At 42.0% G+C, this 144,179-nt stretch overlaps 1 protein-coding gene across 3 annotated transcripts; it reads right to left on the bottom strand.

The window, feature by feature from the left end:
• Positions 1–35,443: 35,443 nt before the first annotated feature.
• Positions 35,444–117,293, bottom strand: CHST15 (carbohydrate sulfotransferase 15). 3 transcript variants are annotated; one of them, XM_070753993.1, is made up of 8 exons: positions 116,899–117,293; positions 65,228–66,243; positions 62,218–62,557; positions 56,792–56,938; positions 45,627–45,783; positions 41,342–41,498; positions 40,567–40,714; positions 35,444–36,106 (listed from the first exon to the last, which is right to left on the bottom strand). In XM_070753993.1, the coding sequence occupies exons 2-8, from the start codon at positions 65,765–65,767 to the stop codon at positions 35,916–35,918; spliced, it is 1,680 nt and encodes a 559-aa protein (XP_070610094.1). In that variant the 5' UTR covers positions 65,768–66,243; positions 116,899–117,293; the 3' UTR covers positions 35,444–35,915. The 3 variants fall into 3 exon arrangements, with proteins under 3 accessions (XP_070610094.1, XP_070610095.1, XP_070610093.1); XM_070753994.1 differs by lacking the exon at positions 116,899–117,293 and adding an exon at positions 103,624–103,641; XM_070753992.1 differs by lacking the exon at positions 40,567–40,714 and having other exon boundaries at positions 36,013–36,106; positions 116,899–117,250.
• Between the last annotated feature and the right edge of the window lie 26,886 nt (positions 117,294–144,179).

Below are 144,179 nucleotides of genomic sequence, written 5' to 3'. Positions count from 1 at the left end.
CTTCAAACTGTAATAGGTTTTGTCTTTCTAACTCTGCCCTTAATCCTCTTGTCATATATGTGTCCTAGTCTTGGTTTTTTTCCCTTTAATTTTAATCTTTGTTCAAACCAGTGGAAGGAATAGGCTGTTTCAAGTTGGTTCTTAATTACTTTTCAACCTCCCCCCCCCCATTTTACAGACTCTCCAACCGCACATATAACCCTCAATATTCAAAACTTCACTGAATGGCCATTCGACACACAACATACAATTCAAAAGCTACAAACTTAACTTGTTGCACAATTAATTTGTTTCACACCTATGGCAGCTGCAGAGTTACTGCTTGTGGCTTTAATGAGCAGATTCCATTACAGCCTTCGGTTTAAGAACTACCTGTATTTCCTATTCCATTTGCAAGATAAAATTCACCTATTTTAAGTGTTGTGCAGGTGTTCTTGCACAGACAGAACAAGGATGTGCAAATATCCCTGTTCTTCCCATACGAGAAGTATTATGCTAAACTGGGATGGGAGATGGTGAAGGAGGATGCATTAGTCCTAAAAGAAGTTGCTTACTTTGTTTGACAGAGTGCCATTTAAAAATAGAAGGAAGAGTTCCTCTTGTTTTTTTCAATAACATTTTGCCTTTCTTGGTTCCAAAAACAAATATTTTCGTCTAAGCATTTGTCACAGTTGCCAGTGCCATCTTCTATTTTTCTAGTAGCCATCTGACCATGAACCGCTCAGGCAGTAACGGGCAGACAAAAAATTTTCTGCCACACTGTGGGTGTGGCTTATTTTGTGGGTGTGAATTAATGGTCATGTGACTAGGTAGGAGTGGCTTGCCGGCCATGTGATCAGGTGGCAGTGGCTTGAACAATCCTCATTGTTCAAATGAACTGTTAAGTCCTCGACTTACAATCTTACCAGTGTTGCTCGCTGGGGTGACAATTTGCTTCGTGCTTCCCGTGCTCTCCTTCCTGGGTCGCCCTCCCACCTCAGGCTGGGTAGCTAGGCAAATGGGTGCTGCCAGAAGCATAAATGCTGCCAGCACCACTTCCATCCACGCCTTCTGCTTGCACCTCAGGTGGGAGGTGACCACACGCCGCTGGAAAGGAGCTGGGCAGGAGATAGGGAAGTTCATCTGAGGCCAGGAAGGAGGAAAGAGGAAAAAAGCAAGGAGCGCAGAAGAAGCAGCAGCAGCAGCAGCAGGGAAAAAAAGGAGAGGCGAGCCAATACCAGTACAGTGATCCCTCGATTTTCGCGGGTTCAAACTTCGCAAAATGGCTATACCACGGTTTTTCAAAAAATATTAATTAAAAAATACTCCACGGTTTTTTTTCTATACCATGGTTTTTCCCACCCGATGACATCATACGTCATCACCAAGAGTCACTTCTCTCTCTCTCTTTCTCTCTCTTTTCTGTCATTCTCTGCTTCAATCATTTGCTCATTTCTTTTTTCTCCCCTTTTTTCTATAATTTCTCTCTCTCTATCTATCTTCCACTCTCCCTCCCTCTTGCTCTCTCTCTCTCTCTTTCTCCCTCTCTCTCTCCCTCTCTCCTTTCTATCTCGCTCTGTCTGTTGCTCTCTCTCTGTCAGAATGCCTGCCCCGCCTCTCCTGAAGCCCCCTCGCTGACAGCTGGGATGAAAGCACTCTCAGCTAAGGGACTGCGACAGAGGCAGGGCGGGCATTCTCAAAGCGCTCAGAGAGGCTAGCGGCCGAATGAGGAGGACAAGAAGCCGTAGCTGCCAGCGCTGCTGCAGGAGGACCCGTGCCCCAAGAAAGCCAGTGAGAGGGGTGGCAGGGGTAGCGGCGAGGGGGCTGGAGGCACTGGGGGGGAGGCCGACATTCAAAACAATCTTTGCCGGCCTTCGCACTTTTGTCGCTCCCCGCCCCCAACTTCAAGCCCGGCTCCTTGCGCGGCCTTGGAACAGGGTGCGCGGGGGTAGTTTTTGGCTGTCCATAGCCAAAAATTATGTTTTTACTTCTGCATCTCTACTTCGTGGAAATTCAACTTTCGCAGGCAGTCTGGGAACGCAACCCCCACAAAAATCGAGGGATCACTGTAATCCAGGAAGTGACAGCCGCCAATCAGCTGGAACTGCACACACATTTTCATTTCTGTTGATGGAACTATGTTCCACCCCATCCTGCCTGCTGCCCACCCCTGCACTCAGGTGATCCTTTTAACAGGAAGGAAGAAAAGAAGGAAGGAAGGAAGGAAGGAAGGAAGGAAGGAAGGAAGGAAGGAAGGAAGGAGATGGTGTTTTGATCATTTCTCTCAAGAAAACAGTACAAAAGCCAGACAGGATTCCACACTGTTGATAGTGCACTGTTGATAGTGCACATTCATTATAGAAATTAATGATACACATTAAGTATGTAAGAATCTTATTTTGATTGATTAATAAAAATAGCAAGACAATTTAACATTTCTGGAAGAAACTCCAACAAAAACCTGGAAAGGGAAGGCTGCAGAACAGATAGTGTACCAACAATCAGTATTTATAGTTTTCTTTAAGGGGATGTTTATGTTTATGTTTATGTTTATTTAGATTTGTATGCCGCCCCTCTCCGCAGACTCAGGGCAGCTCACAACAAAGTGCAAAAAAAATACAATTTATAACAAATCTAAATTTCTACTAAAAACATTTAAAAACCCCATTTCTAAACACACATACATACACACATACCATTCATAAATTGTATATGCCCGGGGGAGATGTCTCAGTTCCCCCATGCCTGGCGACACAGGTGGGTCTTAAGCAGCTTGCGAAAGGCAAGGAGAGTAGGGGCAGTTCTAATCTCCGGGGGGAGTTGGTTCCAGAGGGTCGGGGCCGCCACAGAGAAGGCTCTTCCCCTGGGGCCCGCCAACCGACATTGTTTAGTTGACGGGACCCGGAGAAGGCCCGCTCTGTGGGACCTAATTGGTCGCTGGGATTCGTGTGGCAGCAGGCGGTCTCAGAGATATTCTGGTCCAGTGCCATGAAAGGCTTTAAAAGTCATAACCAACACTTTGAATTGTGACCGGAAGTTGATCGGCAGCCAATGCAGACTGCGGAGTGTTGGTAAAACATGGGCATACCTAGGTAGGCCCATGACTGCTCTCGCAGCTGCATTCTGCACGATCTGAAGTTTCCGAACACTTTTCAAAGGTAGCCCCATGTAGAGAGCATTACAGTAGTCAAACCTCGAGGTGATGAGGGCATGGGTGACTGTGAGTAGCGAGTCCCGATCCAGATAGGGCCGCAACTGGTGCACCAGGCGAACCTGGGCAAACGCCCCTCTCACCACAGCTGAAAGATGGTTCTCTAATGTGAGCTGTGGATTGAGGAGGACGCCCAAGTTGCGGACCCTCTCTGAGGGGGTCAATAATTCCCTCCCAGGGTAATGGAAGGACAGATGGAATTGTCCTTGGGAGGCAAAACCCACAGCCACTCCATCTTATCCGGGTTGAGTTTGAGTCTGTTGACACCCATCCAGGCCCCAACAGCCTCCAGGCACCGGCACATCACTTCCACTGCTTCATTGACTAGACATGGGGTGGAGATGTAAAGCTGGATATCATCAGCGTACTGATGATACCTCACCCCATGCCCTTGGATGATCTCACCCAGCGGTTTCATGTAGATATTAAATAGCAGGGGGGAGAGGACCGACCCCTGAGGCACCCCACAAGGGAGAGACCTCGGAGTCTACCTCTGACCCCCCACTAACACTGACTGCAACCGACCGGAGAGGTAGGAGGAGAACCACTGAAGAACAGTGCCCCCCACCTCCAACCCCTCCAGCCGGTGTAGAAGGATACCATGGTCGATGGTATCGAAAGCCGCTGAGAGGTCAAAAAGCACCAGGACAGAGGATAAACCCCTGTCCCGGGCCCGCCAGAGATCATCCATCAACGCGACCAAAGCAGTTTCCGTGCTGTAACCAGGCCTGAAACCCGACTGCTGGGGACCTAGATAATCGGCTTCTTCCAAGGATCGCTGGAGCTGGAGTGCCACCACTTTCTCGACAACCTTCCCCATAAAGGGAAGGTTGGAGACTGGCCGGTAGTTGTTAAGTACGGCTGGGTCCAGGGAAGGCTTCTTGAGGAGGGGGCGCACGAGCGCCTCTTTATAGGATGATGGAAAGGATCCCCTCCCCAAGGAAGCGTTGATAATCTCCTGGACCCAGCTCCGTGTCACCTCTCTGCTGGCCGAAACCAGCCAGGAGGGACACGGATCCAGTAAACAGGTGGCGGAACTCACAGCTCCAATGGCCTTGTCCACTTCATCAGGTGTCACCAGATCAAACTCTTCCCAGACAGATGGACAAGTACGGGCCCCAGTCACCTCAACTGACTCATTGTCAGCTGACCCTGTTTTCTAATTGGAGTCGAGGTCCGCCCGGATCTGAGCGATTTTATCAGCGAAAAACGTGTTAAAATCCTCGGCACTACTCTGTAAGGGCTCCCCAACTCCCCAACTCCCCTCTGATTAAGTTTACTTTACTTTTCTATCTTGCTTAAATATTGTTTACTTCTTCTCATATATTACCCCTTCTTTGTAATATCATTTATATAATTGCACTAGTCAGAGGTTTGTTACTCCCAAAAGAAACAGATTCCCAAGGGTACACTATGCTTTCATGTGTTTCCATTGCTGTACGTGAAATAGTTTGCATTACATTTATATCCAGAAAGCAAAACTTTCATTCCAAGTTTTTGGTCAGCTGTTAGATTTCACTCCAAACTGTTTGACATGAAAACAGCTTCTGGCCAACAGTTTCATTAAAAGCAACTCCTCTCATCTCAGTTTCTCAGATTAAAAAGTGAGATAGTTTCTGAATGATTGAGGGGGAATGGATACAGATTGCGGAGAGGGGCGGCATACAAATGCAATACATAAATAAATATAGTTGTATCAGTTGTCATTTAATTTGGTGAGAAAGAATTTACTGCAGGAGAAGAGCAAGCAAAGCTGGCAAAACAGTTTTCCCCGCTCCCCAGAGGGCTTCTGGAGGTTGGGAATGGCCTGTTTCCCAACTTCTGATGGGTCCAGTAGACTTGTGTTTTGCCCTCTCCAGGCTCCAAAGGCTTCCCTGGAGCCGGGGAAGGAAAAAATCCCTTTCCCTCATCCCCCGGAAGCTCTCTAGAAGCCAAAAACACCCTCCCAGAGCCTCTGTGAGGGCCAAAAACCAGCTGGCTGGCACACACATGCACATTGGATCTGAGCTGGGGCAACGGCTCACGTGCCAGCAAATATGGTTCCATGTGCCACCTGTGGCACTTCTTGCATCACTGGCCTAGAGTCATTACATTCCCACAAATGATTTAAATCCAAACCTCTTGAATTTCATTGACTCTAAACTGGCACCGATTTAGTATTGAATTTTAGTTGACTGGATTCTTATGTATAGACTTGAACTGCAACTTCAATGTATGTATGTACTTTATGGTCCCGATTCTTTTCACCTGAAAATTATTTTAGAATTTCTTATGAACAAGAGGGGAATTTCAGAGAGTTTCCCATCCTCCTGCAAAGAATGGAATGCCAATGTCTTGTCTTTTGTCCTAGGATCATCTCACTAGTGCTTTTGTCCTCCCTGGCTTCCAACAGTTTCATTAAAAGCAACTCCTCTCATCTGAGTTTCTCAGATTAAAAAGTGAAAGAGTTTCAGAATGATTGAGAATGAATAAATATATATTAACAGAGTTGGAAGGAATATTGCAGGTCATCTAGTCCAGTGTTTCCCAACCTTGGCAACTTGAAGATATTTGGACTTCAACTCCCAGAATTCCCCAGCCAGCAAATGCTGTCTGTGGAATTCTGGGAGTTGAAGTCCAAATACCTTCAAGTTGCCAAGGTTGGGAAACACTGATCTAGTCCAAACCCCTGCCCAGGCAGGAGACCCTACATCTGCCTCTACCTAGGATCAAATTCACAACCTTCTGATTGTGAGCCAAGAGCTCCACTTTCACTATATTGTAATGATCAAATTAGCTCAAAATCACTGACTGCAAAAAAATTCTCCAGTACCCAGAGAATAAAGCAAGAAAATAAGTATCACTTTTGCATGGGAAATATATTTTGTTTAGAAACTGACAAATGGATTTTGACAAAGTCAAGGTATAAGCAAGAAAGAGTGAAGCTGAAGAGAATGAAAGAGGATAACTTTGGGAGATAACAGAATTCCACACCTTATGTGGAATAAAGATATAATTCGGATTATTTAGTGATGTACTGCTGGAGAAAAAATGAGTTCCACTTTGTTATCTGGTTTTCTATGGTAATGCTCATAGGATGAATACACACACGCACACACTCACATTCACACTTCTATAAACCAGAAAGGTAACTCTTCTCAGAAAAATATATATTTTGAATGCTTCACTGCTTTTTACAGCTTTCACATGCAGACCAGATGAACTATATTATTTTTCTTAAAATAACGCATGACTCACTGGGTAGTGTTATTTCAGGATTGAAAACTGAGAGATTTCTCTCTCTCTTTTTTGCTGCTGCTATTGCTGTTCCCATCTTTCTTCTAAGCCTGTGTCTAGGGCTTTGTTAAAACATCAAAGCAGGAGTCCCTGAAAATCTATTGCCCTTCTCAATTTTTATTTTTTTTTAAAAATAGGAATATATATAAACTGTAATATTTATGTACCTTTGATCAGGGAGCAGTCTGATTCAATTTGGGCTAAAACAGAATTCTTAAAAGGAATAGTAAAATATAGATGCAATAAGATTAAGATTAACATTTATTAGATTTGTATGCCGCCCCTTTCCGAAGACTCGGGGCGGCTCACAACAATAATACAATACATAGAATACAAATCCAATAAAGTTAAAAAACGAGATTTAAAACCCATAGATATTAAAAGCAATCATACTGCACAATCACACCACTCTCATATATTACAGTCAGGAAAAAGGTGGTGGTGGGGGAAGAGATAGTTATTCCCCCCATGCCTAGCAACATAGATAGATCTTCAACATCTTGCAGAAGGTGGGAAGGATAGGGGCAATTCAAATCTCCGGGGGGAGTTGATTCCAGAGGGCCAGGGCCGCCACAAAGAAGGCTCTTCCCCTAGGTCCCGCCAAACCCAGGCATTAGACTATCTCAATGCAATTTAACTGGGTTGGCCAGAAAGAACCATATGCTTTAAAACATGGTAGTAACATGTGGCCTTTTGGTGGCACATAATGGCTATTCATAGCTTTTTTTATAACTCTACAATAGTTCATTTAGTGACTGTTTGAGGTTACAATGGCACTGAAAAAAAATAAGGCCATTTTTCACACTTACAACCCCATGGTCACATGATCAAAATTCAGAGACTTGACAACTGACTCATATTTCTGAAACCTTGTCCTGGGGTCATGTGATCAATTAACAGCTTCCATCCTTAGTAATAGAAATTTTTGACTCAATTGAGGTTTCCTTTCAATTTCCAGCTTATAGATGTCCAAAACGATTGGCAGGTTAATGGTACAGGTGACCACATATTTCCTGTAACCTGGTTACAGTGAGAATCCAATTATTATTCTTGCAATATTGCAAGTGTGTCAGCTCTAATGTGAGAGGCTGTATATATTATGAATGGCCTACGGCCGGTATGTCAGCAAGGCAGATTGTGTTTGCATAGTGGTGTAACTAGGGGTGGGCTGCTGCCTGGACGGGGGGGGACACGCAGTGGGGTAGCGGAAATGGAGCTCCACCCCAGAGCACCCAATTTGAAAGAAAATGCAGAGTGTCCTGCATAAGCAATGTGGTAGTAAAAGGTTTGGTAACACTTCACTGGGTGTAACTGCTGGTTTAGTATCCATTTAAATTCTTTAAATCAGTAGAGGGTTTTGGCCTGACAAAAAATGAGAAGGCAGAAAGAAATTTATGAGGGCTGGGAAGTTTTTGAGGTAAAATCTCCCACAGCATCCAGAGATGTCCTTCCAAACATAATAGTAGTACAGCTAGAAAGCAAATAGCTAAAGGATTTCCTTTCCTCTTAATGATCCTACAAAATTTTTAAACTTGGGAGATTTTTCCCCCCTCCAAACTCTAGAATAGATTATTATTCTGCCTATTTAGTATGTAGTTTATCCCCTTTAACCTTTACTTATAGGTCATGTCATATTATTTATTTATCAATTTATTTCTAGATTTGAATTGTATGCAGTGGACAAGGCCATTGGAGCTGTGAGTTCCGCCACCTGTCTACTGGATCCGTGTCCCTCCTGGTTGGTCTCGGCCGGCAGGGAGGTGACACGGAGGTGACACGGAGCTGGGCCCAGGAGATTACCAATGCTTCCTTGGGGAGGGGAGTTTTTCCAACACTCTATAAAGAAGCGCTTGTGCGCCCCCTCCTCAAGAAGCCTTCCCTGGACCCAGCCGTATTCAACAACTATCGTCCAGTCTCCAACCTTCCCTTTATGGGGAAGGTTGTCGAGAAGGTGGTGGCACTCCAGCTCCAGCGGTCCTTGGAAGAAGCCGATTATCTAGGTCCCCAGCAGTCGGGCTTCAGGCCCGGTTACAGCACGGAAACCGCTTTGGTCGCGTTGATGGATGATCTCTGGCGGGCCCGGGACAGGGGTTTATCCTCTGTCCTGGTGCTCCTCGATCTCTCAGCGGCTTTCGATACCATCGACCATGGTATCCTTCTGCACCGGTTGGAGGGGTTGGGGGTGGGAGGCACTGTGCTTCAGTGGTTCTCCTCCTACCTCTCTGGCCGGTCGCAGTCGGTGTTAGTGGGGGGTCAGAGGTCGACTCCGAGGTCTCTCCCTTGTGGAGTACCTCAGGGGTCGGTCCTCTCCCCTTTGCTATTTAACATCTACATGAAACCGCTGGGTGAGATCATCCAAGGACATGGGGTGAGGTATCATCAATATGCCGATGATACCCAGCTTTACATCTCCACCCCATGCCCAGTCAACGAAGCGGTAGAAGTGATGTGCCGGTGCCTGGAGGCTGTTGGGGCCTGGATGGGTGTCAACAGATTCAAGCTCAACCCGGATAAGACGGAGTGACTGTGGGTTTTGCCTCCCAAGGACAATCCCATCTGTCCATCCATTACCCTGGGGGGGGGAATTATTGACCCCCTCAGAGAGGGTCCACAACTTGGGCGTCCTCCTCAATCCACATCTCACATTAGAGAACCATCTTTCAGCTGTGGCGAGGGGGGCGGTTGCCCAGGTTCGCCTGGTGCACCAGTTGCGGCCCTATCTGGACCGGGACTCATTGCTCACAGTCACTCATGCCCTCATCACCTCGAGGTTCGACTACTGTAATGCTCTCTACATGGGGCTACCTTTGAAAAGTGTTCGGAAACTTCAGATCGTGCAGAATGCAGCTGCGAGAGCAGTCATGGGCTTACCCAGGTATGCCCATGTTTCACCATCACTCCGCAGTCTGCACTGGCTGCCGATCAGTTTCCGGTCACAATTCAAAGTGTTGGTTATGACCTTTAAAGCCCTTCATGGCATCGGACTAGAATATCTCCGAGACCGCCTTCTGCCGCACGAATCCCAGCGACCGATTAGGTCCCACAGAGTGGGCCTCCTCCGGGTCCCGTCAACTAAACAATGTCGGTTGGCGGGCCCCAGGGGGAGAGCCTTCTCTGTGGCGGCACTGACTCTCTGGAACCAACTCCCCCCGGAGATCAGAACTGCCCCTACTCTTCCTGCCTTCCGTAAACTCCTCAAAACCCACCTTTGCCGTCAGGCATGGGGAAACTAAACATCTCCCCCTGGGCACGTTGAATTTATACATGGTATGCTTGTGTGTGTGTATGTTAGTATAGGGTTTTTTTAAAAAAAATTTAAATATTTTAATTAATTGGATTATGTATTGGATTGTTTTTCACTTGTTGTGACCCGCCCCGAGTCTTCGGAGAGGGGCGGCATACAAATCCAAGTAATAAATAAATAAATAAATGCCCCTAGAATCTGTGCAGAGTGTGATGGATTTTATAAATATTTTATTTAAATAAAATAAATAAATGACACTCCTAACATGTTGTCCTCTTTAGCAGTCACCTTATTAAGAAGTTTTTCATTCCAAAAATGTACATATACAGTGGTACCTCTACGGGTTCTTAAGTAGGAAACTTTGTAAGAAGCAGCAATTTCTCCTTAGACTCAGCGCGGCTCACAACATGTTAGCAATAGCACTTTTTTTAACAGAGCTAGACTATTTCCCCCACAATCCAGGTCATTTCCAGGCAAACCTCCTCTACTGCAAAATTAAAGAGCTGCAACAATTTACTGAACAGATTGGCTAGGACATCTTGGGGTGCTGATGATAGAACCTTATGAACAATAGCCTTGGCTTTGGTTTAATACACAGCTGAATATTGTACCATGTGCATCTTAAAAGCATCCAGACAATGGCCAATGGCCAACTCTACCAGACAATGCATATAATCTCTGACACATTGCATTCTACTTCATTAGTTACCAGTACTTAGTAATATCATAAGTCACCCACATTAAAAGATAACAAGCTCTCGCTTGGCTATGATCAAGGATGCTGAATAACAAGGCTCTCCCTATTTGCTAGGATAATGTACAGTCCATCACAAGATTGTAGCCCATAGGGTGGCATGGAAACATCTACTTTTACTTAACATCTACTCACTTTAAGCTGGAGAATGTTTGGAGAGTGGAATGATCTTCTTATGGTGTGACCATTAGTGATCCCTCTACCAAGCCATCTGGTTTTAACCTGCCAAGCTCACTCTGTCTGGATGAAATTGAACCAGTCTTTAAGCCTTGGCAGGTGGTAGCTGGAGTCGTATTGTCTCTGTTTTGTTAGCATGTTGCAGATACTTGCCCTAGGAGACCAATAGTCAAATCTCCTCTATCCTGCTCTATAACATTTTCCAAATAAATATTATTCTATGGATGAAGGACCAATCAGTGAACAAACGCAAGAAGGGCCCTGAAGCAACTTGAAATGCAAGAGGGGAACATGATCTTTTACAAAACAGATTTTTTCAAAGCAAAGCATTCCTTCAAAGTTTTGCAAAGCTTTAATGAATAGTTCTTTCACCCAGGAGTGGGAAAGGTCCTATATGACTTATGTCTGCATGAAAAGAAGGGAGAAGGAATGGACCTATGCCAGTGACGGTGACCCTATGGCACAGGTGTAAGAGGTGTCATGTGGAGCTATTTCTGCTGGCATGCAAGCTGTTGCCCCAGCTCAGCTCCAACATGCATGTGTGTGCCAGACAACTGATTTTTAGCTCTCACAGAGGCTGTGGGAGGGCGTTTTTGGCTTCCAGAGAGCCTACAGAGGGGATGGGGGAGGGCGTTTTTACCCTCCCCGCTCCAGGGAAGCTTTTGGAGCCTGGGGAGGGAGAAATATGGCCCTACTGAATCCACCAGAAGTTGGGAAACAGGCCACTTCAGATCTCCAGAGGGCCTTCGGGGGGAGCTATTTTCACCCTCCCCAGGCATTGAATTATGGGTGTGGGCACTCACGCATGCACGATAGTGTGCATGCATGCTCTTTCGGCACCCGAAGAAAAAAAGGTTCACCCTCACTGACCTACACAGTATGAAAAAGTTCTGGCTCAGGGAAAGGTCATTGGATCTTTTAATTCTGCCATTCTTGGGTCCAAAGAGTTTATGAATACCTGTGTTACAGACTACTTGGGAGTCCGATTTTATAAGCCTGTGATTTTATAGCGTGGGTGGATTTTGCTTATTAGTTACAGACTGGTGTGCAGAATGTTTCTCATAAAAAGGGAGAAGGAAACTGGAGGGTTAGGGCATAATGAAATGAGAAAATGAATATGGTTAATCTGCCGAGCCTTGGGGGGAAATAAAGAAACATATCAGGACAAAATAAGTCTAAGAAGTCAGTGAATCTCTCTTAGGTATAATCAGTGATTATTTTTCCTGCAACCTTAGGTTTCTATACTTATAATTTATAAATTTAATTCCTTGCGCATGTTAGAAGCATAATGCCATTTATTATGAAACTTCTTCAACTAAAACAATGAACACCCAGACAAGAATAAGGATAATTCCACTGTTTCTATGCTTTGGAAAAAAAACTGTTAATGTAGGTTGATGGTGTGAAATCTCATGCTAAATTAAAGCCAATTCATTGCAAGAACACACACATATATTTTTCCTACGCTCTTCCTTTTTCAAATTACATTCCTGAATGTTTCATGCCCTCTTGTGGTAAATCATTCTCTTTATAACACATAGTATTTCTTAAACAAACTGCTTAAACCAAGGAGGTTTACTTTTTCCCCTCCAAGAGATATGATTCAGATTTCTTTTTTTTCACAATCCATTTTGTTGATCTCCTGATCTATGCAGAACTGAGGTCTCCTTGAGGCAGCTTATGGACCATAGTCAATGAAGCAATGGCCTTACACATCTGGGATCTTCTGCAGCATTGGAGGCAGGTATGATTCTGAAAGGAAACCTATACCTTATTTTAGGTGAACTATTCAGGTGTTTGTACTGAATGGATATCAAGCAAATGTCCAAAACAGATAATAATAATTATAACAATAATAATTTATTAGATTTGTATTTATTAGATTTGTATTTATTAGATTTGTATGCTGCCCCTCTCCGAGTACTCGGGGTGGCTCAGATGCAGATTCCATCCCCACCACAAAACTTAATACATTATCAAGAACTCTACATGGGTGAGTAAAAATGCCAATGAACTCTCATTGTTATTAGCACTAACTGGTAGTGATGGGCGAACCCAACGAAGTTCGGGTTCGGCGGATTCTGCAAAAAATTCGGGTGACATCACTGAACCCCGAACCCAAACCGAATTCCGAACTTTTAAAAAATAGAGCCGCGGAAGGTAGCCCTGTGGTTGCCCACAAATTAAATTTGCAGGAGGGTGAACGGGGACGCAGAGTAGGTGGGGGAAGGCAACAGCAGCCACCCACCAGATTTTGCACAGCAATCCTGTGTGATTGGAGGGCATGCGCTATGTGGCGCGCTGGGTCACTGGCCACTGTGGGCAGTAGTAACAGCAGACTGAACACTGAGGGTTTTCGGTCCACGTGTGATCTAGCATCTCGTAATCACCCCTGGTATCTTCTTCTACCGACTCCTCCCCACTAGCCTTACTCTCAGACTCTACATTGCAGTAAGCTGCAGGATCGGTGATCTGGGTCTCATCATCTTTCCCAGATGATGCCCTAGACACCTCCTCTTTCTCTTGTTCTGTTGCCATAGCTGGATGGCTTTGCACACTGGACAAGAGTGGCACACTGGCAAATTGCAACTGGTGGAGAGAGAACACAAACCGTGTTTGTCAAACACAAACCAGACCATTACATCCCATTACTATAAATCTGCATATCTCAAATTTACAAACGATGACAGTTCTGGGAGGGGACATAGTTTATACTTTATTAGAGTTGTATGCCGCCCCTCTCCAAAGACTCCCTGCATTTAGGCTTCCTGCAACCATTTTTCCAAAAGATTTTTTTTCTTCCTGGCCTGGTGCACAGTACAGCCATTGACTGGATTCAAACTCAGGACACACTAAAAGTTTTCCCATGAAAATACACATGGATATCTGAGATTTTCAATAGGTGACACAACTTGGAAGGAACATCCAGTTAGGTTCTCAGAGCAAATCTGTGCAAAAAATAGGTCTATTGAACACAAACTTTAGTCAAACACAAACTATACCCAAACTTTCACCATAAAAATATAACTGACTATATACATACATTACATGAATTTTACAACTGTGAGGGTGGTGGTGGTGGTGGTGGTAGCGAACGCTCTAACCACTCACTCAGGTAGTGGCACAGCAACGTCCTTTGTGATCCACGCCTGGTTCATTTTAAGAAATGTCAGTATGTCAACGTTGACTGTGGATAGGCGGATCCTTCTGTCAGTGATGACCCCTCCTGCGGTGCTGAACACACGCTCTGACAGGATGCTTGCAGCAGAGCAGGCCAGCACTTCCAGGGCATAGAGGGCAAGCGCTGGCCAAGTGTTCAATTTTCCTACCCAAAAATTGAAGTTGGTGGAGGCATCGCTAAGAACTATCATGCACGTGATGCCTTCTGCTATGGGACATCACATCTGAGGGTGGTGCATCTGTGTGGAGGTTGAATATGACCTCATGCATATTTGCAATGTCTGCCAATGACCACCCCCCCCCCCTGCGGTGCTGACAGTGTCCCCGCTGCGTTGCCGACTGCATCCTACTCCTACTCCACGTGCCACCACTGGGCACTCCAATTGCTGTGGGAACTCTTCCAATAGTGTGTCCAAGAGCGCATGCTTGTACTTGCGTATTCTGTGCTCCCGCTCGGGCACTGGTATGAAGGAGGTGATGCGGTCCTTATAACGGGGATCCAGCAGGGCGGCCACCCAGTAACTGGCAGAGTTGAGGATGCGGGCTACCCTGGGGTCATTCCGCAGGCACTGGAGCATGTAGTGGCTCATGTGAGCCAGGCTGCCTGAAGTCAAGGTGATGTTTTCAGCAACAGGGCTCTCCTCCTCCTCCTCCTCTTCCTCCTGCTCCCCCCTCCAGCCATGCTCCATTGGTGCCTGTGAGCTGCACTGGGGGCCGCCCTGCTGCCCCACCCTGCGAGACATGGATTTGCTGGGGAAATGGGCCTTCCTCCACCTGCTCCTCCTGTTCCACCTGCCGCTCTGTTTCTTCCTGTCGCACAACCTGCATGGCCTGAAGGGTTTTTTCCAGTAGGCAAACCTTTGGGATAGTAGCACTGACGACGGAATTGTCAGCGCTGACCATATTGGTGACATATTGGAAGCCATTCAGGATGGAACAAATGTCCCTAATTGAGGCCCACTCATTGCGGGTAAAGTGCTGTGGGTCTGCACATCTACCTGACTGGGGGTTATGAAACTGGTAATCCACTATTACCACTGTTACTCACAAACCCTTTGAAGCATATGCAGCGTGGAATTCCACCTGATTGGCAAATCGCAGATGAGGTGGTTGGTGGGAAGGCCAAAGTTCCTCTGCAGGGAAGATAGGCGAGCAGTAGCAGGGTGGGAACGTCAAAAGTGCGCGCACACTGCACGCACTTTACCCAGCAGCGCCGACATGCCCAGATAATTGGCCAGGAACTTCTGCACCACCAAGTTGATCACATGCGCCATGCAAGGGATGTGCGTCAATCCTGCTTGGCCCAAGCCTGCACAAGGTTCCGCCCATTGTCACACACCACCTTCCCCGTCTTCAGGTTCAGCGGCAACAACCACTCATCTGTCTGCCCCGGACGGTGTGTGGTCTCTCGCCCAAGTAGATGAGCACTGCATGTTGCCATTTACCCACAGCTGTTCTGAAGTAGGTTACCGGGCTGTGCTTACTGGATGTGGAGGAAGAAGACGGGGAAGCAGAGTAGGAGCGGGAGGCAACAGCAGGCACTGACTAATATCCAGTAATCATGGGTGGTGGAAGGATATGCGCTGAACTGCTTCCCGCCTCATTCCTGGCCACCACTACATTCACCCAGTGGGCAGTGAGAGAGATGTACCGGCCCTGACCATGTTTGCTGGTCCACGTGTTGGTGGTGAGGTGGACGCGATAACTGACAGCATTTTGCAGTGCACACCAAATTTTCTCCACTACATGTTGGTGCAGGGCAGGGATGGCCTTGTGTGAAAAGTAATAGTGGCTGGGAACGGAGTATTGTGGGACAGCCAATTTAACAAATTTCCTGAAACTTGGTGTCTCAACCAGACGGTAGGGTAGCATTTCAAATGCAAACAGCTGTGAAATGCTGGCATTTAGGGCTAGGGCTCATGGGTGGGATGGCCCAAACCTTTCTCTCAAAAGTTTGAGGGATGGACAAATGATGAATGCTTCACTGGGATGATGTAGACATGCTTGGCGATGGTGGTGGTGGTGGTGCTGCTGGTGGTGCTGCCGTTGGTGGTGGTGGTAGTGGTGGTGATCCATCAATGTCCCTTTGGGGACAGAAAAGTGACCTTGTTGTTGGGGGGGCATTGACAGTGTCTGAAGCAGACACAGCAGAAGTGGAAGACCCAGGCATTTGAATGCTTTTAAGGTATTGTCCCCACCAAAGATCATGTTTTGAAATCAGGTGCCTGGTCATGCAGTTGGTGCTGAGATTATTAAGATGTCTCCCTTGCTTCAGGGACTGGTGGCAGAGATTGCAAACGACCTTTTCTTGTCTTCTGCTAACTTCTTGAAAAAATGCCACGCTGGTGAGATTCTTTGTGACACATGAGGCGTGCTTGGCCCCTGGACACGGTGGGCAGTAGTACCAGCAGACTCAGCGCTGAGGGTTTGCAGCCTTCTCCCTCCGCTTCTGCTTGGTGCCTGGGGCTGTGGGACTACCACAGCCACTTCCTCCTCTGAACTCTGTCGGCTTCGGTCCACATGGGATCTAGCACCTCGTCATGTTCTTCCACTGACTCCTCCCTGCTAGCCTCCTTCTCAGACTCTACATTGCAGTAAGCTGTAGGAGCAGAGATCTGGGTCTCATCATCATCGATCGTGATCTTCCCCGGTGATGCCATGGACACCTTCTCGTTCTCCGGCAGAAGCTCCTGGCTATCCAGAAGCCCAAGTTCTGCAACTGCGGATTGCGCAGGTGGACCCCCCATGGCATCCCAGTTGCAAGTTTCAGAGAACAGCATTAAAGACTCTGCTGCTTCTGGGTGAGATGGCCTTGCTGCTTTGGAGGGGGGGGTGATGATTCAGGCAGTGAACACGCAGATCTGGTGGAGTGTGTAGAAGGCAATAACAAGGAAAAGGTAGCACTGCATGCCATGTCATCTCCAACTTCCTCTTGCATCAAACCCAGGGGCCTGCTTGCACCAGAGGAAGGGGTAGGAGACGCAGATGTTACACACCCTCTACCTGCCCCTGAAGCACCATCACCACTACCACCACCACCAGCACGGCCATGTCCCTTTTTCAAGGCTTTCTTCATGTTTGAAGGCCTGTGGTGACACTGGTCCAAGGAACAGATGAAAATGCGGCATTCAGGTGGAACTAGAATTAGAGAAAAAATGCCTTGTAAAGAAAGTGTCTGTCCACCCCTTTTTATGTATTTATTTATTTGATTATTATTCCGCGATTCTCAAAAGAGTCAGGGCAGCCTTCAACATGTTAGCCATTGCACTTTGTAATTACTGAAATGGCTCAATTTGTCACTCCTACATGAACTTTTTCCACCCAACCAATCTGTTGGTTGGACAAGTCCCCCTCCCTCTGGATACATGAAATAGTTTTCGCCCTGGAAGCAGGTGTTGCTTTCCAAGACTAGAAGGACCCCAGACCGCACTGGAGACCTTTTCTTCAGACAGGAACAGCAGCCTTGTTCAGACTCAGCAACCTTTTTTTTTTTTTGGCTTACTGAGTGGCAGTCTTGCCGCCCACAAAATAAAAATGAATGAAAGGAAGAAATGGTTTAAAAATTTGACAGTGGTAGTATAGGATAGAGGAAATATATAACCCCAAAGAACCCCGCAAATTAATATTGTTGTGCCCTAAAATGCATTTGTACACAAAATGAATGAAAGGAAGAAATTGTTTAAAAATTTGACAGTGATAGTATAGGATAGAGGAAATATATAACCCCAAAGAACCCCACAAATTAATATTGTTGTGCCCTAAAATGCATTTGTAAACAAAATGAATGAAAGGAAGAAATGGTTTAAAAATTTGACAGTGGTAGTATAGGATAGAGGAAATATATAACCCCAAAGAACCCCGCAAATTAATATTGTTGTGCCCTAAAATGCATTTGTACACAAAATGAATGAAAGGAAGAAATGGTTTACAAATGTAAAAGTGGAAGTGTAGCAGAGAGCAACTGGCCCCCTGCCTCCCCCTATTTTTTTCTTCTTCAGCTGTGTCCTGCCCTGGCTGGATGCATTGCTCACCAAAGTTTTCTTGTCTCTTCAACTTGTATGAAGAGTCTTTGAGGTCTCTCTTTGCAGCAGAAACAAAGTGAAAGCTAATCTATCTCTCCCTCTCAGTATAAGTAACACAGACTTTCCCTCGCTAGCTGGTATCTCTTACAATGGGGCAGGACAGCAAGGTGCTGCCTTTTATAGAGGCAGATCAGGTGTCCTTGGGGACCAATGCAAGCCATGCATACTGCTGGCCAATGAGTGGTCAGCAGGACACATGGACAATCCCAGTCTTTTATTTACCTTGATGTCCGGAGACCGCATGGCTTCAGGTAAGAAGAAGGCTGTCCATTGGTCCGCCGCTTCACCACGCTGCCCGAACCGAACCCAAACTTCAGCACAGATTTTTTTAAAAGTTCGGGTTCGGGTCCGGGATACCGAACACCGTAAAATTCGGTACGGACCCAATTGTGTGAGTTCGGTTCACCCATCACTACTAACTGGACAAAGTGGTATATCAGACGGCATCAATTTTTGAACCTCAAATAGGCTAATGTACAGAATGCATCCAAAATCATGGACCCATAATTGATGAGGAAACAAAAATTTTAAAAGTTGTGGCAACTTTTGTTTGCTACTATGGTTGGTCTGCTGCTGGGGTCACTTGGTGATCATTTTGAACATTTGGTGACAATTCTTCAGTCCCTTCCTCACCCAAAAGCAAGGAATTGACTCCTCAATGGCTCTTAAAGTACCAACAACTTGAAGGTGCAGAAAGAAAGGCCTAGATATTTTTTAATTGCTTCATATGTCTTTTTTCTGATATATAGAACAACAGAGTGGGAAGCAGCGGTGGGTTCTAAATTAGATTGCTACTGGTTTGCTGGGGCACGTGCAAAATTTCTGTGAATGCACAGAAGCGTCCCAGATGGGTGGACGGAGCCTCCTGCTGCCACTACTACCAGTTCTAAGAACTGATCCTAACCGAGAGCAACCCCACTGGTTAGAAAGACCTTGGAGGTTTTCTAGTCCAACCCCCTGCTTAGGCAAGAAACCCTATACCACTTCAGACAAATGGTTAACCAGCAAATTCTTAAAATCTTCCAGTGTTGGAGCATTCGATTTCTGGAGGCAAGCTGTTCCACTGATTATTTGATCTAACTGTCAGGAAAATTTTCCTTAGTTCTAAGTAGCTTCTCTCTTTTATTTATTTTGTTTCCACATGTTGCTTCTTGTCCTACACTCAGTTGCTTTGAAGAATAGTTTGATTCCCTCTTCTTTGTGGCAGCCCCTGAGATATTGAAACACTACTACCAAGTCTCACCTAGTCCTTCTTTTCAGTAAACTAGACATAACAAGTTCCTCATATGTTTAGCCTCTAGTCTTTTAATCATCCTTATTGCTCTTTTCTACAACTTTCTAGAGTCTCAACATCATTTTTACATCATGGTGACCAAAACTGAGTGCATTATTACAAGCCATTATAAAGTGGTATTAATACTTCACGTGATCTTGATTATATCCCTCTGTTTATGCAGTCTAGAACTGTGTTAGCATTTTTGGCAGCTGCTGCACACTGCTGGCTCATATTTAAATGGTTGTCCACTAGGACTCCCAGTAGTAACTGTGAGAGGGACTCCAAGGTTCCTCTCATAGTTACTACTATTGAACAAGGTACCACGTATACCATACCTGTGCATTTTGTTTTTCTTGCCTAAATATAAAACCTTGCCTTTTTTACCACTAAATTTCATTTGTTAGGTACCGCCCAATGTTCAAGTTTGTCAAGCTCCTTCTGTATCTTAAGCCTATCTTTTGGAGAGTTGCTATTCCTGCCAGCTTGGTATCATCTGCAAATTTGATGAGTTCCCCATCTATTCCCTTGCCCAAGTCATTGATGAAGAAGTTGAAGAGTACTGGGCCTAAAACAGAACCCTGACATACTCCAGTGCATACTTCCCTCCATGTAGATGCAGTTCCATTGAGGATTACATGGTGAGTATGGTTGGTTGGCCAGTTATGAATCCATCTGGGGTGATGCAGTCTACATTTTTCTACTTTATCTAGTAGTAGTTTATGGTCTACTTTATCAAATGCCTTACAGAGGTCCAAGTAAATTATGTCAACAGTATTCCCCTGGTCCACTAATTTTGTCACTTTGCAAAGAATGCATGATCGGTTTTTAACAACCCCATGCTGGCTTTTGGTTATTACTTTGTTGGCTTCTAGGTGTTTGTTGATTTGTTGCTTTCTTTTGAGAGCTGTTATTTTTCTTCTTCAATGGTATTGTGCTAGACTGGACTTTTATAATCTCACTTGTGCACATGTATTCATATCACATCTTTGCTCATGAATTTAAGTACTCATCTTCCTACATTTCTTCACAGCAACCCTGTGAGGTAGACCGGGCTAAAAGTTACCAAGTGAATTGCTATGTCTGCAGATCCAGTAAAAACTGGATCTCTCTGGTTTAAGTCAAATACATTAACCACTATATTTTAGTTCTTGCCCATCCCGTGTCATTTTTCAACTACTTCCTATCCTGAAAGTACTCAAACACCTGAAATAAGCTTTAAGTTTCCCTTCAGAGTTATATCTGTCTACATGTTGACTGCCCCCACCCCCAGAGATCAGGTATGCCAGTCTTGCCCTAGTCTCCAGATTGTCATATGATGCTATTTCTAAATTATCTCTGATAGCTTCCTGTAATTCAATGGAGGAACATACGAGGGTTTTAAAGAGTTCTGAGGTGGGAAAAGTAACATGGAGGAGTGTGGTTAAAAAAATAAAATAAAATAAAATATAAAATATTTTTAGAGTAATTATGCCAGTGGAAAGAGAAAAGGAACACCATTGTCAAGAGATGACACCAAATTCTGTTGGAATGCAGAAGATAGAGGAGATTTGAAGAATCAGAGGAGGGGGGAGGGAGCAAAGGAGGAAGGTTGGTTGATTTCCATTGCTACCTATCAGCTTCCCACAAGAAAGTCACTGGGGAAGCCTTTAGGTAGTTGGAAATCACTACTACTTCCATTCTTTTTTGTGTACATGGGGTCATTCTGTTTGTTTAGTAAGGATATGTCTCTGAAACAATCACTTAACAGGGCATGGGTTCTCTAATTTATTTTCAAGTCAGTTAGTTGTGTATGCAGCCATCCATAATAGGATTTTTTTTTTAAATGTAATCAACTTTATCTCATTTATAAAAGTGGTACTTGACTTTTTAACCTACCCAGGCTTCATGCTCTGGGGAATCCAGAATATGATACCATGGTCTTCTGAGACTGAAGGATGCCAACGCAACTTGGCTTTGAGTAGACACTAAGGATATTAAAGATATAACCCAAGAACTGGCAGAGGTCAGCCCAAAAAGTATGTCCTAAAAGCCAAATATATTTTTTATTTTATCTTATTTGTTATCTAGTATCAAATAAAATAAAAAATATACACTGTGTTTGTGTGTGTGTATAAAATGTAAACTTAAATTTAATTATATTTTGACTCAATATAGTGAAGACGATTGCTTTCTATTCGTGCAATGTTTTTCCTATTCTACTATACCCTTTTCTACTATACCCAGAAAACAGATAATGCAGGACCCTTTGTTTTATGAGTTCAGGAAAAGCAAGAAGATGAATCCAATCTGTGGTCATTAATCTGAAGAGAGCTCATAGATTTGTACAAAAGGGTCATCAGGGTGATTTCTCGCTAGAATCAATTACTTAGCTTATGCACATCTGCCTGTGGTCCATGCTTAAACAAATTTCATTTCTATTAATAATGGCTAAGCTCTTCTTGTACATGCTGAAAGCAATTAACAATTAACCTCCTTTTCTGTAATTACATTTCGCTTTTTATCTTGTAAGAAATAATTGCTTTGTTTTCACCATTAGCTGTTAACAGGAAAAATAAATAAAATGGTGTATAAAAACAATGGATAAAACAAAGCACCTACAAATACAATGGCTAGAATTATGTCTGAATATTACTCCAATACCAATATTCAGATTATGATGCCCTACATCAGTGCTTTTTTAACTTTTTTCTCTCAGGACCCACATTTAAAAATTATGAAGGTCCCCAAGAGAGCTTTTGTTTCTTTGGTTTATCAACATTTACATTTAATTACAAAATTAAAATTGACACATTTGTTGCAGCTATCATTTCTTGTGGTTTTTCGATGCAATTTTAATATAGCATTGTTTTTAACAGAGGTGATGATTTTGTGGACACTAAGAGTCCTAGCACCACAATTTAAGAAACATTGGCCTATATGAATCTCAAACAGATTTGCTATCACTTTTGCCCCATTGCTGTCCCAAGATTACAGACTCTTCCTTACTGACGCTATCAAATAGCTATGCATCACATCAAGGAGCAATATTTTCATATATGATCAGACTCTAAGTATCAGTGTCAACAAGGACATATTAACAATATGTGGAACTGGTGTGGCATGGATATTTTCCTGAATTGCTGTTGGCCTTGTGTGAGAACAACTTAATAGTTCAATTCAGCTAGGTAATTTAGTCATCTTATTGTACTTAAACACAAGTGTTTAATATAAACATACTTTGACATTTTTTTCCTTTACAGGTTTTTCCTATTGTATGATCGAGTGCATCATATGATATTGAACAGCTCCTTTATTGTTCTCTATATAGCAGAAGACACAGTATATACTGTATTTATCCCATTTTAAAGAACTATCCTGATAGAAAGCAAAATCTATCTATCATGTTCTTTAAAACGGGATAAATATTCCCTGCTTCTATTTCATCAGGACTCAGACATATCTTTTTATATTTTGTGCTAACATTTGTTATGGTCTTCCTACCTACAATTGAACTGATTTGTACTACAGTTACCATAATAATGTATTTTATGCAATTTTATTGCTTTTCAAACGTTTGATTAATAATTGCAGGCCTATGTATTCTATTATTGTGCTTTCTGGCCCAAAGGCTGTAATAAAGTTGGATTTGATTTGAACCAAGCAATAATAGCACTCCTTAATTAGCTAAAGGTCCATTGTAAAAGTTAATATAATATCATAGTCATTGTTTAAATGTCAGGAATCCATATAGTTCTTAAGAAGGGCTTAAACTATAGGTCAATGATAGTGAATATTTTTTTTCCTCGGATGCCATTTTTCCACGAGTGCCCATTCCTATAATTCAATGCCTGAGCTGGGTGAAAATGGTCTCACCCACCCCCTGAAAGCCCTCTGGAAGCTAGAAATGGCCCATTTCCCAACTTCTGGTGGCCCCTTTTTCACCCTCCAAAAGAAGGACTCCCTGGAGCTGAAAATCTGCTGACCGGCATGCACATGCATAAGGAAGCTGAGGATGCAGGCAGATATGAATCCATGTGCCACCTGTGGCACGCGTGCCATAAGTTCACCATCACTGCTATAGGTAATGTTTTTTATGTAGATTGCCTTTAATACAGAGTTTTAGGTAAGACAAATTGAACGACTAGCAATCTAACTCATGATAAATGTGCCTACACTTTTAATTGTTTCCCCACTATTTCGACAGATCTACCATTTGTGTTGTGATAGGCACTATATGTATTTTTTTTCCAAAGTGGACATTTCCCACATTAATCAACTGCCAGGAAAATTGAATCTTTCAATAACAGGACATGAAAGATAGGCACTAAGCAAGAGATCTATTCTGAGGTTCCTTCCCCCACTCCCAATAAATGTAAGTAAATAACCAATCCTTGCTTATTCTCCACTGTGACAGGACTAACAGCAGTAACACTGCAAGAAGAACTCAGCCAAATCCTTCCTATGATGAATTTTACTTTAAACCACAGTGCAAAGAAAAAGCATTCTGAAGACTGAAGCAAGGTTGTGCTTACAACATATCCCAGTGACTTATTCACAGGCTTTGAAATTGCCTTTGTAATAAACAGCAATCCAACAGCATCACAACCCACTGAGAATCCCTGCTTGTTTGTTGCCCTCACAGCAACAATCTATGCGCACAATTAATCTCCTGGAAAATAAATTCTCATCCCCTTCCTTTCAAAGACCTTTCAAACGCACATTGTACCTGCAGCATTTTTAAGTTCATTTAAGTGAATCCTAGCAGCTGCTCTCTGAATTTGAGAAAATTGTAGCAATGTTGGTGCATATGAAAAGCCCTGGTTTCATTTGTTTTATGAGACTCTGTAATGCCGTAGATCTTTGTGATATCATCTCTAACGTGTGTTTAACATTTACCATGGCAACTGCTACTTTGGCAACAAGAGACACGCTAAGGTCTGTCTGGATTTCCATGAATCTCCTTCTGAAGCCAATATGTAGCCAAGGGCAATTGTATGCCATCCGCCGAGAGAGGGTGGAATAGGACAACAGTTAAGGAAACTTAAATTTGAAAGCAAAATATACCAGCAATATAATTGCATTACAGTCTCTCCATTTGTCACTCATGCATTTAGACTTAAAATGGAGAGCATCTAGTGGAGAGCATCTAATACATTAAATCTGAATGCTTTTGTACTTTAAATGCATTGTCTTCCGTTAATTCAACTAAATTAAATTAAATCAGTTAAAACTCCAACTCTTCTGGATTTAAAAAGCAGTGATTAGGTTGGGTGATATGTATAAACGCCCTCTAGTGTTTTATAATGAAATTGGATTCAGCAAACACCTTTGGATATTTTTATCTTTGAAACATAATTTGGTTCAACCAAAAATTGCAAGGCTCTGCAATCCAACTAATATTATTATTTTTTGTTATAGAATCGGGAGTGGAACTCTTCCAATTTTATTGAACAAATCCTAAAAAGAGAGATATTGAGAGAAAAATTTTGTGCATGGGCGGACAACATCTAAACAATTGCAGAATGTCTATGGAGATTCTCAGTCACAACATCATCTATCTCCAGTCTACAACACAGCTCTTTCGACAGTTCCAAGAAGGCTCCACACCCATTTGCACCTCTCAGCTGACCCTGATGGCACAGATAAACCTCCAAGTGGCCTCAATAACTGGCTAAAAGAATACAAATGACCAGCTGTCGGCAAGGAGTATAAATCCTTCCATTCCCCACCATCCAGTCAGAGCTAAAGAAACTTCCTGGATGAGAAACAAAATGTCTTCAAAGAAAAACCAGAAAGTCCAGTTGTCTCTTGAAAAAGCACCCTTGGGACAAACAACTTTAGATTTGTATTTATCATAGCCATGCAAGAAATGAATCGCTCAGGAAATGGTTAAATAAGAGGCAGCATAGCTCACAGCTGGCTATCGTGATGAGCAAGAGACTCAGAAGAATCCCTCCTTAGTTTCTCAGGGGTAAAGTAAACAGAGAATTATCAGACTTAGAAGATTCTGTCATTGTAACATCACAATAGAGTAAAATTAGCTCAAATGTTTGTGATTCCTATGTAGTTTACCCAGGGGTGGGCTATTGTTTGGACGGGGGGAGGGAACGCGGTGGGGTAGCGAAAATGGAGCTCTACCCCAGAGCACCCAATTTGCACTGAAAGATGCTGAAAGAAAATGCAGGGCATCCTGCAAAAGCCACGCCCACAATGTGGTAGTAAAAAGTTTGGTAGCCCTTCACTGAGTTTACCCCACAGGGCCAACACATTCCTTGTGGCCCAAATGACTGAGGAAATCAAGTCTTCAGAATCTTGGAAAACCCACTGGAGTTGAATTTCCAGAGATGCTATTCCCACAGGCAGACACTGAGATCTTTTTGGATCAAGAAGATGACACAATTTGATAGAAGGCACTAAAACTATGCCTTCTCTGCTTGATTTGGCAGGTTAAGCATGAAACAATGGATATAATTTGTGTGGCTCCTACATTAATGGCACTCGTTGCTACTTGACAATGGCTTACATTTTATTTTCTAAGCTTCTAGAACAGTGATGGTGAACTTTTTTTCCTCAGGTGCCAAAAGAGTGTGCACGCATGCTATTGCACCTGTGCGATAGCCCACATCTATAATTCAATGCTTGGGAAGGATGAAAACAGCTCCCCCCCCCCCCAGAGGCCCTCTGGAGGCTGGACCCAGTAGTCTTGTGTTTTGCTTTTCTGGAGCCCAGGGAGGGTAAAAACATCCTTCCCCATCCCCATGGAGGCTCTCTGGAAGCCAAAAAACCCCTTCCCAGAGCCTCTGTGTGAGCCAAAAATCAGCTGGCTGGCACACACATGCATGTTGGAGCTGAGCTAGGGCATAGGTTCGCCATCACTATTCTAGAATATCTTAATTATCATTTCTGCATAACTTTTCAACTGATTTTAACATGTCATGGTATAGTTTAATGAAAATGATTTTTGTAGCTTTCCGTGTTACTGTTGGGATTGTATTGACAGTATTTTATTTTGCAACTTCTGATCCCAGAAAACTGAGGCTGTTCAAAGTTCAGAAAAAGTCAAAAAGAGCAGGCCAAGAATATATATATATATTGGCAGAAAGAGCTTGATATTTATAGTTTATTGCAGTACAGTAGTTTGCTAGCTTTAACATCTATGCTTCATAAACTCTAAGAAATACAACACTATCAGACAATCGCTTCTTAAATCTTTCCAGTATTGGAGCATTCACAACTTCTAGAGGCAACTTGTTCCACTGGTCACCAGTAATTGTTCTGTCAGTAAATTATCTAGATTGCTTCTCTTCTTGGAAAATAACTTCACTTCCTCTTCTCTGTGGAAGCTTCTGAGATATTGGAACAGTTATCCAACCCTTAATCCTTCTTTTCATTAAACTAGACATACCAAATTCCAGCAACCATTGTTTATATATTTTAGCCAAGTCCCCTATCTTCAGCTTTGATATGATAGCTTTGGTTTGAGGTCACTTAGGCTTTTAAACCATATTTTAATATTTCAATCTGTAATTTTATGAGAGGAGAGGCCCATACATCATAGGTTTGCAATTTTCTAATAAAAATATTCAAATAATATTTTTCATTTGAATTTCAGAGAGATAACTTAATTCTATAATTCTTGTTATGTTTTTGTTTTCAAAAACTAGGGTTAGGGTAAAAGGTAGAGCCCAAAATGCTATAAATATAGAGATAAACAACATCTATACTCCTATATTATCTCTATATTAGAGATTTTGATTAAATAAAATAAAAATAATAAATAAAATAAAAAAGACCAAATTCTCCATGTAGCAATATAAAATACTTGTAATATAGTGATAAATAGAAATAAAATGTTCCTAGATTTCCTTAACTTAAAAAATGGAACAAACTGTATATATTCTTTTTGACATACTTTTTCAGCTGTCTAGAAGCAGTATAATATTTAAGAAAAAATTGCATGTTTTAGTGGTTTTTATCAGAAGTACTGTACATTTATAATTAAGAACAACATTCTCCATAGTAGACAGAAGATGGCAGCACAGCATAAGTTTTTCTCTCTCTCAAGCTTGAGTGTGAAATTTTCAAAGGTCTGGCTGAAAGCCCTGTTTGAGCACAAGGATCAGGGTAACATTAAACATATGTCCATGGACAATCCGCATGAGGTATCTAAAAAAGATTACTTTCTAGTTTCTTGTAAAGAGTTTAATGTCTTTTATATACAAAATGCCTTTAGCATACTAGGAAAATCTTATTAATTCTTGTTAAGATGACAGATGCAAAGTTGAAGAAATTTTGACTACCGCTCTGATTGCATCAGGACCAAATCTCATAATCCTCCCTTCTTCCCCAAACCCATTGTCCCTCCTCAGCCATCTTCTCCACCCATCATCCCTCATCTTCAAACGGACCCCCCCAGCACTTCAAGCAACAAATAGGATAGTGCGCCTCTTGCTACCTCATTCCAATCCAATTTCTACCCAACTCAACCCAATCCCACCCTTTACCACGAACTCAATCTCAAATGTAAACTAATCAATGCAAGAAGCATAATCAACAAATTATCTGAATTCCTCATCCTACTTGACACAAACATATTTGACTTAATATTTGTTTGTGAAACACGGCTGAACTCTTCATATCCTGACTCCATCATCACACAAAGTAACTACCTGGTCTTCCGGTCTGACCGCGACTCCCGCAGAGGGGGTGGTGTAGCCATATTCTACAAAAGCTCACTCAACCTAAAATACATTCAAGTTACACAAGATCTCATCCTCCCTGAAAGCCTAGTTTGCGACATTTCCCTCAACACTACACTCCGTTTCCTTCTGTGCTACAGAGCTCCTAACTACGACATTACCCATGCAACTAAACTAACCTCCCTCCTAACTTGGGCAACCTCCTGCCCCCATCCCATTATCTTCCTTGGTGACCTCAACCTACCACACATCAACTGGTCACTAAACGAATGCTCCACTGAACCTATACATACCGCCATCTATAATGCCGTCACCAGCCTAGGACTAGAACAATTAGTATCAAACAAAACCAGACTCAACAACTGTCTCGATCTCATATTCTGCAACAGCAAAAGTGCTATCTATGGACTGCACACAAAAGAACCTTTTTCCAACAGCGACCACAGCACGATCAACTTCAACCTCAACCTACATCATCTAAACACTCACATGAAGTATGCGGCCCCTAAGTACAATTTCAGGAAAGCCAACTATGAACTCATAGATGCCAATCTCTCATTTATTAATTGGCAATCCTTGTTCTCTAACTGCATCACCATTGATGACCTCTACAACACGTTCTTACACCAAATTAATAGACTTATAGATCTGCATGTTCCACTCACCTCTCCTAGAAGAAAACGAAAAAATAACGTACCAGTCTCGATAAAGAAACTACAAACCAAAAAAAGATCCCTCTGGCGTAGAAATAAAAAAGGCCCAGTAACCAACTTTAAAAGCCGCTACAGAAGCATATGCCAACAAATAAAAGTAGAATGTCTCAACTATCACAGTGAACAAGAGGAAAACCTCCTTCGTACCAAATCTAACCGTGCCTTCTACAACTTCGTCAACAACAAACTTAACGACTCCAGACCTATTCCACCTCTCGTAGGACCCAACAACAAAGAATACCACGATGAACCATCCAAAGCTAACCTCTTCAACTCCTTTTTTGGCTCCGTTTTTGTTAACAGTAATGGCTCATCCCCCCTCTTCACAAATCGCATTCCAAACTCATTAAAAAACCTAACCCAAATCATCTTCACTATAGACTACGTTGAAAAAGCAATCCATGACCTCAAACCTTCCCTATCTGTCGGACCAGACGGTCTTTGTGCATACTTCCTAAGAAAACTTTCTTCTGCCATAGCTGAACCCCTAAGCATTATCTTCCAAAAATCCTTCAGGACCAGCACTCTCCCCAAGCTGTGGTCAAAAGCAGTAGTCATCCCCATTTTCAAAAAAGGAGACCCATCACTAGTTGACAACTACAGACCAATATCACTATGCTGCGTCCCTTGTAAAATCATGGAATCAATTATAAATCGATCAATCACCTTTTACTTAGAATCTAATAACCTACTATCAAAAAAACAATTTGGATTCAGAAAGAAACTATCCTGCAACCTACAACTACTTCACTGCAAAAACATCTGGACTACCCATCTTGATCAAGGAAAATCCATCGATGCAATTTATATCGACTTCTGCAAAGCCTTTGACTCAGTGGTTCACAACAAACTTCTCCTAAAACTCAAATCCTATGGCATCTCAGGACTCCTCCACAACTGGATTACTGCATTCCTGTCAAACAGGCAACAAGTTGTCAAAATCGGAAGCGCCATTTCCACCCCGTCCCTGTCAAAAGCGGCGTTCCCCAAGGCAGTGTACTAGGTCCTACTCTTTTCATCCTATACATCAATGACCTCTGTGATAATATCGCAAGCAACTGTGTGCCTTTTGCCGACGATGTGAAACTATTCAACACCACTGACAACACACTCACTCTCCAAAAAGACCTTGACTTTGTTTCAGATTGGTCTAACACCTGGCAACTTCCAATATCAACCAACAAATGCTCTACCCTCCACATCGGCAAAAAGAATCCAAACTTCGCATATGAACTGAATAAACAAATTCTCGCAGCCAACCCACACTCAGTAAAAGACCTTGGAATACTAATATCAAATGACCTAAGTGCTAAAGCCCACTGCAACAATATCGCCAAAAAGGCTTCCAGAGTTGTTAATCTGATCCTACGTAGCTTCTGCTCTGGCAATCTCACACTACTGACTAGAGCCTACAAAACCTATGCCAGACCCATTCTCGAATACAGCTCATCTGTCTGGAACCCATACCACATCTCAGACATCAACACTCTCGAAAACGTCCAAAGATATTTCACCAGAAGAGCCCTTCACTCCTCCACTCGAAACAGAATACCCTACGAAAATAGACTATCTATCCTGGGTCTTGAAAGCTTAGAACTGTGGCGCCTAAAACACGATTTAAGTATTGCCCACAAGATCATATGCTGCAACATCCTTCCGGTCAACGACTACTTCAGCTTCAACCGCAACAACACAAGAGCACACAACAGATTCAAACTTAATATTAACCGCTCCAAACTTGACTGTAAAAAATATGACTTTAACAATCGAGTTGTCGAAGCGTGGAACTCATTACCGGACTCGATAGTGTCAACTCCCAACCCCCAACACTTCTCCCTTAGACTCTCCACGATTGACCTCTCCAGGTTCCTAAGAGGCCAGTAAGGGGCGTATATAAGTGCGCTGATGTGCCTATCGTCCCCTGTCCAATTGTCTTTCCTTATCTCATATGTCATATATATTCTCTCATCTATATCTATATATCTATATCTATATCTATATCTATTCTCTCCTTATCTCTTATATCATATATACTCTCTCCCTCCCATCTACTTCTCTTCTTTTTACTTTCTATCGTCATATATATTACTTAATGTCTATTCTCTTCCATATGTATTGTATATTGGACAAATAAATAAATAAAATAAATAAATAAAAATAAATAATTAAGAGTTTTAGGTTGAAGAAAATATGCTTGAGTACTGGAATCAACAGGCAATAATGTCGTTTTCTTCTGAAATGTAAAAGTCTGTTTCTCCTGGAACAAGGCTAGCTTAAGTTTTCTTCCAACTATTTTATAGGGCTTTGTTGAAACTGTGTTTCTTAATCTATTCTTACGACTAAACAGAAATTAATGCATTATTTTTAAATCCACTTTTTCTTAGTTACTTTGGACTTTTTTTCCCATTTGATTCCTATAATTGAAAGGAATGAGTGGAACTTAAAGGCAAGTCATAATTATATTGTATAGTGAGAGAGTAATGTTTGATGTGGCAACAACTTGACAAAATAAATCATTTTGATGGAAAGGACCATTGCAAAATGGTTGCATTTGAGGAGATATGGTTGCTAGTACTGTTTACTGCTGCCAAACACATTGCAATGCCCTGGAAATTAATCTTGAAAATATCAGAGAAAATTCTTCGGAACTTGGGAACAAGATAACCTTTGGATTAAAGAAGTCCATCACTGTCCAAAGAGGCTTTATGGAAATTAGATTGTCCTTAGTAATTTTATTTTTTCTCATTTTTTTTAAAAAAAATATTCACAAAATTAAAAAGAAAAGAAAAAAATACAAGAACAAAACAAAGCTGAACAAAGAAGACATAAAATTTGCATTAAAAACATAGATTGTCTCTTCTTCTCCCAGGTAACTACTGGTTTAAACAATAATAGTTTTCTCCCCTTGCAAAACAGGCTGGGTTCATGAACTTTTCCAATTCTGTCTACCCAACCAATTTGACATGCCATCTATCTACAATTTATGTAAAAAATAGTTCACAGGTAAAGCTAGAAGCAAAGATAAACTTTAAAGCCCTGTTAACAAACTATTATTGCATTTAACTCATAGAAAGTCAATTTCTTCCAGTTTTAATCTACCATAAATCATCTCAATCATTATCTCTGATCTGAATCAAATATCTTGATATCTTAAAAGTCACCGCGGTTAAAAATAAGACTCCATTTGTGCTTTATTATTTATCAGAAAGCTGAGGACAGAACAATAGGTGGAATTTGTGAATATTTGGCAGAATGAATTGTTGCAGGAAAACCTGGTACAACTGGGCATCATTTTTACTTTCATACATTCTCCATTGCACTTAAACTAAATGTGTATTCTGCAAAAAACAGCTCCAGAAAAGAGTTGCTGTATGTCATTTAAATATACTAAAATGCTACCAGATATGCTACATTGCCATTTCCTCATTCAATTAGCAAGCAGAGCAATTTTTAATGAAATAACTCCCCCTGCCCCCCAAAAAATCCCTTTTATTCTAAGCTGCAACCAGTGATGTCTCTCTTTGGAGCCTCCTGTGTTTTTAGAGTCCACAAATCAGTGAGGAAGTGTTATATAATAAAATTGGTTCAGTTTGAACAGTATGCTTAAATTGTATCTTCATGTGTAATCGGATTTGATTTTATCAATCTAACAATAGTGCCAGTGTACTCATATTGGGAACAACATGCCTAGCAACTCATATTGTTATATTGAAAGCAGAACAACTCCCAAATTGACCCAGGGTGGCCCCTCATTTTTTGCTACAGGTAGTCCTCAAGTTGTCAAAATGTTCATTTGGTGACAGTCTGAAGTTACAATGGCATTGGAAAAAGTGACAAATGACCATTTTTCACACTTATGACAGTTGCATTATCCCCATGATCACGTGATCAAAATTCAGATGCATGGGCAACTGACTTGTATTTATGAGTCTTGCAAAGTCCCAGGGTCCTGTGATCACCTTTTGTAACCTTCTGATAATCAAAGTCAATAGGGAATCCAGATTCACTTAACAACCATGTTATCAACTTAACAACTTCAGTGATTCAATAGCTGTGGCAAGTAAGGTCATAAAATGGGGCAAAGCTCATTTAACAACTGTCTTACCTAGCAACAGAAATTTTGGGCTCAATTGTGGTCACAAGTCAAGAACTACGGGTACGGAAATCAGAATTCAGGCTTTGTCTCAGACTTTTGATTCCAGCATAGTAACAACTCAAAGAAAGACATTCCTGATATACCGTATTTTTCGGAGTATATATAAGACACACCTTTTTCCTCCCTAAAAGAGGCTGATAATTTGGGTGCATCTTATACTCTGAATGTAGCTTTTTTTCAGCCCTAACTAGCTGCTAACAATCTTCTCAGCTCTTACCTTGCAGACTCTTTCATTGTTTCTCTCTGCAAATAATGTTTTCCAAGCCCTAAGTCTTTGCAGGGTTTTTTTTCATTGCTCTACTTGCTCTGACTGTTTCTTTCCAGGTGCTAATGATGTTCCCAGCTCTTACTGGCTTGCAAGTTCTTTCATTGTTACTCTCTCTGAATAAGGTTTTTTTTTTTTAAAGCCCTAACCAGGAGATAAAATAATGTGCTAAAGCTGATCAGACTAAGGACGCTAGCCAGATTTATTTATTTATTTATTTATTACTTAGATTTGTATGCCGCCCCTCTCCGAAGACTCGGGGCGGCTCACAACACGTGGAAACAAATAATAAATAATGAATATCTGCTAAGCACATTATTTTCCCTATTTTCCTCCCCCAAAACTAAGGTGTGTCTTATACTCCAGTGCATCTTTTGCTCCAAAAAATATGGTAGTTAAAATTGTAGAGGGTTGACAGTCGTATTAGCAAATCAAAAGGATAAGTTGACATATGTAAGAGCCAGAAATACTGTTCACTCTCATATGCTTCACCAAAAAAAAAAAAAACCAGCAGCAGAACAGAGACAACAATGAATTGGATGTATGCTGCTATTATGGCATGCCACGTTCAGGAGAGTCTAATGACATCGTGAGTCTACCTTTCCTTTATAATCTGTTCACTGTTCACTAAAATGGCAGTAAGATACTTTTTGCTTGGAACTGCAGCCTCGATCAGGATATTTGTAGCAGGCAATTAAATAGCAGAGCACAGTCTTCTTCAAATCAAAGTTCAAGCTAAAATTAAAATACAGAGCTGAACTATAAATCAAATAGTGTAATCATCAGCCAGAGCTTCCAAGACCTACAAAGAGACAGGCTACAAATACCAAGGGTATGGTCAAACAGACTGGAAAAAAATAGCAATTGAAAAAAGTGAAATGAACTTACAACGGGTGAGACAGATACAAAGGGGAATATTGTTCCCCTCTCTATTCTGAGTAATTCCATGGTTCACATTGTCCTTTAAGTTTATGCCTTTTTTCAGATATTTCCCCCCACCCCCTAGATTTTCTCAGACTAGCAATCTGTCAAGATTTTCATGTCTCATTTAAGTAACCTTACAAGGCCCAGATCAGCTGCTTTCAGCTGATTTCTCTGTGTTGTGAATCAAACAAGGAACTCTTTACATCCCAGAATTGTTTATAATAGAGAAAAGTTCTAATCAGCTCCCATGATATTCACCCCAAGCTATCTATACTGTTATATATATATTTGAACTACTGGACTTGAAAGTGGAAAATATAACTAAAAAGGGTTATACGTAGAATAGAACATAGGATACTAGAAGAAAATCATGTTTAGCTGAGTAAAATACACCTTGAAGAAGATAATTTGTGTACTATTCTCCCTTGATTAAGTGGTTGTGTGAAGATCAAAATTATACTATATGCTTTGTATAAACTGAATAAATAAATAACTGCCACACAAACAATGTTATCTTGGATAAAAGCCAGCTGAGACTCCATTTTCAATCCTGATTTTTGTTTAAAGTTTTTCCTGTCACATCAGATTTGGTTCCATTCAGTTCAGGTCTTGGAGAATAACTCTGCTATTGAATAAAATGATGGACACAGGCCTAATTTCATTTCTTCTATTTATATTCTACTGGAGTAAGAAAAAATAAAAAGGTAATAAAGCACATTTTAAAATAATGTGATTCTTCACAACATTAGAAAAATATTGCGGGCTTCTTCTACATTCTAATGACAGATGATACCCTAAAATCAATATAAAGACATACTGAAGAGCTACCTTTTAAAATTACAAGACAGTTATTTTTTTCCCCTTTTTTCTATTTTTATTACTTTCATTACATTAATTATTTTAGCTATTTCCTCAGAGACAAAATTGAAGACTTTTCAAAGTAAACTCCCACTCTTTTCCATAGACTTTGGATTTGTACCATGTTGAATACAAGCTTAAATAACACTTAACTAAAGCAACTGAAAGACATCATTTTATCACTTCCCACACACAAACACTCACATATTTTTATTCTATTTTACTTTAAATTGATCTGTTCTGGCAATATTCTGGGTTTAACTTTGTATAAAGTCACATCAAAACTATTTGATTTAATAATTGAAAGTAGACATTCTTCAGAAAATGACTTCTGCTGCTAATAGCAATATAATTGTGTATGGAGTCCACTTAAAGAAAATGTTCCATTAAACAAATTGCTACATTATATTTCATGTTAACTACTTCTGGTAATTTGAATGGGCTTAGTGTGGTTACACAGGCTGCCAATTGATGAATACTGTATTTATTTGAAGGGGAAAAAATGTATTCCTAATATTTTACCTACGATATGATAGTCCTAGATGGGAACATTGTAATGAAGGCCATGTAGTTGTTACTATTTTTATTGTTGTCTAATTCTTCTTTAATTTTGGAGTCATCCTCATTTAAAGTAAATATCATGTGTCAAAGTAAAAATCAAACCACTAGGTTAAAATTAATTAACTTTTAATGATTAAAAAGCCATTTTAAACAGTTTCCAAATATTGCAAGATATACTTAAAAGTGAAAACAAATGTGCATTTTAGGTATCTAGTGCTAATTTCTGTATTATAATACAGTTATTTTAAAACCAGAAGACTTAAGATTGCTTCAACCAAACATATTTGTACACTGTTGTTTTGTTGAGAAAAAATTGGCAAAAATCATTATATTCTTCTTTGGAAATCCAGTTCACATTCCAGCATTCCTTAATACGGAGTTCCCACACTGATTCAAGTTCTGGGGAACATAGCCCTAACACACTTGAAGAGCTTTGGAAAAGAATAGCAAGTGAAAGAGACATGAAAATGCAGATTTACTGACTTCACAATGGCAATTATTTACATCTGAAAAAAACAATCTTTTAAAAAATATATCTTTTTCTCTCCAAGCACTGAAGTGGTGGCTCTGAAATGATCAAATCAGGACTTTTTCCATAAAAAAGCTTCATCAGAAAGAACTTCAGCAAGTTTTTTGTTGAAAGGCTGATAGAAATCACACAGAATTTCTTTTGTGACAGGCAACATAGGACCTAGATTCCGATCTTCAGGTCTTCTAGTGTTTGAAGCAGGACTTTTAGTAATTAGAGCTTCTTGTTTTTCACTTAGACCACCTATGATAAAAAGAAATATTTATATAATCATGTTTAATTTTGCTTATTCATTTTCCTAAGTATTTGGCAAGTTATACAACATTCAATGAACAGGTAGGCTTTTGAATGTTATATGTGGTGGCTTAATAAGAAACAGTAAATGACATTTGCTTTTTTGTATTGTTTGATGTAATACCCACATCTTTTCTTTATAAATTATGTTTTTTTAAAAAGTTGATGTTAAATATAAGTAAGCATATATGATACAGCAAAGGCTACATTCTAAAGAGGGTTGAGGTGAGGGTAAAGAAATGAGCCAAGTTAAATGTAATTAAAATTACTTAAATACAATTATGTAAGAGAAGGAATGAACTTGAGGGTGGAGTTAAAACAGAGATCAGCTTAGAACCCCTACATAGTCATAAGTGAAATCCCTTTAGACTATATTAACCTTTATCTAACCCCAAGCAGACATTAACCATTAATTGAGAAGATTCCTGTGCAGAGGCATGATCAGCAATAAATCAGTTTAACTGGACCTTTACATGTGGATCTGATTTTTTGTGCTTGGCAAGTTAACATGTTCCTTTCTATCTGTAACATTATACATTACAATTCAGTGGCTCAGGAAGATTATTCGTGCATTCTGTCCTCAAAGAGTTAGACTTAATACTGCTACACAGTGTTTTATAGCCCTCTCTAAGAGGTTTACAGAGTCAGCATATTGCCCCAACAATCTGGGTCCTCATTTTATCAACCTCAGAAGGATGGAAGGCTCAACTTCTGGCAATAAGCTGGTAGTCAGCAGAATTAGCCTGCAATACTGCACCATCATGGCTCAAAGTGAATTTTTATAAGAAAAACTCATTTTGCTCCCATCCACAAATGGTTGATTCACAGAAGACCATTTCTATTTAGACATTGCTGCTGTTTTATATGTAGTTCTTTTAAGAGGAGTTGACATTGACATCCCCTCCAAGATGTCAAGATCCTCTTCAAAAGCAATGGACAAACAACACAGTTCTCTTAAATCTATCTACAATTTTTTTCTTTCAAAGAAAAATATACCGTATTTTCCGGCGTATAAGACGACTTTTTAACCCCTGAAAATCTTTTCCAAAGTGGGGGGTCGTCTTATAGGCCGGATACTGCGCCCATTCCACAGCCGCGGGCGGGAGGAGGCCGGGAGCGGGATTGAGGGGGGGGAGCGGACCCGCGCTCACTTTCGGCTCCGGGGAAAGGAAAAAGCGCTGCTGTTGCTGCTGTCGCTGCCGCCTGAGGCGGCGGCACTCGAATCTGGCGTGGTGGAAAATCTGGAGGCAGGCAAAGATTTTCCACCACGCCAGATTCGAGTGCCGCCGCCTCAGGCGGCAGCGACAGCAGCAACAGCAGCGCGTTGATGAAGCCGGCGAGGGAGCTCCGGAATCGGTTGGCGCTCACCCGACGCCTTGTTTTTTTATTTCCCCCTTTGGTTTCTCTTCACAGGCGGGAGTTCGGGAGGCAAGGGAGCGCTCAAGGAGACAGCGTCTTGCGGCATCGCTCAGCAACTTCTTTTTCCTTTCGGCGCCATAGCCATCCGCAGTCCCCGGAGCCAAAAGTGAGCGCGGGTCCGCTCCGCCCGCCCGGTTTGCAAGCGGCGGAGATCCCGGGCTGCTTGGCCGAGCGGGGCTTCCATTCAGGACGGGGGCAGGAGGGAGGGAGGGAAGGGAAACGCAGCCCTTTGCCTCAACCCGCGGGCTCCGGGGACTGCGGGTGGCTATGGCGCCGAAAGGAAAAAGAAGTTGCTGAGCGTCCCTTCGTCATAAACCCAACGGGAGGCGATGCCGCAAGACGCTGTCTCCTCGAGCGCTCCCTTGCCTCCCGAACTCCCGCCTCTGAAGAGAAACCAAAGGGGGAAATAAAAAAACAAGGCGTCGGGCGAGCACCAACCGATTCCGGAGCTCCCTCGCCGGCTTCATCGAAGCGCTGCTATTGCTGGACGACGCCACTCCCGCCGCCGGCTTTGCTGGGGTGGAGCGCCACTCCCGGCGGCAGGAACTGCGGGGGGTAGCCGGCGTAACGAGCCCTTGCCACAGCTATCCGCCGCTTCTTTGTTCTCCGCCTTGCCTCCGCTACTCCCGCCGCCGCCTTTGCCTCTTGCCCGGCGGGGAGAGCAAAGGCGGCGGCGGGAATAGCGGAGGCGAGGCGGAGAAGAAAGAAGCGGCGGATAGCTGCAGCAAGAGCTTGTTAGCCGGAGCGTACGCCGGCTACCCCCCGCAGTTCCTGCCGCCGGGAAGCAGCCCCTTTACATTAGCAGTGGCTGCAACGGCACTGGCGATGCGGCCGCTAGCCGCTCCGAGCGGTGTGGGAACGCCCACCCCTCTCACATTCCGGTCCCGGGCTGACAGTAAAGGGGCTGCTTCCCATCCTCCTGCCAGCTTGCTCAGAAGGAAACCTTCTGAGAAGGAGGATGGGAAGCAGCCCCTTTACTGTCATCCCGGGACCGGACTGTGAGAGGGGTGGGCGTTCCCACAGCGCTCGGAGCGGCTAGCAGCCGGATCACCAGCGCCACTGTAGCCACCGTTGTGGGAGGAGCCTCAGAAAGAAAATAAGAGAGAACAAGAGAGAGAGAGAACAAGAGAGAGGGAGAGAGGTGATTCTTGAAGCATATGGTAAAAAGCACCCAAATAATAAGAAACCCCCCCCCCAGCCCACACCTGTGTTTGAAAAGAATAAAAGAGAAAAAAAAACCCAGCCCTCAACTGGTTTTGGAAATGGTTCGAGTGTGTATACACACACACACACACACACACACACACGTAAGGGGGAGAGAGAGACAGGGATGGAAAAAGAGGAGAAGTGAGAAGGAGAAGGAATGAGGGAAAAAGGGAGGAAGAGAGAGAAATGAGAAACATGAGAGAGAAAAGGGGGAAAGACAGGAGAATAACCCAGAAATGAGACAGTGGTATAAATTTGAGGAGGGATGATTGATGATTGACTGTATTTATAAGGGGATGTTACATGGGATTGTATATATGAGGGGGTTATTTATGTGTGTGTGTGTGTGTGTGTGTGTGTGTGTGTATGTATGTATTTATTTATTTATTTATTAGATTTGTGTAATTTTGGTTGGTGGTGTGCCCCAGGATTTTGTAAATGTAAAAAATGTGCTGCGGCTCAAAAAAGGTTGAAAATCACTGCTCTAGCAGGTGGTAAATCAGCACTCCTTTTAACTGACAAGGGAGCCATTTCCCAGACTTTGATCATTTCCCCAGGTATTTTTGTACCTACTTGACCAACATTATTAGTGGTTGCAAAATTGAATGTTAAACTGGATGCATTTATTTCTGCCTGTTTGTATTTGTTCTTATGTTTAACCATTGAAAATGTACTTTTCCTCCAAAAAGAATCATCTTTCCATATTTCTTAGGCAACATTTTAAAATAACTTTAAAAGCTGAGGTCATATTATTCACCCTGCTCTGTATCATAGCACACTGCACAGTACTGAAAATTGGCAGGGTCACTAATTAAACCCGACAAGTTAAAATCTGTTTAAGTGACATTGCAAGAGGATAAAGACAGAAAGTGCGGAAAGAGGAAAAAATGGATGGGCTGTTTGGATTGCCATATCATGATATCACATACAGATTCTCATTCCATAATAGATTCTCACATAGGTGTCAGCATGCTGCATGTTAGACTGAAAGATACCTGCAGAATAGATGGTAGGAGAAAGAAAAATAGCCAGGTTCACCTTTTTGTGTTGACAAATTATGATGAGTTATAATAATAAACTTAATTGTGGTGAGGAGAAATATGAGAGGCAGACAAGACAGATAGACAGAGACATATGGAGAGATAGACAGAAGAGTGCTCCCACTTGGCTCTCTCTCTCTAAATAATTCATTCATAATTTTAACAATAAGATCTTCATCATTAGTAATTAAAATATTGTGTTATCATGTTCAGAAATGATTTTTTTCTCAATGCAAGTACATCATAGACCTAGACTCAGTCAGGTCTATGATGTACAGAAGAGGGGTAGTCTTATACGGCGAGTATATCTCAAATTCTATATTTTAACTGGAAAAGTTAGGGGGTCGTCTTATACGCCCAGTCGTCTTATACGCCGGAAAATACGGTATCTGAAAGTTCTTGGAAGTGGTTCATATTGAAATAAAAATTAGTCTCCATATAAAATTCAAGGAAATTTAAAGAGTAAGTTACAGTAAAACTGACAACACTGCTCAGTTCAAAATAACAGTCAGAACGCATGAATTGAATAGAGTAGTACATAGCAAATGAACTAATTAAAATATTATATTTAAAGTTTTGAGCTGCAGAAATATGGCAGCTTTTAATACCTTCCCAAAACAATTGTATTTGGTGCTTAACTCTATAGCTGTGCGGAAGACAGATAGCACAGAGGAAAGGAAGCCTTAGAAAATAGAAGACAATCACAATAAATCAATGATGGATATGCTTAATTAAAATTCGTACCTAAATCAAGAAACTGGAACACTATGTGCATAGTTAATTTTACATTGGATGCATGATCTTCCAATCGAAGAACTAATATTTGATCTTTATTGAAAACCGCCAGCCAGTCAAGGAGGAAAACAACATACAGACCAACCTGAAGTCTTACCTGAGAGAAAGGGGCGGGGAGAGGGAGGGAAAGAGCTGTAGTAAATTATTCCAGATACAATTATATTCACATAGTAGGAAGATTCTGAGTGGGAGATGCAAGGGGAAATGAAATGGTTGATTAGGAAGTGATTAGCAGATGATAACCTAGCAGATGGATGTGGGAAAGGATCAGGTAGTGAAATCATGTTATATAATTTTCCCAAAAAATATTTGTTTAATTAATTGAGCTATACAAAAACAAGGTTAAAATTATTTACAGCACAAACTGACATAGAACAAATGAATTTATTTCTATCTTAGATGAGTTCCCAAGAATCTCTCACTCTAATTATTGTCATTTTTAAATGTCCAACTTCTTGAGAGGATTTTAAAAAGGAAAATAAATTAATAATGCTCAAATTAAATCAACATTTTGTTCTTGCAAAATGTGTATCCATAGAAACTATTCTCAACAACCAGATGTTGGTGAAAAGATCTCTAGCCTAGCTTTCCATGTGCAGTTATTTTTATTTAAGAACAATCATATGCAATTTCAGTTATTGGATTTTATAAAGTAGTTGGTTCTTATATATTCTAATACTTGGCTTCAGAGTAGTATATAAAATCTGAAATGAAATATACATACTGGCATGGCATTATTAAGGGTGTTGTTGTACACACAGGCTCTCAAAGAGAAATCTGTCAAACAATTCTCAAAGAGTTGTAATGACTCAGCCACTTTTTCATGGAAGTCTTCTACTGATTTATTAGCACTTGCAAAGTAGAGATAATCAGAATATAATCTATGAATGGAAAAAATACATAAACAATTGAACTGCAATTATAAACTATGCCATCTAGTTAATAGAAATAATAAATCAAAAGCTACTGTCCAGGAAAGAAACAAATGATATTATTTATACCATAAATTTTGTTTTTTGCAGTAGAATTTTGTTTGGCTCATATTTCCTAAGGAGAGAGTTTCTTTCTGATTTATTTACTGTTTGAGAGTATCAGGTAATCCTCATTTTAGACAAAACTAAGACAAACAGTCAAGCTACTGCAATTCGCCCAACAATAGTGGAATTTATTTTCAAAACAATCAAATCAAATCATTATTACCATAATAGTTATTCCAAATGTATTCCTACTCCAGTTTTTTCATGGCAGATGAATAAAATAGTCTTTGAGAGTTAATCATTATATTGCTGCTGTGTAATAATTTTAGCTGTTCGATTCAATCTTTTAATGTATCATTCTTTTCTAAAGATATATATCAGTGATTGCCAACCTTTGTGACTTGGCAGCCCGGTTGTGTGGGGAGAGAAGAATTGGGCCATGTGAGCTACGGGCTGGTGCACATGCAGCTCAATTTGCACAAGCAAATTATCTACGGTTGACCTATCCAGATTCCTAAGAGGTCAATAAGGGGCGAGTACAAGTGCACTAGAGTGCCTTTCGTCCCCTGTCCTATTGCTCTCCTATATCCCCTATACCTTTTTTCTATTCCTATATCTCTTCTTCTATTCTTTCATTGATATTTTCTACAGTAAGTCCTCACCTATCGCTGGTGTTACGTTCCAGACCCGGCCGCGATAGGTGAAATCCGCGATGGGGAATTTATCGACTGATAGTACTTATTTAAGTATTTATATTGTAATTGTTTGGTAAGTTTTCATTGTTTTAAGTGTTTATAAACCCTTCCCACACAGTATTTATTTTAGATACAGTATTTAAATACAGTATTTACAATTTTAGATATATATTTTTTGAAAAACCTGCCAATCGAGTTCCGCGGGCTGTTTAAATCTGCCGATCGACTTCCTCAGAAACCCGCGAACTAGCGAATATCCGCAAATGATTTTTCTCATTAATATTTCTTGAAAACCCGCGATGAAGTGAAGCAGCAGTAGGTGAAGCGCGGTATAGCGAGGGACTACTGTATTACTATATCTTCTTTTCTATTATTTCTTCGATATATTTTACTATGAGTATCTCCTCTATAACCTTTATCATGTATTTTTCTATGTGTGTGTGTATATATATATATACACCCACTAAAACCCTCATCGTGTATTGGACAAAATAAATAAATAAAATAAATAATTAGCAGGCGGTGCACACCTGCGTGCGTCCCTTGCAGCCTGCCACTTATGTAGGCTGAGTTGCACATGTTCAGCCGCCCACTCATGCGGTCCAATTCCGAATAGGCCATGTCCCAGTAGAAGACTGCAGCCCAGAGGGCTGGGGACCCCTGATCTATATAATACTGCAAGTGCTTAGTTCTTGATTCTACATTGCTTTGTGTACAAAGAAACTATGCAGTTTTCTTGGAGCTCCGCCTTCTGTACCACCAAATCAATTGACTTAGTGATGATCCATTTAATATTACCTTCATTTATAACTTTCTTTGATTCTTCATAGCTAGACAATTTTGGAAAGAATTTTAAAAGCTATATTTAATGAGCAAACTCATTAAACAGCACACCATCTTTGACTACTTTAATTTTCACACATATCCCTGGGCCCATAAGGGTATTAATATGGCGTGAGGAAGTGAATAATCTAATTCTGCCTGAAATTGCACAAATTCCAATCATATCACCTTATTTTCAAATTTGTTTTCATTCATTCAGTTGTCCTAGATCATATGCTGACTTAAAAACTTATATCAATTAGTATGGGTAAGGATGATTCATGCTTAACATCAGTAGTGAATTCTAAAACCCTTTACTACTGGTTTGCGCACATAGGTGAATGGGTGGAGCGTCCCGCAACTGGCACTACCGGTTCTAAGAACCAGGACAAACCAGGAGCAACCCATTACTGCTTAACATCCCATATTAGATTAGTATAACATTTCTTTTTCCTATACAATATGTTAGATTCAAACTATTCCACTAAGAGATATATGTGCAGACTATTTATCTACCCAGGGGTCATTAAAAAAACATTTGCACAAATGTTATTATTTAAAATAATTAATTTTAAAGCACTGACTATAAACTTTAAACATGCAATCATTGCATGTTAAAAGTTTAAGTTTAATATTCTTACTAGTTTCCCCCAAAGTAAGACATCCCCTGATAATAAGCCCAATCAGGTTTTTGAGTACATGGCAGTAAGGCCAAGCACTTATTTCAGGGTTCAAAAAAATATGAGGGTCTTATTTTCGGAAAAACACAGTAATATTCTGAACTATTTGTTATTTCTAATAGCACTTTTTCATGTATTATAGCAAAGAGGTAAGCCATACAAGAGTTGAACAAGTTGCTTCTTTATTCATGTGCTCCAATGTGGTAATTTAGAATACCAGGAAGTTTACATTTTATGATTTACCACTGGAAAGACAGTTTGTAGCCAGAATGATGGTAAATAAAGAATTACAGTGATCCCCCGCGTTTCGCGATCCCGATCATTGCGAAAGGCTATATGGCGATTTTTCAACCCAGAAGTAAAAACACCATCTGCGCATGCGCGCCCTTTTTTCTATGGCCACGCATGCGTAGATGGCGCCGGGCAGATCAGCTGCTGGGCGGCTTCCCTGGGTCTTCCCCCTCTTGCTGGCGGGAGGGCGAGCGGCGGGCATCAGCGAGGAGTTTGCGTGGGCGGCAGGGAAACCCCAGCGCCGCTTCCCAGCTGAGTCCTGAAGCCAAATGCGGAAGTTCGCTTCAGGACTCAGCTGGGAAGCGGCGCGAGCGAACGGCGTGGGCGGGTGAAGGGCGGGCGCGCCGGCAGGCAGGCGGCGGACAAGCAGCGGGCGGACAAGCGACGGGCGCGGCAGCAGCGAGGAGTTTGCGTGGGCGGCGGGGAAACCCCAATCTTTGGCTCCTCGCTGCTGCGGCGGAAGTAAAAACACCATCTGCACATGCGCAGATGGTGTTTTTACTTCCGCACCGCTACTTCGCGAAAAACCGATCATTGCGAGGGGTCCTGGAACGGAACCCTCGCGATAATCGGGGGACCACTGTATATCAAATATGCTACTTCCAACTTTAAAAGAGATCTAGAAAAAGTAAAACAGATGCCTAATGCAAGTAATATTAGTACAAAGCAATAGCTAATACCATCTTTTTTAAGGGCAGGGACATTTTTATAGAAGAGTTTGAAAAAGTCAGATGGCTTCTACAAATACAGCATGAATTTTGATCACTTTTTAACATGTATTTTAATGTAATGCACACAAATGGGCAAAATGTCAATAGGATCATTGCATCGGTTATTACTAAACTACTACTACTATAAGAGCCGGGGTGGCGCAGGAGCTAGAGTGCTGTATTGCAAGTCACTGAAGCTGACTATAGATCTGTAGGTCAGTGGTTCAAATCTCATCACCGGCTCAAGGTTGACTCAGCCTTCCATCCTTCTGAGGTGGGTAAAATGAGGACCTGGATTGTGGGGTCCATATGCTGGCTCTGTTAAAAATTGCTATTGCTAACAAGTTGTAAGCTGCCCTGAGTCTAAGGAGAAGTGCAGCATAAAAATCGAATGAATGAATGAATGAATGAATGAATAAATAAATAAGTACTATATATATTTATATGAACAAAGCTTGAATATTGTGTAATATTAGATGAGATGGAAAACTTCACATATACAGTGAAGGTCAAAATGCTAATGATAAGTCACAATTTCTGTAAATAAATCAATATATCAAGAAAAATAATGCAGAGGCCTGGTAGATTAATTGGCCATCACCACACACAAATGAACATAGATATTCACTCCCTCATATGCACAGTTTACCTGGGAACACTTAAATCATTATATTTCTCTTACCAAATCAGGAGACCTGACATATACTTGAAAACTGCATCTCTCTGACTATGCAAACTTGAAACTCTTTCATCTTAAATAATGATCAATATTAATTGTAATATTAATTGCAAAAAATGTAAAAACAGAAAATATTGGAAATATTGAATGCTCACCTTTCAACAGGATCTCTAAGCATAATAATAAGCTTTGCATTTGGCTGGAAGGCATGAATAAAATCTGGTATTAAGAATGGAGGTTCTCCCTCTGTACTGTTGTCATAAAAGAAAATCCAAGCATTGTTGTCCCACATTGTTGAAGCACTTGCCTCTCCTAGAAATGACAAAATCTATAGATGTTTATCCTTAACTTTAGAGACATAAACAGAATTTCCTATAAATCATATTTCCCTTTATTGCCATATTGCCATTATCCATGTGCTTGTTATCATCAATTTCTATCACAAAAACTGAATAGAACTATTACTAAAATTCAATGTGTAGAAAGCAACAGGTTCAGCAAAAAAAAAAAGAAGAAGGCTAAGAGCAGAAATATATTTAAAAATATACACAATATAACATAAAGACTTTGGTATCTATGATGTATTGTATATTGATGTGAATGAGCCATATATCCCATTTCCTTTTACATAGAAAACATTCTGAAATATTGAGTCTACTTTCTTTTGATATTGTTACATTTATATTTTATAAGTCCAAACATTTGGGTATACTTCAAGTATGTTTACACTTTAAAGAACATTTATACAAATAAATAATGAAATTAAATGTATAAAGTGATGTATGAATACAGAAAAAGGATGATTTGCAAATACATAACGATTTCAAAAAGTATATTTGTAAACTAGATTTAGTAGCTTTCATTCCCTTTTCTCAAGTTTTTAATTTCTGTGGATTACTGTTTATTATTTTCTACACTCTATAACATTGCCCATTCTGAAAAACAATAGTATAATTATTAATATGTATTACTTATATGATTCCTGTAAATTCCAATGAACTTTACTTGCTATCTGTTCAAATTCTTAGTATATACAGTGTTGTGGTTGGCTCTGGTCCAGTTTATTTATTTATTTATTATTTATTTATTTATTATTTGGATTTGTATGCCGCCCTCTTCGAAGACTCGGGGCGGCTCACAACAAGTGAAACAAATCATAAATAATCCAATTAATTAAAATATTTAAAGATTTAAAAAAGCCCAGATACTAACAGACACACACACAAGCATACCATGTATAAATTAAACGTGCCCAGGGGGAGATGTTTCAATTTCCCCCAGCCTGACGGCAAAGGTGGGTTTTAAGGAGTTTACGGAAGGCAGGAAGAGTAGGGGCAGTTCTAATCTCCGGGGGGGAGTTGGTTCCAGAGAGCCGGTGCCGCCACAGAGAAGGCTCTTCCCCTGGGGCCCGCCAACCGACATTGTTTAGTTGATGGGACCCGGAGAAGGCCCACTCTGTGGGACCTAATCGGTCGCTGGGATTCGTGCGGCAGGAGGCGGTCTCGGAGATATTCTGGTCCGATGCCATGAAGGGCTTTAAAGGTAATAACCAACACTTTGAATTGTGACCGAAAATTGATCGGCAGCCAATGCAGACTGCGGAGTGATGGTGAAACATGGGCATACCTAGGTAAGCCCATGACTGCTCTCGCAGCTGCATTCTGCACGATCTGAAGTTTCCGAACACTTTTCAAAGGTAGCCCCATGTAGAGAGCATTACAGTAGTCGAACCTCGAGGTGATGAGGGCATGAGTGACTGTGAGCAATGAGTCCCGGTCCAGATAGGGCCGCAACTGGTGCACCAGGCGAACCTGGGCAAACGCCCCCCTCGCCACAGCTGAGAGATGGTTTTCTAATGTGAGCTGTGGATCGAGGAGGACGTCCAAGTTGCGGACCCTCTCTGAGGGGGTCAGTAATTCCCCCCCAGGGTAATGGACGGACAGATGGGATTGTCCTTGGGAGGCAAAACCCACAGCCACTCCATCTTATCCGGGTTGAGCTTGAGTTTGTTGACACCCATCCAGGCCCCAACAGCCTCCAGGCACTGGCACATCACTTCCGCCGCTTCGTTGACTTGGCATGGGGTGGAGATGTAAAGCTGGGTATCATCGGCATATTGATGATACCTCACCCCATGTCCTTGGATGATCTCGCCCAGCGGTTTCATGTAGATGTTAAATAGCAAGGGGGAGAGGACCGACCCAAGGCACCCCACAAGGGAGAGACCTCGGAGCCGACCTCTGACTCCCCACTAACACCGACTGCGACCGGCCAGAGAGGTAGGAGAACCACTGGAGAACAGTGCCTCCCACCCCCAACCCCTCCAACCGGTGCAGAAGGATACCATGGTCGATGGTATCGAAAGCCGCTGAGAGATCGAGGAGCACCAGGACAGAGGATAAACCCCTGTCCCGGGCCTGCCAGAGATCATCCATCAACGCGACCAAAGCGGTTTCCGTGCTGTAACCGGGCCTGAAACCCGACTGCTGGGGACCTAGATAATCGGCTTCTTCCAAGGACCGCTAGAGCTGGAGTGCCACCACCTTCTCAACAACCTTCCCCATAAAGGGAAGGTTGGAGACTGGACAATAGTTATTAAGTACGGCTGGGTCCAGGGAGGGCTTCTTGAGGAGGGGGCGCACGAGCGCTTCTTTATAGAGTGTTGGAAAAACTCCCCTCCCCAAGGAAGCGTTGGTAATCTCCTGGGCCCAGCTCCGTGTCACCTCCCTGCTGGCCGAGACCAACCAGGAGGGACACGGATCCAGTAGACAGGTGGCGGAACTCACAGCTCCAATGGCCTTGTCCACTTCATCAGGTGTCACCAGATCAAACTCTTCCCAGACAGGTGGACAAGTACGTGCCCCGGTCACCTCGACTGACTCATTGTCAGTTGACTCTGTTTTACAATTGGAGTCGAGGTCGGCCCGGATCTGAGCGACTTTATCAGCGAAAAACGTGTTAAACTCCTCAGCGCTACTCTGCAAGGGCTCCCCAACTCCCCCCTGGTTAAGAAGGGAGCGGGTCACCCTAAACAGAGCGGCCGGGCGGGATTCCGCTGATGCAATCAAAGCGGCATGGTACGCACATCTTGCCGCCTTGAGCGCCACTTTGTAAATCTTAATAAAAGCTCTTACAAGTGTTCGATCAGATTCAGACCTACTCTTCCTCCATCGCTTCTCTAGACATCTCTTTTGGCGTTTCAACTCCCGGAGCTCCTCGTTGAACCATGGGGCTCTACGGGGTCTAGCGCCACGGAGAGGTCGCAAAGGCGCAATCTGGTCAAGAGCCTCCGCAGCAGCCTTGTTCCAGGCCTCCGCAAGAGACTCCGCCGAACTGTGGATGAGTGCCTCTGGAATAACCCCAAGTGCTGTCTGAAAGCCCTCTGGGTCCATCAGGTGTCTGGGGCGGAACATCTTCATTGGTTCCGCCTCCCTGCGGGGAAGGATTGGAGCCAGGAAGTCAAGCCGTAGTAGAAAATGGTCTGACCATGACAAAGGCAATGCTTCTAAGCCCCTTAGTCTCAGACCATTTCTCAATTGCTCGGAAAGGAATACCATGTCAGGTGTGTGCCCTCCCTCGTGAGTCAGACCCTGTACTACTTGAGTCAGGTCCATGGCTGTCATGATGGCCATGAACTCCTGTGCCAGCCCAGAGGTTTCGCCGAGTGACGGCAGGTTGAAGTCCCCCAGGACAATGAGTCCGGGGAACTCCACCGCCAACCCGGCTACCTCCTTGAGTAGCACAGGCAGGGCTTTTGACACACAGCTGGGAGGCAGGTACGTGAGAAATAAGCCCACCTGAACCCCTAAGTCCAACTTCAGCAAGAGAGACTCGCAACCCGCAATTTCCGGAGCAATGAGTCTACGCAGGCAAAGGCTCTCCCTGGCTATAATAGCCACTCCTCCCCCCCTTCCCTGGGGTCGAGGTTGATGCCATATCTGAAACCCGGCTGGGCAAATTTCAGAGAGAGGAACACCTCCCTCCGGGCCCAGCCAGGTTTCAGTAATACATGCCAGGTCGGCCTCCTCATCCAGGATCAGATCCCGGATGAGGAGAGCTTTATTTACCACCGACCTGGCATTAAGCAGCAGCAACCCGAATCCAGGGCCAGAGTTACACTCATCACCAGTACCCAAGATTGGGCTCACAGAGCCAGAACAAGGGACCGTTATTAAGCAACGGTCCCTCATTCCCCTGGAACGGCTAGCTCTGTGGCCCCCGCCATATCTGCCTCTCCCCAGCAACACAGGGATATTCCAACCCTCTGCCACCCCAGAGATCGGTGCCCCTTCCTCTCCTGTCTCCCGAGTGTCAGGTGGGCCAAATCTATCATTCACACTACTATCAGTCAACTCATCCATACCATAACCCCCCCCCCACCAACCCAATTATACCAATCATTCCATTCATACCCACAAGTATATTTATCCCAGTCATCCATTACTTAGCACCTATTGCTATTTTATACTGTTAAGCATTAAAAAACAATTAAATTAGTAACAGTATAAAATAGCAATTGATAAAAAATTTAAAACACTAAAACATTAAAATTATACATATATAAATATAAGATAAAAATTCCTGCCCCAAGCAATGTGGAGGTGGATGCAGGGGAAACATCAACATGTCATAGGCCTGTTTTATTGCCGACAGAGTCAGGTAGTGAAGTTTCCTCAGAAGAAGAAGAAGGTGGGGGTGACTTGGAAGAGGGGGGCTTGGCAGACAGCCCAGGAAGTCAATCTCCATTATCTTCAGTAGATTTGGATGAGGAATTTTTGGACCCACGCATGCGTAGAGTTATGCATAGAAGAGAACAATTGAAGAAATATTACAGGCGATAGAGAATCCATCTGTGGTTGGGTGGGGCTCACGTAATTATAGCAGCTGTTAAATTGGCAGCATGCAGGCTGAACAGCGTGGAGATTATCTGATCGTAGTTGTTGGGAGACACGGAGTTTGAGAAAAGAAATCCTTGTAAGTTTTTGCCACGTCTGGAACAAACAGTATTTGTGCCGAACTTCACAGTACTGGTTTCTTGCTGATTTATTGCTTGCCGTGTTATTGGACTGTAATCCATTACTGCCTTGTTTATACAAGAAATCCCTTTGAATTCTAAAAGGGAGTTTTGCTTCTCTTTTGTTGAGATAAAAAACATCTACTGGACTTCTACTGCGTTTGTGTGTCTGTTTTGAACCAATTTCCTTTTCATTGGAGGCTTGTACAAAAGCTGGCAGAACATACAGAATCCAAAAAATATTATTCTGGAACCAGACATATTGATGAGGAATTTTGCTGAATGAAATAAAATGTACACGTCCAATCTTTTTTATAGAATTTGCACTATTATAATATAGATTATAGCAGGTCCACTATGAGACGTATACAGAGGCACATATATTTTCATTTGCAGTGGTTCTCAAATTTTCTAATGCCGCAACCCCTTAATATTGTGACTCCCAACCATAAGTCTAGCGCCAATCCACTATGAGATGTATACAGTGGTACATATACTGTATTTTCATTTGCAGTGTTCACAAACTTTCTAATGCCACAACCCCTTAATACTGTGACTCCCAACCATAAGTCTAGCGCCAATTCTCCCAACAGAGCTTTAAGCTGATTGGCAAGGTCAGAAGACACTCCCACTGAAAATGCCTGATTGGTCAGATTGTGAAAATATGTTCCAAGGTGCCAGAATAGAAGCCTTAGTTCCTAACACCATGGGAAATTTGTCCCAACCCCCAGGTTGAGAACCACTAATTTATTGTGTCCCTTTAATTGCCATAATTGCTTATTTTGTCATAATTTATATTCGGCAATCAGCTCTTCAAAGCTTATCAACTTGGCAATGACATTAAAAATATATTTCCTACAAGTTTTAGAATCTTATCTATTATGAACTTGAATTAATATTGATGAAAAGGAATTCTTATGGTGCCAGCGACTGCAGCCACGCTCCGGAGAAGCCCTGTTGGAGTGTCAATCAGTTGTGTGCATGGCAGCGTCCAGCACAAGAGAAGCTGGATGCCAAATGCTCAGCTCTGCAGCCCCATGAAGCCAGTCGGGCAATTTCCAGCATGCTGGTGGGGCTTGCCTACATAAGTTTGCCGTCACTGCTATCTCTTTGCCAGCATGAACGGCCTGCTGTCACTGCCTCTTTGCAGAAGCAGCAGTGCCAGCAAAGTTATGTAGGAAATTCACACACCCTGCCAGAGCAGGCCATGCTCATCTGACCATTTCCACGGGGCTTCAGAACTGAATATCTGGCATCCCTTACAGAAGCAGTGGTTGGCTGTCACCATGCACACAGATGATCAGCGCTCCAATAGGGCTTCTCCAGCGCATGGCTTGAGTCACTGGAACCATGAATGTTCCCTCCCCACCAAGACATTCACTCACCCCTGTAAGGCAAAATTTGAGGTTTACAGCAAGGCTGGCAGGATAAGGAAGAGGCGCCACCATTGCCTCTGTAAAGAGGGTTCCCTCCCACCAGGATCTTTCTCACCACCCGTAAGGAAAATTCCAAGGTTTGCAGTGAGGCTGGCAGGAGGAACTGTCACTGCCTTTGGAAAAAGGCAAGCAGTGCAGGCAAAAAGCACTTGGAAGCAGCCAGTGGAGCACAATGTTAATTAACTATCTTGGAGAGATCTTGTCTGTTGCAATTTTTCAAGCCAAAGGTGCTTAGTGGGTGCATATGCACTTAAGAAGGTAAAGGGTGGGATGGAGAAAGGGGAAATGGAGTGATGGTCATTGTCCCTCTCCTCTCTTTCCAGAAAACCTCCCCCTGCTTCTTGCTCTTCTCTGGACCTAGGTTGCCAGATGGATGCTCAACTTCAGGCAGCTTGCAAACGCACCACAACCAAGCACTGACAACTTCCTGGCCCCTTTCTCAGTGATGCCCACTCAAGTGGCGCTTGGCGCTCAAGAGGCAAGTGGCGCTTTTAGGGAGTTATTCTAATCTGTCTGGCTACCTCTCATCCAAGGGGGCCAGTGGAGAAGGCATTGCATTATAAGTATCGGCACGCATGCACGCACTGTTGCGTGCACTTTTGGCACCCAAGGAAAAAAAGGTTAGCAATCACTGTTCTAGGCTATAAAATCTTGTGAATTAATTGCTATAGTGATCTTAAATTAGAAAATCCTGTTTAGAATGCTTGGAGCTTTGTGTGTTGTGTAACACTGAGTCAATAACCATTGTTTCATCCCAGGGTATAATCATAACTCAATAGTGGGCTGTTGCATGGACGCTCCAGTGTGCAGTCTTGGTTGGAAAAACAGAAATGCGCATCCATCTCTGTGTTCCCAGCACATGCACGCATGCACTCGCTCAAGATCCAGCTTCTGTGCATTCACAGGAAGGGGAATCTTGCATGAGGATGCTTGCCTGCATGGGATTTTGCGATTTTTGGCTTTTTTTTTCTTCCATGCATGTGAGGAAACAAAGAAATCCAAATTTTGCTTCCTGCGCATGTGCAGAAGCCAAATCCCATGCCGGCAAGTGCATCCGTGCCCATTGGATTTGTGCATGCCAGCACCTGTAGTGCCAGAGATGGGCAGCCCTTCACTGTCAGTAATCATTTGATTCAGAGGCATTTTTTAATGGAAAATTACACTGCCTGTTAAAGTTAGAGGAATGTTTACAGCTTTAACTATATAAAGTTTAATAGCATTATTCCCTAAGTGACCTTCCGGTTTTCATATCCTATGGATATATTAAGAAATAAATTATCTTTAACAAGTTAATAAAAAGTTTAATATAGTATGCATGCTGATGCAAAGCTGAAGTAAACATTTTTTAGAAAAACTAATTTCCTTAAAACTGCAGCAGAAGCCCAGCTGTTCCATAAATGTTCATAATTAACATGAATCAATATATTCATGAAAGAGACATCTCTAATGCTAATACAAATTTTTTCACCTGTCCTTGTCCTTGAGATACAAACCCTAGAAAGAGCATTTAACATTTGTTTATAAAAGCAACAGATTTCAGATTAGTGTAGCTAGCTTTTGTGAGGAAGTCAAGACCTATTAGATCAGGGTTTCCTAACCTTGGTAATGTGTGGATTTCAATTCCCAGAATTTCCCAGCCAACATATCTGAAGATGAAGTCCACATGTCTTAAAGTTGTCAAGGTTGGGAAACTTGTACTAGATTATGTTAAATGCTGTTTTACATTAGGTTAGCTTAAGGCAGACCTGGGCAAGGAGCAGCCCGCAGGCCACATCCGGCCCGCCCACTATTTGTGACCGGTCCGTGGTCATTCAAAGATCTATATCTATATGTATTTATCTATCTATAAATGTAACACAAATTACTGTATATAGAAATACAGCAGTTTGTCTCCAATACCATAGGAAGAAACCAAGGATGGTTTCCTCCTTCAATGAATTTCTAATTTCCAAATTAGAAAGAGTTGTCTGTACAGAGCAGCCTGGTTAAACTTTATTTTTGTCATGTTGACTCCACAGTTGCAACTAATTAAGGCCCGTTTCAAAACAACAATGTTGAAACATAGGTAAATACTTTTATATGGATTTAGATGACTCAAGATAATTTCCAAAGCATTCTGTGTCGTATTATTAGAATAGGACATAGACTGAAAAAAGCCCATGTAAAATCTACTGGGAAGTGAAGACACACAGATATGAAACCTTATGCAAACTACTTCTAATTATGCTTTTTATTATCATGTTTACAGATAGCTATCGTATGATGTTATTTGAATATTTTAAATAGATTAAACATTCCACCAAGTTTAGCATTGCACAGACAATCAAGGTAGCCATCATAACATAATTAGTGAGAATGGTCTACTGAAAGTGAATACATTTACTTCTCAAAAATATATATACCAGTGATGGTGAACCTATGGCAAGGATGCCACAGGTGGCATGCACAGCCATATCTGCTGGCACATGAGCCATTGCCCTAGCCCAGCTCCTATGTCCCACTCCCAGTCTTCGGAAAAGGGTGGCATACAAATCTAATAAAACTTAACTGACTTAACTTAACTTAACATGTGCATGTGTTTGCTGGCCAGCTGATTTTTGGCCCGCAGATGCTCTGGGAGGGCATTTTTGGCTTCCAGAGAGCCTTTGGAGATGGGAAGGGCTCCAAGGAGCCTTTGGAGCATAGGGACAGCAAAACACAACCCTACTGGGCCCACCAGAAGTTGGTAAGTATGCTTTTTCCAGGAGGTGGGGGAAGCTGCTTTTGCCCTACCTAGGCACTGAATTATGGGTATGGGTACTCGCGCATGCGTGATAGCATGTGCACACACTCTTTTGACACCTGAGGAAGAAAAGGTTTGCCATCACTGATAGATACTGCATGTTTATTAATAATTATTTAAAATAAATATTGCACATATTTAAACAGCATCACAGTAAAGTCGCGGAGTCCTCGGAGAGGGGCGACATACAAATCCAAGTAATAATTAAAATAAATAAAGAAAAGAATTTAGAGATTTGTAATGGAAGAAATATATTACCTTTTCATTGTCATTTAAAGCTACTTCTAGATTGCTGTAAAAAATCTCTATTCCTTTTTCTGCAAACATAACTTCTTGAAATAAAGTGCTATCATCACGTTCTTTTATCTAATATATATTTCAGTTATATATTGATAAAATATAAAAAATTCCTGGCTCCCCTTTTTAACACCAGGAACCATAAACCATACCAATACCAGGAATACAATTTCAGCTTTTTTTAAAGTTAAATTCTTGAATTGTGAGATTCTTAAACATCTAGATCAGTGTTTCCCAACCTTTTTTGAGCCGCGGCACATTATTCACATTTACAAAATCCTGGGGAACATTGAGCGGGGGCGGGTGTGTGTGTGTAAAAAAAAGTTTGGACAAAAAATATCTCTCTTCCTCCCTTTCGCTCTATTTTTCTCTCTCCCTCTTTCTCTCTCTCTCTCTCCCTTCCCTCCTCTTTCTTTCCCCTCTCTCTCCATCTCTCTTTGTTTCTCCCTTCCTTCCTCTCTTTTTTGCCCTCCTTCCCTTTCTGTCTTTCCCTTACCCTCCTTCCCCCTTTCTCTCTCTCTCTTGCTTTCTCTCTCTTGCTGTCTTTCTCTCTTTCTCTCTTCCCCTCTCTCTCCCTCTCTCTTTCTCTCTCTTGCTATCTCTCTTTCTCTCTCTCTCTTTTGCTTTCTCTCTTTCTCCCCCCTCTCTCTCCCTCTCTCTTGCTATCTCTCTTTCTCTCTCTCTTTTGCTTTCTCTCTTTCTCTACCCCCTCTCTCTCCTTCTTTCTCTCCCCCCTCTCTCCCTCTCTCTTTCTCTCTCTCCCTCTCTTGCTATCTCTTTCTCTCTCTCCCTCTCTCTCTCTTGCTATCTCTTTCTCTCCCCCCTCTCTCCCTCTCTTTCTCTCTCTCTCTTGCTATCTCTTTCTCTCTCTTTCTATCCCCCCCTCTCTTCCTCTCTCTACCTCTCTTGCTATCTCTTTCTCCCTCTTTCTCTCCCCCCTCTCTCCCTCTCTTTCTCTCTCTCCCTCTCTTGCTATATCTTTCTCTCTCTTTCTCTCCCCCCCTCTCTTCCTCTCTCTTTCTCTCTCTCCCTCTCTTGCTTTCTCTTTCTCTCCCCCCTCTCTCCCTCTCTCTTTCTCCCAGTAGCCATGGGGCGACGGCAGGGTGATCAGCTGTGAAGCGGAGCTCCAGAACGGAGGCACAGACGGCGGTGGCTAGACGCCATACATTTCTGGCGTTGCGCTGGGCATGGATGTGGGGCTTGAGCCTCCGTCCTGGTCCAGCCAGCAGGCAAGTGCCAGCCACGCAATTCCAGCATTTCCAGCCGCCGCCGTCGGTGCCTCTGTTCCTCTGTTCCGTAGCTCCGCCTCACAGCTGATCATCCTGACGTCGCCCCATGGCTACTGGGAGAAAGAGAGAGGGAGAGGGGGGGAGAGAAAGAGAAAGCAAGAGAGGGGGAGAGAGAGAGGGACCACCCTGCCACCGCCCCACGGCATGGCTCCTGCCCGCTGCCGCTGACGCCGCCATCACCCTCCCGCTGCGCGCCGCCCTCCCGCTGCCGCTGCCCTCCCACCAAGCCCCAAAGCTCACCTGCTGACAGGGAAGCTCCAGCCGGGCGGGGCGCCGCAGCTGCTGGAAAACTTGGAAGGCGCAAAGAAGCAAGCTCAGCTTCCGGTCTCACAACTTTTTTCTCTTCGCAAAAAGTTGCGAGACCAGAAGCTGAGCTTATTTCTTGGTGGCACACCTGACCATGTCTCGCGGCACACCAGTGTGCCGCGGCACACCGGTTGGGAAACACTGATCTAGATAACACCAGATTGAGAAAAGCCATCCTAAACAACAGTTTCTTTACCAATAATAATGTTGCTCCTTTTTTCATGGCTGTTTTCAGAATCTCTCTGCAGCACATTTTGAATCTGATGGGCAGCCAAATCAAACAGATCTAGGTAATCGTTCACAGGGTAACGGTCATGAAATCCATCCCTCAAACGAATTATCCCTGAAAATAAAAAGACACAAAGAAGTAATTTTTAAAAAATCAGAAACTATACAATAGAGACTTCTAATGATTTATATTTTGGAAGAGAAGACACTATTCAAAGAATGCAATTACTTTGGGTTAGTAGATATATTGCATTAAAATGCAATCGTAATTTCTGTGTAAAATAATTAAGATTGTTTCCAGTAATTTTAAAAATTGGCACCTGAATTTGCTTATTATCCTCCACTCCTTTCCCACCAATTTTTGGTATCCATCTTTTAAAGTGACCTATTACCCTGAGACCAGGGGTGGGATTCAAAAATTTTAGCAACCAATTCTCTGCCCAGTTGCTGAGTGGACGTGGCCATGGGGGTATGGCCTACTCAACTTCCAGAGTAACGGTCTGGTGGTGGCTCCAGAGACTTTCTTTGAGCCTCTGGGAGAGCGAAAACGGCCTCTCCTGGGCTCCGAGGCCCTCTGCAGGCTGAAAACTGCTCTATTCCAGATTTACAATAGGTCTGTTTTTCACCCTCCCCAGGCTCCAGAGGCTCTCCTTGAGCCTCTGGGAGAATGAAAATGGCTTCCCTGAGATACGGAGTCTGGAAATGGGCCCATTTCTGGACTTCTGGTACTTTTGGTAGGCCCATTTTTCACCCTCCTAGAGCCTCTGTGCAGGTCCAAAATGGGCCACATGGAAACTCCTGGGAGGGGAGGAGCAGAGGGTATACAGGGTCAGGCAGTTCTTGCAACTATCCGTTAGGCTTCTTCATTTTGTTAAATTGTCTAGAACAATAATAAAGCAGTCTTTAAAAATAAGTCTAATAATTGAAACATTCTATAAACATTTATAGTTATTGACTTACCTCCTTGCAGTTTCAGCAGTCCAACATTGCCAGCAGTCCACCTCACAGAAACTTAACTCCTTGCACTTGCACTTTCAGTTCTACCAAGTGGCTTGCCTGTGCTGAATCAGCTGTGTGTTGGGAGGCTGATACTCAATTGCTTATGCTAATGAGGCTCTGTACTGTTTGCTACAAAGAGGTAAATTGCTGGGAGGCAGAGACCAAAAGGTGGGGCTGGCTGGGTGGAGCTACATTCGGTGTATAAGACACCTATGTTTTCACCCAGTTTGGGAGGGGGTGTAAAAAGGTGTGTCTTATACTACAAAAAATATGGTAAATTTTATCTAGATTTTATAAAAATATTTCTTATTAATATTCATAGATTGGAACTTATATTATAAAAGCAAACCAATAAACCCGAGGCAGATTACAAAACAGATTTGACAAAATACTGAATTATATTAATATAATTCAGTATAAATAGTGGCTAGTGCCACTGCTGCTGTCAGACAATTATCATTCCCATTGGCACCACACCTGCATAGCTGGAATTTTGCAGTCTTGGCCTCTCTCCTGACTATTTAGGTCAATTAACCTTGTAGAAGGCCAAATCAATAGTAATAAAAGAAAGAATCAGGGATATTGATTGCCAAATGATGTCATCAGTTCCCCTGAAATCTATTGTCAATTTTTAAACTCAGATAATCCAGATAATTTAATTTTAGTCTACAAGTGCCAAGTATTAGTCTTAATGCAAATAAAATCAGTTATATATTACCATGAGTCGTATAGTGAAATAATAAGGATAAGTAATAAAAAGTCAGAATGGAGCATATTTACTTCATTCCAGATTCCTTCAATAGCCAAATTTTAGATTATTATTTTTTTGCAGCATCTGTAAAATTGCATATCCAGATACAGAAAATTGGAAACCAGCCTGCCTGATACAGAAGTTTCACATTTCAAATCCACATAAGAAATTAATGCAGTCTAAATTTGACAATGACAATGCCTCTATACCAATATATATAGATGCAAATAAGGGTTCTGATTTTTTTCACCTGATATTATAAAACTTACTATACACGATGCTTTTCAATTATTTTATGTTACATGCCCCCTAGGAAGCAGTAAACATTTTACACACCCCAACTCTCCGCCGGGATGATTGTTTGCAATATTTGGCACGTTTTCAATTAAAAAGTCAAAGCGGCTTATCAGTATGATTAGGGTATAATGTGTCAAAGTCAAAAAGGTTAAAGGAAAAAGAAATGATCAGCCACAAAATGGTTGGACTTTTAACATGATAATGAGTAGAAGATCTGAACATGAGGTTGGGCACATACCATCCTGAAGAAAGTCTATTTCGTTTCTAAAAATCAGTACCAACATGAACTGTAATTCCAAAATTGAGTTGAATCTGGAAATTGGGACACATCCTATTATCTATGACTATTGCAAAATCTCCAATTATTTATTATTGCAAAATATTTTTGTGAGTCAAACTTTATTCTATTGTAATTGTTTTCAGAATTGTAATTGTTTTCACTGTATGCGCTCTGCCAAATTTGCATTCCAACAAGAAGATATCAAATCATCTTGTCATTGTGTCTCTGAAACAGCTCATTATAAGACCAAGACCAACTAACACTTGGTTAGTTAGCAGAGATTGGGAAGAACCAGATTGCATGAAACAATACTCTACAGCTAAACCACTGAGGTCAATCATTTTCAACTGGGGTTCCCTAAGAGGGATTCATTTAAAAATGTGACTAATGGAATTTGTATGAGACATGATTCCGCTGGTGGAGTGTGCTATGATGCCTGCTGGAGTTGGAAGGCTGGCTAACTCGTAGGTCTTGGTGATGGTTCTTCTGATCCATCACCCTACGTTGGCCAAGGATACATAATTCCCCAGGGATCAAGGATGGACTCACACAAAGAGAGCCTCAGATTTCCTGAGGTCCTTGGTATGATCTAGGTAGGTCTTAAGAGTTTTTCATACATCCAAACGAACGCCAATGTTGTTCGGAAGGGTGGGTTGGGCGGGCACAGAGGGAAGTCTGAGAGGTACCTTATCCAGTTGGAAGGCACATAGGTCTCCCCTGACTGAAAGGGCTGAAAGTTCTGAAAAGTGGCAGGGGGATGTGATGGCCACCAGAAAGGCTACCTTTATGAATAGATGCCTGAGTGAAGTTTCTTGGAGTGGTTCATATGATGGTTCCATGAGGGACTTCCGAACGTGTGGAATAATGGTGAATTGTGAGTGGAAGCAGGTTAGACGCACCCTTAAGAAAATGATGGATGGTGGGAAACTGAGACAAGGATCTGTCCTGTTCACATGCCAGGACTGAGGAGAGTGCTGCCACCTGTCTGCAAAGGGTGTTGGGTGCCAGACCCCTGTTGAAGCTGTATTTCAGGAATCTTAGAATCTTGGGAAGGGGAATAAATACTGGGGCCCCCCGACAGCCAAATGGCTATGATATTGTCTGTATCTCTTGATCAGTGCAGAAGTTCAGAGGTGTCCTTGAAGTTATAGGAAGTTGTAATCAGGAGCCCTAAAAAGCGCTGTTTGATAGTAAGGAGTTGAAGGATTTAAGATTGATTTAAAGAAGAAGGCCAAATTAGAGAAAAAGTAAGGAGGGAGTCCTGCAACAAATATCCTCTGAAGAATTGAGTCAGAATATGGGGGTCTCAAGGCGGATCCTAGCAATTATTCAAATGAGACTGACTTGATCCTCAAGATGATTAGTTGAGGACAAACCAATTCTGAAGACTCGTTCCACCCCAGGATGGAAAACTGAAAATTACTTCAACGGGTTTTCCAAACCATAAAAGTTAAAAAGAAAGGTTGTTGAAGGAAATGGATCACATGTGATTGTTCTCATTCCAAAACAACCCACATCCCCAGAAAAAGCAGGGGTGCTATATAACCAATGCAATATGACTAATCTATCTGTTTATATTGTTCTGGCAACACAATTCTGCAGCTGGGCAGCAACTAATCATTTTAAGAATACAGACCACAGACCATAGCATAAACTATCAATTCAGGCAGCAGTAGAGACGTACGGACAATATAAATTCCTCTATTATGTTTATAGAATATCAACAAAGGATTAAAAGAAGTGCTCTATTTTCTCCTCAAACATTCTTTTCCCCAGTCAGGGGAAATGATGATTACTACCTCACTTCCTTTAGGCAAAAATATTATCATTTCCTAAATTTCTAGCTTCTTATCTTCTGAAATCGAATAACATTAGAAATTATTTACTTTCTCCATACCGTGCAATATTTTTATCCACTTCTATCATGTCCTTCTCACTCTTCCTTTTAAAATTAAAAGCCTTTTCTTTAAGGATCACCTCAACACTATAATTATTTTTATTGCCCCTTTGTGATATCCCTGTTTCAGAAATATGTGGATTGCAACTGCACACAATATTTCCAAGGCTGACCTTGTGCTAGAATAGTTATGCAAACTTAGGATGCACTGCGTCTTACTTGCACTGGACCACATTTGCCGCTGCATTACCTATTTTCTCCTATTTGGAAAGATTCCCTCAGAGAAGCATTAATCCCATTTATGGTTTTACTTCTTTGAATAATTGGGCCATTAACAAACTTGGCCATCTCATTGTTCAGTGCTACTGCCAAATCATTTATTTCAATAGCTAGAGAGCTAAAAGAGCTGTTTATTCACTTGTGCTGGAAGACAATTGACAAGACCTGAGATAAAGTCCCAACTCAGCCATGAAGCTTATTTGGTGAACTTGGAGCAGTCATTATCCTGCAGCTTAATCTACCACACAGCATTGTTGCGTGTATAAAATAAAAGAGAATCTAAGTGTGAGCTCCTTAGAGGACTGTAAGGTGGAAGTATAATTAAAAATCTGGAGTACAATGCATATTCAACTGAAGTTAGTAAAAGTGTATTGTCTGAAAGAATAATAAGAACTACATTTTGTTGTCACCCTTACCCTAAACTGAAATAAATGTCTGAAATAATGACCATTAAATAAACATTAAGTGCTATTCATTTTAATCTCATGGCAATTTATAGCTGAAATTTCTGTTTTGAATGATATTTTAAGATGTTTTATTAAGCTCTTCTGTACACAACTTGCAGAAATCATTCCAAGCTTTATTAAACTAAGACAAAGACTCAACACATTTTGCACTGGGGGAAAAATTCAAGGTAATGATACTGTTAGTGCTATACAGTACACTTATCCATGAAAATACCTGTGGGTAGGATTTTAAGGCAACTTGAAATAGATTCAAAGAAACAGATTTTAAGGCAACTTGAAAGAGAAGTCAAATCTCTTAATTATTTTTCCTGCATCATTTACTACTTGAGAAACTTTAAAATTACTGAATACTGCTTCCTAATTATTGTTAAGCTTTGATTTACGTTAATACAACTCCAAACAGCTGATCACCATGTTTACTCACCAAAACGTTTTCTGGTCCACCAGTGAGGCTCCTTAATTGCTGAAAATTTCACATCAGGATGTAGTCTGAGCCTATCATAAAGATCTGTTGTTCCACATTTCGGTTGGCCAATGATATAAAAATGAGGAAGACAGCGCAGCCGGTAAAATTTGTCATCATAATGATATAAATGATTCCAAAATACCTTACGAAGGTAGTCAAATATTGTACGAAAACGTTTGGAATATAAGGCGTAAGAGTTTGTGGCATAAGGGTTTCTAGTATTGTTTCCTTTGTATTCTTCATACCAGCAAGGATTCTTGCTGTTTGGGAGAAATTTGTTGGGAATTACTGAGAACATCTGCAACAGAAACAATACAAGCTTTGTTGAAATATTATGGTTATACTTCTTGTTATGATACTTCAATTGTTTGCATATTCTACTAGTTTGATGTTTAACTGTCCCACAGAAACACAGAACCAAGGGGACACAGAGTGATGGCTATAAAGAATATCGTATTTTTCGGTGTACAAGACGCACCTTTTTACTGCAAAAAAGTGCTTTAAAAATTGGGTGCATCTTATACATTGGATGCTGCTCAGCAGACCTCGGCTGGAGGCCGGCAGCTCAGCCCCGTGGATGGTCAGGATGCCGGGCGTCGCACCAGCAGCAAAACCTCTCTTTCCAGGCGGCTGCCTGGGTCCTCCAGTTGGCAGGAACAAAGCGGGCACGCCGCCTGAGTTAGCTAGCCCCGGCGGTGGCAACTGCTGAGGCGACTCCGGCAGCTTTCGTTTTAGCAGCAGCTGAGCCTGCCACCCAACAACACAGCGAGGTGCGGTGGGAGTGATGGAGTCAAGCCCCCTCATGCTGGACAATCAGGGCCACCCCGCAGGCCTTCTCCCCGGCTGGATGCACAGAGCACTGAGGGGATGCCCGCCCACTTCTCCTCAGCTGCTGCTGCATGCCCCCACCTCACCTGCCCAGCGGCAGGCATTCCTCGCAGAGTCCCTGCTGGCACCAACCCCAGTTCGAATGCCCATGGCGACTAGCCACCCCCATCCAAACTGGGGTCAGTGCCGGCAGGGTCTTGCCTCCATCAGCCCCTACACCAATCTTCTGCTCCCATGGTGCCTTTGGGAGGTCGCAGCAAGGCAGGTGAGGTGGAGGTGTGCGATAGCAGCGAGTGTCCTCTCGGTGCTCTGCGCAGCCAACAGGTTCTGTTGGAGAGCGACATGCCCCCACGCCCCGGCGTTCCATTGCACCATCCAAACTGGGGATGGCAGAAAGGGAGGGAGGTAGATAGGAAAGGCAGACCCTGAAACTGTCTGCCTCAGAAAGGCGTTTTGGCTTATCTGCTCAAAAGGCTTTGGAGGAAGCTGGAGGGAAGGAGAAGGGAGGGAAGAGTGTGTGTGTGTGTGTGTGTGTGTATGTGTATGTGTGAGAGAGAGACACACAGAGAGAGAGAGAGAGAGAGAGAGAGAGAGAGATGATGGGGAAGCACCTTGCATGAGAGACCAGTGTCTGGTTCCAAAGGACGTTTTCCCTACATTCATCTCTCACAGGATAGCCTTGTCCCAACTGGGGAGGAAGGCACTTGGGGAGGGGGGTGGCATCTGGACTAACATCCTAGAGGGTGGTATGTGTGTGTGTGTGGCCTTAGGGTGAATGTCCCCTTACTTTCTCATCCCCTCCCCCCGCAAAAGTATAAACTGGGCTTCCAAGTTTTAGCAAACCAAAAAAGAAATCTTGGTGGGTGGCTAGGGGGTAGGTGAGTGGACTGTTATCCTCCAGCCAAGAGCCTTCTCTCATGACTGGTGGAGGAATTCTGGGAGTTGAAGTCCACTAGTCTTAAAACTGTCAAGTTTGAACACCCCTGAGTTAGTGGTTAGAAATGCAAGGGTATTCAAACCTGACAAGATTAAGACCTGTGAACTTCAACTCCCCTTCCTAAGGTAGCATGACTGGTGGACGAATTCTGAAAGTTGAAATCCAAAAGCTTGAAGTCCTTGAAGCTATCACATTTGAAGTTTGTAAAAAATATACATGTATTCTGCTACACTGGTATTTTATTAAACAATATAATACTACAGCATTTGGTTCAGAATACTATTTTCCTTGTTTTTCTCCTCTAAAATCTGAGTGCGTCTTATACGTCGATGCGTCTTATGCACTGAAAACTACGGTATATTTCAACAATCTTTTAAAATCAGGAAAGATCAATATAATTATCTAGCATAAATTGGTCAACTATACACTCTTCCATATAAAAACTAGTTTTTATCATTTTCAATATCTGTCATAGATCTATGTAAGTTAAAAGGTCTTGGCAGAAGAAATATCCAAAGACAAAAGATATTAAGTTTGCACAATAGCCATTTTTTCATGCAAGTATTCCCAAACTGGTTTTCCACAAATGTGTTGTATTTCAACTTCCAGAATTCCTTTCCTTGGTGAAGGTTGAGCAACTGTAACCAGCTTCCACATACTCGGTGCATCGAAGCACTATCCCCAATCCCTAGCATCAAAACCTCCTCTTGACACTTCCCTAAATAAGCAGTTCTATGTTTGCTTATTTGACTATTTCTCTATATAAATAGCAATCATTTCTTCATCTCATTTATGCCTATTAAATTATAAGAAAGCATGTGGAACATAAAGGAATTTAATGTCTGATATGATAAAATTAAATATAACTATGATCTCTACTCAGAAAAATAGTAGCTTATTTATTTAAAATAGCATCACCTTTTCCATTAAGGAAATATTCCTTATTAAGAGCCACGCTGGTGCAATGGTTAGAATGCAATATTACAGTCTAAATCTGCTAACTGCCAGCAATTTGATCCTGAGCAGCTCAAGACTGACTTAGCCTTCCATCCTTCCCAGGTGAGTAAAATGGAGACCCAGATTGTTACAGTAAATATGCTGACTCTGTAAACCGCTTAGAGAGAGCACTATGGATCGGTATATTTTGCTATTCCAATACAATAAAACTTTTTACAACACAAAATAGACCACTTTTATACCTACATGTGACTCTTGTTTCTTCAGATCTTCCAAGTCAGGAGGATATCTTGGTATGAACTCAATGTGTGAAACTATAGTGTCAATAATTAGTTTAATGCTGGAATAATCCTTTGCATATGAAATATTCATTTTCGATTTTTGGTAATGTTCTTTCTTATCACAGAAATTGCCATTGTCCATTAAGTTTGAATTGTTGGCAAAAACTCCATGATTGAGTGTTGGTTGCATAAGCAAAAGACCATTTTTAGTTCCAGTCAGAATATAAGATGCAGTCACTAACATCATTATTAATAATCCAAAGAACAAGCTGCATATCTTCCCTTTCTTCAAACAAAAGAGTCCAGTCCAGCTATCATTATGATGAGTCCTCACTTCCAAAATTGCAAGTAAGTTCATCTGCTTGCTATCCACAAACAAAAGTTGCTTTTCTCCTCTGCATAGAGGACACTTTTGGATATTATGACTTGGGCCTCTGCACTTGAAACACAGTTTATGCAAGTCATTTGATAACAATGCTATGCAACAATGAACGCAATGCCTCATATTAGTACCATCAAAGCATTGAAGTAAGGATCCATTTACAGTAGTCAGGGAGGAAAATCAAGTACATAAAAGTCATCTTTTACAAACAATTAAAAATACTTGTGTGGTTTTGTTGTATAAAAATCTGAGGCTAAAGAAAATACTTCACAGATTTTGAAAATCAAGGCATATTACATGGAACTTTGACATGAATAATTTGGATCAATGTTGAGAGCAAGTTGATTACGATTGAACAAAAAAACCTTTAGGTTTTCCCTAAAGAACACAGTGAGAATGGGATTTCACTGTACCGAAGGAAAAGATTCCAAAATGAAATTGAGTTCATTGTCCTTGGATTTTATCAAACGTTTACACAGTCAGTTATGTGAAAAAGAATAATATTTTTTTTAAGTTTTGGAAAAAAATCTTTAAAATGTACATTGAAAGATGATTGAAATTTTAGAGAGTCCCATTGCTTCGGAATGTGGTTACACAACCTAAAAGAAAACAGAGACAATGTGATGAATATTCAGAAGTAAATATCCAAAATAATCTACCAAACATTAACCAGTGTCAGCTAATTTAGTGGACAATGAATTTTCAGTAAATTCAATACATAAAGGTTAATACAAGATTTTAATTCTATTATTAAAGGAGCCATTGGGTCTTTATGATTGTAAATCAAGAGCAGTTAAACACTTATATAAAATCTTTATATGCCTTTGTTGCGATTAGATTCTTAACATAAGAAATATATTTAATAAAAATAGTTTCAGAAGAAATTTTTAAAAAACTTATCAGTTCTGACAAAATATTTAGATGAACTGTGTTTATGACTGCATAAAAATGCTCACAGAAAATTTGGCAAAAATAATAGAAAGCAGTGCATGTAATAAGATTTATAATTGGCTTTGAAAAATACTTTTATACATTTCAATATAAAAGATAACAGATGGAAGTTATGAAACTTGACATATAAACATATGCTTCATTGCCAAATGTATCTTCAGTTTTAAAACACATTTTGCTTGGACAGGAAGGAGGAGCCAAAACAGTGATGAGACAGCTTATTTATACCTTATCAGTTTTGATAAGTATGCATTATCAGAATACACTATCAGATTTCTTTTATTTTTACAGCTAATTTGTCCAGCTGGAGATAATTCCTAAAGGACATTAAATGACTGGAATTTGTCAGTTACAATAAATAACGCAGGCACAACAAAATGCTGACATATTAAACAATATGTCATCATCACATCAAGTCCATGAATTAAGCTCTCCATTATGTAACAGTAACATTAACAGGCAAGAATTCCCCATTGCCGCTGCTACTCGCATGCTCGCGTGAGATTTGGCTTCTGCGCATGCGCAGGAAGCAAAATCTTACACAAGGACGTCATGCACACAACATTTTGTCAATTTTTGCTTCTGTGCTTGTGCGGAAGCCAAGAAATTGCTAAAAACTGCTGAAATCTCGTGCACATGAGCGTCCTTGCATGAGATTTTGCTTCTTGCGCATGTGCAGAAGACAAATCTCACACGAGTACACGCGCCCACCCACCGGTCACACATAGCTGTACGCGCAGCTCCAATTTCCCTATCACACTATATAGTGGCCCATACCAGTAGGAACCCAATACAGAACACCAAGAATAACAACCAACACCAAGAATGTAGGAAAACAGACAGTTATTCTATTAGACTACATGCAGCTGACCACCAATGTAAGATGTGTTTTACTTATGCACTTAATAACTCAGGTACGAATCACTGATTCTTTACTTAATGAAAAAGTTCTGAGCACCCTATCCAAATAAAAAACATGCTATTGATTACAAAAGAGGATCACCTGGGACCCCTTTGGGATAGGGATTCTTCCAGATATAAACTGGAAATACGCAGGTTAAGAGGGTGATAAAAATCCAGAAGGAACCCTATTCTCCACGGAAGATCCACTCACAACAGAACAGAATTTTTAAAATGTACTAGAAACCACCTATTTCCATACCTTTCCCTGTGTCTGAAGCTGAAGCTATTTTAGTTGGAGAACCCAAAGTTATTATAGGCAGCTGCAGCACACTGATGGCTCATATTTAAGTGATTGTTCCTAGGACTCCAAGATCCCTGTCACAATTACTGGAACTATTGAGCCAAGTGCCACTTATTCTATGCCTGTGCATTTGGTTTTTCTTGCCTAAATGTAGAACTTTACTTTTGTCATCATTAATTTCCATTTTGCTAGATAGGACCCAGTGTTCATGTCTATCAAGAACCTCCTGAATCTTGAGCTTTCCAACATTAGAACTGTACTCAAAAGCTGAGAATAGAAAGATATTGTTTTATGTGTCTGTTTCATGAACAAATATTTAAGAAAATATTGTGAACTATAGACTATTAGTGAAAAAAAGGAAGGGGGCCTAGTATAGATCTATTTCGACTTTGGTATGGTCTCATCAGCCAGACATACCTTACTGGAATTTGAACCTGTAGCATGCTGCATGCAAGGAAGATTATTAACCTCTGTGCTATAGGCTCGCTTCCAAATCAGCTTTTATGAGGGAAGAGCCATATGGTTGATTTTCTGTCGAAATATGGGAGGAAGCAACTTTGCTTTTGGCAAAAGGAAACAAAGTTGCTTCCTCCTGTATTTGGGAATACCAGGGTGATTTTGACAGAAAATCAACCATGTATACACACAAACATACATACATACAAACATACATACAAACATACATACTTACATACACATACATGTGTGTGTGTGTGTGTGTGTGTATCTATATATACAGAATATAGTTTGTCAGCTATGAACAAATTAACTGCCTTAGAAATGGCCCTGGGTTGGGCCGAGAGGCAAAAATGAAGCAATGCATGATGCAAAAATGGGAGAAATTGAGAACATGGCCATACGAAATTACAAAATAAGTACTGCTTCAAGCTATGTAAATGCAAACTCTACACATCAACATGATCAGATATACAACACCAGAAACAGTATGACTATAAAATAGAAAACAGGAGAAATTCAATCCAGTTGATTAATCACTTCAGGAACAGTATGTAAAATTGTTCATGTCAAATTCATAGTAACTTGGAAAAATAAAGAGAATAAGTGTGCCAGCACGTTTGACCTGGAGGACATAGTATCTTAAATTTAAAATCTATATAAAGAACAGATTCAGTATTCTTACCTTATATGAAAGCACTATAGAAAGAGATAAGAGATACGATGAAAAACATACTAAAAAAAATTCCCAATGTTTCAAAGAGAAAAAAAAAGTGACTTGCAAAATAAGCGGCGGCTGGGGTGGAGGCCAACACCTCCTCCGACGCCGCGCGTGTGTCTATCATGAGGGGAAGCGGAAGGGCATGAGAGGAGGTGGGCGTGGCCGATGGCAGAGCCGAGGAAGCCAGGGCTTTCTCCCCCGCCGACAGCTTGGGAGGGGTGGATCAGCTGTCGGTCGGGAAGAAACCGCGCCGGCTCCGTGCCTGCTTGGAAAACTCTGGGCTGCGCACCTTATAGGGAACTATGGCTGTAACATTCATGTTATGTATGTATATAGTTAGTTATATCTTTATGGTGAAAGTTTGGGTATAGTTTGTGTTTGACTAAAGTTTGTGTTCAATAAACCTATTTTTTGCACAGATTTGTTCTGAGAGCCTAAATGGATGTTCCTTCCAAGTTGTGTCACCTATTGAAAATCTCAGATATCCATGTGTATTTTCATGGGAAAACTTTTAGTGTGTCCTGAGTTTGAATCCAGTCAATGGCTATACTGTGCACCTGGCCAGGAAGAAAAAAAATCTTTTGGAAAAATGGTTGCAGGGAGCCTAAATGCAGGGAATCTTTGTAGAAGGGTGGCATACAACTCTAATAAAGTATAAACTATGTCCCCTCCCAGAACTGTCACCATTTGTAAATCTGAAATATGCAGACTTATAGTAATGGAATATAATGGTCTGGTTTGGGTTTGACAAACATGGTTTGTTTTCTCTCTCCACCAGTTGCAATTTGCCAACACTACCCTCAGTGTTCAGTCTGCTGTTACTACTGCCCACAGTGGCCAGTGACACAGCGCGCCACATAGTGCACGCCCTCCAATCACACAGGATTGCTGTGCAAAATCTGGTGGGTGGCTGCTGTTGCCTCCCCCCACCTACTCTGCATCCCCTTCCACCCTCCTGCAAATTTAATTTGTGGGCAACCACAGGGTTGCCTTCCGCGGCTCTATTTTTTAAACGTTCGGAGTTCGGTTTGGGTTTGGGTTCGGGGTTCGATGACATCACCCAAATCTTTTGCAAAGTTCACCCGAATCCGCTGAACCCGAACTTCGTTGGGTTCGCCCATCACTAGTTATAACAAAAACACCATCTTCAGCAGAAAGCAAGTACATTTGAAAAACTGGACTTAGAGATCCTTTTAATGGTTCTCATTGTTGCATTCAGGGGTTAAAAACAGCTTGTCAAAAGGCAATAGAATGTAAATTGTAGCTTGGGCAACCATTGTCGTAAATAGCAACATTAAATTTAATTGATAAAAGTCATGTGATATGCAGGATCTCATGGCACCACTCAAAAATGTAGTTAATAGCGTGTCTGCCAGCAGAGCCTGCTGTTAATTAAGCTATACTGCAATTCAAAATTTGACTATTCTCATCAAGAGGTTTTGTTGTTCATTTAGAAGCAGCACATATAAATACACAGAATGCTAACCCCAGAATGGTGTTTAATGAGAACCCAAAGTTATTATAGGCATGATGTAAAACCACTGATTATGCAAGGGAAGATAGAAGAATGGGGAAACAATGAATAAAATGGACGGATAGGATCAACAGATACAGTAATAGGAATGTCTTGATAAAGCAACAAGATATTAGTAGTGAAAGTCTTAATTGCAAACATTTATTCATAGAATTCTGCTAGACTTTTATCTTTAAAACTGAGAAAGATTTTAATAATAATAGTAATATAACAGCGGGGGATGAGAAATGAAACTGACTCAGTTTATTTCATATTCTTCCTTGGAAGAAACATCACTTGGAAACTATGGATCCAAGAAATAGCTTCTGATATTCAGTTAAAGAATGAATTGGGTGAATCCATTGTGAAAGGAACAGGAAAACATCAAGAAAAGAATTGATTAATGCAGTGATTTTCAACCTTTTTTGAGCCGCGGCACATTTTTTATATTTATGAAACCCTGGGGCACATTGATTGGGGGGAGTGTGGGGGCTAAAAAAAGTTTGGACAAAAAAATTCTCTCTCTCTCTTCCTCCCTTTCGGTCTATTTCTCTCTCCCTTGCTCTTTCTCTCCCTTCCTTCTTTCTCTCTCCATCCCCCTCTTTCTTTCTCTTCCGTCCTTCCTCTCTTTTTTGCTCTCTTTCTCTCCCTCTCCCTCCCTCCCTCCCTCTATGTCTTTCTCTCTCTCTCCTTCCCTCCCTCTCTCTTTCTCTCTCTTTCTCTCTCTCTTGCTTTCTTTCTCTTGTTCTCTTTCTCTCTCTCTTGCTTTCTCTCTCTCTCTTGTTCTCTCTCTCTCGCTCTTTCTCTCTCTTGCTTTCTTTCTCTTTTGCTTTCTTTCTCTCTCTGAGCTTCGCGGCACACCTGACCATGCCAAACGGCACACTAGTGTGCCACGGCACACGTTGAAAAACACTGGATTAATGCACTCACCTGAAAGATAGGTAGAGCAAGAAATCAGGATAATCTTTCTCAAATTCAAGCGATATCTCTACACTGTCCTGGCAGATTAAATGTCTTAAATAATTTCCCATAGATAAGAAAATAAATAATGTTTCAGAGCATAGAGTTTTTGTCACAGACCAATGATTTTGGAGAGGAAAAAAATACTTCACAGAAGTCATCTACTTGATGCTTGCAAATAAAACTTTGTTTTTTTCTACCATGAGGTGTGGCTGTGCACTCATTTCCAAAACTGGAAAACTCCTCAAAAGATTATTGTATTTAAAGGGAATTCCTTTTTTTATGCTGAAGTGGGAGGCGGGGAATTGGAAGATCTCTGGACTGATTTCTGCATTAAACAAAGGTCTTATTTTTCCTATCCTGTTTGGACTGAAAGATAAAGAAAAACAAAATAGCATGAAAGAACCAAAGAACAAAACTATAATTTACAAAAAGAAAACTAAATATTTATTTTCTAAACAGGGATTCTACTTTTAGCTGTCTTAACAACAATTTCCCTGAATAGCCCACCATCTCTTCCTGGGAAGCCTTTGGGAACAATATCTGGTTGTTTTTTACAATTCTGTAAAAAACAACATGATATAAAAAGAAAGAAATATTCAGAATTCCCTCCATTCTTTTCAACATATCGCAAATACCAATCAAAAGGAAATTAACTGAAATTATTTGAAAAATAATTAAAGAACTAATCATTCTACCTAGTCCTTTTGCAAATTGGAAAAGCAGAATTTTAAATGCACAGTATGCATTATATAGAAGTGCCAATGGAAAGTGTCGAGAATGCTGGTGTGGCCAAACTGGATTTGAGGTGCTGTAACCAAGATGACAATAGCTCTTAATAAAGAGGGAAGTTTATTTTCTTTATCACTTTAATCAAGAAAAATTTGGTATAAAATTCAACCAATATGTGTGAATTTTTACTACAAAACTAATATCAACTATCTTATTATACATTACTTCAAATTTGTGAGCTAGCCACTCATAATTTGGACTTGTACTTGAATTTCTTGTTTTTTCTCCTCTGTTTCTTTTATTTCTTAAAATATATAATAAAGAATTGGAAAAAATTTCAATATAAAATATCTAAATATCTTCAATAATATACACATCAACCTCAGTACAAAGAAATTATTCTTTCTCTTCTTCAAGGCTAATTTACATTAGTTATACTAAAAGAAATGTTGATCCATCCAATGTGATATTTTTTCTTTGAAATGTAGCCTTGGTGATAAATATTTCATTGGTCTAAATTAGAATGTGACTATCTGTCCCATAATTTGCCAAAAAATTAAATCTTCTCTAGTAAAACTTTCAAGTATCATTAATAGCTCAAAACCCATATTTATCCTTAAAATAAAATCTATTCAAATCTATTCAATTTTTTTACCATACAGATATATGGGGGGGAAAGACAAAGCATCTTTGTAAATCAGAATAGATTCACTGATGGTAAAAAGAAATATAATTATTAAATTTGTTGCTTCTTATTATAGTTGTCTATTCTGATACAACATAGAAAAATAGAGCTGGCTTAACCTGTACTCTAATAGAAAAATGAGGAATTCAATCAATCTATCAGAATAGAGCTGGAAGGGACCTTGGAAGTATTATAATTCAATTCCATGCTCAAGCAGGAGATTCTATACCATTTCAGACTTTTTAAAAGCTTCCAGTTATGGAACACCCACAACTTCTGAAAGCAAGCTATTCCATTGATTGATTGATTGCTTTCATTATTAAGGAATTTTTTCTTCAGTTCTCAGTTGGTTCTTTTTAGCATATAGCATGGAAAAGGGGGATGGAATGTTGAGAGAGAGCTAATTTGCATATTGGCATGTGGCCAGCTGTGGCAGTTGGAAGATAGAATTCTTGGGGATTCGTATGCTGACTGTTGGTGAATCTGCATCATAGAGAGCAGATGATTACAGAAATATAGTTGTGCTGTCAAGCTGTTTATTTGTGCAAATATGAAACCTGTTCAATGATAAAAGAAAAAAATAAAACCATAAGTTTTATATTGGAGTCATTGTATTTGTACACAATATAACATAGAAGCACAGTTCTGCTATGAACAGGCTCTGCTGGATGAGGTGAACAACATCACTGATAACCATAAATAACATAGAAATCCAACATTTCTGTCCTTGGTTCTCCATTGTTTCTTGTCTTGCCTTTTGGTACTTTGGAAGATAGTTTGACCCCTTCGTATTTGTAATAACCTTTCAAATATTGGTACACATCACTCCTAGTTCTTCTTTTCATTAGACTAGACATGCCCAATTCCTGTAACCCTTCTTTATATGTTTTAGCCTCCAGACCCCTAATCATTTTTGTTGCTGTTTTCTGCACTCTTTCTAGAGTTTCAATATCTTTTTTCATATTGTGGTGTGTCCAGAGCTGGATGCAGTATTCCAAGTATTGTCTTTCTGTTTCTAGAAGAATATTGAAACATTCTCATTTCCATTATTAAACCTTTTTGCTTGAATATTTTTGAATTGTATTTCTAAAGTTCAAAAAGAAAACGATATTGCTTACTGGACTTTTAAAGGAAGGCAATTTTGATGTTTTAGAAAGTCAGTTTAATTGGAACTCTGACTCATTTTTATCAAGTAACCTTGAGATGATGCACCAAAACTGATTTTATCCTTCATTTTCAAGTGTTAAAGAACTAACTAAACCATCTACTGTATTATCAAGCACACTGGGGTTTTTTTTTTTGAAAAAAAGCTATCTACATAGTGTAGTAGCTATATATAAAATACACACAAATAGCACAGATGAATAAAAATACATTCTCTGTGTTTGAAAATGTATATATAATTTTACCACTATTGTAACCACAATGAGCAATTTTCCTGAACATCCCACACTACTCTTGAGACTGTATACCAAGTTCAGGGGGGGAAAAGAACTGAGGCTAAAAATACATTCCATTTCTACATCAAAAAGACCATTCAAAATCTTTGCCACAATAAGTTTATACTAAATATATAAAACACACAAATTTTGAATAAATAATTCAAACAGTATGTAATTGCCCCAAATCCTAGTTAATATGAATTAAATCAACTGTTTAAAGATATAGTATGCTATTTCGAAAAATCCATCCTCATTGGATTTTTTTTTAAAATTTTCAGTTGATTCATAATGGCAGCTAACACATAACAAAAAAACAGGAAACAATTACTTTCAAAGATTTTTTTTAAAGGTAAGCTTTTCTTTTGGGGGGTTTTTTGGAACGTAACATGAATCTATCAAGTTCAATTAAAATAAAACATGGAAATGAATAAATAATTTATTGAATCAATAAATGAAATTAAAGCTTTTCAAAAAAAATCATTAAAATTTTCCTTAATACAGAGTACAGTGGTCCCTCGATTTTCGCGGGTTCGAATTTCACGAAATGGCTATACCACGGTTTTTAAAAAATATTAATTAAAAAATACTTTGCGGGTTTTTCCCCATACCACAGTTTTTCCTGCCCGATGACGTCATCGCCAAACTTTCGTCCGCCTTTAATAATTTTTTTTTAATAAACTTTAATAAATAAGCATGGTGAGTAATAATCTAAATGGTTGCTAAGGGAATGAGAAATTGCAGTTTAGGGGTTTAAAGTGTTAAGGGAAGGCTTGTGATACTGTTCATAGCCAAAAATAGTGTATTTACTTCCACATCTCTACTTCGCGGAAATTCGACTTTCGCAGGCGGTCTCGGAACGCATCCCCCATGAAAATCGAGGGAACACTGTATCTTCCCTGAGAATTCTATGCATCCTGGCTTATACATTAATAGATATCAACAGGAAAATACTGTTTTCTTCTATCATGGTAAACTCATCACAGAATTTAAATTTATAAACATCATGTAGTCCAACATAACCAGAATGATTTACAGCTTGAATCCAGATTTCATAATCCAAAACCAGTTACCTAAACATTACCTTAGTTCTGCTCACATTGCTTTATTCCTTGTATGTTAGAGTCCATATGATTCAATATTGAACACTATATATATGATTATACATAGAGAATATGTTACAAGGCTCGATAGCCTATACTACATATATGAGCACACATCCATCCTGATATTCCTTTCTATAGGAAGCAATAATATTACACATATAATTTAGCCTATTGAATCTTCCCATGTGTCCAAGAAGATATTACTGAAACTAATCCGTAATAAATTGTGTTACAGTGATCCCCCGGGTATTGCGACCCCGATCATTGCGAAATGTCTATATGGCGATTTTTAAACCCGGAAGTAAAAACACCATCTGTGCATGCGCGCCCTGTTTTCTATGGGCACGCATGCGTAGATGGCGCCGGGCAGATCAGCTGCTGGGCGGCTTCCCTGGGTCTTCCCCCTCTTGCTGGCGGGAGGGCGAGCGGCGGGCATCAGCGAGGAGTTTCCCCACCGCCCACGCAAACTCCTCGCTGCCGCTCGCCCGCCCTTCGCCCGCCCACGCCGTTCGCTCGCCCCGCTTCCCAGCTGGGAAGCAGCGCTGGGGGTGTTACCGGCCGCTTGTCCGCCACCTGCCTGCCCGCGCGCCCGCCCTTCGCCCGCCCACGCCGTTCGCTTCAGGACTCAGCTGGGAAGCGGCACGAGCGAACGGCGTGGGCAGGCGAAGGGCCGGCGCGCGGGCAGGCAGGCGGCGGACAAGCGGCGGGCGCGGCAGCAGTGAGGAGTGGGCGGCCGGTAAGACCCCCAGCGCCGCTTCCCAGCTGGGAAGCGGCGCGAGCGAACGGCGGGCGGCGGGGAAACCCCAATCTTCGGCTCCTCGCTGCTGCAGCAATAGTAAAAACACCATCTGCACATGCGCAGATGGTGTTTTTACTTCCGCAGCGCTACTTCGCGAAAAACCGGTCATTGCGAGGGGTCCTGGAACGGAACCCTCGCAATGATCGGGGGATCACTGTATTCCCAAATGTAATTTTAAGCTGTTTATACCTGAAGCAGTAAAATACTATAAATTCCTGTATATATGTCTTTGTCTTTGGCCAATGAAAAAACAATCATATATAATATCTTCTTGTATCACATAATAAGAATTCCTATATATCTTGGTAAAAAAGAATATTCCATAAAGCTGTAGATACCCTTTCAAAAACTGAGACAATTAATAATTCAGTTAGGAAGCTGGATCGGTCAGTTCTATTGCTTAATCCCATAGATATCTAGGAACCAAGCTACATAGAGTCCAACAACCTACTATCAGAAAAAGCAAGGCCTACAACACAGTTGTTACATGACAACTGTGATTGTTATCTGACAGTTAATGGGCACCAACTCTTATTGTCCAGTATTTTTTAAAGGCAGACTATTATAAAGTATAATGCAATAGTTTAGTTGCGTGATGAAAAGAACATAAACTGTGGCTCAAGGCTTCCTGAGAAAGGATTGTCCTTCATCACATTATTTTACACACAGTTCTGGATTAAAACACAGAAATCTCTTGATGTTCTGTTGCATATTTCCGATTTCAAACTGTTTTACAGTAGCAGTAACAAAATGTTTCCCACACAAGGAAGGGTAAATTATAATGCAGATATAAGCAAAGCTTGGGGTAGCCAAAAGTTGGTTTTTGTGTGGGAGGATTTGTTCAGTTCTGGTATTTAAAACAAATACCACAACTTAGAATTCTTAAATTCTAAACATAGTTTTTGTTTACCAGGTTTTCTTTGAATTCTCTGAAATCAGAATAAAGCTTCCGGGTTTATTGTCCGTCAATATTACATTCCAGTCGGAGTCCAGGTCCCTCTGGATCTGAGCAACTTTATCTGCGAAAAACTCATTAAAATCCTCAGCACTTCCCTGCAAGGGTTCATCAAACCCTCCCCCCATGTTAAGGAGGGAGCGAGTCACCCTAAACAGGGCAGCTGGGAGAGATTCCGCTAATGTAATCAAGGTGGAATGATACATGCATTTTACCACCTTGAGCACCGCTAAATAAGTCTTAATATAAGAACTTAATAGTGCTCGGTCAGATTTACTGCCCCTCCAATGTTCCTCTAGACGTCTCTTTTGGCATTTCATCCCCGAGTTCCTCAGTGAATCAAGAAGATGCCCTGGATCTACTGCCACACAGAGGTAGCATAGGTGCAATCTGGTCTAGAACCCCCTTTGTGGCCATATTTCAGGCTGTTACCAGGGACTCCGTCAAATTTTGTATAAGTGAATCCAGTAAATCCGCAAGTGCCTTCTGAAAGCCTAATGGGTCCATCAGGCAGCTAGGATGGAACCACCTAATCGGTGGTCCTGTAGTGAAATTTTCCTCTTTCTGAATACTTCGATGGAATAAAGCTGTAGCCCGTCATGGAGCTCTCGCTTTCCCTTCTTTGCCATGCTGAACCAGAACCCACCAGATGAAAACTGCTCACTGCATTTAAAGGAGATTGTAGACCAGCAATAGCCCCTGGTATTGTGGTGAAAGTTGTCATGAGAAGGAAATGGCCCTAATCACAACGCAAGGGTGTTATGTGGCCCTAATCACAAGATAAGACTTCTAACTTCAGTGCTGCAAAATTCAGATTATTTTCATTCAAGTCCACTGTGATCCTTATAATCAGGATTAGGCGGCCATCTCTGGAGGCATAAAATATTCCTCCAGCTGTTCCTAATAACCTTAATGCACCTTCAAGCAATGACTCCAACCTCAGAATCTCTGCAGCTTCCCACTGAAATAGAATCAATCCCTAATGGCTTTCGTCAACTATTATTATTTTACACCAGTGAGGAACCTGTGCTACAATTTCACAATCTGAATTAAACCAAACCTGGTCCTTTATTTTATTTGGTATATTTTAACTTGATTGTCCTTCATTTAACTTTCCACTGAATTTATATTCCTTTCTTCCTTTCTCTTACAAACATAGGTACTGTATTTCAGAGTTTAATTTTTTTTTTAATATTATTCTTAAAAATAATATACTGCACAAAAAAAATAAAGGGAACACTCAAATAACACATCCTAGATCTATATGAATGAAATATTCTCATTGAATACAGTGATCCCTCGATTAGCGCGGGGGTTACGTTCCAAGACCTCCCGCGCTAATCGATTTCCGCGTTATAGTGGTGCGGAAGTAAAAAACACCATCTGCGCATGCGCGCCATTTTTTTTCATGGCCGCACATGCGCAGATGGTGGAGTTTGCGTGTGGGCGGCGGGGAAGACCAAGGGAAGGTTCCTTCGGCCGCCCAACAGCTGATCTGCTCCGCAGCGCGGAAGCAGCGAGGAGCCGAAGATGGGGTTTCCCCGTTGCCCAGGCAAAGGGGAAACCCCATCTTCGGCTCCTCGCTGCTGCCGCGCTGCGGAGCGGATCAGGTGTTGGGCGGCTGAAGGAACCTTCCCTTGGTCTTCCCCGCCGCCCAGGCAAAGGGGAAACCCCAAGATCGCTTGCCGCTTGCCGTATTGCAGTTTGGAGCCTTGCTTCGCCTCCTTCGCTGCAATACGGCAAGCGGCAAGCGATCTTGGGGTTTCCCCTTTGCCTGGGCAGCGCTGGGGCCATGCGGAGCCGCTCATCTAGGGGGGCGTGGACCGGCAAGGTGCCCTCCACTCTCTCTCTTTCTCTCCCTGTTACCGGTGTGGTATAAGAGAGAGAAAGAGAGAGAAAGGAGGGCGACTTGCCAGTCCACGCCCCCCTGGATGAGCGGCCCCGCATGGCCCAACGCCGGACTCCGCCGTTGCCTCTGCCCTTGTTCGGCTCTGCAGCTGAGAGGCCACGTCCACCCCCTCCTCGGTGTCCCCGGCACCCAGCATCCCCACGCCGCCTCCACCTCCCGGTAATGCGCCCGACCTCTGCCTCTCTCTTTCTCTCTCATATACCACGCCGGCAACAGGGAGAGAAAGAGAGAGAGAAATGATAGAAAAAAGTGGAGAAAAAAAGAGAAATAAGAAAATGATTGAAGCAGAGAATGACAGGAAAGAAAGAGAAAGAGACAGAGAAGTGACTCTTGGTGATGACGTATGACGTCATCGGGTGGGAAAAACCGTGGTATAGCAAAAAAAAACGTGGAGTATTTTTTAATTAATATTTTTTGAAAAACCGTGTTGTAGCGTTTCGCACTAATCGAGACCGTGCTAATCGAGGGATCACTGTACTTTGTTCTGTACAAAGTCAAATATGCACAACAGCATGTGAAATTGATTGTCAATCAATGTTGCCTCCTAAGTGGACAGTTTGATTTCACAGAAGTTTGATTTACTTGGAGTTATATTGTGTTGTTTAAGTGTTCCCTTTATTTTTTTGAGCAGTGTATATTTTCAGTTGTAGCTTTACAACAGTTGTAGCCTCCTTCACTTATTTAGCCATCTCCAAAATTATCTCTGTAATGTTTAAAAGTGTGTCTGCATGTAAGTGTGTAATTAGCATATTTTAGGCAGTGTCACTCACAGACCCCTTTCCTTTTAGTTCTATAGTAATTTACTAAGTTAGTTTAAGCCAGGAGTATCAAATTCATGGCCCACAGGCTGGATGTGTCACACACTGGTCACGCCAACCCCTGCTTTAGCGAAGGGGAAAAAAGTCATGATGTGTCACATCATGACATGACGCCGCAAGTTTGATATTCCTGGTTTAAGCCAATTTTTTATCCCTTAACCCAAGCCACTCCCAGTATTGTGTTTGTCACGCTGTGTATTGCCAGCCCCAGAGACATTCAGAAACATTCAGTAATTAAATAGTTAACAGTGTGCATGTTAGTTAGCTCCACCCATTATGATGTAAAATCCTGCCTGTCATACATGCATCATTTCCTTTCTTCTCCGAAGAATCCATCTTCTTTCTTTTGTCTTCAAAGATGTAGCACGCATAGAAGATGCCTCTGATAGGCATTAGCTATTTTTCTTATTTTCTTAATAAAAGTAACTTCGTTTGAAAGCTGTTTCTCTACTTTAATCCATCGACTCTCAGATTTGATTTATTGTAGTCCACACGGGCTATAATTTATCTACTAAATCTGTCAGTGTTTGTATTTTTAAAAATCCAAACCAACAACTAAGAGATATAATGTAATATACACTGCTAAAAAAAATAAAGGGAACACCTAAACAATACAATATAACTCCAAGTAACTTAAATGTCTGTGAAATCAAACTGTCCACTTAGGAAGCAACACTGATTGACAATCAATTTCACATGCTGTTGTGCACATTCGACTTTGTACAGAACAAAGTATTCAATGAGAATATTTTATTCATTCAGATCTAGGATGTGTTATTTAAGTATTCCCTTTAATTTTTTGAGCAGTGTATTTTAAGCTCACAGAAAAAAAGCAGGATATATATTTAAAAAAACGAGACATGAGTATTGTTCTGAAAATTAATGTATCAAAACCAAGGCAATTGTAATGAACAGTAATTATTGCAAGTTATAAATAAATGTCAGAAAACCAAGGCAAATACAGTGGTACCTCAAGATACGAACCCCTCGTCTTACGAACAACTCGTTATACGAACCCGGGGTTCAGAAAAATTTTGCCTCTTCTTACGAACTTTTTTCGAGTTACGAACCGGCGTTCGGAGACGCCTGGGAAGCCGCGCGGCTGTTTTAAAAGGTCACAGCCGGGCTGGGGGGCTTCCCAGCACCCCCCCCCCGAACTTTTGCCGAACTTCCGGGTTCGGGGTTCGGGGGGTGCTGGGAAGCCCCCCAGCCCGGCTGTGACCTTTTAAAACAGCCGCGCGGCTTCCCAGCTGTCTCCGAACACCGAACGTGGAGGTTCGGGTTTGGCGTTCGGCTTCGGGAGACAGCTGGGAAGCCTTGCGGCTGTTTTAAAAGGTCGCAGCCGGGCTGGGGGGCTTCCCAGCACCCCCCCGAACCCCGAACTTTTGCCGAACGTCCGGGTTCGGGGTTCGGGGGTGCTGGGAAGCCCCCCAGCCTGGCTGTGACCTTTTAAAACAGCCGCGCGGCTTCCCAGCTGTCTCCGAATGCCGAACACGGAAGTTCGGGTTTGGTGTTCGGCTTCGGGAGACAGCTGGGAAGCCGCGCGGCTGTTTTAAAAGGTGACAGCCAGGCTGGGGGGCTTCCCAGCACCCCCCCGAACCCCAAACTTTTGCCGAACTTCCGGGTTCGGGGTTCGGGAGGTTGCTGGGAAGCCCCCCAGGCCGGCTGTCACCTTTTGAAACAGACGCGCGGCTTCCCAGCAGTTGCCGAACGCTGAACGTGGAAGTTCGGGTTTGGCGTTCGGCTTCTGGAAGCTGCTGGGAAGCCGCGCGGCTGTTTTAAAAGGTGATAGCCGGCCTGGGGGGCTTCCCATCAACCTCCCGAACCCCGAACTTTTGCCGAACTTCCAGGTTCGGGGTTCGGGAGGTTTCGCCCAGCCCGGCTGTCACCTTTTAAAATAGCCGCGCGGCTTCCCAGCAGTCGCCGAACACCGTTTTTTTGCGGGGTTTTTTTTTTGTTGCACGGATTAATTGACTTTACATTGTTTCCTATGGGAAACAATGTTTCGTCTTACGAACCTTTCGTCTTACGAACCTCCCCCTGGAACCAATTAGGTTCGTAAGACGAGGTATGACTGTACTCTTCTACTGAAAAAAGTTACATACAACTGATCCTTGCACTTATAACCATTGTAGCACCTCCATGTGATCAATAGTGACTTGGCAAATGGCATTTATTTATGATGGTTGTAGCATCCGAGGGACACGTGATGATCATTTGTGACTTCTGTGACAGTTTCCAAAAAGAAAAGTCAATGGGGAAGTGTAAATTAACACATCATTTCTATATGTTGTGACAGACAGGTGTAAATTATGATACATTTTCCACGGAATATAATTGCCACAGCAGGATACAAAAAGTAAGTACGGACAAGAGAATTATTAAAGGAAGAAAACAAGGAAAAAATGAAATATTTTGAGATCTGATTTATTAAGGGAAAACATCTCCAAAAGAATAATCATTGAGGAAAACTCCCAGAACTACTTGAAGCAAATAATTAATTTATTACCAGAATTAGTTGACAATATAAAATTTCATGTTTAATGCAATGTTTTGCTATGAATTAAAAGCAAAAAAAAACATGTTTCACACTGCTATTTCATAAACACGCTCTGCTTGCATAACCAATGAATTATATTGAACACAGAAAATCATAGTTATGGGATAGTAATACGGGATAATCTAAAACTGGATTTACAAAATTTTGAATTACAACATTCAACAAAAAGTTTAATGCTAATGCAGTTCACTACACGTGAGTATTCATCAAGCTTTAATTCAATTACCATTTTCAAGCATCAAACAGTATGAGTGAAAATGTATATTTGATTTACTCTCTGCATGATAAAGACATCATTAAAGATAAACCACTGTGGCTAGACCAGTTATTTCTGGTATATATAAAGCCACATCATTTACCAGATAAAGATTCCAAGCAAGAATGCTTCCTTACTACCAAATTATTTTCAAAGAGTATCCAGAACAGTTGCTCTCCAGTTGAGGATCTAATTTTAGGAGAAAATAAATTGCCTTCTGATTAATGAAAGATTTGTCTTTCCTGAATTGAGATTGAGTCATTTCGACAACGCCCTGAGTCATTTCGAGAAGGGCAGCATAGAAATCTAATTAATAAAATAAAATAAATAAATAAAACCATATCTATTTATTGGACCTGATGGACAATGTGCATACTTCTTAAAAAAGCTCTCCACAATCTTGGCTGAACCTCTAAGCATAATTTTTCAAAAATCCTTCAGGACTAGCTCCTTACCCAATCTATGGTTACTAGCCATCCCTATCTTCAAAAAAGGAGATCCAAGTAATATTGAAAATTACAGACCAATCTCTTTGGACTGTATCACCTGGAAAATCTTTGTGATCATATCTTTGTGATCATATTATAAGCAACTGTGTTCTCTTTGCTGATGATGTTAAATTCTTTAACACCACTGGCAATGCTGCTACCCTTCAAACAGACCTTGATCATGTAGCAGAATGGTCAAACAACTGGCAACTTCAAATCTCAACCAACAAATGCTCTGTCTTACACACTGGCAAAAAAGAATCAGAATACAAAATACAAACTTGGAACTTGTAGCTGACTCTCACTCTGTCAAAGACTTTGCAGTACTCATATCCAATGACCTAAGTGCTAGAGCCCACTGTAACAACATTGCCAAAAAGACACTAAGAGTTGTTAATATAACCTTACGTAGCTTCTTCTCTGCAAATATTACACTGCTAACCAGAGCTTACAAAACATTAGTTACACCAATTCTGGAATACAGCTCACCTGTGTGGAACCCTCATTGCATATCAGACATTAATACAGTCGAGAGAATCCAGAAATATTTCACAAGAGTCCTTCACCCCTTATACATTATTCCACCAGACTTGAAATACTGGAATTAGACAATTTACAACTACGTCGCCTGCAATCTGATCTAAATGTAGTTCATAAAATCATATACCAAAATGTCCTTCCTGTTAATGACTACTTCACCTTCAACTGCAGCAATACACGAGCATGTAATAGATTCAAACTAAATGTAAACCGCTCCAAACTCAACTCCAGAAAATACTGCTTCAGCAATAGAGTGATCAGTACCTGGAATGCACTACCTAACTCTGTAGTTTCTTCCCCAAACCTCCAAAACTTTAAACTTAGACTGTCTACAGTCGACCTCTCCCCATTTCTATGAGGTCTGTAAGGGACATGCATAAGCGCATCACTGTACCTACCATCCCAGTCCTGTTGTCCCATTGTCCTCTTTTATTGTTACTTTTTACTTATATAGAAACTACTACTATCCTATACATGTTTGATAAATAATGCATGTTTTTTCTCCCTCTGCGCATATGCAGAAGGCTTTGTACATACACAGTTAAAAAAAGACAATGGTGATGTGTGGGCAGGTGGATGGAGCCTCATGCTGCCGCGGCTACAGATTCTCCGAACTGCCGCTACCAATATGCCAGAGCCGGGACAAACTGGTAGCATTTCACCCCGATCTGAAGATTACCAGGTTTCTTAACTCTTTAAGTAACAGTGCATGAAAAAAAAACCCTGAAAACTTAACAGCCAATTGTAACAGCGCTAAGCTTTGAGCAAGATATTTATTATTTCAAATCTTATCAGATTTATGAAATAGTCAGTCACTACAGTAATTTATATCTATCCGACCAGCCTATTAGGATTACTTTGTAGAGCCACTACAAAAACTATCCTAGACCAGTGTAAAAATAACCACCGATCAAAAGAAAAACACTTTCCTGTCCTGAACAATTCTTGGTTGCAGTTAAAAGTTTCATATCTAAATGTCTCCACAACAAAAGAACATTTTGGCACAAAATGAAATGTAGCCTGCGATGGAAACTGGGTTTAGTCTTTTCCTACAATTTCCAGGAGAGTACAAAACACACCCTAAAAAGAAAATAAACACTTGATTTTTTAGATTCTGAAAAATATAAACCAATAAACTGATTAAGAAATAGTGGTACAGCTAAAGAATTTAATTTTCCAGAGGGACAACCTGTGGACTTCAGACTCAATTTATGACTTTTTTGCACAAGAGATCATATTCTCAGTAGCTAATGATGAAAGAAAATTGACTTAAGTCAAAACTTCATGTTTTTCACTTTTTGATACTTTTCATATTTGAAATATTACTTCAAATCCAGTTGCTATGAACATAGTGGCAATTTTCTTATTCTTGATAAAACTGAGGATATGAACCCTAATTTAATGGAGGAACACTTTTTTGAAATCAAGTGCAAATGCTCAAGATATATATGATGACTTTATTCCTGTCTAAGACTTTGCAGAACTACTGATAAAGTGACAAAGACTATAACTTGATACAAAACAATTTATACTTGTAATACAATAAGGGTTTTTTTCAAAAACAATCTGCATTTTTTTATCATTCTAGATATTATGTAAATATTAATATATGTTACTTCTGAACATGTATGAAAATTTTAAAGTACATTTTAATTTCAACTGCTGAAGCAAAATATGGATAAAAATATGTTTCTCCAATATTCTGCAGACTGCATTGATTGCCAATTGGTTTCCAGGTACAATTCAAAGTGTTGGTAATGACCTATAAAGCCCTACATGGCATTGGACCAGAATACTTGCAGGACCTCTCAGCGACCGGTTAGGCCCCACAGAGTCGGCATTCTCCAGGTCCCATCAACCAGACAATGTTGATTGGCAAGGGGAAGGGGAAGAACCTTCACTTTGAGGGCCCAGGCCCTCTAGAATCAGCTCCCCCCAGAGATTCGCACTGTCCCCACCCTCCTTGCCTTTCACAAGAGTCTTAAGACTCACTTATGTCACCAGGCTTGGGGCAATTAGGTCTTGGCCCCTGGCCAACAAATGTGATGTATGGCTGTGATCTGAATTTATATGATTGGTTTTTTAATATACCGGTATTAGGATTTTAGGTTATGTAGTTTTAATTAATTAGATTTGTCTTTATATTTATTGTTTTATATTATATCCAAGTCTTTGGAGAGGGACAGCATATAAATATAATTAATATAACTACATACATACATACATACATACATACATACATACATACATACATGCATGCATGCATACACAAACAAACAAACAAACAAACAAACAAACAAACAAACATTTATCACCTCTTTTATATGATGCATACAAATTCCTATTAGAGTTTCCCTAATGTGCTTAGAAACGAACCCAATATAAGCCAAAATGATAAAATGACTCATTAGAGCAACAGTTTATGGTTAAGGGCAGTTTAGAACTTGGAGGCCATGAGTTCAAATCCCACCTTACTCAACTAGAGTTATTGAGCCAGTTACTCTCTCACAACCCAACACAACTCTGTGTTGTTTTTGCGGGAAAACTAGGAGGAAAAGCAATATATAATAGATGTTCATCACCTTTACTTATGTCTTAAAATAATAACAAAGATGGGATATAAATAAATACACTTAACAGCAGACATCATTAAAAATGTTGTAGAATGATGGAATCTGGTTTTAGCTCTCTTTTCTCTTTGTTTATTGATTTCTCTACGATGGTCCCCAAGGACTAAGATACTCTAAGATTGTCCCCAAGGACTAACATATAGTTTCCACCAATAAAACAAATCAGAAGGCACTTACTAGCTAAATGCTACCCAATTATTTTACTATGTATTATTAGCAAATTGTATGGAAAACATTTAAATGCAAAATTGTTAAGTGTGGCTTAGAAACAAAATAAACCCTCATAGAGAAACAATCTGGAAACAGATCACTTTCTCTTAATCATACTTTTATCTTACAGCATCTAGCAAAAAAGTACATGTTAAGTACAAAGCAAAGCACAATTCACTGTATGTGCTGCTTTTATTGATTTTAGTTTTTCTTTGTTCAACATGAAGAGCTAGGCTATAGGATAAATTTATCAATTTTATGACAGATGGCTATTACTGTTATATAGAAGCTTCATGAAAACTCCCACTTAAAGATCCAATTTATCCCACAAGGTCACTTCAATAATGCAATTGCTTCAGTGAGAGAGTTAGACAGGATTGCTTATTTATTTATTTATTTATTGAATTTATATTGCCACCTATTCACCCATGGCAACTTATTGTGTATACAGCAATACTGTTTAATATAGATTCTTGCACATCAGAACAATCCTCAATTTTCTTTCATCTCTCAAATTTTGAGGGTGTTATCAATGAAGAAGTGGCAATTAATTATAGGGAAGAAACTAGTGACCAGTGATGGCGAACATAAGTGGCATGTGGAGCCATACCTGCTGGCATGCAAGCCGTTGCCCTAGCTCAGCTCCAACATGCATGTGAGTGCCAACCAAGTTTTGGCTCACACAGAACCTCTGGGAGGATGTTTTTGGCTACCAGAGAGCCTCCAGGAAGATGGTAGAAGGGCGTTTTTACCCTCCCCCGGGCAACGAAATCTTTGGAGCCTGAGGAGAGCAAAACACAAGCCTACTGGGCCCACCAGAAGTTAGGGAACAGGCTGTTTTTGCCCTCCAAAGGGCCTCCAGGGGGCTAGAGGAAGCTATTTTTGGCCTCCCCAGGCATTGAGTTATGGATGTGGGCACTCACGCATGCACGATAGAGCACGCACAAGCTCTTTCAGCACCCAAGGAAAAAAAGGAGCTATATAGTCTAGATCAGTGTTTCCCAACCTTGGCAACTTGAAGCTATTTGGACTTCAACTCCTAGAATTCCCCAGCCAGCGAATGCCAGCGAATTCCCCAGCGAAATCCAGATAGCTTCAAGTTGCCCAGGTTGGGAAACACTGGTCTAGATCATCACTGATCTATATAGCTCAGAATACCATAAAACAACTTTGGCAATTCGAACTTTCTATCAATCAAGGACCTTATTTATCCCAGCTACAATAAACTATTCTGTGCAGAAATGTGCTCCAAGATACTATATGGTGCAAAGCTAGGGTCCTATTACTATCTGAAAACTATGTACTCTAAATCCTGTCATTAGCAGACACATTCAGTGCCAGGTGAAACTTTTGTCTACCACTGTACTGTATTTTTATGAATTATCCTATGAAAGCCCCCTATCTCCAGGTTATGAACAATCCTAATGAATATTTTTGATAAGATAGGATTGGATAGAAGCCACAATGGTGCAATGGTTAGAGTGCTGTACCTTAGACTACTTCTGCTGCCTGCTGGTTGCCTGCAATTTGGCGGTTCAAATCTCACGGAGCTCAAGGTTGTCTAGCCTTCCATCCTTCCGAGATGGGTAAAATGAGGATATATTGGGGGCAATATAACGTATGCTGATTCTGTAAACTGCTAAGAGAGGGCTGTAAATTACTGTAAAGCAGTATGTGAGTCTAACGCTATTGCTACATTGATAGAATATGCTTTGGATAGAGTATATATGTATATATATTGCATGGATATACAATTATACAATTTTATATATTCAAATATATATATTTTTAAATATTTAATGGAACTGAAAGATATTTAAATTCTATCCCTGTTTCCAAACTGAGATTTCCAGCATTACTTGGGATATGTCCTGTTGGCGATACTAGATAGCAGATGAAAGAAAACATGATATAATGTCTAGGTCCATAGACACCACAATCCGTTGCCCATATATTATTATACTGAGGGCTTTATAGAGAATCTAGAGAGTTTGATTTATCTAATCCTCATGCAGGCATGATTCCTTCAACATGCAAATTCCTCCAGTTGGATCCCTATGGTCACTTCCAGCATTATCGGGGAGTTGACACGCCTTTGATTGCTGACCAAAAGAGATAGAATAAAGCAGGGGTCCCCAACCTTTTGGACCTCAGGGACCACCAAGGTCATAATTTTAAATTCCCACAGACCCCCAAATTTATAATTTTAAATCTCACTGATCCTAATTCATAATTTTAAGTCCCACAGACCATTAATATGATTTTTTTTAAAGATAAATACATTTGTAAAATAGTGATCATTTTATTAATATGAACTGCACCTATTTAACATAACAAAATTATAAATGCTTATTTAATTATAACAAAATCGTAAACGCTTATTTAATCATAATAAAATATTTAAAGATTGTTTAATTGTCACAAAATCATTAAAGGTGGTATAAATATTACAAAATAATTGAAGCTTATTTGACAGTGGCTTGCTCATGTTGTTGGGAAAGTCAATCTCATATTCCAAAGCTGTAGCTGTAGTCTCTTCCTTTCCTTCCCCTCCCTTTCCCCCTTTCCTTTCCTTTTTCCTTTCTTTTCTTTTGTCTTCCTAGATTGGATTAATTGCTCTCAGCCATACCTGGCTCAGGGACCAAGATTTCTCCACAAACCATCTTTTTTTTGGGGGGGAACCATCAGTGGTCCATGCATCACAGGTAGGTGACCTGTGGAATAAAGAATTGTTGTATAATGTACTGTCAATGGGATTGATGCTTCTCTCTTCCCCATATGCAGCAGTTTTAAATTTAAAATGTTAGTGTCATTAATGTAATATACAGTATTTTCAATGTTTATGTCTTTGTCAGAGTTAGTCTAATTTTTCAATGACATTTAACTTAGCAATAATTTGGTATTATTCTTTTATTATGTTTTATATTTGTAGGTTGTCATGCAAGCTAGTATTTTCTAACAATTTTTTCTTCTTTTTCTTTGTTGTTTGACTTCTGTTTTATGCTAGTAGCTGACTGAAATATAATTCAACTGACTGACTACACAGGAGTATCTTAAAATTTTAATCCCCTTTCCCAAAAACTTAAAAGTAATAAAATTAATGTAGCACAATTGCTTCAAAGAGAAGAATGCAAAATTTAAACATATATTATCTGAGAACATTTTTGTCATTCCTTATATAATGAATGGATCAATGCTAAAAGATAAAACCCAAAAGAATAGGGATAATATTCACTTGAATGCTATTGTTAAATTCCATCTGAAGTTTTTTATACATTTAATTATACAGTATAGACCATCATGAGCTATCCCCAAATTGTAGATTGTGTCAGTCAAAAATTGTACATTACTTAGTGAGGGTTCTTTGAACTGCTAAAATTGTGTGGAGTAATAAATTAGTGAATGGTTACAGAAAATACATTTATAGAGAATACTTTCATCATAAAATCATTCAAATTTGATTTAACAAAATTGAATTTCAGGAACATTAAGCTAAAATCTATTCATAAAAACTTCAAGAATCCTAAAAATGTTGTCATTTAGAACAGACATGTCTTTCTCTGTAATTACCTGCCTCAGCTATCTTTTCAGGAAGGCATGACTCTTGAATCACTTTTACTGAGAGAAGTGATTGGAGAGAAGTCAATCTGAGTCCAAAAATTCCTGCATAAAGCATTAAGCTAATTTCCCCTGTTCAACTCCCACCCAGTGCTACATATCCATCAGTGTTCTATCCCAGGCTTTCAGATTGGCAAAAACCCAATATTTTAGCTTTGAACTACACTCTTTATTTGAACAAGCAGCATTCACAGGCAGAAAGCAGTTTTTTTAAAAGTTCAGGGAATATTTTTCTCTACTGCGAAGTTATCAGATAAGCTTCCCGGAAAGGTGCCAGTTTCAATCTAAATGCATTCCAGCAAGATAAGACAGGGAATGAATCATAGAGGATTAAATTCAGCTCACCAATTCCTAACAGGCATGCAGTTTCTAGCAAATCGGGTTTTATGGGGGAATCTTCAAGCACCCCAGTTCTAACACAGCGTCCACGAATCAACGTTGAAACCCCACTCAGAATTTTCCAAGATCCTTTGCTTTTATAACGGGTGGTAGTGGTCAGCAAACCCCCTAGAGCAAAAAGCTACAAAATTATTTCCTTTTACCATGCAAGTGTTGTTGTCTGCTTTGCAACCTCCTGAATCTTGCATCTAAGAGTGGATCATCCACTCTAATGTCTCCATCATCATCTGACTGGGACCAATCTCTCATTGACATATCTGCCACCTCTGGTGGTTCCTCGGGTTCATCCAGGTCTATTTCTCCATTACTCACTGTCTGCATCAGCTGGCAACCCCACTGGTCCAGGGAATCCAAAGGGACCTGGGTCATCCTCCTCAAAATCTGACATTACCAGAGGTGGGCGAGGAGCACTCACAACAACTAGTAGCCAATACAATTCCACAAAGATGTTATGAGAACTCTGAGGTGGGGTGTTGGTAGCAGGTCATCCTCAGAATGCGGCATCCTTGGGTAACAGGCTGGAATCAGTTGAGAGGAAGCCCATCCTGATTACCCAGCCCCCTCCTTAATTCCCATGCTGATACAGTAAAAAGTGAAAGCATTCAAAGCATTCAACCCCAAGAAGCATCCACCCTCCCCTTTCGAACTGCAGCATTGTGGCAGGGACCTGGCATCCCCTTTTATTTTCACATTGAAAAAATATATCTTTTTTACATGCATTAGCAGTGGAATAAGTAAAGAGAAGTCATACATCTACCAGCAACTGTATTCTGGATACTACCAAGACAGAACACTAAAATAATGAAATAGGGACGGATAATTCCAGTTGCTTCTAATCTATATAAATTTTGCGTGTGTTTTGTGTCACAACCTCTATATCCCAAGTGTGTGCTTGTTAATATAGTGGGGTTCTTTTTAAAACTATTTTAAATACTTAAATTTATTGAATTTATTTGGATTTGTACGATTGTTTATATTTTTTGTTGTGAGCCGCGCCGAGTTCGCGGAGAGGGGCGGCATACAAGTCTAAATAATAAATAAATAAATAAACAGAATTAATACATCCTCATAGGGATACTAATACTTTATTAAATATATATATGCGACCTGATTCCCAGTGACTCTGAAACATTTACTATTGCTAAAAACTTTTTTTACAAAAGAGCAATACACAAAATCTAGGAATCGGGTAAGCTCCAAGCTCTGTGAATTCCACAGCTAAAAAACACAAGTCATTACACAGAAATACACAGGGACAGATGCATGCATGCGCACACACAAACACACACTGATGTTTCCCAGTATAATGCCCTTTACAGCCAATCCTTGGAAATGACCCAGCAGATGCCATGATCTATATATTCCAAAGTTGTTGAGACATCATGGAGAGGCAGAAAAGTTATACTATCTCTAACTTTGTCTTAGCAGATATATAGTTATTCAGTGATGTCTCTGTGCTAAACCTGGGTCTGACTAGATAATCCATATCGTTCATTGCAACTGCAGTTCAACCACTTAAAAACAGGAAGTTGAAGACATATAATAATAATAACAACAGAGTTGGAAGGGACCTTGGAGGTCTTCTAGTCCAACCCCCTGCCTAGGCAGGAAACCCTACACCACTTCAGATAGATGGTTATCCAACATCTGCTTAAAAACTTCCAGGGTTGCGGCATTCACAACTTCTGGAAGCAAGCTATTCCACTGATTAACTGTTCTATCAGGAAATTTCTCCTTAGTTCTAAGTTACTTCTATCCTTGTTTACATCCTAGTTTCAATCCTGATACTTTTTGTATCTCAATTTGCTCTTTAGGGCCTATATTTAAGCAAATTATCTCCGATTTCTCTATATTAACCATAAGTCCCGATTGGTCTTTAAATTCCTGGAGCAAGATCATTATTCTTTTCATCATTTCAATTGGGGTTTCAGACATCACTATAGCATCATCTGTAAAAAGATTTAATTTCAATTCGAGTTTTCCTAGTTGATAACCTCTCAATTTCTTATAATTTCTAATTTTATTTGCTAAAACCTCAATTGCCAATGCGAATAACATTGGGGATAATGAACAACCCTGCTTAGTTCCATTCTGAATTTTAATCGTCTCTGTTCTGTTGCCATTTACTCTAATATGAGCTATGTTATCCTTATAAATTGTTTCTATAATTCTACAAAATGAATCTCCCATATTTAAATCTTTACATAATTGAAACAGGTAATCATGGTTAACTTTATCAAAGGCTTTGTACACATCTAACTTCAAAATACCTAGTTTTCTTTTGGTATTGGTAGCATGGTGTATAACATTAACCACGTTTCTAATTGGTTCATAAATCTTTCTTCCTTTAACAAATCCATATTGGTCTTCTCCAATTACCTTTGGTAAGATATTCTCTACCCTGTTTGCCAATATTTTCATAAATATTTTGTAATCCTGATTAAGTAAGCTGATAGGGCGATAGGAACTTGGGTCCATTAAATCATGATCCGGCTTTGGGATAGTTATAATTTCTGAGATTTTCCACGACTGTGGAGTTTCAAAAGTCTCAATTACATTATTAAACAATTTTTCCAAATGCGGTAATAATTCATTCTTATAAGTCTTATAATATTCACCAGTAAAACCATCTGGGCCTGGGGCTTTAGCAGGTTTCAACCCTTTAATAACTCTAGATATCTCATCATTTGTTATTTTTGCATTTAAAATTTGTTTATCTTCTTCCGTTAATTTCTCATTAACCTCTATAGTTTGCAATGTAATACAGTGGTACCTCAAGATACGAACCCCTCGTCTTACGAACAATTCGTGATACGAACCCGGGGTTCAGAAAAAATTTGCCTCTTCTTACGAACTTTTTTCAAGTTACGAACGCCAAACCCGAACTTCCGGGTTCGGCATTGGGAGGCTCCTGGGAAGCCCCCGGGCTGTTTTAAAAGGTGACCGCCGGGCTGGGGGGCTTCCCAGCAACCTCCCGAATCCCGAACTTTTGCCGAACTTCCAGGTTCGGGGTTCGGGGGGGTGCTGGGAAGCCCCCCAGCCCGGCGGTCACCTTTTAAAACAGCCGGGCGGCTTCTCAGGAGCCTCCCAACGCCGAACGCGGAAGTTCGGGTTTGGCGTTTGGCTTCCGGAGGCTCCTGGGAAGCCCCCCGGCTGTTTTAAAAGGTCACAGCCAGGCTGGGGCGCTTGCCAGCAGCCCCGACTCCCTGCCGCTCGCCCATGGCCGGCAGAAGATCGCTCTTGCCCGGCTTCCGCGCGAGGCATCAGGTCAGCATTCTGTGGGGTGGGCGGCGGGGAAGCCGGCGGCTGTGGCAGCTGCTGCAGGAGGCTTTCCCCCTCCTCGTCCGCCGCCCGCCCGCCCAGAATGCTGACCTGATGCCTCGCGGGGAAGCCGGGCAAGAGCGATCTTCTGCCGGCCATGGGCGAGCTACAATAAGCTTCCACGCCCTCGCCCGTGCCTGGCGGGAGGTGAAGAGTGCTTTGCCCAGTGCAAAGTTGACAGCAAGCAGCTCCGCAGTCCCCAAAGGAGGCTTAACCCCGCCCCTCTGTCCCACCCCTCGCCCGTATCCGGCATAACTTCCTCCTGCCTATCCCCGCTCTTCTGCCGGCCACGGGCGAGGGGTGGGACAGAGGGGTGGGGTTAAGCCTCCTTTCGGGACTGCGGAGCTGCTTGCTGTCAACTTTGCACTGGGCAAAGCACTCTTCAGCTCCCGCCAGGCACGGGCGAAAGGCGAGGAAGCCTATTGTAGCAGCTGCCACAGCGGAGACATTTGGGGTTTTGGCTGGGGGGGGGAGGGGAAGGCAGGAGGTCCGGCCCTTCATTTGCCCTCCCAGCAAAAGACAAAGCCGCACAGCTCCGCATCGCCGAAGGAGGCTTAACCCCACCCCTCTGTCCCACCCCTCGGCCGTGGCCGGCAGAAGAGCGGGGATAGGCAGGAGGAAGTTATGCCGGATACGGCCGAGGGGTGGGACAGAGTGGTGGGGTTAAGCCTCCTTCGGCGATGCGGAGCTGCGCGGCTTTGCCTTTTGCTGGGAGGGCAAATGAAGGGCCGGACCTCCTGCCTTCCCCTCCCTCCCCAGCCAAAACCCCAAATGTCTCCGCTGTGGCAGCTGCTACAATAGGCTTCCTCGCCTTTCGCCTGTTTCAGCTTTCCATCCATCCACGTCACTTCGCCGCTAAATCGTATGGCAGCAAACAATCTTTGGGGTTTTCGCTGGGGGGAGAAGTAGGACCTTCCTAACTTCCTCCCCCCCCCCCAGCGAAAACCCCAAAGATTGTTTGCTGCCACACGATTTAGCGGCGAAGTGACGTGAAGGGATGGAAAGCTGAAACCGGGCTGTTTCAGCTTTCCATCCATCCACGTCACTTTGCTGCTAAATCGTATGGCAGCAAACAATCTTTGGGGTTTTCGCTGGGGGGAGAAGTAGGACCTTCCTAACTTCCTCCCCCCCCCCAGCGAAAACCCCAAAGATTGTTTGCTGCCACACGATTTAGCGGCGAAGTGACGTGAAGGGATGGAAAGCTGAAACCGGGCTGTTTCAGCTTTCCATCCATCCACGTCACTTTGCTGCTAAATCGTATGGCAGCAAACAATCTTTGGGGTTTTCGCTGGGGGGAGAAGTAGGACCTTCCTAACTTCCTCCTCCCCCCCCAGCGAAAACCCCAAAGATTGTTTGCTGCCACACGATTTAGCGGCGAAGTGACGTGAAGGGATGGAAAGCTGAAACCGGGCTGTTTCAGCTTTCCATCCATCCACGTCACTTTGCTGCTAAATCGTATGGCAGCAAACAATCTTTGGGGTTTTCGCTGGGGGGAGAAGTAGGACCTTCCTAACTTCCTCCCCCCCCCCAGCGAAAACCCCAAAGATTGTTTGCTGCCACACGATTTAGCGGCGAAGTGACGTGAAGGGATGGAAAGCTGAAACCGGGCTGTTTCAGCTTTCCATCCATCCACGTCACTTTGCTGCTAAATCGTATGGCAGCAAACAATCTTTGGGGTTTTCGCTGGGGGGAGAAGTAGGACCTTCCTAACTTCCTCCCCCCCCCAGCGAAAACCCCAAAGATTGTTTGCTGCCACACGATTTAGCGGCGAAGTGACGTGAAGGGATGGAAAGCTGAAACCGGGCTGTTTCAGCTTTCCATCCATCCACGTCACTTTGCTGCTAAATCGTATGGCAGCAAACAATCTTTGGGGTTTTCGCTGGGGGGAGAAGTAGGACCTTCCTAACTTCCTCCCCCCCCCAGCGAAAACCCCAAAGATTGTTTGCTGCCACACGATTTAGCGGCGAAGTGACGTGAAGGGATGGAAAGCTGAAACCGGGCTGTTTCAGCTTTCCATCCATCCACGTCACTTTGCTGCTAAATCATATGGCAGCAAACAATCTTTGGGGTTTTCGCTGGGGGGAGAAGTAGGACCTTCCTAACTTCCTCCCCCCCCCAGCGAAAACCCCAAAGATTGTTTGCTGCCACACGATTTAGCGGCGAAGTGACGTGAAGGGATGGAAAGCTGAAACCGGGCTGTTTCAGCTTTCCATCCATCCACGTCACTTTGCTGCTAAATCGTATGGCAGCAAACAATCTTTGGGGTTTTCGCTGGGGGGAGAGGTAGGACCTTCCTAACTTCCTCCCCCCCCAGCGAAAACCCCAAAGATTGTGCCTTTCTTTGTTGCGCTTCCACCAGCATGGCCTGGCTGGCAGCGGAAGATGTAACCGAGCTCACGGGGCTGGGCTCGGCTCCCCCTCTTACCAGCCCAGCAGGCAGCCGCCATGGAAGGCTCCGTTCCCTGTCGGCCACGGAGACCGGCCCCGTGGGCTCGTTTACATCTTCCGCTGCCAGCCAGGCAGCGCAACGAAGAGAGGCATTCGCTTTCCTCCCGCCGGCCCCTCAATCGGGCCGGTAGGGAACAGAATGGAACCAGCCCAGAAGCAATAGACGCAGGATCGGGCCGGCAGCAGGCGCAGGGCGAGGCAGCAGGTCTGCATCCTGGGCAGGCGGGCGGGCGGCGGGCGAGGAGGCGCGGCCGAGCGGCGACAGCGGCGGTTCTCCTCACTTCGGAGAGCTTCCTGGGCATGAAAACGCACGAATCCAACAAGAACGAAAGCCAGGAAGCTCTCCCTGGCGGAGACCGCCGGCCCCTCAATCGGGCCGCCGTGACGGGGACCACTGGCCTGCCTAGCGGGCTGGGAGGGAGGTGGAATACGGGAGGAGGAGGAAGAGGAGGAGGAGGGAGGAAGGAGAGAGAGAGAGAGGGAAGCCGCCCGGCTGTTTTTAAAGGTGACAGCCGGGCGGCAGCGTTTTTTTGCGGTTGTTTTTTTTTTGTTGCACGGATTAATTGACTTTACATTGTTTCCTATGGGAAACAATGTTTCGTCTTACGAACCTTTCGTGTTACGAACCTTTCCCTGGAACCAATTAAGTTCGTATCTTGAGGTTCCACTGTATGTTCTTTTTTGTACAAATTCCCATAAAAATCACTCATTGTTTTTTCCATTTCTGCATTACTACGTTTTATTGCACCTTCCTTATCCTTTAAAGCAGAGATATGGGATTTCTCTTTTCTTTTTTTCAAATAATGTACCATTTGTTTCATTGATTTGTTCCCCCATCCCATGATTCTCTGTTTTACAATCATCTTCATTTTATTCCATCTGTCTTCATCAAGAGATTGTAATTTCTTTTTCTTAGATAATAATAATGTATTCCAGGCTCTATTTCTTGTAATTTTCAAAGTTTCTTGAATTAAATCTATTTCTTTTAATAGGCTTTCTCTTTCAGCTTCCCAGGATTTCCTAATAAAAGCTTCAGTGCTAATACAATTACCTCTCATAACAGCCTTGTGTGTATCCCAAACTATTGTTTGCTTAGTTTCACCTGTTGCATTAATACTAAAAAATTCACTCAATTCCTTTTGTAATTTGAGTCTATTTTTCTCACTAGCCGAAACCACAGGGTTATATCTCCAAATCCTTTGTTGCCTACCAACACCTATTTCAATCACTGCTAACAGTGGGGCATGGTCTGATAACCAAATGCTTTTAACTTCTGCTTTCTTAAGCTGTACCTCCCCTGTTTTGTTGATTAATATATAATCAATGCAACTAAATTTATTGTGTCTTGCCGAATAAAATGTATCCCTGTTTACTATATTTTCATGGAGGTCCATCATATTGATTTTATTTAAATGTAACTTTTTCTTTTCTCCCCTCCCTGCTGTTAATTCCAAGTTGAAATCGCCTGCTAAAATCACTGTGCCTTCCGCAAAGTTATCTAATTTCCGCTTTACATTCATTATAAATTGTTTTGCATTTACATTGGGGGCATAGATTACTGCTAAAGTTACTGGCTTATTATTTATTTTAATAAATAGCATTCTACCGTCTTTGTCTCTTTTAATATTAATTAATTGAAATAATATTCTTTGATTAATCAAGATGGCGACTCCTCTGCTTTTTGCCGTCCCTCTCGACTCGTAGACCCATTGCCACTCGCTATTGGTAACTAATTTATCTGGTTTTTTCCTCCCTTTATGAGTTTCTGATAAAAATAAGATATCAGCTCTACTATCCCTAGCCAGCTTCATAATTCTATAGCGTTTTTTCTGTGATGAGAGACCATTTACGTTTAACGACAATATCACTGTTTCACCCATTTTACATAATTTTAAATGAATTTCCCCCTCCTGCAAAGCAGAGCCTATTGGAAAAGTATTTATTAATTGTCATGAACCCCCACCCTAGTGCCTCATCCCTTGCACCCCCCCCCCAAGGGGAGGCAACGAAAATAATTTTCGTTATCCAAGAGGCACTCCTGAATTTGCGTTCCACTAGAGACCTCCCCCATCTCTCCCCTTTTAATACAATAAAGAAAGATCCTCCCTCCTTCCCTCTTTTCCCCTTGTTGGTTAGCGTAAAATACACAAAGAAGAAGTTAGTTAGTTGAGAATAATAATACCATGTTGGCAGATCAGATCAGTTCAGTTCAGTTCATTATTTCTTCTTCTGGCGCGTGATTCTTGGTTCTTCTCTTTTTTCCTTTTCCTGAAGTAATTCAAGTTCCTTTTGAAGAGCTGCAATTTTTTCCTCTTTTCTTTGTTCTGCTGCACGAATTGGTTGGAGCATAAACAAATCCTCTTCTCCTCTTCCGTTTCTTCCATCTCCATCTCCTACTTCTGGCTTGCCCTTCGATGTTGATGCCTGGGAAATTACCTTCGAATCGATCCCCAGCTGTTGAAGCATTTCCTTCCCCTCATCCAGAGATCTCGCCTGGAAAACTTTGGAATCTTTAAAAACAATTACTGTAGCAGGATAACGCCATGTGAAACGGATTCCATTTTCATATAGTTGGGACGTGACACCTCTCATTTGGTTTCTCATCTTAAGAGTTTCTGCAGACAAGTCTTTTAAAATGCATATTGGAATGGCTTTATAATGTAAGTTTGAAATCTGCTTTAGTTCTCTGAAAATTTCTGCTGCTCTCCTTTCTGAATTAAATCTTACGATAACATCTTTTTGATCTCCTTGACTCCGAGAACCAAATGCCCAATGTACTCTTTCAAATTCACCTGGATCACATTTAATGTTATTTTCACCAAACCATTGGTAAATTGCTTGGATAAGACGTTTACCCTCAGCAAAATCTTGTTTGAATCCCCTCAGGCGGAGATTAGCTCTTCTTTGTCTGTCCTCCAAGTTAATTATACGTAATTCCTGGCGACTTTTCCCTCCTCCAGTTTCACAATTCTCTGATCTTGTGTTTTCGACTGCTCTTTTAAATCAGCAACGCCAGCACCAACGGCAGCTATTTCCTTTTTCATGTCTTGGAGCAACTGCCCCATATTAGCAAATGCCGTTAACAGTGAATCCATTTTTCCCTCCAGCTCCGTAGTAGTCGCCATTTTTCCTTTGTTCTCACTTTTCCCCCTACTCACGTTTAAAACTGCAACTGCTCCTTCTTTGACTCTTTTTTTGTAAAGTTTTCAAAGGCTCCGTTCAATCCGCTCCCCCTCAATCCGCTTTTCACCAAGCTAGAGAGGGTTGTCAGGGGTTAACTTTCACTTTTCCTAATTCACATTCGGCAGCTCTCTGTAGATGCGCAAATCCCCCTTTGGAGAATAGGTTGACTCCTTCTTCTTTGTGGCAACCCCTGAGATATTGTAACCTTGCTATCATGTCCCCCCTGGTCCTTCTTTTCATTAAACTAGCCATGCCAAGTTCCTGCAACCATTCTTCATATGTTTTAGCCTCCAGACATCTTTGTCACTCTTATCTGCACTTTCTGCAGTTTCAATATCCTTTTTGAATTGTGGCGAACAAAATGACTGTAGTATTCCAAGTGTGGCATTATAAAGTGGAATTGACACTTCTGGAATTGACACTTCACATGATCTTAATTCTATCCCTCTATTAATGCAGCCTAGAACTGTGTTGACTTTTTTTTGGCAGCTGCTGCACACTGCTGGCTAATAATTAAATGGTTGTCCACTAGGACTCTCACAGTTGCTACTGTAGAGCAATGTACCACATATAGTATATTATACCTGCGCATTTTGTTTTTCTTGCTAAATGTACTTTCTTCACCATTGAATTTTATTTTGTTAGACAGTGCCCATTGTTCAAGTTTCTGTATTTTGCACCTATCTTCTGGAGTGTTGGCTATTCCTGCCAGCTTGGTGTCATCTACAAATTTGATAAATTCCCCATCTATCCGCTCATCCATGTCATTGATGAAGATGTTGAAGAGTACTGGGCCTAAAACAGAGCCTTGGGGTACTCTACTGCAAACATCCCTCCATGTAGATATACAGTAGTTCCACTGAGCACTACACCTTAAGTGCCATTAGTTAGACAGTTTTGAATATATCTGGTAGTGTTTCTGTCCATCCCACATTTTTCTACTTTATTTAGTAGTAGGTTATGGTCTACTTTGTCCAAAGCCTTACTGAAGTCCAAGTAAACCATATCGACGGCAATCACCTAATCTGCTAATTTTGTCACTTTGTCAAACAATGCTATAAGATTAGTCTGGCACGATCTGTTTTTGACAATCCCATGTTGGCTTTTGGTTATTACTTTGTTTGCTTTTAGGTGTTTGTTGACTCATTGCTTAATTCTTTTCCAAAATCTTCCCTGGCTGGTAGGTCTGTATAGTTTCCTGGATTTGCCTTTTTTCCCTTTCTTGAAGATGGGAACTACATCAGCTCTTTTCCAGTCCTCTGGCAATTCCCTGGTGCTCTAGGATCTTTGAAAGATATACTGTAGTTCAGAGGTTCTCAGATCTCATCTGCCAGTTCCTTCAGAACCTTGGGGTGTAATCCATCTGGTCCTGGTGATTTGAATTCATATAGGGTAGACAGGTGTTCCCTTACCATTTTCTTCCCTATGTTAACTTGTTTACCTAATATGTTTTTTGTGGTGCTGTTTTTGATACGTTGGGCTGTTTTTTCCCTTTGTGTAAAGACCGATGCAAAAAACGTGTTGAGTAGCTTTGCTTTCTCCCTGCTGCTTGTCACTTTCTTGCCATTTTCTCTCTGCAATGTACCAATTGTTTCCTTGACTTTTTTCTTGTTTTTAATATGTTGGAAAAAGCTTTTTGTTGTTGTTACTTTTTACTCTTGTTGCAAGCTTTGTTCATTGCGAACCTTAGCTTTACTCACTTCATCTTTACAGGCTCAGGCTATTTGCTGGTATTCTACCTTAATTATTTCCCCTTTCTTTTATACTTGCAGTGCATTATATCAGTGCATTATATCAATAACGATAATCAAGTGACAGGGTTCTTTGAGGAGAGGCCACATTAATGCCTCTTTCAGAGAGAGCAGTAATATCACCTCTCCAGTCCCAACCATCTACTTTTCATCAACTAGGAAGGGCAGGGAGTAACTAAACCGATGGCCACAGGAAGTGGCAGCCTAGAATTCAAAGAACTTCAGTGCATTATTTTTAGACACATGCAAAGTATCATAAAAGGGTTTCAGGAAAAAAAGGTTGTCATTATGATGCTTTGTGAAGACAAATGTCACTGTTTCTGAAGATTTATAACAGATACAAAGAATTAATATAAAACCAGGTAATGCCAGAATATTTATTGTTGCTACTGAAAGAATAAAATTTTCCTTGGAGAATTCAGTTGACACACACATATATATATAATAGCCTAACAAACTGCACCTGAGTTTTTACCTTTTATATAAATCTCTAAAACCCATGAAACTTGTTTTAGATTTTTGATCTCGTATTACACCTATTTCACCAAGAAATACAGTTTTGTAAAACAAATGCAATAAATGTCTAGTATAACTATGACTTCATTAATCTTAACTATATTATGCTGACTTACTCAGTCAGTCTCATATTTTCAACCCAAGATTTGTATACTGCATTCTTATTAAGATATGTTATGCAAAACTAATTCATAATAAGTTCAAAGAAACTCTTAGATGAGCATATATTGAATTCCAGTCATATAAGTCCAATAAATTAATATACTATACTATACTATACTATACTATACTATACTATACTATACTATACTATAATATAATAAGCCTTTCTGTGAATGATGCAGAAAGAGAGGACAACAGTTTCAATGAAAGAGAAGGCACCAACTTTGGTGTAATAAACATGTCAGGCTAGAAACCAGTACACTGTGAATTCTTCTCTTCCATTAGTCTTGAGAGCCAGGAGGATGACTTTGAGCTCATTAAGCTTCCCTTATATCAACCCACCTCACAAGGTTGATATTGAAAAAATAGGCACGATAATAAGTAAAATAAAGCACATATATTTCATGGTAAACTATATTCATAAACAATTTGTTCATATGTTGCAAGTAACATTAGTTCTTCAAACCATTGACTAAAATGGTACCCAGAATGTATCCTTCCAATGTTGAAGAAGTATCCTTTAGCCATAAGACACAGAAAATTAATTTCTAATAGCTGAATGTCAAAACATTTAGTATAACAACACAAATTCAAAATCTAGGAAGCCAAAGCCCACAACTATAACTGGTACAACTGCTGCTTTGTAAAGAATATTTCCAGAATTAAAGAACCCTATAGAAATATATATACTCAATTAAATTATCAATCTTGAACCAAACCCTACTGGATTATATTGTGCTTCTTGTCAATGCCTGGGTTTGATATTTATTTTTACATTAGCCATTTATAATGAAATAATACAACCTTTAGTACCAATTTTCTTGAATAAAGTAATTTTAGTCATTTAGTAAGAGACTTGAATAATGTTGGTATAAGTAGTGTATCTTGTCTGCATTTCTCAATAACACAACATACTAATCAAGTCCCTTGGTAAATTCTTTCCCTGTACATAGGATACTAGGGAACTGGATAGTTCAAGTTGATAAAAGAGACAATTAGTATAAAAGGATTGGTCACTTCCAGGGCCAGTTGTCCCCCATGTATGCATCGAGTAGGCTCTAGAAAGTCTGACACATATAGTGCCAATACTCATCCCTTATCCCAGTTTCCTGGCTTCAGAGACCAGAAGACCAAAAAAGTAAATATTGGTCTTCTTCTCTCATAATTCATCAAGGACACATATACTGCATTGTCTAGTAATATAATTATCAGCTGATAATTAACATGACATTCTAACTCTAGAATAGTAAAATAGTAAAAAATTCCATAGTTTTATAGAACACATAACTCTACATAACACATTTAGTTTGTTTTTCATGCAGATTTTCAACAGTCCTCAAACCAGATTACAAATTAGAGTAGACTTAGGGGTCTTTAAAAAAAATCTTTGCATATTAATATAGAGAGTCAGTTTGGCCTAGTGTTTAAAGTACCAGGTTAAAAAGCAGAAGATCGTGAGTTGTTTCATTTTAGTGATGAAAGTCACTAAAGATGACTTTGAACCAATCACTCTCTCTCTCTCTCAAGGCAACCCACCTCACAGGATTTTTGTTGTGGAGAAAATAGAAAGAAGAAGTATCTTCACCACTTTCAGTTATTTGTAAAAGTAATAAATGAAAATTACAAACAAATAAATAAATAAATAATACCGTATATCTCCCAAGCCTGCTGTTCTTCAAGTATGCTGAGATTAAAATATTTGACTACAAATTGTGGTCGTAATCATCCCATCATATTTGGAAGAAATCAAGCTGGTAAAGGTGATTTACCAGGTTATCTGTTTCTCAAGTGTAAATCACAATCCCCAGGGATTAAAAACAAACGGAAGGTTACCAGAGAATGCCTTCTTGATATTGTTTTCAAATTAGCTTCCCCATTCGATGCCTAAATGTACTGAATACAGAAGAATATGACTGTTCCAGAGTACTGTATGGAGCCAGACTGTTTGTTTTCATTTTTTTTAACACAACCTGGCTGCCTTTCAAAGAAGGAGTCATGCCTGGAAAGCATGAGATTTCTATGAGAAACTCTGACCATCTGACTGGATATTAACTTTGCAGAAAGAATAATAAATGTGTAGAAAGGTTAAGGGGCTGCAGAAAAGAGGAAATTACAAGAGGGAGGGGAGGGAAAGAGAAGATAGGAGTTACTGCTATCTACATTTGGCTGTGATAGGAGGGAAGGCGTCGCAAACAGTTTATAGTTTGCCAGTGTTTTGCAAGGTGCGTAGCATTTAAAAGAAGCAGAGTTAACACAATGTAACACGCATGAAATCGCTTAAGATCCTATCTCCAATTGCATCTGCTGTAACTGAGCTGAAGCTTGTTAGAACACAGTGAAAATTGTTCTTATTGTTTAGGAGCTCAGGTCAGCCAAAAAAGAAAAAAACATACATATCAATAGCCTCAGCAACAAGAGCCTCCAGTGGATTTCATAGAAACATTTTATGGGGATATTTTCCTTAAATTATTTCAGTAAAGGCATTTAAGTGGTAGTGAAAACTGAACATCAATTAAAAACAAAATGAAACTGTGGTCGGGCAGTAGGAAAAGCAAGTAGGATGCTTGGCTGCATAGCTAGAGGTATAACAAGCAGGAAGAGGGAGATTGTGATCCCCTTATATAGAGCGCTGGTGAGACCACATTTGGAATACTGTGTTCAGTTTTGGAGACCTCACCTACAAAAAGATATTGACAAAATTGAACGGGTCCAAAGACGGGTACAAGAATGGTGGAAGGTCTTAAGTATAAAACGTATCAGGAAAGACTTAATGAACTCAATCTGTATAGTCTGGAGGACAGAAAGAAAAGGGGGGACATGATCGAAACATTTAAATATGTTAAAGGGTTAAATAAGGTTCAGGAGGGAAGTGTTTTTAATAGGAAAGTGAACACAAGAACAAGGGGACACAATCTGAAGTTAGTTGGGGGAAAGATCAAAGGCAACATGAGAAAATATTATTTTACTGAAAGAGTAGTAGATCCTTGGAACAAACTTCCAGCAGACGTGGTTGGTAAATCCACAGTAACTGAATTTAAACATGCCTGGGATAAACATATATCCATTGTAAGATAAAATACAGGAAATAGTATAAGGGCAGACTAGGTGGACCATGAGGTCTTTTTCTGCAGTCAGTCTTCTATGTTTCTATGTTTCTATGTAAATAGTATTCTAAAATCCATATTAACATGATACATATTAAGCCACACAAAAGTCAAGTAGTAATACTTTTCAGGCTTTTAAATTTTTCATTCTGGCAAGATGATTAACAAAGCAAAATGGTGGCCCAAAAGAAACAAAATTACTGATGTTAAATTTTTGAGAGGTATTTAATTTAAATATTAAGATACTGTGCTATTTTATTAACATTAAAATCAGATTCAACTACATAGATTGGGCCTGGATCTAGGGCTTTCACAAGATTTATTCACTACCCTCTTTTAAAAGTACAAATTATGAAATAAAAATAAAAAGATGAGACAACTTTTCAAAGATTGATATTACATTTATAGATAAACAATTTGTTGAATTTCCAATTTTATTTCTTGAGCCTAGTCAACAGAGTTTACAAGAAATACATTGTTGATAAAGTAGTAATCTCTTGCCACAAAAATATACCCTTGACAAGTAACAGACATTGAATTATTGAACTGAGCAGGGGAGCTATTGCAGAAGAGACGGAGTAACGACTCGGACACAAGAGCTGGATTTAAACTTGGGTCATTTTTATTATAATAAATTTGCATAATTTATTAATTAAATTAGCATGGATTAGCATAAATTTGCATAAATCAACATACTCAACTATGACCCGGAAACAGTGGACCTGCAGGGTCAAACAAATACTTCCGGGGCGGAAATGACGTAAAAGGTCAACATTCCTGGGCAACTATGGGCGTAGTCGATGCTGGTCCAGGTGAGGGACCTCTCCCTCACCTGAGACCCTGCCATGCCCTCGCATGAGGGGGGTCCCGCCGGCTCACCCCTACCCTGGGACTTCAATAGCGGGACCCAAAGACAGGTTCCCCCCAAGTGCGCAGGTAGCACCCACCATGGGCTTGGAGAGAACCTGTCAATCATCTCCAAAGATGCCCAAGGGAGAACGCGCAGTTGCTGAAACCACCCAGATTTCCGCCCCTAACCTGCCTACCCAATGACCAGAGGTAAGCCAATTAACCTAATTAAACACAAACACCCCCTAACCGCACATCCATCTCCCCAGTGTGGAATGGGCGAAAAAACAGCCTGGCCTAATGGGCGAGGCTGCAAAAAATTCCCATTCGGCCCCCGAAGGCGACCCACTAGGCACACTGCAAAATAGGGAAGGGCGGGTGGGTGTCTGCTCTTAGCACCAGGTCCGGGCGAACAGGCTTTCTTCCCGGCCTGCTGTCCCTTAAATAGGGCCAGCAGGCCCCGCCCGGACCCGACGTCATGCCCGGCCACGTGGGAAGGGCATTCTCGGCCGAAATCTCGCCTCGCGAGATTTCGGCCGAAAACAAGATGGCGGCCGCCATCGGAAGGGTCCGAGTCTGCCCGGCCCTTCCGCAACAGCGCCGTGGGGCCGGTAAGTCAGCCGGCGATATTGCAGAAGAGACGGAGTAACGACTCGGACACAAGAGCTGGATTTAAACTTGGGTCATTTTTATTATAATAAATTTGCATAATTTATTAATTAAATTAGCATGGATTAGCATAAATTTGCATAAATCAACATACTCAACTATGACCCGGAAACAGTGGACCTGCAGGGTCAAACAAATACTTCCGGGGCGGAAATGACGTAAAAGGTCAACATTCCTGGGCAACTATGGGCGTAGTCGATGCTGGTCCAGGTGAGGGACCTCTCCCTCACCTGAGACCCTGCCATGCCCTCGCATGAGGGGGGTCCCGCCGGCTCACCCCTACCCTGGGACTTCAATAGCGGGACCCAAAGACAGGTTCCCCCCAAGTGCGCAGGTAGCACCCACCATGGGCTTGGAGAGAACCTGTCAATCATCCCCAAAGATGCCCAAGGGAGAACGCGCAGTTGCTGAAACCACCCAGATTTCCGCCCCTAACCTGCCACGGAGCGGGGGTCAGATCTCTATCTTGGCCCCCCGACTCCCCCCTCTATCCGCGCCAGCTCACGCAGAGACACTGCAGGTCCAAAAGGGAAAATGGCGTTCCTCAGTTCTGACAGAGGAAGACCAGCAGCCAGGTAAAGCCACAGCTGATCTATGGTGATGCGGGGATGGGCCACACCACCCCGCTTAACTTTCTGACTACCGTACCCTGGCCTAACTCCCCGTCTAACCCGGTGAAGGGCCCTAAGGGAAAATGGCGACCCACCAGCGATCCCCCAAGAGGATCTCGACCACACCACCTGCGTGGAGGGCCGCACAGTGCGAAGCCACCGCAGGCTTCGCGAACCTGGCAGATCGAAAACGACCCCCAGGCCCACACCGGTCCTTGCCACCACGGTGCAAGGCCCACTACCTGGGCGCCGCAATGGGATGCAGCCCTCCCAGTACCATCTGGGCGCAGCAATGGGATGCCGCCCTCCCAGCACCACTGGGCGCAGCAATGGGATGCCGCCCTCCCAGCACACATCCAGGCACAGCAATGGGACGCCGCCCCCGGCACTAACTGGGCGCAGCAATGGAATGCCGCCCTCCCAGCACATATCCAGGCGCAGCAATGGGATGCCGACCCCCGGCACCGGCTGGGCGCAGCAATGGGATGCCGCCCTCCCAGTCCCAACTGGGCGCAGCAATGGGATGCCGCCCTCCCAGCCCCAACTGGGCGCAGCAATGGGATGCCGCCCTCCCAGCACACCTCTGAGCGCAACGATGGGATGCCGCCCCTGGCCACCGACTGGGCGCAGCAATGGGATGCCGCCCTCCCAGCCCCACTGGGCGCAGCAATGGGATGCCGCCCCCCCGACACCACCTGGGCGCAGCAATGGGATGCTGTCCTCCCAGGACAAACTGGGCGCAGCAACGTGATGTCACCCTCCCAGCACCTCCTGGGCGCAGCAATGGGATGCCGCCCTCCCAGGACCACCTGGGCGCAGCAATGGGATGCCGCCCTCCCAGCAATAGCGGTGGAAACGCCCGTCCCACCGCACACCCCGTCTCCCCAGCCAGACAGCCAGGACCCAGCCGCCACGACGGCAGGGTCCCCACCCCGATGGTAACTTGTTGCTGAGTGGTCTCGGAGCGCTCTGACCCCAAGCAACACCGTCGGTCGCGTCCTGGCGGGGTTGAAGAGAAGGGGACCAAAGGAGGAACCTGGCCTAAGATCTTACCCAGACCCTCAACAGGCCGTTCGTACCCTAAAACAGGCCGTTGACCGCCGGCGGGCGACTTCCCGAATCCTCCGTATCGAGAGGCCGTTACCGCACTAGTGGCAGCGCCTCTCGAGAACGAGCGTTCCCGAATGGCGGGATCCATACGTGGCCTGGCCAAACCCTACATACTAGCACCCACCTACTGAAATAATGAGATGGAAGGCACCAAATTGACCCGGCGGCCCGCGATGCGGCCCCGGCCCAACTTTCCTGCACAGTCACACTGCGGAAGACGCCATAAAACCAATAACCCCGCCCCCGCCTTAAACAAGGCGAAGCCGGTCAACCTGGACCTAATAGTCCCAACCGAAAGGCCACGCTGCCTAAGCTGGACACCAATATGGCCAGGTACACAACTGGGGCAGGCCAGCTATAGGGGTAGCCCGTATACTGCCTGCCATCCCAAACAGTTCACCTGCCCACTGCGAAGCCCCCCCCTGGGTGCCAGACACTCCCAAGAGTGCCGCAGCCCAGGAAGCCTCGCCTCTTTACTGCACAATAGCCCCCCGGCCCCTAGGTGGACAGGAAAAGCCGCTGGCGACATCCGTGCCCGCAGGGCCAGGGTCCGAAACCAGGACAACTGACCATGGGCCGAGGCGTCACAACCCCGTTATCTAACCCGGGGACATGCCTAGCTAAAAACAGTGTGGTCAGGGACAAGGACCTGTGCCCAGAAAATAATTGGCGGACAAGCCGCATGACCCTGTCCCTTTTGGAGGACAGGGCGTTCACAACACGGACAACCACTAGGCTGTCACACCAAAATGCACAGTCCTGCCCCCCCAAACCGCTCACCCCAAAGCTCTAGAGCCACTATCAAGGGGGAGAGCTACCAAAAGGGTCAAATCCCTAACCAAAGGAGAGGCCCCCATTAGGAGGCCACGCAGACCAGCCCACTGGTCACCCAACACAACCCAAAGCGCGAGTACATGCCGTACCAGAGCACAACTGCAAATCAGCTTCCAAAAGAAGCTCTTGCTTCCCCAAAAGACAACCCATTAAAACGTTTTAAGAACTCCGCCACACGCAGAGGTCAGCCCTGACCCCTGCACATAAGCGGGTACGATAATGGGGCAAACAGAGCCCCTTCATCGCAGTACATAACCACCTAGAAAAAAACCCTGCCCGGCACCACGACCCGGCGGGCAAAATGAAATATCCCAGCTAGGTCCCGGAGCTGCCGAAGAGTGACCTTCCCGCAGCCCCAGAACCATACCAAGGTGATCCCTGATTTGTGCCAACTTGACCAGGGGCAAACTAGAAGATTGCACCTCTGAGTCCAATTCAATACCGAGGAAGGTAATCCCGGTGGCGGGGCCCTCGGTCCCCGTAGAGGCTAAAGGCACCCCCAACAGAGCGCAAAGGGCTTCGAAGACCCGCATTGGAGCAAAGCAGTGCTCTGCACGCGCAGTCCCCGCCATCAAGAAACCCTCAAGGTAGTGAACGCCGAGCCCGGGCCGCTGCGCCCCTTGAGCGCCCACTCCAAGAAGGTGCTCGAGCTCTCCCAAAAGAGAGCATGAGAGGGAGCCACCCGTGGGTAAAACCCCCGATCACTTAAAAACACCATGAAATGGAAGCCCAACAGCGCGAAGCCGTCCGGGTGCATAGGGAAGAGCCGGGATGCTGACTTAATGTCGCATTTATCCATAAGGGCTCCATCCCCACACTGCATTACCATGGCCACGACCGCCTCCAAGGATGCGAAGCCGGCCAAACAAAGTTCGTCAGGAACGAAAACCTTCACTGACTCCCTTTAAGAAAAAGTGGTGAATCAACCTAGATTCATCACCCACCTATCAGGGGACCCCCCTGAATGGGGAGACCCCAAGATTCGGGAAGGGCGGCTCCGGGAAGGGCCCAAGGCCCCTCCCCATGGCCACCTCTTATGCTGTCCCGGACCGAACAAGCCGTTATGTCCCACAACCAACCGGAGGTTGTTGAACCGAAAGGCCTGCTCGAACCCCCCATGTAAGGGATCCCGAATCCCTTAGAGAAACCTAGCAAGAGAGCGGCCGCTCTCGAGCAGGGGTGGTCGTCCATCAACCAACCCCATTGTTGTTGTTGTAGTTGTTGTTATAATTAAATGGGCTGGGCCCAGTTTCCCCCCCCCCGTAGGTGGGGCTTGCCCTTTCAGGGCAGGGGTACATTGCAGCGGCATGGGAGCCCCGCCTTCCCGCACGCATGGCTATACATACAAAAAGGGGGGAAACAAGTCCCTCTGCCGCAAGCCCAGGACAATGCAGCGAAAGGGTCCCACCCTGTGGTGGCCCCCTTGTCCAATCTCCCTGGCCCCGACGGGTAAACCGTCAAAAGGGGCGGAGGCCCTCTGGCCAGGGTTGGCGGTCAAACCCCCTGCCCCCAAAGCACCAGGCCCCGGCAAAAGCTGCCCCAGGGGCCTGTGCTCTCGCACTAGGAGCCAGGGGGGGGGGAAGGGGGCAAACCTGGTTAGGAGTCCCCCACCCCCCCGAAAAAACGCCATAGAATAGAATTTTCTTGGCCAAGTGTGATTGGACACACAAGGAATTTGTCTTGGTGCATATGCTCTCAAGGTACATAAATGAAATATACATTTGTCAAGAATCATGTGGTACAACACTTAATGATTGTCATAGGGGCCAAATAAGCAATGAAGAAGCAATATTAATAAAAATCTTAGGATATATTCAGAGTAGTTCCTGTTTGCTGCTCTGATCTCCCTTGTTAATATTTTTCTGGCCTGATTAAGTTAAATAATAACTGTAATGAAGTTTGTCCATGATTTACTGAAATAGTAAAGGCCAGGAACAAACTTCCCGCAGACCCAGTAGCTGAATCCACAGCAACAGCGTTCAAACATGCCTGGGACAAACATACAGCCATCCCAAGACAAGATACAGAAACAGAACAAGGGCAGACTAGAGGGACCAATAGGTCTTTTCCTGCCTATGTCCATGCTTGCCTACAAATATATGACATCGTTCCAACCATCATCAGTCTCATTAGGAGTATGATTAATATGTGCCATGGTTCTTAATTTACACCTGAGGGAACTGGGGCCCCCAGGCCCCAAGAGGGCAGCAAAAGGCCTCTGCCCAAACAGGCAGCGCAGCAGCATGAAGCTGCCACCGAGGGCCCAACCGTCCTCCTTTTTTATTTTATGTTGTGTTTTATTTTTATTGCTTTTTGGGGGCCACGAACCGGGAGGGGCCGCACACGCGAGCCCCCACCCTAGCCCCCCACGTCCCCAAGGGGGCTACCAGAAGGATCCCCCCCAAAATAGGGGGGGCAACAGCCAAACGGCCTTCCCGCCGGACCTGAAGCCCCCAAACCGTTCCCCGAGCCTCCGATGAGGCTCTCAAAATGGCGACCGCAACACGCGGCCGCCTGTTACGTGGGGTGGGGGTGGGGGCCTCACGCGGGACTCCTGCCGCCAGCCCGTTGCTGCCCAAGACTCCTTGAAGATGTGCAGACCGGCAGCCTCGGATGGGCGAAGCGAGCGACGAGCAGTGCCCCAAGCCTCTAACGAGGCCCGAAATGACGGCCGCCTCACGCGGCCGCCGAAAGGCTCCAAGAGCAGACAGCCGAGTGTCTGCTCTTAGCACCAGGTCCGGGCGAACAGGCTTTCTTCCCGGCCTGCTGTCCCTTAAATAGGGCCAGCAGGCCCCGCCCGGACCCGACGTCATGCCCGGCCACGTGGGAAGGGCATTCTCGGCCGAAATCTCGCCTCGCGAGATTTCGGCCGAAAACAAGATGGCGGCCGCCATCGGAAGGGTCCGAGTCTGCCCGGCCCTTCCGCAACAGCGCCGTGGGGCCGGTAAGTCAGCCGGCGATATTTCTCCTAAAGAGTTAACCTTCTTTTCTAAAGAGCTTTTTTAAATTTAATTATTTATATTCCACTAGAATCTAAATATCCTTGGCAATCACAGAAATAGAAAACAGTAGTACAAAAGTAAAATAAATATAGTAAAAACATAACTTTACTGTCTTTCAAAAAAGATTTAAGTCAACTGTTAATTCAATCCATAAAACCAGGAAGTAGCCCCAATCTCTATTCTAATTTTTCATGGAGTGGGAATCTAACAGCATTCTTATCTAGGATGAGTAGTGGGAACCTACAGCATTTGTGTCTATTCTCAACTATTTGGTTCTACTTAGAAAAGGCAGTCCTACAATTATTTCGAACCCAAGATATTAAGTATTTTTTTAAAGGCTAAGCAAGTTAAGTTAAAAAAAAGAGTTATCATGCAGCAATAGTCTATTAAGTCTTTAAGTCAAGTGGGTGTTCACTTAAAGTTGCACAACAAGCAGATAGACCAAAGGAATAGCTAGACAAGGAATTTAAAACTTTAGGAAGTGAGACCTCATGTTGCCCCAAGATAGTTTTGGATGCATGTTCAATTTGCATCCAATGTTTGACAAAGTCTATAATGTTAAAGAATGAGGAGATGATTCAATAGGATGAAAGTAATAATTTAAGTGCATGTGAAAATGGCATGCTGCACTTTAGCAAAATGTAATTAAAGAGTTAATTGGCCACTGCAGGCAGAGTAAGGGTTGAGAGAGGTAGTTGATGGCTGGACAGACAATGTGGGTGTACATGTAAGAGAAAACCATGAATAGCCTTAATGACATTACCTTCAAATTGCAATTGCAATTGCATTGCCTTCTTGCAACATCAGTGGAGACAGAACAATTACGTATTACTGTTTCTCTGAAACTCTCAGCATTTTGCAATCTAGTTAATACTGCATGTGATATTAACAAATTATTTTTACTGGACTTCAAAAAGCTAACACTGCTGCTATATCACAGCTGCTGTCTAAAGATAGATTGTTAAAAGTTTTAATAGCTAATGACATCCCTGATATAAGTACGTTTTAACCAGCAAGATATTTCATAGCTGCATTAACAATACTCTATTTATCAATAATTTAGCGTTTTTCATACATAAATTACTTGAAAATCATATATTACTTCTATAATCTTTAATCTTCTAAACTGGACCAATATGTTTTCCTTTTTAGAAAGGAGATTGAACATCAGATAGTGACTTTCTAAGACTTTGACAAACTCAAATCCAGAGATGACAGAGAAATTCAAGTTCAGTCCTTTATATACTTATATCTAATAGACAGAATCTTGCCAAACTAAATCTATAACCTTCTAACCTACTAGATATATCCTGAGAGATCCTAGGATGTGGCTACCCTGAACTTTACCCTTCCACCCTTCAGCTCAGAGCTACAGTCTCTCAATCCATCTTGAGAAAGCTGTCTTGCCAAAGCCTGGCCTCACAGCTTCTCCAGGTGCACATTCCATCACACTATCTAGCTTTATTCATCTGATTCAGCTAAAAAGTAATTTCCCTTGCATCATACTCAGCTGCAGTCTCTTGGCAACAATATGGAAGCAGCTTACTATAGCCCCATAGCACCTTGTACAGCACCAATTTCTTTTGCAGCAATAAGCCCACTTTAAACCATGGGAAAAGATTCTGGATAAATGCTTCTTTAGGGTGGCCCTACCAAATGCTGAATCCTATCAAGATATCAGGATCTTATTTGGTGGTGATTGCCTTAGCTCTCTTGCCACTAAGATGGAGCAGCACTTGGATATAATTGAACTGTCAACTTAAAAATTGACCCTTTTATTTTAGTTTAGGATCTTCATTCTAGTTTCAGTCTCTTAGAATTTGATTAACTGTGACAACTGCTCCTTCAGCATATTATTTGATGAAGTTAAGATTCTCTAAATAGTAGATAATCTGTAATATAAGGACAAAACTTCCACTTATTTTTCTTCCGCAAGTCCATTTTAATGACTATTTGAAGTTGCAACGGACTTCAAAACTACTTACAACAAATCCTCAAAGTTATGATTGCCACACACTCATATTCCGGGATCATGTAATGACATTTCAGGCTGTTGGAAACCATCTTGAATTTGTTACCGATAATAGCATCCCACAGTCACGTGACTGTGATTTGCAACTGTTTTGTCATTACGGCAAAAACACCATTGCTTAGAGTCACTTAACCATGTGGTTTGCCTAAAAGCCCATTGGTGACTCATTTAATGGCAGTAGTACCAGGGGTCATAAATAGTCAGATCAACAGCTTATTATCATAATACCAGGAGCAATTGTGGTCCATAAATCAAAGTCTGCCTGTAAACATCTGATGATCTCGAAATGATGGTAATAATAAAGTACTCTGTATTTTAAAATGTAAAAATAAATTTGTAATGAACAGAGTTGGTATATCAATGTTGTTGATGTTTATCAATGAACTTATATTTAAAAAAACCATTTCTGCAAATCAAATAACCATTATGATAATAAAATTAAAGATAATATTTAGCTGCTTAAAGTTTTGGCCTTACAGTAACTTTGAAGCACTTGCAGCAAATACATTTAATTTTTCATTCATTTCATTCCTCTAAAGAAACTTACTGACAAATATTCATATTTATATAACTATTAACCACAAAGATACTTAAATATTAAACAGGAAGTTATCAACCTAAGTCATACTTTGTTTCAATATTTATCCCTGGAAAATTGCTATACAAATATTATAATTAATCAATTAGTTATTCCCAACTGACCAACCAGCAAAATTGCAATATCTCAGTTATTACACAATTCCTCCAAGGCCTCACTTCACACTGACAATGTTTTGGAAGGACACATGAGATTTCTTTTTTTATATAAGCTAGGTGTCCTTATCTGTTTATATGTAAACACCATTATCTATTAAGGAACAGACATAACAATCCACATTTCTCATTCTTCAGCCATTAAATAGTGCAAGGGGTGCTTTTAAAACCCTATTAGGACATTAAAGATCACACCATACAAAATATTATTTGTCCTTTTTTATCCAGAAGTCATTTTCAGTTTTTATTTCACCAACATTTGGAAATGAGAAAAGATTTTTAAAACATGCAGGGAGTTGTCATTGAACAGTGAACATCACTAATTAATCAATATCCAATATTACACTAATGCTACAAATTACCTTCTCTAGAGAATCGTTTAAAAAGAAATAAAACATAAAAGTTTGTTGTTGTGGCAAGCCATTTAATCAATCCACCATCTAAAACTGCCTAAGAAATACCATTTTCCATAAAAAGATTAACTGATATTGCCAGAAACTAATCCATGGTCTTCTGAATAATCAAATGAAAACTGAAAAATGCATGCACCCATTTCCAGATAAGCTACCTGGCACCTTAATACCCATCTTACAACTGCGTAAGTACTTTGGAAGCTCTTACTGTCAAGCCACAAAATATATTATTCTTATTACAAATCCTATTGATTCTACAGCTATGAAGCTCTAGAAAACCCTTATTTCTAAATGTACATAGCACCGTATATTTCTAAATGATGTACGTAGCACAAATGTATATGCCACGGATCACTTATACATTAAAAGACCTCATCTTTGGATCAGGATTAAATCAATTTCATAACAGCCAAAGGAATATTCTATCTATGTTATGAATGCACCATTTCAGTGGCATGATGTGCTTATGATGATGCTAAACAGTTACTGATGACATTGTGGTTTCAGTTATGACAGCGAACAAGGAAAAGTAAAGGTAGAAATAACAGGGACACTACTGCAGAGTTCTGGAAATAAACTCGCTCATGTTCAATGCCTTGTATGATATTCCCAACCCTACAAATGATTCCAACCTCTTAAAGGATCGACACTTTTCTCACAGCACAAGATTCCACGGACTGTCTGTCTGTCTGTCTGTCTGTCTGTCTGCCTGTCTCTCTACCTACCTACCTACCTACCTATTGGATTTATATGCCTCCCCTCTCCGGGGACTCCAGTTGTGTATCATGAAACGTTTTGATTAGAAGTGATGTCCCTGGACATCCCCCACCAAGTCAAGCTTTTAAATCCTAAAGATGCCACAAGATGTTTTTGTTGATTTTCATTTAACAGGCTAACATAGCTCCCCCTGTGGAAACTGTTAAAACACGATTAACATTTTTTTTAAAAAAAATAAAAAATTCCTCAGCAGACAAATTCAGGCACAGCAGCACGGTAGATAGATGGTGTAGCAAAGCAATTACAGTCTAAAAAATTTATATTTTAAAAAAAAACATCGTGGCTGGATAGTCAGCAAGGCACCGCCGCTGCCAATCCCATCGACCGGGGAGGGACACACCAACAAACCAGGAGAATACAACGCAACTGACTCAGCCCGAAGTTCTGCTTCTTTTTCCAGTCAGGGGAGAAGAGAGGAAAGGCTGGACTTTGGAAGCATCTGCCCGCCGATATATAAAATTCCTTTCTCCTGGTCACCTCGGAGGAAAGAACCCTTTTCTCAGCATCCTTTTCGCTCTGTAGACAAGAGCGGCGCTTGGGTTGCCTCACGCAAGGGCTTTATTTTGTTCGGGTTTCCCCCCCCCCCTATTTCTTCCTCCGCCGACGAAAGAGGGACGTGCCGGGTCTGGAGGAACCCCCCGGCCGCGTACTGAAGGCGCGCGCCCCTCCTCGCTCCACACAACTTCCCCCGAAGTCAGGCGGAAAGGATCCCGGGGAGTCCTCTGGGCGCGAGCCTCCTCCTCCCCCGCCCTCCCCTCCGCAAAACTGACCTTGCTCAGGGGATGCAGGTCCGGCACAATCCACCCGGCGCGGCGCGTGCCGCGGCCTCCTCCTTTTCTCCCTTCCTCTGGGCAACTTCTTCCCTCGGGCGGACCGGCGAGCCTCCTCCCTTCAAGCATCCCTCGTTCGCCCAGACCTCTTCCTCTTCTCTCTTCTGCACACCCACATACCCTCCCACCGCACACACACACACATCTCACCGCTCCGGACTCCCGCTGCTTGGCTCGCGGAGCCCTTCCCTTCTCCTTGCACCCGCCACCTCAGGCAGACACCCCCCACCCCCCTTGAGCTGAGGAAAGAAGCCGGGCGAGCGGCCGGAGGGGGGCTCGCTCGAGTCGGCGCCGCGTCTCCAAAAGCGCTCGCTTGCGCCTCCGCCGCGCGCTGCACCACATACCGGGCGAAGGAAGGCGGGGCGGGCCGCGCGGTGGGAGGGGAGGGAGGGGGCGTGGTGCCCCTGACCTGCCGCCTTTCCTTGCACAAACCGCCGGGGATTGATGATGTTCAGGGTGGCGGATCCGTTTCCTCGATTCGTTTGGGGGGCTTTAACGGGGAGAAGGAAGCCCGATTTCCTCCGGCAGGCCGTCCTCGCCGGGTGGCACGGGACTAGCATCACCTAAAAAGCCGAGCCAGAGTTACGACGGGGTGGTAGGGTTTCCGGCGCGCGTCGCAGCCGAGCGCAAGAAAGCCCCTAGATGGGGATGAAAATGATTTGAGCAGCCTCGCAAGGCGTCGGGCTAAAAACCAACGAACGGACGAAGAAGTTTGGATTCAACTTCCCTCGGAGTCCTCCCGAGCACGCGGCTTTAAATCCAGGCGTGGAAGGTTAGCCTTAAGCCCCCGCCAAGGAAAGTCCTGTCTCTCTTGGCGGTTTGGGGTGGTTTGGTTTTTCTTGCTGCCCTTGCGTTGCTTCAAGTTTTTGGACGAAGGAAAGGTGGGCGTCGACTCCGAAAAAGCTCGGACACGTTAGAGCAGTGATTTTCAACCTTTTTTGAGCTGCGGCACATTTTTTACATTTACGAAACCCTGGGGCACATTGAGCGGGAGGGGGCTAAAAAAAGTTTGGACAAATTTTTTTTCTCTTCCTCCCCTTCGCTCTATTTCTTTCTCCCTCCCTCTTTCTCTCCCTTCCTTCCTCTTTCTTTCTCTCTCTCTCCATCCCTCTTTCTTTCTCTTCCTTCCTTCCTCTCTTTTTTGCTCTTTCCCTCCCTACGTCCCTCTATGTCTTTCTCTCTCTCTCCTTCCCTTCCTCCCTCTCTTTCTCTCTCTCTCTTGCTTTCTTTCTCTAGTTCTTTTTTTCTCTCTCTCGCTCTTTCTCTTGCTTTCTTTCTCTCTCTCTCGCTTTCTCTCTCTCTTGCTTTCTCTCTCTGTGAGCTTCGCGGCACACCTGACCATGTTTCGCGGCACACTAGTGTGCCACGGCACACTGGTTGAAAAACACTGCGTTAGAGGACCACAAACAGGGCAATAAAATATGTTGCCTATTTCCGTTCGGCTGTGGCTTCTAAAGTTTGGAGAGGTGCTGTTTAGGACGAGGACGCAGTTTGGGAAACAGTTGAAGAAGCATTGATTGATTGATTGATTGATTGATTAATTAATTGGAGTTGAAAGGGACCTTGCAGGTCATCAAATCCAACCCCCTGCTCAAGCAGGAAACCCTACACCACCCCAACTAGATGGCAGACCAATTTTCTTTTGAATGTGTCATGTGATGGGGTGTTCACAATCTCTGCTGGCAGGCCGTTCCACTGGTTGATCACTCTCACTGTCAGAAAGTTCTTCCTTATTTCCAGGTTGAATCTCTCCTTGGTCAGTTTCCATCCTTTGCTCCTGGTCTGGTCCTCTGGTGCCCTGGAAAATAGTGTGACCCCCTCCTCTCTATGGAAACCCCCCCCCAAATATCTGTATACTGCTATCAAATCCCCTCTGGCCCTCCTTTTTGCTAGACTATCCATGCCCAGTTCCAGCAACCTCTCTTCCTATATCTTGGTTTCCAGTCTCTTTAAAGTGATCCAATTGTGCATACCTTTGGCATGCTGTATTGAAACAACAATAGATTTTAGTGCTGTGACATGTGATCAACAATAGATCTGAGCACTGTGATCACATGTAACCATAAGCATGAAGTATGCTAACTTTCAATCAGTTCGGCAGAACTGGCATCAAGTACTGTACTCTGAGTAGATAGCCCTTCGGTTGAAGCTTGGCCCTGGAAGGACTTATAAATTATAGCAATTTAATTAAATTCATGGCAAACCCTATTCTAAAGGCATATTGTGCTGATATTGTGCCTGGGTTCCTCCTTGTTCTTGCAACTTCTGAAAAATGTGCAGATCAAACAAAATCTCTGGAACAATAAACTTTTCAATTTAAGCAGCAGCTTCTAGCAATAGTTGTTTCAAAGTCTGTTTAAGAAAAGGAATGGCCTCCAGTATTGCCTTGAGCTCACTATTAAGTAATTGTGTTCAAAGTAAATATTTCACATTACACACAAATGGACTATCACATCAATAATACTGCAGAATGCCACCTCTCTTCTGTACAATTACCTTCCCAGCCATTTTTAATCCCAGCCTTTCCCTCTGTAGTTTACCAATGGGGAGAGGAGGGGACAGGAATTTATAAGAGATTTGGCTGGTATATATACAATCAAGTTCATTCTACTTACTAGAATTTTCTTACAAATTCATTTCTTATGCAGGTTGCCATAATACATTTCCGAAGGTGAGGAATGAGCTTCTCTCTCTCTCTTAGCTCAGAAAATTTGCATAAGTAAACCTAGCATTATAACATCTTGATACTTCCAGGGCTGAACAAACCATTGGAAAATTGTCATGCTGGAATATGCACAAATGCATTCACAATGGTATATTTTGCCTATGATTAGTGTCATCAAATTATTGCTATACAATTGGCCAAAATAAATACATGTAATTACAATATTTATGCTTATTTCATATATTATACATCATTTTTCCTACACAAACAACATAATAGTGTAAAATAGGTGGGAAATTGTGGCATTTTAGATTTTCAAGGCTCCTCAGTTTTATCTGCAGACTATGGCTGATGAGATTACATCCCACAACATCTGGAGAGCAAACACTGCTTAATTCTGATGTCAAAAAATGGTTTCTAATCTAATTATTTCAGAATTCTCCATTTCTCCTCTTGGAATTCACAAAACTAGGCATTTGAAACTATTATAATTCACCTTCAGTCCCAGATATGTTGACTGTTGTATCACACAGCCTCTATTTTCAACAGTTTTTTTACAGCTTGTTTATTTATTAATTTTAACTGTAAGAAACTTAAATTTCCAGCTGAAGGTCATTCATTTTCTTTAATAGCAGGAACTCTAACTGCATGTCTATCCACTGAACTGGCAAGTAAAATTCATTTAACACCATTGAATATATTTCTAAATAGATCTGAATAGGTATGAGTTAGAAAGAGAGGTTACCTGTGGTGATTTTATCCCTTTTATTTAGAATACAGTTAAGACCTGGTCTTAAAGGCCCAAATCTATCAATTATCTTTGGGTCACTTTATCTGCACTTTGAGATCTTGTTGAACATGAAGCAGTTATATAACCACTGAAAAATATGACAGGAAAAAGGCTGAAGTAATTACCTTGTAATTGCTTGGCATTGGTTAATTTCATATTTTTATGTCATTATAAAAATAGTTTTACATATTGGCTCTCTAAGGGCAAACAGGAAAAAAAAGATGTTTCTATTATTGTTTTCTTGCTTATTATTTGTTATTCCATTAACATGGAAACCGAAATATTCAAATGATTATACATGCATTTCAAATTTTATATATTTAAGAATGTTGACTTCCACATTCTTCTCATTTATTATTTTTTAATAAAATAAAGTACCTATCCAATTTTCCAATCCCAGATTATTTAAACAAAAAAATAAAAATAAATGCATCAATTAAGATTTAAGATTTAATTGGATTTGTATACCGCCCCTTTCCGAGGACTCGGGGCGGCTCACAGCATGTACAGAAAAACAGGAAACAGGAAATAACAATCCAATTAATAATACATTAAAACAATCTTCAAAATTCTAATTAAAAAACTATCAATACCATTCATTCAATAATCAAACTAAAACATTCATTGGTCTGGGGGGAAGATCTAAAGAACCCCAGGCCTGGCAGCAAAGATGAGTTTTTAAACTCGTTTGGAAGGCAAGGAGGGTGGGGGCAGTACGAATCTCTGGGGGGAGCTGATTCCAGAGGGCTGGGGCCCCCACAGAGAAGGCTCTTCCCCTAGATCCTGCCAGCCGACATTGTTTGGTCGATGGGACCCTAAGGAGACCAACTCTGTGGGACCTCACCGGTCGCTGGGATTCATGCGGCAGAAAGCGGTCTCAGAGATAGTCTGGTGCTATGCCATGTAGGGCTTTATAGATCATAACCAACACTTTGAATTGTGTCCGTAAACAGATCGGTAGCCAATACAGTCCACGGAGTGATGACGAGATATGGGCAAAAGGCCCAAAACTGATCGTGTGGCTGCATTTTGGATAAGCTGAAGTTTCCGAACATTCTTCAAAGGTAGTCCTATGTAGAAAGTGTTGCAGTAATTGAACCTCGAGGTGATAAGGGCATGAGTGACCGTGAGCAAAGACTCCCTGTCCAAGTAGGGCCATAACTGCTGCACCAGGCGGAGCTGGGCAGATGCCCCCCTCGCCACAGCCGAAAGTCGAGGAGGACGGCCAACTTGAAAACCCTCTCTGAGGGGGTCAATAATTCCTGCCCCGAGTGATGGACGGACAGATGGACGTGTGCTTGGGAACTCACAGCTCCAATGGCCTTGTCCACTTCATCAGGTGTCACCAGGTCAAACTCGCTCCAACAGGTGGACTAAGACAGATCCCTGTCACCTCGACTGATTCGTTGTCAGCGACTCTGCACTCCAATTGGAGTCGAGGTCAGTCCGGATCTGAGCAATTTTATCTGTGAAAAACTTATTAAAAGCCTCGGCACTACCCTGCAACTCCCGCCTGATTAAGAAGGGAGAAAGTCACCCTGAACAGGGCGGCCGGGAGATTCCGCAGACGCAATCAGGCCGACATTGTATGTACATCTTGTCGACAAGATCGCCACTTTGTAAATCTTAATATGTAAATCTGAACACTTTTACAAGTGTTTGGTCAGATTCGGATCTGGTCTTTCTCCAACACGTGTCTAAACATCTGTTCTGGCATTTCATTCCTCGGAGCTTCTTGGTAAACCAAGGAGACCTCCAGAGTCTGTTGCCAGAGAGAGGTCGCAAAGGCGCAATTCGGTCTAGAGCCTCCGTCGCAGCCCTATTTCAGGCTGCAGCAAGCGACTCTGCCGAACTGTGTACAAGTGAATCTGGCAAAACACCAAGCGCCCTTTGAAAACCTTTTGGATCCATCAGGCATCTTAGGGTTCAGGTGGCCAGATTCTCTCTTAGTGTTGAACCCACAACGAGCCATATAGTTTAGGGGTTGCAACTATTGTATAAATCAGACCATGTATAATGGACACTGGATTTATTAAAGATTTAGTTGTCATTTATCATTTTAAACTACAAGTCTTAAGTAAGTGTACATATAAGGAATGCTTTTATTTGTTTCTTGTCTAAAACTGTAAATATAATTGAATTGAACTGATGGCATGGAAGGGGTAGACACAAGATTATATTTTTGCATGTTTTCATCCATTTCTCCTTACAGTGTTGTCCTCATACACACATTTTACAAGCAATTTTCCCCAATGGAATTGGCTAACCTATATTATTTTCATTGCTGCATACAATTTAGAACTCTTAGTGAAGTAGAAATAGTGAAGTAATCATGTATTTAGCTTAGCTTACTATACCTTAGCTTCCCAAAGCTTTCGATTATCAGTGCTGAAGATACATTTAGAACCTCTAAAAGATATGTGTCTAATCCACCTTAGCTATGCAACAAATGTGGCAAATCCTGCTTTTTTCCTCTCTCTTTTAAGTATTAAAACTTTCTATAGGCCTCACAGTTTATGGATTGTAATTTTAGTATAGTAGACCATGTGTAATTGGCGAACTGGATTTTTTATTATTATTTAATTTTATAATTGTATATTTACTGAATATTTTTATTTGTTCTAATTTCTGGTCTATGTAATAAATTGAATGGAATTGAATGCATCAATTAAATTATTAAAATAGCAAGGTTTTAAAGTACATTAAGAGCACAGTAGCTTTTGGTACCTTTTTATTGCTTCTATCCTAACAGAAAAGGGTCCTAATGAATTTTCAGGAGGTTGCTTTATAATGATGATGTCACAAAAAAAAATACTCAAATGTGTTTCCAAAATGCAGTGTAAAAGATGATGGGACATAGATCAGAATGTTGTATGTGGAATAAGTTGAAGTTTATTGGATTAATATGCCGCCCCTCCCCTATAATAAACAATTTCAATGAGCCACCCCGAGTCTTCGGAGAGGGGTGCCATACAAATCTAATAAATAATAATAATAATAACTATATTCAAAACCTTGTAAATAATAATAAATAGCACATTGAATTGTGCCTAGAAATGAGCTGGGAGCCAAAACAAATGAACAGAAATACTGGTACTTGTGAAAAACAAACCAAAAATACATTCATTATTATTTTTTAAACAGCAGAAAACTACAACATTCTCTTCAAGATCTGACTACAAATTTCAACAATCCAATCTGTATGCATTAAATGAATGAATACAACATTAAGTAATGCTCATGAAAAGAAATGCTGCAGGATTGTCACAAAGTGAAACCAAGCGAAGGTAATCTTGCTTCCAGGACTATTTCCAAACTATGGGTGGGATGTTTCAAATAAAATAAAACCATACCATACATCTAAACTCAGATCATGCTTGCACAAATTAGCAATTTGTCTTGTATGTCTGGTTCATCCTTTAATTTATTTTTTCTTGGTGATGGTTGTGATTATGGTAACCTAGGCTGTCATTCTACAAGGCACTAAGTTGGAGGAAAAACTGTTCCAGAGAAAAAACTACACTCCCACAGGTTTAAGTTTCATCTTTCTCTAATTATGTATAGGTTTGGGCAGGTCAAGATTTTTTTCTTGGAATTAAAACTACTACGTTCTCCTATGGTTAAAAAAAGATTAATGATCTCTCTCCTTCTCTCTTTCTCTTTCTCTCCCCCCCCCCCCATCATGTGTTTCTGCATTGGTTTAGTTGTAATATCTATTTCACATAAGATAAAATCTCACTGAATAGAGATTCTAGGAAACAGTTTTTCTACCTAACAAATTACTTACAGTAGCCTATTTTTTCAGATTTTTTTCCCCCTAATACACTACCTTGGTATTTCTGTGAAGAATCCCATGAATGATTCATGTCTCTTTTATATGCCAAAGCATATAAATGCTGTATATGCTTGGGGGAAATTTCCAGTATTTTGGTTGAGAGTTCTGGAATTGGTAATCCTCAAATAAGTGAGTGTTAGATAAGGAAATAGGTTCTTCCAAATTCAGCATTAGGATATTATTCATTTATTAGCATACATTATTTAATGTGAGTTGATATTGCTATTTCAATTAGCAGTTCTTGGACATGTTTTAGTGTCCAATTAATTAAAATGAATAGAATAATATATCTCTACTTTTCACTGCAATCAGACTTTCTTGTCATGAAGGTGAATGTTATTTATTGCTCCTGTAGCATTCGAAGAGCACTGTAAAAACAAATCTTAAGGCAGGTTATTGTTGTCCAATGGCAACAAGTTAAAAGGTTTTTTTAATCCTTCAAAATATTTTTTTTGCTTGCCTACTATTCCTTTGAAATTACATTTGCAGGCTCGGGAATTCTGAAGTAAATCCTGAGTCTAGATTGAATCTGAATACTCAATCCAAAGAAGTTTGTTCCAAATAGTAGATAAAACAACCAAGATTGCCAATTTTAAAGAATGTTTAAGTACAGTGGATTTTTTTTGTTGTTGAAGAAAAAATTACTTTTTTGAAAATCTTCCTGAGCCAATTGTATGACTTAACTGATCTTAATTGTTCATCATAAATCACAATCAATTATCAATTATTTGTATTATTGCTCCATGGATGTGTGTGGGGGTGGGGTTGCTGGTCTGATCTCACCACATCACCACAGATAAGAACATTACTTCAGAGGCATATATAATTAGTTTCAACTATTAACCAGGAATTTTCAAGTTATAGAATATTGTGAATGGATCCAAGACTCTTGCTTTGGAATGATATACTGTATAAATACTACCAATATTTGAGGGACATGTTCATGGAAATTCAAGCAATGTTTTCAGTTTTATAATTCTCCATTAAAAGCCAAATTTGATATACAGTAATACCTCATGATACGAACTTAATTGGTGCAAGGAGGAGGTTCGTATGACGAAAGGTTCGTAAGACGAAACATTGTTTCCCATAGGAAACAATGTAAAGTCAATTAATCCGTGCAACCAAAAAAACCCGCAAAAAAACGGCTTTCGGCGACTGCTGGGAAGCCGCGCGGCTGTTTTAAAAGGTGACAGCCGGCCTGGGGTTCGGGGGGGTGCTGGGAAGCCCCCCAGGCCGGCTGTCACCTTTTAAAACAGCCGCGCAGCTTCCCAGCTGTCTCCGAACGCCGAACGCGGAAGTTCGGCTTTGGTGTTCGGCTTCAGGAGACAGCTGGGAAGCGGCGCGGCTGTTTTAAAAGGTCGCAGCCGGCCTGGGGGGCTTCCCAGCACCCCCCTGAACCCGGGTTTGGGGCTCAGGGGGTGCTGGGAAGCCCCCCAGGCCGGCTGCGACCTTTTAAAACAGCCGCGCCGCTTCCCTGCTGTCTCCTGAAGCCGAACGCCAAAGCCGAACTTCTGCGTTTGGCTTCAGGAGACAGCTGGGAAGCGGCGCGGCTGTTTTAAAAGGTCACAGACGGCCTGGGGGGCTTCCCAGCACCCCCCCGAACCCCGAACCCGGGTTCGGGGGGGTGCTGGGAAGCCCCCCAGGCCGGCTGCGACCTTTTAAAACACCCGCACTGCTTCCCAGCTGCCTCCTGAAGCCGAACGCCAAAGCCGAACTTCCGCGTTCGGCTTCGGGAGACAGCTGGGAAGCCGTGCGGCTGTTTTAAAAGGTGACAGCCGGGCTGGGGGGCTTCCCAGCAACCTCCCGAACCAAACCCAGGGTTCAGAAAAACTTTGCCTCTTCTTACGAACTTTGTTCGAGTTACGAACCGGCGTTCGGGAGGCTTCTGGGAAGCCCCGCCGCCCGGCTGTCACCTTTTAAAACAGCCGCGCGGCTTCCCAGCAGTCTCCGAACGCCGGTTTGTAACTCAAAAAAAGTTCGTAAGAAGAGGCAAAATTTTTCTGAACCCCGGGTTCGTATCACGAGTTGTTCGTAAGACGAGGGGTTCATATCTTGAGGTACCACTGTACAAGTAGATACAGGAGACTTAACTGCTTCATTCTCAGATAAATCAGTCTATTAAAAGTCTACCAATGAAGAAGAAAAATAATAAGTCACAAAAGAAACCAGCATGGCTGCATAAAGAACTCTCTGACAAATTGAAAGACAAAAATGAGAAGTATAAAATGTGGAAAGAAGGGGAAATGATTAAGACAGAATACCAGCAAATAGCCCGAGCCTGTAAACATGAAGTGAGGAAAGCTAAAGTTCACAATAAACAGAGGCTTGCAAAAAGTAACAAAAATAGCTTCTTCCAACATATTAAAAAAAAAAAAAAGTCAAGGAAACAATTGCTTCATTGCAGGGAGAAAACAGCAAGAAGGTGACAAGCAGCAGAGAGAAAGCAGAGATACTCAACATGTTTTTTGCATCTGTTTTTTTGCAAAAGGAAGAACAGCCCAACCTATCAAAAACAGCGCCACAAAAAATATATTAGGAACACAAGTTAAAATAGGGACAAAATGGCAAGGGAACACCTGTCCACCCTAGACAAATTCCAATCACCAGGTCCAGCTGGATTACACTCTAAGGTTCTAAAGGAATTGGCAGACAAGATCTCAGAACCACTGAACTATATCTTTCAAAAATCCTGGAGCACCAGGATCTAGAGGCCTGGAATTGCCAGAGGGCTGGAAACGAACTGATATAGTTCCATCTTCAAGAAAGGGCGGAAAAACAGATCCTATAGACCTATCAGCCTGACCTCGATACCAGAGAAGATTTTGGAAAAGATAATCAAGCAATGAGTCAACAAATAGCTAGAAGCTAACAAAGTAATAACCAAAAGCCAACATGGATTTGTCAAAAACAGATCATGCACGACTAATCTTATAGCATTGTTTGACAAAGTGACAAAATTAGTGGATCAGGGAAATGCTGTTGATATGGTTTACTTGGAAGCTTTTGACAAAGTAGACCATAACCTACTACTAAATAAAGTAGAAAAATGTGGGATGGACAGCAACATTACCAGATAGATTCAAAACTGGCTAACTAACTGCACTCAGTGTGTAGTGCTCAATAGAACTATATCTACACAGAGGGATGTATGCAGTGGAGTACCTCAAGGCTCTGTTTTAGTACTCTTCAACATCTTCAACAATGACTTGAACGAGGAGATATATGGGGAACTTATCAAATTTGCAGATGACATCAAACTGGCAGGAATAGCCAATACTTCAGAAGATAGGTGCAAATACAGAAAGATCTTGACGAACAATAGGCGCTATCTAACAAAATTAAATTCAATGGCGAAAAAACTAAGGTTCTACATTTAGGCAAGAAAAACAAAATGCACAGGTACCGTATATGTGGTACATTGCTCAACAGTAGTAACAAATTATAATCTGGTGTATAATTAATATAATATTATATAAATATAGTGACTTTAATGCTAATATAACGCTAATATCTGTATATATTACTATTAATTTAATTTTCTTTAATTTTCTTCTGTACTTACTATTGTGTATTCTTTTTTAAAAGTGGAAAATTAATAAAAAATATTTAAAAAGTAAAGAGAGGAATCTTGGAGTCCTAGCCTACTGCAGCTGCCAAAAAAGCCAATACAGCTCTAGGCTGCATTAACAGAGAGATAGAATTAAGATCATGTGAAGTGAATACCACTTTATAAAGCCTTGGTAAGGCCACACAGGCTGGCTCTGTTAAGAAGTGCTATTGCTAACATGTTGTAAGCTGCCCTGAGTCTAAGGAGAAGGGCGGCATAAAAATTGAATAAATAAATAAATAAATAATAAATAACACTTGGCCTTGAATACTGAAGTCAGTTTTAGTTGCCATGATGCAAAAAGGATATTGAAACTCTAGAAAAAGTGTAGAAAGAGTGACAAATATGATTAGGGAACTGGAGGCTAAAACATATGAAAAAAGGTTAAAGGAACTCGGCACAGCTAGTTTAATGAAAAGAAGGACGGGGGGACGGACGTGATAGCAGTGTTTGTTTGTTTGTTTGTTTGTTTATTTATTTTGATTGATTGATTGATTGATTGATTGGGTTTGTATGCCGCCCCTCTCCAGAGACTCGGGGCGGCTAACAGCAATAATAAAACAGCATATAATAATAATCCAATACTAAAAACAGTTAAAAACCCATTATTATAAAAACCAAACATACATACAGACATACCATGCATAAAATTGTAATGGCCTAGGGGGAAAGAGTATCTCAATTTTCCCATGCCTGGCGGCAGAGATGGGTTTTAAGCAATTCCAATATCTCAGGGGTTGCCACAAAGAAGAAGGATCAAACCTACTCTCCAAGGCACCTGAGGGTAGGATAAGAAGCAATGGGTGGAAACTAAACAAGGAGACAACTTAGAACTAAGGAGAAATTTCCTGACAGTCAGAACGATTGATCAGTGGAACAGCTTGCCTCCAGAAGTTGTGAATGCCCCAACACTGGAACCTTTTAAGCAAATATTGGATAACCATCTGTCGGAAGTGGTGTAGGGTTTCCTACCTAAGCAGGGGGTTGGATTAAAAGACCTCCAACTTCCCTTCCAACTCTGTTGTTGTTGTTATTTCAATTATGTAAATAGATGTGTATAAAGAAGAGAATTGTTGGCTTAAAATCAGCTAGTAACTATTACATCTTTAATGTTTGTAAGCTGCCCAGAGCGATGTTCCCTCTAATTTTTTTTTCGGTGTGGGCGGAAAAGTATAGTGTCTGAGCGACAGTCCCTTTGGGACTAGGCGGCATAGAAGTATAAATAAATAAATAAATAAATAAATAAATAAATCCCTTCTTTTTTATTCAAAGAAATTAATAATTTAAAAAAACCAAAATCCATTACTATTAAAACTAAAACAACCAGCAAAACTATTAATAAAAACAGGTAAGAGCTGGGGGGTTTTCTCTGTTATTATTTAAGTGCTTTTACTATATTCTTTAAATCAAGAGTCACTTCTCTCTCTGTTTCTCTCTCTTTCCTGTCATTCTCTGCCTCAATCATTTTCTCATTTCTCTTTTTTTCTCCCCTTTTTTCTATCATTTCTCTCTCTCTCTTACTTCCACTCTTCTCTCTCTCTTTCTTCCTCTCTCTCACTCTCTTCCTTCCTCTCTCTTTCTTTCTTTCTTTCTTTCTTTCTCTTTCTCTATCTTGCTTCCTTCCTCTCACTCTCTTCCTTCCTCTCTCATCTCTTTCTCTCTCTCTCTCTTTCTTTATCTTGCTTTCTTCCTCTCTCACTCTTTTCCTTCTTCTCTCATCTCTTTCTTTCTTTCTCTCTCTTTCTCTATCTCTCCCCCTCTTGCTCTCTCTCTTTTTCTCACTTTCTCTCTCTTGTTTTCTTTCTCTCACTCTTTCTTTCTCTCGTTCTCTCTCTCTTGCTATCTCTTTCTCTCCCCCCTCTCTCTCTCTTTCTCACTTTCTCTCTATCTTGCTCTGTCGCTCTCACTCTCATACTCCGGAGGCTGGCGAAAGTAATTTACAATGTCGGACGCACGGGCCGGCGCGCGCTCTCCCCATCTCCCTGCCAACCCGCCCAGACCATTCAAAATAAGAAAACCCTTCGCTCTTACTTTGAATGTTCCGGGCGGGCTGGCAGGGGGATGGGGAGAGAGCGCGCCGGCCCACGCGTCCGATATTGTAAATCGCCTTCGCCGGCCCCCGGTGTGAGAACGCCTGCCCAGCCTCTCTTGAAGCAGAGGAGAAAGAGAGGCGGATTGGGCAGGCGGGCGGGGGGCAGCGGCGAGTAGCCAGGGGCGTGAGGGGGCTAGAGGCACGGGGGCAGCCATGGCTTCGTGCGCACCCTTGGAAAAGGGTGCGCGGGGAGGTGTTTTGGGGTGCGCTGGCGCAGGCGTGCACAGCCTACAGGGAACGGTAGCCTAGAGTCACCTCTAGGTGATGGGCAGCATATAAATTGAATAATAAATTTAAAAATGTCTGAGTGGATACATGTATACAATTTTGCAAGTCCAAACTTTTAACTACAGGTAAGTCTTCCCAAATCAGCAACAAACTAGATATTGTTGAGCCCAACTTCCTTCATCTTCAGGAATGATTAGGGAAATGATAGGATTTCTTGCAATCACTAATTTTAAATTAGCTAAGATTAAGACTTTGGTGATCTATATACATTTGAGGAAGGGTTAAAACGTACTCTGGGCCAAGTCATGGATATCATCTAGGATATCTATGGTTCATGTCTTGGCATGCACAAAGCTGCATAACAGATACAAACAGATATGCCTGAAAAAATGTTTTCTAAGATCTTCCTTTTCCTTTCCAAAACTACTAAATTAAAGTTTTAGAATTAGATTACAAAGCAGTACAAGAGGAAAGAATAAACACATTCCTTTACAAACACCTTTGTTAACTTTGAAATACCTGCCAGTATATGATTGTCTAGGGATATCTATATTTTTGTTTGTATACATACAATTACAGTATCTGTTTATATGGAAACTTAAACAGCAGAATTGCAATCTATTCTGTTGTAAGGCATAAGACTTGTAAGAATTATGTTCTCTTTGCTGATGATGTTAATCTATTTAATACCTCCGATAATACTTCTACCCTTCAAAAGGACCTTGACCATGTAGCTGAATGGTCTAACAACTGGCAACTGCAAATCTCATCGAACAAATGCTCTGTCCTACACATTGGTAAAAAGAATCCAAATACTAAATGCACACTTGGTCAAACTGAACTCGCAGAAGACCCTCACTCAGTCAAAGACCTTGGAGTACTCCAATAACCTAAGTGCCAGAGCCCACTGCAACAGCATTGCCGAAAAATCACTAAGAGTCACAAACTTAATTATCTTACTCCTCCAGACTTCAATTACTATGTTTAGAAAATTTACAGCTACGCTGCCTCCGAACTGATTTAACTGTTGTTCATAAAATCATATATCACAATGTACTCCCTGTTGGTGACTACTTCACCTTTAACAACAACACAAGAGCATGCAATAGGTACAAACTAAAAGTAAATCACTCCAAACTAGACTGCAGAAAATACGATTTCAGCAATAGAGTGTTCAACGCCTGAAATTCACTACCGGACTGTTGTTTCTTCCCCCAATACCAAATCTTCAACCTTACATTATCTACAATAGACCTCTCCCCTTTTCTAAGAGGTCTGTAAGGGGCCGTGCATAAGTGCACCTTTGTACCTACCGTTCCTGTCTTAATGTCTTTTTATCTTTTCTATCTCTACTTTATACTTATATTATGTTAAAACATACTACAATACAATACTATATTTGTATCACAAATAAGATAAATATATAAATAAATAAAATAAAAAGCTGTGATAAAATCATAAAGTTCAAGTACCGTCCCAAAGATTTAAAGCAGTAATCTGTTGTAAAGAAATAGTTCAGTCTTCTCTCCTCACTAAAATTTGGGAATAACATTAACAAGTTGTAATACCTATTAGCCAGTGGACAGCCACAAAATGGGCACCAGTAGAAAAGAGCCGCAGGGCATGAGGTAATGATTCCACCCAGGGCAGTCTGGGTGAACTGTTAGTTCAAGAACCAGAAGTTATTATTATAAAGGGTTTCCTGAGTATGAAACGTAATGCTTCCTAACAGCAGGCATGTTTGCTTCCAGAAATCTGGCTCTATGCCAGAAGAGAAGGGAAAAATCCCATCTGGTTTATTTTTTGTAGATGCTTTTTTGAGAGAGGGTGGGGGGAAAGGGGAGGCACATAGTTTGCTGATGATGCCATGATAGCAACAAATTAATTTCTCCTCTTTTATTTGGTCGTGGAACTGGGTTTTTTGGGGGGGGAAACGTAGCCTTCAAACCCATAATTGTAATATACTCTATTCTCAACAATATAAAACAATTCCATTGTGGGTTGTGAAGGCTGTCTTGCATTTCCCTAAGGTTTTGCCATCAGAAAATCTAAGACTACATATCATGGAGTGGTCATTGGACAGGGTTGCTAAAAATTACAGGCTAAAAACATCTTGAAACCATCTGATTTAGGAATTATACACAAAATTACATCCAGTATGAGCCCAAGAACATTTCCTTAGAAAGTCCCAGTTGTTTTAGCAAATAGGTTATAATAAGAGATTAATCAAAAGTAATTCTATTATGGTACTTTTTCTCTCAACCGCTGCATTTTTTTTTCATTGTTGAATTGGAGTGCTACCCACCTTTACTTAAACTGAAAGACACTGGTTTGAGATCCCCCTGGTTTGAGATTCATTTGAAAATCAGCATTTGATTTTAGATGCGTTTATCTTTTAACTCATAACTACAGCTATAGTGCTAAATAAAACGCATTTCCATCTATTTGTTTATTCAAATAACAGCAGGGTTAATTCATATTTGAAGAAGAACATACTTTTTAAATCTATACAAATTCATTTCCTTGGGTGATTCCAGGTTTTAGTATTATATGGATATATGATCAAACTCTCACCATCTTTTCCTGGAGCTTAAAGATAATAAAATATTGTATATTTATTGTATATCTACAGTACTTTTGCTAGTTTAGATATCCTGAATTTGTTTTGTTCATTTGCCAATTGTTTTTAGACTTGTGTGTATTTGGCCTATCTTTAACCTATTAATATATGTTAATGCTGTTATTTGTATCAATGGTATTAATTGTGTATGATTAATTACGGTATAAAGTTTTTATGGAAAAGGGATATATGATGATAAATTTATGAATAGTGGTGATGTAAGGTATTTTGTTGAAATGTAATAACATTTGTATAATTATTATCTTAAAAGATATTTAGCATAAGTTAATAATTTTATATTAGATTGGCATACGATGGTTAAAATTAAATCTTGATGATGAGAAAGGTGATGAATTAAAGGGAAATAAACAGACTATAATAGATGAATTGGAAGGTTATACATTTTGAATTATTACTATTTTAAATAGTTTTTACATAACATTTGTATAATTTATAAAATTGATTTAATGAATTTTGATAATTACTGAAATTGTTGGAATGTTATAAGATCTGTATAATTATTACTTTCAAAGGTTTTTAGATAGTACTATATAATTCATAAATTTGACTTTATGTTGAAGAGATTTTTGATAAGCTACAAGCAATTAATTTGGAAGAAATTGAAAATTAAAGATGGTAGACCTAGGCGACAAAATAGGTGGCAAGGAGGCAGTATTAGAATAATAGTAAATATACTTAGAGGAACAACTTGACAGTATAAATATATTTCTCTCTACATCTGCTCTCTATGATACAGATTCACCAACGGTCAGCATAGGAATCCCCCAGAAATTCTATGTTCCAACTGCCAAAACCTGATTTACATACCAATATGCAAATTAGCTCTCTCTTAACATTCCATTCCCTTTTTTCATGCTATATGCTAACAGTCTTCCTACAAAAATTGCACCAGAGATGCAAGAATGGGACATGAAATTGACCAACTTGCAAAGCCTATCAAAGCCCGCCTTCTGGAGATAATTATTTTCTATTCTAGCCCAGTGTTTCTCAACCTTGGCAAACTGAAGATAATGTGGACTTCAACTCCCAGAATTCCTCAGCCAGCAAAGTTGTAGCCAATTTCTTTTCAGAGCAGATGTGGTTGAGTCAGGAAGATAACTGCCTGCATAATTAAACCCGCTGGCTTCAAAAAGCACCCAAAGCTACAGGCAAATAGTGACGGTTTATAAGCTATGTTTTCAACATGTTTGATCTGTCTATTTGGGAATAAATTAAGTGCTTCTGAAGTAAAATATTGAGTATTTAATTTGAGTATTTAAAAACACACCGAAAACTCCATAGATTCTATTCCAAAGGAATCAAGTCAAATCTGGTAAGTACTGCAGCCTTCCAAAATAAATTAGTTTAAAAGTTACCTCCAACATCTGAAAGGAAAACTGGGGATGCTCATTTGTCAAAGTTTGTTTCAGAAAATCAGTCCAATCAAGATGGCTTCATTGGACCATACAAGTTCCTAAAGAAAGGCAAGGCAATATATCAACATATCCCATGGCATCTGCAACAGTACTTTCTATACATCCTTTTAATATAACTAAAATAGGTAAAAGTGTCAGCTGCTGGTGTATTTATTTGCAGCAATACTGTTGGACCCATTTGGATAGTAAAGAAAAACTGGCAGACATTTTCTCAACAGGCTACTCAACCAAAGGATTTTTGTGGCTATGTGCAAGCTCTCGAAATTTTAAATCATTGGAAAACTTGCTTAGTCCTAAGCATTCATCACACATCATTGTTTGCATCATAGCCCATAAATATTATCCGTTATATGTGTACAGAGACTCAAGAACAGGTTGGAAAGACAAATATGATTCAGTGCTTCTGAAGTAAAATATTGAGCAAAACATAGCCTGAGAAAAACAGAATGCAGGGCACACGCCTAGTTATTTACTAGTAAAAAGTAGCCATTCTCCTCCACTGGCTGCTGCTGTCCTTTTATAAACAAAATTCTTGTGGGTAGATTATTGCCAGCAACGTGCACATCGGAAACCTTTTTTTCTCCGGAAGACAGGAAGAAGAAAGGAAATAGATTGGACAATTTTTAGCTGCTGCTCTGAAGCTCTGAATGAACTAAGAGAATTTTTAAAAAAATCCTAGTTTATATAATTAATTCCTCCTAGCCTCAAGGTGATTTCTGAAACAAATTCAGTTTTAGAAATAGTTGATGGTCAGAGAAGAACAATCTGAATAAAAGTTATTTTCTTTGTAGACTGACTACAAAGGAACTTTGACGCCAAGGATGTGGTTTTTAAAAATAGCCACACAAAAAATTAAGCTGACAGTTTTTCAGTACATGTTGACAGAATGATCCCTTGTAAATGTTGCATGACTAACAACATAGTCCTTAGCTTTCACATGTTATTTGTGACATTTTTTGAATGATTTCCTAAGCAGGTGTTTCCTTCATCTTTAAAGCAGGAAGACATTTGATGGATTTAAACGTAGGAAGCTTATTTCTACGCCTTTGTTAAGTTCAGGCAGTTTGCTGGCTTTTGGAAACCCCACTGGGAATGAAATTTAGCAAAACAGTTCCTTGAATCAGTAATTCCTTTGTGTTTATATCACTGCCCTTCAGTGCTTTATCACAGCCTACACCAAACACAAAACTTTCAGATGTGATATGTAGAGCTGGCTAGGAGAGTGGGAGTTAGAGTACTGCACCTTTTAACGATTACAGATTGGCAAAGGCTATTTTGCAAGAGAGGCGGAGTAAAGACACGGACACAAGAGCTGGATTTAAAACTGGGTCATTTTTATTAATTAAATTTGTATAATTTATTAAAATAAATTAGCATAAATTAGCATAATTAACTATAACCCTAAAATGGACCCACAGGGTCAACAATTGCTTCCGAGGCGGAAAATGACATCAGAAAAACTTCCGGGGCAACTTATGGGCGTAGCTCCATGCTAATCCAGGTGAGGGACCCCTCCCTCACCTGAGACATTGCCATGCACTTGCATGTGGGAGGTCCCACTGGCTAACCCCTGCATGGGGAATTAAATGGGCGGAACCCAAAGACAGGTTCCCCCCAATTGCTCAGGTCGCTCGCACCACAAGCCTTTGGAGAAAACCTGTCAATCATCTCCAAAGATGCCCAACGGAGAACACGCAGTTGTTAAACCACCACCCAGTTTTCCGTCCCTAACCTGCCTACCCAAATGACCAAAGGTAAGCCAATTAACCTGAACAGGGGCAAAGCACCCCCTAACCGCTTATCTGTCTCCACAGTGTGGAATAGGTGAAGAAACGATCATGGCAAATGCCAAGACCGCATAAAATTCCTATTCGGCCCCTAGGGCGACCCCAGTGGCACACTGCAAGATAGGGAGGGAGGGTGGGTGTTTGCTTGACCGAGTCCGGGGCGAAAAGGGAGATTTTGGGCCAGCCAGCCCTTTTATAGGGCTGGCTGGCTCCTCCCCGGACTCGTCATCAGGTGGCCAAGCCACCCGAGAATTCGGCCGAGATCTTGCGAAGTCTCATGAGATCTCGGCCTTCCTCCAAGATGGCGGCTACGCCAGTAGCCGTGTCCCTCGTGCCTCATGCAAAAGCGCCGGGGGATGAAGACCACCAGCGATGTTATTTTGGTGCATTAGTGTAACACATATTTGTGATGACTACTCACACCTAATCTTTTCCTCAGGCAGAAGCAATGGCAGTAGTTTACCACTGTTCCTCCACTTCTCTCAGACACTTTCTTCAAATAGGTTATTTAAGCAGAAATATAACAAAAATAGGAAATATTATTTAATACTTTCCTTCCTAGAAATTTATGTTCTCAAAATGTCACTCATTCCCATTCTAAATAAACCCATTTTTTCTTTCAACATGCAAAAGACAGCAGTCACTGGAAATTCCCTATTGGTTTACCAAAAGTTGGTTAAGTTACTTTTTTATAGCGACCAAGCAAAATTTTGATGTCATCATAACTCTTATGATGAATGGAAAGATGCTCTGCATTTTGAAATATTGGCAGAGTTTTCAGTATTTAGCATTTTTCATTACCACAAAACATCTGTGACTCCCAGAATCCAGCTTTTCTTTCTTTGTTTCTCCTATTTCACCTTCTGAAATTGTTTTCAAAATAATCTATTCCCCTCTTTTCTGTATCTTTTACCTTTAAAAAAAATATCTGGCATGTGAATGAATGTGAATGAATTTTACCATTCTTCCAGCAAAAAACACAATTGGATGCAGCTATACATACTTACTACCTAAGCTTACTTCAATTCTCAGCTGCCTTGTATGGGAAATTATTATTATTATTATTAATTATTATTATTATTATTATTAATTAGATTTGTATGCCACCCCTCTCCGAAGACTCGGGGCAGCTCACAACAATAAAGCATAGTACAAATCCAATTATTAAAACAGTTTAAAACCCTTAATGTAAAAACAATCAAACATCCCAAATATACCACACATAAAACGGACCGGCCCAGGGGAATCAATTCCCCCATACCTGATGGCAGAGGTGGGCTTTAAGAAGTTTGTGAAAGGCAAGGGGGGTGAGGGCAGTCCTGATCTCCGGGGGAGTTGGTTCCAGAGGGTCAGGGCCACCACAGAGAAGGCTCTTCCCCTGGGCCCCGCCAAACAACATTGTTTCGTCGATGAGACCCGGAGAAGGCCAACTCTGTGGGACCTAATCAGTCACTGGGATTCGTGCGGCAGAAGGTGGTCCTGGAGATATTCTGGTCCGATGCCATGAAGGGAAATAAGGAAATATGGACAGTTAGTTTGTTCTACTGAATAAGGCATCAGGCTAGGAACCAGGAGACTGGGAGTTCTAGACCTGCTTTTGGCAGGAAAGCTGGCTGTGTGACCTAGGGCCAATCAACTCAACTTACCTCACAGGGTTGTTGTGAGAAAATAGGAGAAGAAAGAAACATTAGGTATATTTACCTCCTTGAGTTATTACCAAAAATAATATTGACTTATAATCATTTAATAACCATTCAAATTTACAATGGCACAGGAAAAAGTGACCTTTGACCAGTTCTCACATTGTAGCATCCCCACAATTACATGATTGTAATTGTGTGCTTGGCAGCCAGCAGCTATGTATGATGGTTGCAACATCCCAGGTCTCTCAGATTGTCATTTGCAACCTTCCTAGGGAACTTCTAACAAGCCAAGTCAATCAATGAAGCCAGATTCGCTTAATGACCATGGTTTACCCAATAACTGCAATGCCTTGCTTAACAACCATGGCAAAAAGGTCATAAAATGGGGCATGACACATTTAATACTGGTTTGTTTAACAACAGAAATTTGGGTCTCAATTACAGTCATCTGTCAAGAATTATCTGTAAAGTTGATTAAAATAATCTAACAAAACATGTAATCTTGGACTGGAATCCCTTTTCTTCTTCATTTCATAGTAATAATAAGGGAGAACAATAAGGATGTGTTGTAACATGTGCATCCAATTTCCACGATGAACAGAATATAAGAAGCTATCAAGGGAAATAGGAGCATCCTTTTCAGCCTGATAATGGCATAACGTAACAAATCAATTACATATTTTCTGAAGATCATATTACATATTCATTTTTCAAGAGAAACAAAAAGTTACCAGAAGAATATTTCTCAGATGCCATCAGAATTTTGTTTCTTTTATTTTATAAAACACAGATGAAAATACATGATCCTTCATTTATGGACCAGTGGTGGGCTGCTGCCAGTTCCAACCAGTTCGCCTGTACTGGTGGTGGGAATTTGCCCCCACTCACTGGACCAGCAGCAGTTGGCCATGCCCCCAAACCAGTACTGCAGTCGCCGCACCTTGAAAACAGTGATGAAGAACCCTCCGCACAAGTGCAGAAGCTTCTGCGCATGCGCACAGGGTCATTTGCTTGATGTGACTTCCAACAAGATGTGACATGACTTTCAACATGATGCGAACTGGTAGGGAAGATAAGTAGAACCCACCCCGTAATGGACCCTTTGTGGCAAAGAACATAACTATTTCTTTCAGATCTCCCTCCCCAATTCTGAAAGATAATTAAAAGGATATCAAAAATTCATAGTGACACTGATAAAGATTTATACTTCTTTCTGAAACCATACAGTACATGGTTCAAAATAACCACATACTTAGCCCAACTCCAAAGATAATATTTTGGATCTCACTTTAATATCATCTCAGCTACATTGTCAGATTACACTTGAAGTTTTATTAAATGCAAAGCAAACTCTTCCATACTCAAACTTGTCTTCCTCTCCCACAGAACAGCAGGGTCACCAAATCAGCTTTGATTATAGGTTTCCAACAGTTCCCTGAATACAATTTCAAAGATACATGTACTGAATATGAATTTGATTTTTAACTCACAGTTTCAGCCTTATGAGTCATGCTGAATCTGATCTTGGTTTATTGCAACAAAATGTATAATTGAAGAATATTAACAGAATGATTGGAAAGTTCCACAAAATCCACTTCTTTCATTGAATATTTCAAAATTGCCTTTTAAAGATTTTGGGAATGTCTGCATATTGGTTTGTCTAACCAAACTGAGTGAAAATGAATTAAAACCATAAATGTCCATGTCTCTGTTGCATACAGATAGGAGTGTTGCTATCTTTCTACTAATATGCTGAAAATAACGGCATTGCCACAGTGATATGTCTTTTATAAGAATCACTGATATGTGTTTTATAAGAATCATTATCATCTAAGCTAAGATGCTTTTGACTCAGGTCAAATATTTTATGGAAACCAATAATTCCTTAGCTCAGAATCTGAACCGAGAGATCCCTAATGTCCTGAAAAACAAAATTACTTTTATAATCATGGATGTTAAACCAGAAAGATATCTTTCTTTCTCTACTTCTTCCACACTATGAAGAATTTATCTCACACAAATTCATTTCAGAGTGGAAAATAAAAAGAAAGAGGATTTTTTTATTTATTCCAGAATTTGGAGTGTTATCATACCATAAATAATAATATAAATCAAGAGAAATGCATTTTTCCTTGGCACAAGTTAGCATCCTCAGTGTGTGTCAAGGAACAGCATATAACTTCTCATCAATGGGATGCATTAAAAAACCCGAATGTATTTGCATAAAAGTAGTTTATGGTTGCATATGGCAGGATTATGACAAAATAGCATAGTCTTCTTTGTATATTCTCTATTTTAAAAATGTCATGTTGGTGATAATTGTATGTTATGCTCCCGTGATAGTTTAAAAGAAACAGATATGAATTTGGGGGCTAATTATTCAACATTTTGAATGAATTTAATTGACAGAAGAACATATTCTCCTCAGTGGGATGAATAGATTGATGGGAACAAGATGAGTACAGAATAACGCCGGCTGACTCACCGGCCCCACGGCGATGTTGCTGAAGGGCCGGGCAGACTCGGACCCTTCAGATGGCGGCCGCCATCTTGTTTTCGGCCGAAATCTCGCGAGACGAGATTTCGGCCGGGAATGCCCTGCCCACGTGGCCGGGCATGACGTCGGGTCCGGGCGGGGCCTGCTGGCCCTATTTAAGGGGCAGCAGGCCGGGAAGCAGCCTTTTCGCCCGGACCTGGTTGCCTGAGCAGACACTTGTTTGGTGCTGCTCGGCCGCCATTTTGGGTCTCCCTCGTGTTGCGGCCGCCATTTTGTGGCCTACCGAGGGGGCGAAAAGTGCTGTCAACGAGGTTTATTCGAGGCGCGATTGTTGCTTGAAAACTTTTCCTGATCCAAGACGACGTTGAGGCCTTACTCCTCTCCACCTGGGAGCAGTCTTCAGCGATCCCCCTCGGGCCCGAGGGGGACTGGTAACCTCCTCCCGGCTGGGAGGAGGGCGCGGTGGGGGGTGTTCGGTCTGGGCCCCCGGTCTTGGGCGGTTGTTGTTCGGGAGGCCGGATTGCAGGCCTTTAAGGCCTGCCTGCGCAGGGAGGCCTGCCAAGAGCAATATAATACAATAAAGAATAATAAATACTGTATTAATATAAATATAATTATAAATATTATATTACAATAAAGGGGTCGAGGGGGTAGCAGGGGCTTCCCTCCCTTCTTTCTCTGGAACCAGGCCCTAGGTAGGGCCCTGCGGTGGGGGATTTGTGCCTGCCACTCGTTCAGGGGGTTCGGTCCTAGGTTGTTTTGGTGGCTCATTGCATTCTAGGGGAAAACCTGTGGTGGCTCCTAAGAAGAGGCCTGCCACTGCTCCGATGGCTCCGCCAGCGGCGCGCCCCAGGAGGGCCCTTAGGCCTTCTGCCCGGGCTCGGGCCAGTAGGGAGGGGACTGCGGGGGTGGTCCCTGACCAGGGGGGGGTGGTCTCGTTGCCTCCTGCCCCTCAACCTGATCTTTCTCCTGCTATGTCTTGGGTCAGGGTGTTGGAGAGGCTCGACGAGCTCGAGCAGTGGAGGAGCGGTGCGGTCCCCGGAGCGTCCAGCGATCCAGTACCCGCGGCGTTGGGGAGAGATCCAGCGGCGGCCCAGGCTGGGCAGATGGCTCCGTTCGGACGACAGGCCCCGGCAGGGCCTATGGCGGCTTTCCCGGGCCCTGCAGCATTGGGCCCCCCGTGGATGTCATCAACCCCATACGGGGCAGGTGAGGCTGCACCACACACTACATCACTGTCCTTTCTTCCTCCCCCCGCCCCGGGTTTTCCCCCGGCGGGGGTCGGGAGTGGGTCCAGTTTTTTGGGGGCCTCTGCGGGCACCTGCGGGCAGGTATGGGCCCCGCCGGTTCCCCCTCCGGGGCCGCAGGCGGCCGGTGCTGCCCCGCTGTCCGGGACGGGCCCTGCGGGGACACCTGCGGTGCCAGGTACAGGGGGGTGGGTTCCCCCGGCCCCTCCTGTCATGCCCCCGCTCCCGGTTTTCCCTTATCCTCACGGGGCGGGAGTTTTTGGTGTGGCGGCCAACTCGATATGGGACCCGTTCGCTTGTATTAAAGCGGGGGCCATACCGTGCGGGCTGCCGTCCACCCCTCTAGGATGCCACCTTCACCCGTCGGTCAAGGAGGCTATTTGGCGGGGTGAATACGTGGATCTTTTTTCGCTTTTGAACCGTGAGGTTCCCAAGCAGGAGAAAGAGATTGTCCCGGGGGAGAAAACGAAGAAGACCAAGGTAACGAAATGCTTCAGCTCCTGGCTGTACGCTTTTCTTACCTATGGGTCTGTGGTGATCCAAAGGCAGCCGGCTATGGCCTCTGCCATGTTTAAGTATATAGACTTGATTGCCAGGGCCCACTTTGAATATAAGGGCACCATCTGGCGCCATTATGATAAGGGTTTCCGTATGAGGATGTCGGTGGAGCCTAACTTGCCGTGGGATATGGTGGTCCCGGACCTGTGGTTCCGGGCCACGCATATGTCCGGGAAGGAAGGGTGTGAGCGCACGGATAGTGGGCACTTCATGGAGGAGGAGCCTGGCGCGGCTTCGCCGGCCAAGGCGACTCCTGGTGTGGCTGGCAAGGGGGCCTCGCCCGCTTGTCATGAGTTTGCTGCAAAGGGGGCGTGTTTTCGTCCCTTTTGTAAGTACAAGCATGCCTGCGGGAATTGTGGGGGGTCCCATGCAGCTTCAGTCTGTCCCCGCCCCAAGAAAGGGGCGGAGAAGAAGGGCGGGGGGTCCAGGAAAACCTCCCCCACCGGCTGGGGGAAAAGGGGCCCAGCCCAATTAATGTATCTGTGCTCGAGGGTTGGTTGTTCGACTACCACCCTCGCCCGAGAGCCGAGTTGCTCTTGAGGGGCTTCTCCGAGGGATTTAGGATCCCTTATGTGGGTGTTCGGAGGGCCTTCATGTCCGACAACCTCAGGTCGGTTGTCGGACATGAGGACATTGTACGGGCTAAGATTCGAAAGGAGGTGGCTGAGGGCAGGGTCCTCGGGCCCTTCCCGGAGCCGCCCTTTCCGAATCTTCGTGTGTCCCCCTTAGGTGTGGTCCCCAAAAAGGCGAGTGGTGAATTTAGGTTGATTCACCATTTGTCTTTTCCAAAAGGGGAGTCAGTGAATGACTTCATTCCTGACGAGCTTTGTTCGGTCCGGTACGCATCCTTTGATGCGGCCGTGGCCATGGTTAGGGAGTGTGGGGTGGGAGCCCTTATGGGTAAATGCGACATTAAGTCGGCATTTCGGCTCCTCCCCATTCACCCAGGCGACTTCGAGCTGCTGGGCTTCCATTTCGAAGGTGGGTTTTACGTGGATAGGGCATTGCCTATGGGCTGCTCTGTTTCATGCTCCCTTTTTGAGAGCTTTAGCACCTTCCTGGAGTGGGTGCTCAGGAGGCGTAGTGGCCTGGGGTCCGTCGTTCATTACCTTGATGATTTCTTGATGGCCGGGCCTGCGCAATCGGAGCAATGCTTTGCTTTGATGCGGGACTTCGAAGCCCTTTGTGCTCAATTGGGGGTGCCTTTAGCCTCTGAGAAGACCGAAGGCCCTGCCACCAGGATTACCTTCCTTGGTATTGAATTGGATTCAGTGGAGCAATCTTCCAGATTGCCCCTGGATAAGTTGATTAAAATCAGGTCCAAGCTTGAGGCGGTCTTGGGCTGCAGGAAGGTTACTCTTCGGCAGCTCCAGGAGTTGGCTGGGATTCTTAATTTTGCCTGTCGGGTAGTGGTGCCTGGTAGGGCCTTCTCTCGCCGGTTGTATGATGCGATGAAGGGGCTAAGTTTGCCCCACCATCGTACCCGCTTATGTGCAGGGGTCAGGGCTGACCTCTGCGTGTGGCGGGAGTTTTTGGAACATTTTAACGGGTTGTCGTTTTGGCGGCAGGAGCTTCTTTTGGAAGCGGAGCTGCAGCTGTGTTCCGACGCCGCAGGGACTTGCGGTTTTGGGGTAGTGTTAGGTGACCAGTGGTGCTGGTCGGCATGGCCTCCGGAATGGAGTGCCTGTTCATTGGTTAAGGACTTAACTTTTTTGGAGCTTTTCCCCTTAATAGTGGCCTTAGAGCTCTGGGGGGAGCAGTTCAGGGATAAGACTGTGCATTTTTGGTGTGACAATCTAGCGGTTGTCCATGTTGTGAACGCCCTGTCCTCTAAGAGTGATAGGGTGATGCGGCTTGTCCGCCATTTTGTGCACAGGTCCTTGCCTTTGAACGCCTTGTTTTTGGCTAGGCACGTCCCTGGTTTAGATAACGGGGTGGCTGACGCCTTGTCCCGTGGTCAGTTGTCCAGGTTTCGGACCCTGGCCCCGTGGGCCCGAGAGTCGCCAGAGGTGTTTCCGGCCCACCTGTGGAGCCTGGGCGGGCTCTCGAGAGCTGGAGAGACGAGGCCTCCAGGGCGATCGCCTTATCGGTAGCTCCTAGCACCCTGCGAGCTTATCAGCGTGCAGGTAAGGAGTTTGGGGATTTCAGGCTGGGTAAGGGTTACCCCCATTGCTGGCCTGCCCCGGTTGAGCACCTAGCTGAATTCTGTGTCC

The sequence above is a fragment of the Erythrolamprus reginae genome, chromosome 5 (genome assembly GCF_031021105.1).
Source record: "Erythrolamprus reginae isolate rEryReg1 chromosome 5, rEryReg1.hap1, whole genome shotgun sequence".
Classification (NCBI taxonomy): Eukaryota; Metazoa; Chordata; class Lepidosauria; order Squamata; family Dipsadidae; genus Erythrolamprus; species Erythrolamprus reginae.
This window is presented reverse-complemented; position numbering and strand designations above follow the sequence as displayed.

Excerpts from the sequence above, each read along its gene's own strand:
- CHST15 (XM_070753993.1), bottom strand. The coding sequence starts at position 65,767 with ATGAGGCATTGCGTTCATTGTTGCATAGCATTGTTATCAAATGACTTG. Across the intron at positions 56,939-62,217 it reads GTGGACCAGAAAACGTTTTG|GGATAATTCGTTTGAGGGAT; the intron begins GTGAGTAAACAT and ends TTTTATTTTCAG. Across the intron at positions 40,715-41,341 it reads CCCTTAATAATGCCATGCCA|GTAAGACTTCAGGTTGGTCT; the intron begins GTATGTATATTT and ends CCTTTCTCTCAG.